We start from the raw sequence: 144179 nt of genomic DNA, 5'->3' as shown, positions 1-144179 counted from the left end.
CTTCTATCACCAGTCACATCCACAACTGGGTACTGTTTTTGCTTTGGCTCCATCCCTTCATTCTTTCTGGAGTGATTTCTCCACTGATCTCCAGTAGGGTGTTGGGCCCCTACTGACCTGGGAAGTTACTCTTTCATTAGTTCATCTGTCCTATCATTTTGCCTTTTCATACTGTTCATGGGGTTCTCAAGGCAAGAATACTGAAGTGGTTTGCCATTTCCTTCTCCAGTGGACCACACTCTGTCAGACCTCTCCACCATGACCTGCCCGTCTTGGGTTGCCCCGCAGGCATGGCTTGGTTTCATTGAGTTAGACAAGGCTGTAGTCCTAGTGTGATTAGAATGACTAGTTTTCTGTGAGTATGGTTTTGGTGTGTCTGCCCTCTGATGTCCCCTTGCAACACCTACCATCTTACTTGGGTTTCTCTTACCTTGCATGTGGGGTATCTCTTCACGGCTGCTCCAGCAAAGCGCAGCCGCTGCTCCTTACGTTGGACGAAGGGTATCTCCTCGCCGCCACCCTTCCTGACCTTCAACGTGGAATAGCTCCTCTAGGCCCTCCTGCGCCCACGCAGCCACCGCTCCTCGGACGCGGGGTAGCTCCTCTTGGCCGCCGCCCTTCAGGCATGGGGTCCTCCCGGCTTCTGCCCCTGACCTCGGACGTGGGGTAGCTCCTCTCCGCCGCACTTAATGCACCAGTTAGTACTTCTAATTTCTAAGGAGTTATGAAATGGTCAAAGAGATTGAAAAGTTTGACCGAGAAAGGAGAGTCTGGTCCACACACTTTGCCCACTGATGGTCGGTCACCGAAGGAGACATTGGGTGCCTCTTGGCATTGGCAGGTCAGTATAAACCCCAGACAGGTTTCTGCCATAAGCTGTATGAGGTCAGTGTGGAACCGCAGAGCAGGGCTCCTCGCTTGCTTCGCGCAGGGCATTTCATTCATTCATGCAAGCGCACCATAAACTTAGTAAAGTACAGCAGAAAACGTGTTCACTAGGAGAACAGAGAACTATAGCTCCAAGCATCCTTACCTTGCCCTGAAGTATCCCAGACGAGCTCCCAAGATGAAAGGTTGTTGCTGAACGACACAAAGATGCCAGGATTCTTGGCCTCCAAAGGAGAAGAACTCAATCTGGGGCCAGAGACGAGGCTTGATCACTCAGAGCTTTTGTGTAATAAAGTTTTATTAAAGTATAAAGGAGATAGAAAAAGCTTCTGACATAGGCATCAGAAGGCGGTAGAAAGAATACCCTCTTGCTAGTCTTAGCCATGGAGTTATATACTCTCTAATTAGTTATTACAGTGAATCAAAAGAATGTCTGGAGGTTGTAAAGACCTCACTAGAACTACTCCCATAATTTACACCATAAGATAACAGGATTAGCCAGAAGGTTTTTTCCAGAGACATCCTCAAGCAGGATACATGATCATTATATAATCCTAAGGAATGTAGAGAGACAAAAAAAGTTTGTCCTTCCCTCCTCCTTGAGAACTCCAGACCCCTCTCTCCTTGGGGACCCCTGGACTTCTTATCAATCTGCCTAGGAATTGACTCTCTCAGTGTTGGCAAGTTGCATTTTGAACACGCACACTGGGTAATATCATCATACCTTAGGATCCAAGGTTGAGTATGTTTTCTTTCTTCTAAAGCTTATTGATGAATTTTCTTTTTCATAAACACCAGTGACTCACAGCTTTATTGTAAGCTAGGTATGTTATTTAGTTGGTTATATGCTTACAGATACTTAGTATAAAAGATAGAACATAATTTTCTGTTCCTTATATTCCATATGTATCACCAAAACTGGTTTTTAAGTTCTTGATGACACATAGTTCATATTCTTTCAAGCTGAGAAATATTCTTTATAACTGTTTTAAAATTTTTGTTAATTGGAGGATAATTGCTTTACAATACTATTAGTTTTTGCCATACATCAACATGAATCAGCCATAGGCATACATATGTTCCCTCCCTCTTGAACACCCTCCCTCCCCTTCCTACCCCTCTAGGTTGTCACAGGGCACTGGGGTTTGAGCTCCTTGTGTGGTACAGCAAATTCCCACTGGCTATCTATTATAACCATTTTTTTAAGCTTTTTATTTGGTATTGGCTGTATAGCCAATTAACTATGTTTATTTTCTATTAGAGTATAACCATTAACAATGTTGTGAAGGTTTCAGATGGACGGCAAAGGGATTCAGCCATACATATACATGTATTCATTCTCCCCCAAGCTCCCCTCCCACCCAGGCTGCCGCATAATACTTAGCAGAGTTCCCTCTGCAATACAGTAGGTCCTTGTTGATAATCTTTTTTTCTTCCCATTTGCACAGTTAGTTCATTTATTTTAGAAGTATGAAATCAGTTCAGTTCCTAAAAGTTTCCTGAGTTTTTTCCTAAATTGATACTTTCTGCCAAACACAAGATGTTTCCTCATGAACAAACCATCCTGATAAGCTCTCTGGACAAATACAGGAAGTGTGACATTTAGTTCAGTCTCTCTATATGACGGATAATGCTCTAAGTTATGAAAAAGAAGGTGTACTCACTTAACCCAGAATAAATGTCTGCCTCACCCTTACTACCACTGTATTACTCACAATGATAAATCTCACTTTGAAACATTGTCTTCATTAAATTAATAAGTGAGAAAATGAATCACCAAAAAATTTTCATCTACTGCATAATTTACGGTATTACAAATAAATTGAATGTTCTCTGTGCCTCAGGTACATGAATCTCAAGCACAAAATAGCAAATCTTTCTTCTTTTGACTCAGGTTCATATTTGAAGTAATAACCATTGGGATTCTATGAATAACTTTTGCCCAAAAGTGTTCACCCAGAAGAATACAGAAATTACTTTTCCCATTAAAAGCTCTGTGAAGGATGATTTCATGTCCTTCCTCCAGTCATTATTAAAAATAACTAATTTAAATTTTTATAAAATGACTCCGAAATCTAATTTGCCAAAGACTCTAAAGAGAATGAAGACATATTCAACTGTGAATGAGGAAATCTAATGAGAAGTTATTCATCTGGGCAACCAACCATCAGACACAAGACCTGTCGTTGGCTTCAACTGTCAGTCCCACCCTGAGAAGAAGATGAAAGGACTTCCCTGGTGGTCCAGTGGCTAAGACTCCACACTCCCAATGCAGCAGGCCCTGGTTCGATCCCTGGTCGGGGAACTACATCCTACAAGCCACTTGGTGCAGCCAAAGAAAAGGGGTTGTGGGGGAGAAGTCTTAGAGAACTGAGAGCTTAACCTCTGGGTCCAGCTACCTAGATAGGTCTACCTCTATCCTCAGGTAGATAGCGTCAGGATTAAGCTATCAGACACCCAGTTAGTGCCACAGTCGCTTAGTGGGGAGGAATCCCCACACCTCTGTTGCTGAAACTGTCACGAGTTTGGGAGTAGTGAGGGAGTAAAAGAGACACAGGAGGAAGAACTGAGCTTCCTGACCCAATTCCTGACCAACAGAAGCTGTAAGATAATAAATTTGTGCTGTTTAAGCTGCTAAGTTTGTGATAGTTTGTTAACCATTGATGGAAAACTAATACACTCTAATCCTTACAGTAATGACCCAGATAATCATGATGATGTGATCACTAATCTAGAGCCAGACATCTTGGAATGTGAAGTCAAGTGGGCCTTAGAAAGCATCGCTACAAACAAAGCTAGTGGAGGTGATGGCATTCCAGTTGAGCTATTTCAAATCCTGAAAGATGATGCTGGGAAAGTGCTACACTCAATATGCCAGCAAATTTGGAAAGCTCAGCAGTGGCCACAGGACTGGAAAAGGTCAGTTTTCATTCCAATCCCAAAGAAAGGCAATGCCAAAGAATGCTCAAACTACCACACAATTGCACTCATCTCACACGCTAGTAAAGTAATGCTCAAAATTCTCCAAGCCAGGCTTCAATAATACGTGAACCGTGAACTCCCTGATGTTCAAGCTGGTTTTAGAAAAGGCAGAGGAACCAGAGATCAAATTGCCAACATCCACTGGATCATGGAAAAAGCAAGAGAGTTCCAGAAAAACATCTATTTCTGCTTTATTGACTATGCCAAAGCCTTTGACTGTATGGATCACAAGAAACTGTGGAAAATTCTGAAAGAGATGGGAATACCAGACCACCTGACCTGCCTCTTGAGAAACCTATATGCAGGTCAGAAAGCAACAGTTAGAACTGGACATGAAACAACAGACTGGTTCTAAATAGGAAAAGGAGTACGTTAAGGCTGTATATTGTCACCCTGCTTATTTAACTTATATGCAGAGTACATCATGAGAAACGCTGGACTGGAAGAAACACAAGCTGGAATCAAGATTGCTGGGAGAAATATCAATAATCTTAGATATGCAGATGACACCACCCTTATGGCAGAAAGTGAAGAGGAACTAAAAAGCCTCTTGATGAAAGTGAAAGAGGAGAGTGAAAAAGTTGGCTTAAAGCTCAACATTCAGAAAACGAAGATCATGACATCTAGTCCCATCACTTCATGGGAAATAGATGGGGAAACAGTGGAAACACTGTCAGACATTATTTTCTGGGGGCTCCAAAATCACTGCAGATGGTGACTGCAGCCATGAAATTAAAAGACGCTTACTCCTTGGAAGAAGAGTTATGACCAACCTAGATAGTATATTCAAAAGCAGAGACATTACTTTGCCAACAAAGGTCCACCTAGTCAAGGCTATGGTTTTTCCTGTGGTCATGTATGGATGTGAGAGTTGGACTGTGAAGAAGGCTGAGCACCGAAGAATTGATGCTTTTGAACTGTGGTGTTGGAGAAGACTCTTGAGAGTCCCTTGGACTGCAAGGAGATCCAACCAGTCCGTTCTGAAGGAGATCAGCCCTGGGATTTCTTTGGAAGGAATGATGCTAAAGCTGAAACTCCAGTACTTTGGCCACCTCATGCAAAGAGTTGACTCATTGGAAAAGACTCTGATGCTGGGAGGGATTGGGGCCAGGAGGAGAAGGGGACGACAGAGGATGAGATGGCTGGATGGCATCACTGACTCGATGGACGTGAGTCTAAGTGAACTCCGGGAGTTGGTGATGGACAGGGAGGCCTGGCTTGCTGTGATTCATGGGGCCACAAAGAATCGGACATGTTGAGTGACTGAACTGAACTGAACTGAATCTGCCTTCTGCACCTCCTCCTATCTCTATGAATGAATTAATTATTTTGACTGAGTTGCACAGCTTGTGGGATCAGCAGTGAAATTGTGGAGTCCTAACCACTGGTCTGCCAGGGAATTCCCTCTTCCATCTCTTTTAATCTAGAATTGACTCTGTCTTTCCAATATTTTCACGACATTTAGCTTTCTAAGATGCCCAATCAGTTGTATAATCTCCCTCATTCTAGATCTGTCTTTTTGTGATGCTGTTTAATTTATCCCTTCTACTTCTAGGAACTGGAAATAAGACCCAAAGACTTGATTCAAGTTCACATTATTTGGCAAGTGATAATACATACATCATATTGTATCTCATCAGGAGGCACATAATGTCTGATTGTCCTACTGTTAGTGGCTGTGAAATTGATCTTTGGGTTGGGATGGTGAAAGCCAGATCTCTCCATTTTAGGTACTTTAGTCCTTGGCAGTCAGCAAGTAATCTGTAGGATAATTCTATGCCTATTGCCAAAAAATTAAGAGGGAGAAGGTGTTTTAGAAAACTTACAAAATATTAAGACACAAGTTGACAATTAAAATTTTAAATATAATGTTTTGAAGATAATATGTATACTTATCATCTAGAATTAATTAAGCAGTACAGTCAAGTACTCATTTGGCCATGAATTTCCTGGGAACCAAAAACAATAAAGCAAAGATATTAACTAAGAACTCTCACTTCCAAATAGAATAAAGCACATATATTCCTCCATAAAGGCAAACTAGACTCCAGCAGGACCTTCTCAAAGGATGCTTATATAAATACGCTCAATAAGGTAGTGGATAATTATTCAAAGAGTGTGAAAATCTGGACGTTTGTATACCTTGACTGAAGAACCAGCCTTCTGTATTTGAAAAGAAAGTCTTCCCCCATCAGACATCCAGTTTTGTGAAACAGACCCTAAATGGTAAGATAAGAAAGAACATCCATTATTTCTGCTAGATCAATTATAGCAGCACTAGAAATTAGCCAAATGGCAGATTAGCCAAGGAGCATTGTTTGGAGCACAGCATCCTCCTATAAGGATATTTTTAAAGGAACTATGATTATACACAGCTTCCCTGGTGGTTCAGTGGGTAAAGAATCTGCCTGCAATGCAGAAGACCCAGGTTCAGTCCCTGGGTTGAGAAGATCCCCTGGAGAAGGAAATGGCAGCCCACTCCAGTATTCTTGCCTGGGAAATGCCATGGACAGAGGAGCCTGGCAGGCTACATCCATGTGGTCACAAGAGTCTGACACAGCTTAGTGACACCACCATGATTATCCACACACGCACATATGCAAACACACACCCTGAGTCAGAACATTATTCTCTAATCACTTAACACAACACAATCCAATAACTTAGAGACCCTAGAAAAAGAGATAAACATAATTATATCCACAAATCTTTTTTCCTTTCTCTTTCTCTCATCAGATGTCATGAGCAAACTTCTGGCAAGGGCTGAATTGCCATCAATTCGTAGTGACAAATGACTAAAATGCCAGTCTTCTGTGTTGTTGAATGGAGGAAAATACATATGCTTTAGATCCCAGACATCCAGATGGCACATTTGAAAGTGTTGGGAAAATTTAGGAACCTGGTTTATATCCTTGCCAGAGAATCAGAGCAGCCTACATTCCTAGGGAAGAAACAGTGTATTTTTTTTTCTCAAAATACAACTTTGGATCATAAAGAAAAAAATCTTGCCTACCATTCCAGTTCTACTAGGATGAAGCTATTAGTGACTGCACTCGCCCACTGACAGTACACCCTGAGGGGAACTAGTATGGAGGAAAATAGGAAGCATTCTGTGCTTTGAATATACTGATCTCTAGATAGTTAAAATACTTATCTAAGGAAAATTTTCAGTGACCCCAGATTCCTGATTCTTCCCATATGTAGAAAAGCACTAAAATCATTAACTTGAGTTGTTTGTTCTTTGGGATTAGCAATAATCTTTTTATGCTTAACTATATGTTTTTCCCAGAAAAAAAAAAAAAATCATCTATATCCTGACTCCCATCTCACCTCTTCAGAAAAATTTCTCAGAGCTATCTGAGAGCCTGTGTCCTGAGATACAGCCCTCAGTAAGGTGCGTGAGAGCATAAGTTGCTTCGGTTGCGTCTGGCTCTTTGCAACCCTGTGGACCACAGCCTGCCAGGCACCTCTGTGCACGAGATTCTCCAGCAGCAGAATACTGGAGTGGGTTGCCATGCCCTCCTCCAGGGGATCTTTCCAACCCAGGAATTGAACCCGCATCTCATCTGTCTCCTGCATCGGCAGGCAGTTTCTCTACCCCTGAGTAAAACTTAATTCACAACTTTTACATCATGTGTTTTTATTTCAGCCAACAGAATCTACCCATAAAGTTTTTTTTAAGTACTTTGTTGATAAATCTGTATCATAAAACATAGAAGCAGTTGCTTTGTCTTTTAAACTGTTTAATGTCTTCAGACCTTAGAAAACTACCTTAATTCCAACACTTTTTTTTTTCTTTTTGGCTGGTCTGCACAGCTTATAGGATCTTAGTTCCCAGACAAGGGATGGAACCCGTGCCCTCTGCAGTGGAAACTGCCAAGTCTTAACCACTGGACCACCGGGAAAGTCCCTTAGTTTCAATTCTTGAATCTAGCAATCAAGTAATCCTGGGCAAGTTACTCATGTATCAGAGTTTCTCCTTCCACATCAGGGACAATACCTATCAGAGTTGTTTTGAGAAAAGGAAATAATGTAAATAAAAGCGCTGAGGCACACTGTGGGTGCTTCATAGACATGGCAGCTACTCCTGCAACTGAACGGTAGTCCAAGTTCAGTGTCCCCCAGCCCCCTCCTCCAGCGCCTTTCTGCAGGCTGACTGAAGAGCAGGCGCGACGGGAAGGAACACCAAAGGAAACATAGAAGCTCTTTGTTAATAGCTAAGCAAAGCCCCTAACATAAATTCTGTTAATAGCACGTCTGGAGAAGGGCTTAGGCCTAAGGGTAGAGAGTGCACTTCCTGCTGCTTTCCCCAAAGGGTGAAGTACACACACACACACACACACACACACACACACACACACACACACACACGCTTCTGACCTTCCCTTTAGTCTGGGGCTTGGGCAGGAACTCCTACAGCTGGAAGTCATGGAGGAAGGGGAGCTCAAGCATGGAACCCCACCTGCTAGGAAAACCTGCTTCAGTGGGATGTGAGGCTCATGCTCAGATTGGTCTTCCTCTTCCCAGGGATGTCTGATGCTCCAACACCAGGCAGGGTGGGGACGGGAGGCTAGGTAAGGGGAGAAGATCTCTATCCTCGTGGTCACTGTGACCATTAGCACTTCTGATGGCTTCAAAGCCCCCAGGTTCTCAGTATAATCTGTGTCCTAGTGGGTTTATCAGAATGATTTGGCAGCAGGATGTGCTAAGTGTTTGCGAATGGAAATAATCAGTACACTTGTTTCCAAGGTTGAGCCTTGTTTTATAAACACAAAAACTGTGGCAGAGGTCTCCCTCCGTTCCTCAAGGAGTGTACCAAGAGTATTTGGGGATAGTTGAGGCTCGGTTGTGTGAGATCCCATACTCGGCAGCATTTGGCATCCCTCATCCTAAGACACTAAATGCCAGTTGCGCCTCCCATGCTCCATGACCACCATAAATGGCCCCCATGTGGCTCCAAATGTCCCTGGCAGGGAGCCCCACACCTGACTGAGCGTCTCTGGCAGGTCAGATGGCTTGCCGGTAAGAGTTAATCAATGGCTGTCATTCTTTCTTTCCACCCATAAATCTGAGATTTGCTGTTGTTGTTTAGTCCCTAAGTCCTGTCCAATTCTGGGACCCCATGGACTGTAGCCTGCTAGGCTTCTCTGTCCATGGGATTTCCCAGGCAAGAATTCTGGAATGGGTTGCCACTTCCTCCTCCAGGAGATCTTCCCAACCTAGGGATCAAACCAGTGTCTCCTGCATTGGCAGGCAGGTTCTTTACCACTGAACCACCAGGGAGGCCCCCATAAAGTTGTGATTAAACAAGCCAAATGGTTTTATGGTATTGGTCCATGTGTCAGAGAGAATAAATTCATTTACATAATAGTTTCACATATTTAGGTCAAATAAGGCACTTACTGTAGTGCTGAGCAAATTGTGAGCACTCAACAAATAGCTACAATTTTTAGCTTTTTTATTATGATATATTAGTTAAAAGGGAAATCAAAAGAAGCAATATTTTATACCATTTTGAACTTTAATTTCACCTGAGCATATTTATAGTACTTTTCCAATTCTTATATTAGCTCTCTGATCTCCTTAAGACTCAATTTCTTTGCCTATGAGTAGGAATGATGTTCTTGCCTGGAGAGTCCCAGGGACGGGGGAGCCTGGTGGGCTTCCGTCTATGGGGTCGCACAGAGTCGGACACAACTGAAGCGACTTAGCAGCAGCAGCAGCAGCAGCGGGAACAATAGTATTGATACTATGAGCTTGGTATGAGGCTTAAATGTGACAGTGTTTGTGAAGTATTGGTGAGTGATAGCAATTAAGCAGGGCACTTCCCAGCTGGCTCAGCGGTAAAGAACCTGCCTGCCTAATGCAGGAGATGTGGGTTCGATCCCCGGGTCAGGAAGATCCCCTGGAGAAGGAAATGGCAACCCACTCCAGTATTCTTGCCTATAAAATCCTATGGACAGAGGAGCCTGGCAAGCTACAGTCCATGGGGGTCGAAAAAGAGTCCAACACACCTTAGCAACTAAATAGCAGCAGCAGCAACTAAATAAAAAAAAATTTTTTTTGGTTATTTTAACAGATTGATGAAGAAAATTGGGGGTGGGGGACAGAGGAGGGAGGTCTCAGATATCTTCTCAAATTGCTGTGTAATCTAACTCCAAACATTAACGGGCATACTGGGCTTCCCTGATGCCTCAGTGGGTATAAGAATCTGCTTACAATGCAGGAGACGTGGGTTCAATCCCTGGGTGGGGAAGATCCCCTGGAGGAGGAAATGGCAACCCACTCTAGTATTCTTGCCGGAAGAATCCTTTAGATAGAGAAGCCTGGCAGGCTACAGTCCATACGGTCGCAAAGAGTCAGACACGACTGTAGAAACTAACACACACACACACAGCGTACACACTATTCACCTGGGAGTCTTATTAAAATGCAACAGGTGGGGGCTTGGAGGGGCCCTGAGATTCTGCATCTAAGACGCTCCCAGGAAGAGACTTTAGAATCTGGACCGATCTGGGTTTTCACCCATCATGCAGGAAGCAAAGAACTCTGCACCTTCAAACTTTAGTGTCTTTACCTGTAAGATAAAACTGCTAACTACTCTGTATTTACTGAAAGTGAAGTGAAGTCGCTCAGTCATGTCTGACTCTTTGTGACCCCATGGACTGTAGCCTACCAGGCTCCTCCCTCCATGGGATTCTCCAAGCAAGAGTACTAGAGTGGGTTGCCATTTCCTTCTCCAGGGGATCTTCCCGACCCAGGGATCGAACCCTGGTCTCCTTCATTCCAGGCAGACACTTTAACCTCTGAGCCACCAGTGAAGTCTGTGTACGGATTAAATGAGCTATAGCTCAGGTAAAACACTCAGCACATATATGTAGCAGAGCCTGTGTTCTGTGCTTAGTGTGCTTAGTGTGTGTGTGTGTGTGTGTGTGTGTGTGCTCCTTCCGTCGTGTCTGACTCTTTACGTCCCCATGACTGTATTCCACCAGGCTCCTCTGTCCGTGAGATTCTCCAGGCAAGAATACTGGAGTGGGTTGCCAGGCCCTTCTCCAGGTGATCTTCCCCACCCAGGGATCAAATGCGTGACTCTTGCACCTCTTGCACTGGCAGACAGATTCTTTACCACAAGCACCACCTGGGAAGTCTCTGTAGGCTTAGTAACTGATAGCTATTATTACATCAAGCAATCTAGGCTGTTTCCAGATTGTCTAAAATCTTTTTACTATACAAAATGGAATCCTCTGCCAGAAACACTGGCTGGAAAGTTTACTCATGGGATTGAAAAGATGTCTATTCTCCTTCGCATTTTTATCATCATTATCTTACTATTTGGGTTAAGAACAGTCAGACACACTTTTGAAAAGCAACAATATTGAGGGACCGAACATACTTATAAAGGAAAATGATCACTTTTAATTTGATCTAAAATACTTACCTCAGGAATTCCCTGGCAGTCCAGTGGTCAGGACTTGGCGCTTTCACTGCCGAGGGCAAGGGTTCAATCCCTAGACGGGGAACTAAGATCCCACAGGCTGTTGGCATAGCCAAAAATATAAAATAAAATATCTGTCTCAAACTGAAATTAATTTTTTAAAAATGGCTTAAGTGGTTTAAAGTGCCAAATTTCCCCCCCAAAAAAAACCTAGCCCTTTAAATCTACATGAAAATATACAGTGTGATTAGCTCGTGACAATAAATTCACTTGGCCAGATGGTTTCCATTTGGTGCAGGCAAGCATTCTCTGAGTAATGGGCCCCAGGAAAGCAATCTCCACCCCATGCTTCCTGTGGCTGAGACTTATAGAGGCCAGTGTGCATCCCAGTGCATGAATTTCCTAACATGATTAAGCAAGCTAATGAGGGCCCGGTTGGTCATCACATTTGTTCCAGATCCGAAGTTCTAAGCGCACAGCAGTAAGAGGTGTACATATTCAAGCAGGACTAGCCAGAAACATAGATCAGGAGAACTCTCATGTTCTTGATGTTAACGGAGGCCATGCTGGTCACACCAACCAGCACCACTTACTTTTTCAGACGAGTGAACAAGAAAAGGATTGAAAACTGTGGCCCTAGGATTTTGTTTGGCTTGGTTTGGTGTTCTAAAATCGTCCCTTTGTAAACACATCTTATGAAAGCCTCTGAGGGAGTTGAGAGGTTGGGATTTTTCCTTGCTTCCCTTCCTATCCCGTCACAAAAGAGGAAGTTAATCATCAGGCGATGAATTCCCAGGTGGCTCAGTGGTAAAAAAATCCGCCTGCCAGCGGGAGACGTGGGTTCAATCCCTCAGTCAGGAGGATCTCCTGATGGAGGAAATAGCAACCCACTCCAGTATTCCTGCCTGGGAAATCCCATGGACAAAGGAGCCTGGTGGGCTACAGTTCATGGGGTTGAATAAGAATTGGACACAACTTAGCAACTAAAAAACGACAGGAAAAGTTAGATCACTCCTCTGAGACATGTAATTAGTAGAGTGAATGATCTCAGGATGTTCAGGAAAGGAAATCACAGGGGAGGATCTGGTTGTTCTGGCATCATTACAGACGAGTATGTAAGAGAGGTCAGAAAATCAGCTGCTGAATCGGCCCATGGTCTTTGTAGCAGAATAGTCTCCCTAGCATGACTGAGTGGGAAGTTTTATGACTATCATATAGGGAATTATTCTCCTATGTGGAGGTGCAGAAAGATTAACACACCTGCCCTGTTAGGAGGGTCGACTCAGACCAGGAGTGGAGAATTCCTTGCCAACAGTGACTGAAGTGGAGAATAGGATCGAGTTTCCGTCTTTCTTTGAAGATGGGAATCACTTACGCATGACTGACTATATGTTCAGGAGGAGAAGCTGGAAATACACAAGAGGATGATAGTTGATATATAGGTAGGAGGTAGGGTTTCCCCAGTGGCTCAGCAGATTAAGAATCTGCCCATAATGCACGAGACACAGGAGACGTGGGTTCGATCCCTGGGTGGAGAAGATCTCCTACAGGAGGAAATGGCAACCCACTCCACTATTTTTGCCTGGAAATTTCCATGGACAGAAGAGTCTGGTGGGCTACAGTCCATGGGGTCACAAAGAGTCAGACACAATTGAGCACAAGGCACAAAGCAAGCAAGGAAGGAGATAAGAGGTCATGGGATCCAGAACATGAGTGGAGGGTGCACACCTTCTGTTGTGAAAGGAGAAGGAAATACGAATGAGTATAAATATCCCAACCTTTACACACAAGAGTAGAGTGTTTCTATTTCTTTGGGTGTCTATATTTGGCTGGAAAGTTAGATCTGAGACTGCAGGGCAAGGAGCTGAAGGGTAGGATGACAGGATTGCCTGGGGTTTTTTTTTTTTTTTGCTTTTTTTTTTGTGCTCTGTCGTGTCCAACTCTTTGCAACCCCATGGACTGTAACCCGCCAGGCTCCTCTGTCCAGGGCAAGAATACTGGAGTGGGTTGCCATTTCCTTCTCCAGGGAGGACTGACCTATAAGATTACAAAAGTGGTTGATTGGTTTAATATCAGCCTATAACAATGTTTGGATACTGTGCGGTGGGGGTTGTTGAGGGAGTTGGGAGTTCTGGTTTGTTTTTTTGTTTTTTGTTTTTTTGGCTACACAGCATTGCTTGCAGGATCTCAGTTCTCTGACCAGGGATTGTACCCGGGCCACTGAGGTGAAAACCCAAAATCCTAACCACTAAGCCACCACGGAATTCCCAGGATGATATAGTTTGTAATCCACAGATTTCTTCATAGGAGGAATGAAATGACCTTAAATATAAAGGTACAGGAGATTTTGTGAGCAATTTTTGAAGCTAGCTCTTCGGAAGGTAAAATTTCAGTCTGATGTTTTGCTGGGAGGGAAAAAAAAAGTAGGCTTAAACCTAGGGAGAGGCTATATGCAGTCCCAAAGCAGAGGCATGGATCTTGTTCCTCCAGAGTTCAAACATTGGTGAAATGACAGAACAACTCCCTGTGACTTCTGGTCTATTATCTTTTTATTATACTTGTTTCCTGACAGCCTCTGTTGCAAACACCCTCTCTGCCCATGGAAGGAAATTCAGAAGCCAAGGTCATTCCCTGAAGCGTTTGTCCCAATAACCTTTCTGAATCATACACACGGCTCTCCAATGTTACTAATCAGACATTTAAAAATCCTTTAGAGACAGAAGAGGTTGTTGGGTCTCATGGCAGAGTGACCTTGACTTTCAGTTCAACAAATACCAGGACATAAACAGTATACAGAGCAGATTTAACAAGTATACCCAGAAACTCATGAGCTAGGCCTGACTCTGAAGATAGAGTCATTTTCAAGGTCACAGTTTCAACACAGAAAAAAACCTATTGAATTAAACAGATTCCAAGTTTTAGTTAGTGTTATTGGTCCCTACTCTCTGGAATGGGCTGAGCACGCTGTAAATTATTCAGGTGCTTTGATGAGTTATACCCGTTGCCATAATGAGATTCTGCCTACCGTGCCATGTCCAGATCATGCTCCATTTATTCTAATAAGAGGGCACTCCCACCCCGGCTAAGGCCCCCTGTCCCTGGAGAAATTTTTCTGTATGTAGATAAAAATCCATCTAGAAAACTGGGTCCCTGCGTGTTCAGTCTCGCCGAGCCTGTGGATGGCTTTATCCATTTCTACCACAGGGTGGCGCCCGCGGACCTCGAAAGGCGCTGCGCAGGGGTACTGCTGAATCCCAGCCTCCGCGAACTCGAACGTGGGGGTGTCAGAGCGCCCCCCGCCCATTTCAGCAAGGTGAAAACTGCTATCCAGAGAAGGTTAGGGACATGACGCCAACCACACTGCTACTTTGGTGAAGGCAGGATCAAAGTCCATGTTTCCACGCTGTCAATCCCAAATTCATCCCAGTGGTTTTCAAACCAAAACAACCTCTCATCTCTGGATGTTTCTTCTAATCCCTCAGAGGAGACCCAGCCACCAACCCTTGGCTACCTAGCACAAAGCACACTTGAGCCCTCCAGGTGCGGTCCTAAGAGTATTACATGTACTAACTCATCCTAACCTTCACAGCAGTCCTACAGAGCAGAAAAGAGTGTTTAGGGACTTCCCTGGTGGGCCAGTGTAAGTTTAGATGGCTTTCCAGTACAAGGGGTGAGGGTTTGTTTGAACCCTGCTCGGATGAACTGAAGTCCCACATGCCGCAGGGTGTGGCCCAAACTTTTTTAAAATAAATAAAAGACAAAAATGGTTAAAATGGTAGATTTTAATGTTATATATATTTTACAATTAAAAAAATCAAAAGAGCCATCAAGCTCAATACTTAGTAAATAACTATAAGGTTTCCTTAAATATATTTCCCTAATAATAGATAAAATTTGCAGACTTCCTCAGATAAATGCAATATATGTCTCCAAGATGGGATATCAGTAAAAAGAACAGCTTGGGTAACAGCTTTCCAAATCAAAGTTGGAAAGAAGTCATTAAAAATAAAATCACAACTTAAACATCTAAGGAAGGGAGACAGTAGGAGTAGGGTAGTTGTCACAAAGAATAGGGAAGGAAGAGACGTTTTATTTCACACAAAAGTCAACCAGAACAGAGACTGTAACTTAAAAGTCTGTCCCTTGGATTTCCCTGATAGTCCAGTGGTTAAGACATCACCTTCCAATGCAGGGGGTCTGGGTTCAATTCCTGATCAGGCAGCTAGTATTCCACATGCCTCCTAGCCAAAAAAACCAAAACATTAAAAATAAGCAAAAAACAGAAGCAATAATGTAACAAATTCAATAAAGATTTTTTAAATGGTCCACAACAAAAAAAAAATCTTAAAAAAAAGTCTATCCCTACACTTCTGCTCTTGCACAGAAGAGATATTTAATTTTGAGTGTCATATTGAAAGAGAAAGAATTATGAACATTAAAACTGCTATTGTTATTCTCTCTTTGATTGAATAATCTCCTGCTGGAAAACTTCAAAAATATTTCCCAAAATAATACAGCTGGAATTTCTCATGCGTTCATTCCCAAGCGTTCGCATAGAAGATTTAGCAGGGGCCACTGGTGCCCGCCAGGTCTCCCCTGTGTCTCTCCCCGCCCTCTAGGCTGCCTGGTTATTGGGCTGGGGACACTTTCCTGCCAGTGGGAAGTAGCAGGGTGACACGTTTTCTTTCCAAGGTAGAGCAGGTGAGGGCCAACAGGCCTTCTCCGTGTGTTTCCCTGTCCTGCCGAGTCCGCACGTGACAGAGTTCACAATAGGCGGGAAACCCGGATCCCAAGACGCTGCATGTAGGTGTGAGCAGCCTGCCTGGTACCTTCTGCTAGAAAAAAAAGAAAAAGAAAAAACTTGGTTTTTTCAGCCACTGAGATTTGTTACCATAACATAGCCACACTTCTACTGACTGATAGAGATGATAAGGTGGAAATCCTTATTATCTTTCCTACTCTTCGACATAGCCGTCATGATATACTAAGAAACGCTAGAGGGCACAATGCCGTTGCGGAAAACTTGGACCCATACTGTAAATGTAGTAAGGTGCGCGATCTTGCAAAATTTAATGCAACAGAAAAATAGGTCGTGGAAAAAATCACTAGCTTTGGAAACAACTGTTTTCTTTGCCGGTCTCTTAGCCACATGTCACGATCTGCAACTCACTTTGTTAAAAGAAAACTTGGAACACTTCAACATAAAACTAGTAAATTCCAAAACCACGGGAAGCCTATATGCTTTTCCAAATAGGAAAAACTAATGGGAATGGCCTCAGTGTAAGAGACACATTTGTCTTCCATCTGTGTTTTGTTTCTGCCTTCGGATGTGCCCGTCTGCCAGCACTGTTAGGCCATGGAATCCGGTTGTATTGTAAACCGGCAGCTTGAGAAAGCTCAGGTTTCTAAAGACTCCTTGTTATGAGAGGTGACCAGATGCTGCAAACATCAAGCTGTGACAGGAAGCTCCCCTCCCACCCCAATGTCATCCTGCGTGCTGAGCAGACTTCCTTTTCCCGTTTCCTTTTTCCCCTCTCTCTCCTTTTTTTTTTTTTTTCTTCTTCAAAGTCTGCTGCCAAAACTGTCTTCCCTTACTGTTGTTCTGATGACATCACCCCTTCCCTAACTTGCCCTTAGTCTCCGGGTCCCAGTTTGCCTTCATTTCCTTGGGCGGCCTTTGGGCCGCCTCTACATACAGTAAGCCTCCTACACACGAGCCTTCCAAGTTTCGAACCTTCAAAGATGCAAGCGAGGGTTCCATCAGCGTCAGCCGGGAGTGACATTGCAGCTCGCCCTCTGTCTCCTATCGCTGACGATCCTTCAGCTCTACCATCTCCCTCCTCCTCTCCCTCCTCCAGGCATTGTGTCTTCTTGCCTGTTCACTCGATGCCAACCTCTGTATGCCAGCTGTAGTATAGTACAACAAGGTACTGTACTGTAAAATTCCAAGTATTCTCTTTATTTTGTGTGTTTGTTTTTTTTTAATATTATTTGTGTGACAAGTATTATAAACCTATTACAGGGTAGTACTACATAGTTGGCCGTGTTGGCTGAGTACCTGGGCTCATTCTGTTAGACTGAAATGAACAGGATCTCAGAACAGAACTGGTCTGTACGTAGGGGACTTTACTGCATTTTTGCCCTGCTGTCTGCTGCTTCTCAGCACTGCCACACGGGACTGTCGTTCTTGATGTCCCAGTGCTGAGGCATCCTTTTTCACTTCTAACAAAGAAAGTATTCCTAGGTCTCTTCCAAACCAGCTTCATGTATATATTCGTTGCTCAAGCACATATTTAGCACCGTCTGCATGCATGGCATGGTTCTGGATACTTTAAGAGGACATACAAAAGTGAAAGACACGGTCCTCGCTCTGGAAATGACCAGGTAGCCATTTGTGCTGGGGCTTTGGGAAACCAACTTGAGGGATGAAGTAGCAGGAGAAAAGTACGCAGTGATACCAGATAACTACACCACCAGAGCTGCAGATGTGGCGTCATTCTAATTATTTTATCATCTTGTCAAAATTATCATTTCAACAAAAAATGACTTGAGTCTTAAGTTGGTGTTAAGGATATGATCCTTATACCAAATTACAAAAACTGTTATCTCCATTGCATACCATGCTCCTTACAAAAAAAAAAAAAAAGAATTGAAAAAAATTTTCCCACCTATCTTGTGGTTAAGACTCCCTGCTTCCAATTCAGAGGGCATGGGTTCCAACCCTGGTCAGGGAACTAAGATCCCACATGCCTCATGGCCGAAAAACCAAAACATAAAACAGAAGCAACATTGTAACAAGTAACAAATTCAATAAAGACTTTAAAAATGAGCCACATTTTTTTAAAAAATCCTAAAAGAAAAAAAATCTATTTGCTATGTCTCCATTTGCATGGAAAAATTCCATGGACAGAGGAGCCCGGCAGGCTACAGTCCTTGGGATTGCAGAGTCGGACACAACTTGGTGACTAAGCAACAGCAACAAATAGGCTCATATATTTGTTTCATTTTTTAAAGGATGCTGCTTGCCATCCACTAAACTGATTTTCCCACTTACCAAGGAATTGCAAACCACAGTATGGAAAGCTTTGCTCTAATAAACTCTCTTCAATTTACAATGGAAAAACTGAAGTGTTAAGAACTTGGGAAACTTACTTAAGTAGCTACGAAACATGATACATCTCATTAATAGAATGAAGCATACAAATTATATGATCCTCTTCATAGATGCAGAAAAAGCATTTGACAAAACTCAACACCCATTCATGATCAAAGCTCTTAAGAAACCGAATGTAGAAGAGACATAGCTCACATAACATAGACTATATCTAAAAAACTCATTGCTAACATCACACTCACTGGTGAAAGTGGGAAAGCTTTTCCTATAAAATCAGGAATGAGACAAAAGTGCCCACTCTCACAACTCCTATTCAGCATAGTACAAAAGTTCTAATCAGAACAACCAGGCAAGAAAAAGAGAGAAATGGAATCCCAGTGGAAAGTAGAGAATAATGGCGCAACTCACTATCCACTGCGGGGAAAAAAGAAAAAGAAAATTGCTACTTCCTGTCCGACAACATCAAACATATTCAAATGGTCTAAATTTTTTGGACTTTTTGTTTTGTATTGAGGTTATCCCGTTAACAATGTTCTGATAATTTCAAGTGAACAGCGAAGGGGCTCAGCCATTCTCCCCCAAACTCCCCTCCATCCAGGCTGCCACATAACACCGAGCAGAGTTCCCTGTGCTGTACAGCGGGCAAATGGACGAACTTTTTTAATGCAAAAGAAAATTACAAAAATACTAGGAAGAAAGTATGTAAATAACTTTAGGGTCGGAAAGGAGATTTTTAAGACCAGTGATTTAAAAGAAGGGATTCCCCTGGTGGTAGAGTGGATAAGAACCTGCCGGCCAATACAGGGGATATGGATTGGATCCCAGGTCCGGGAAGATTGCACGTGCCTCAGAGCAGCTGAAGCCTGTGCTCCGCAACTGCTGAGCACATGTGCTGCAACCAGTGACGCCTGCGCTCTGGAGCCCATGCCCCAGGAGCGAAGCCACCGCAGTGAGAAGCCAGAGCATCACCAGCAAGAGCGACCCCCGCTCGCCGCAGCTAGAGCAAGGAAAGACCATGCAGCCACTAGGACCCAGTGCAGCCAAAGCAAAAACATAATTTTTTAATTAAAAAAACAAAATGAAGACACCAAGAAGGAAGAGATTGATAAACTGACTAAAATAGTTCTCAGTTTCTCTGTACTAAAAGAAAACCCACAAATAAAGTTAAGCCGCATGTGAAAACTTGGGGGAAATGTTCCCATCGTTTATGAAAAGTAAAGAATTCAAAATCTCAAAATAGAACACTTAAAAATTCATAAAGACAGTCACACCTAAACGCGAAGTTGCTAAAGGACAGATCACAAAATTAGAAATATGAATGGCCAATAAATTTGCAGAAAATCTTGAAGAAAATTTTCTTTCTCCAAATGGATAGTCCGTTGTCCCCGTATCCTACTCTTTTCATTGGAAATTACATACTAGCTTTTATTCCCTTGCTGCTACTGCTTCTGCTAAGTTGCTTCAGTTGTGTCCGACTGTGCGACCCCATAGATGGCAGCCCACCAGGCTCCCCCATCCCTGGGATTCTCTAGGCAAGAACACTGGAGTGGGTTGCCATTTCCTTCTCCAATGCATGAAAGTGAAAAGTGAAAGTGAAATCCTAGCATGCATTTTATACTTATTGCTTTGATCTAGTCTATGGAGCATACATGGTGCTGGATGTGCTAACTTTATTGAGATAATGTTTTACAATGTATACAGGCATCAAAATCATCACATTGTACATCTTGAACTTACACAACTTTTACTGTTGGATATTAGCTGCTCAGTTGTGTCTGATTCTTTGCCACCCCATGGATTGTAACCCGCCAGGCTCCTCTGTCCATGGAATTCTCCAGGCAAGAATACTGGAGTGGGTAGCCATTCCCTTCTCTAGGGGATCTTTCTGACCCAGGGATCGAACCCAGGTCTCCCCTATTGCACAATGTTATGTGTTATACCTCAGTAAACCTGGGGGGAAAGGATTAGAGTTCCAAAAGGGCATAAAATTCTGGAACCAGGATTTTCTTTTAATCAAGACATAATTTACATACCATAAAATTCACCCTTTAAAGTGTACAATTCAGTGGTTTTTAGTATATTCACAAGGTTGTGCAAACATTACTACTATCACATTCCAGAATATTTTCTTCACCCTTAAAGAAATTCCATACCCACTAGCAATTTGACAAGAACTGATATTTATTCCCAGTCCAAACATCTCTCCACTGTCATAGCTTTCTATGGATTTTCAAACTGATTACCTTAAGGTAAGTAAAGCTTATTAAGTGTTTATATGTACTTCTAAATGACCAAATTTATCAAATCCTTGTTAGGACTTTACATAATTTTGTGCTGTTTATCATCCCAGAGTTTTATATAAATTTCTGTATCCTCTGACTTTTTTGTTTTGTTTTTAAGTTTCTACCAGATTCTTTTTTTTTTTTTTTTAATTTCTACCAGATTCTTGAGAGTACGTCACAAACACTCAGGAACTAACCCTATGTACATGTACACTAAACGGACTCAGGAAATGCTTTGTTCTTTGGATGTATAGCTCATCATCTCAAAGGAAATGAGACTGGTGATTTTTAAAGAGAATATGTGAGACTTGGAGACTTTTACAAAAGGAGGAATTTTTTTTTTTTTTCTGTTTCAAGGTTTTCAAATAAAATCCACAACTAGACAATAGGTCCTTAAAAGGGCGAAGGAGAATCTAAATATTTTCCTGAACAGAAGTTCAAATAAATTTTTAAAGGGCTTCACTCTAATATAAACAAAATTTCCAGTCTGGTTTTCAAAACATTCCTTGCTTAGTCTCCAACTCTGCTTCTGCTTAAACTTGTTGGAATTCATTTTATATAAAATGAGCACGAATGCCAATTTTCTATTTTATGCCAAAATTACCAGGTGTCCGAAAAAAAAAAAAAAAAGATCTCTACTTTGAAGTTAGTCACATTTGGAGTTTTTAAATAGCATCCTCTAAAGTATGAATCATTGTACACTGATTCTTCAGTCCACGGTTGTTAATTATTTAGTAAACATGGTTTCAAGTATTCAGAAGCACAGGGGCCCACAGAAATTAATGAACAGAACTCAGTGCTCAAAAATTTGAAATACCTGTAGATTAGCCCACTGTGTGTGTGTGTGTGTTCAGCTGTGTCTGACTCTTTGAAGCCCAATGGACCCATAGCCACCAGGCTCCTCTGTCCGTGGAATTTTCCAGGCAAGAATACTGGAGTGGGGTGACATTTCCTGCCCCAAGGGATCTTCCTGATCCAGGGATCGAACCCACATCTCTTGCATCTCCTGTGTTGGCAGGTAGATTCTTTACCAGTAGTGCCCCCTGAGAAGCCCTAGTCCACTATAAAGAAACAAAAGTGATGATGACAGTAAAGCTAAAAGAAAATTTTAAAAATAGTGGCTAGCTCTTTTGAACAAAACAAAATCTCTTTAAAAAATTAAATTAGCTATAAACACTAATTTTATTAGTCTCTAGTGAAAATGTCCAAAACTATGTATTTTAACATTAAATTTGGTAGTATAGTAATTCCTTTTTCTCTGAAAAAAAAATCCACATAACATCTTTGAAAATCTTAATATTTAGGTTTGTTGGATTCCAATACAAAGACAGTATCCTGCTATTGATTTTTCCAGTTCTTTAAGTTAATAAGATCATAAGATCTCTTTTAATACAGCATAAACTGAAATATACAGAATTTGTTAGGAGATATTCTATAAATGTTTTATGAATGAATGAATAAGCTGATTTTTAAAAGATTCAACAACCTTACCTAGTTTGGGTTTTTAGCCACGATTTTTTTTTTATTTATTTATTTTTAATTGGAGGATAATTGCTTTACAATATTGTGTTGGTTTCTGCCATATATCAACATGAATCAGCCACAGGTACACATATGTCCCTTCCTTCTTGAACCTGTTTTTTTGTTTTTGTTCTGTTTTGCTTGTATCTTTTTTGTGTGGGACGGGCGGGTTATGACCTATTTACTGACTGTGAGCACTGAGTTAAGTTGACTTTAAAGGTTTAACTACAGTTACTTAACCTTAGCAGATTAAAATGTAAACCTTAATGTTGATTTAACATACATCCTTTGTATTTGGCAAGGTAAATTATATATGCTGTACATACAGTCATTTTTCAGATATTTGGTTCTTCAGTTGAAGACCACGGTTTGAGGGAGATGTCATTGGAAGACTGCCTTCATAGATGCCACATACTAATCTCCAGAAAGTTATGCTTAATTCATATGTTCTTTCTGAATTGAATTCATTCTTTTAAGGCTAATCTCATACATCTTTTTAAGTTTGCCCCCAACTCTTTCTTAGGGATGTAAGATTATCCAATAAAGAATTTCCTATGAATTTGTAGAATCCCACATTTTTTTAATAAGTGGCTTTCACATGACAGCAAAGGCAGGATTAGAAATAGAATATGAAGATATAAAATGAAGTGAAAAGGTTAGTTGCTCAGTTGTGTCTAACTCTTTGAGACTCCATGGACTGTAGCCCATCAGGCTCCTCTGTCCATGGGATTCTCCAGGTAAGAATACTGGAGTGAGTTGCCATTGCCTTCTCGAGGGCATCTTCCCAACCCAGGGATTGAACCTGGGTCTCCTGCATTGCAGGCAGGTTCTTTATTGTCTGAGCCACCAGGGAAGCACAGAATCCCACATTGTTTTTAAAAAAATTTTGTTCATTTATTTTTTTGGTCATGCTGAGCAGCCTGTGGGATTGTAGTTCCCTAACTAGGTATTGAACCCAGGCCCACGTCAGTGGAAGTGCTGGGTCCTAACCACTGCACCACCAGGGAAGTCCCAGAATCCCACATTTTTTATTTGCATTTCCTAATTATAAAGGCAGTTTACCAGTTTTAATTATTTTAGAATTTGGAGAAATAAATGCAGTTTTACATAGTCATTGAAATAACAGTAAAAAGGAATCACAGTGACTTTCTGTAGAACAAGTTTTGGAGCATTTCCTCTTATTAGCTGTGTGTTGTTTAACCTCTCCAAGCTGGAGGGATCCAATCTCCAAATGGGAATAATACTGCCAACCTCCAGGGTGTTTATGAGCATTCAGTGAAAGATGCAGGTAATCCTAGTATCTGTATTGTTGGTCACAGTAATTCATTCACAGGACATTTCATCAAAACATGCTGCTACTGCTGCTAAGTCACTTCAGTCATGTCCGACTCTGCGACCCCATAGACGGCAGCCCACCAGGCTCCCCTGTCCCTGGGATTCTCCGGGCAAGAACACTGGAGTGGGTTACGTTAAGTATTTGTTGTGTACCTTATTCCCTTAACGGGCTTCCCTGGTGGTTCAGATGGCAAAGAATCTGCCTGCAATGCAGGAGACCCTGGTTCAATCTCTGGGTGGGAAGATCCCCCGGAGAAGGGAATGGAAACACACTCCAGTATTCTTGCCTGGAGAATTCCATGCGCAGAGGAGCTGGTCAGGCTACAGTCCATGGGGTCACAAGGTGTCAGACACGACTGAGCAACTAACACTTATTCCCTTACAAGGAAGAGCTATTTCAAGTACTGAAAAGCCCTTTTCATATACAAGTAAAATAAGCATAAATGCACTTTGCTAAAGGATTAAAAATGCATTATGGTTTACATCACATAATAAGATCTTGTCTGATTTTTAAGTGCTCACAGATGTAAAAAATAATGATCTATACCACTGAAAATACGAAAAGAAGGCCTAAAGAGGTTTTCAAAAACACAGATTTATTCTAAACGTATTTTTAACCAGATCGCAAAGTTAGCTTGCAAAATATTTAAAAAGTTCCCTGATTCCAGTCCTTTATGTTTTATGATCTGATGTCAGTTAATTCAAGAGATAAGAGCCTGACTGACTTGCAGTTTCTTTTCTAAATCTTTGATGTAGGTAAACATTCTAACTTCTTGCCTTCAAGCAAAGTTATGTTCTACTTTCTATAACCCATTTGTAAAAGATTTCCAGGAAGTAGCAATCTGGTAGCAATTTTAGTCAGGGGTTTAAACTCACTGTCAGAGTCACTGACTTATTCTGACCACACATCGGCTTAATGTATCAGGCCAACCACTGGGTAATGGCTACAGGAATTGCAAATATAGATCCTGGGAGGAAATTACAAGCCTATACGGCAGAGCTAGCAAATGGGCTTCAACATCTAATGTCAATTTCAGGTGTCTGCTGCCTGAATTGCTGTGTTGAGAAGTCTTTTGAGGATGGAGGTGGTGTTCTAGAATAGGGGTCACCTACTCCCAGGATCTGATGCCTGATGATCTGAGATGGAGCCAGAGTAATTATAATAGAAATAAAGTGCACAATAAATGTAACGCACTTGAATCATCCCAAGACCATCCCCTTCCACCTGGGTCCGTGGAAAAATTGTCTTCCACAAAACTGGTCTGGTGCCCAAAGGGCTGGGAACCGCTGCTCTAGAAGAAAAGGTATGTATGTGCTTCTGTGCTGCGATCTAAGAGCAGTGACTCCCCCGGGCAGCCAGAGGTGGGGCTGATTGGCCAGCTGTGTTCCCCTCTTGGGGTCTTACATGTGGCTCAAGGCAAGTAGAGTTACCACTGGGGTCCTACAAGCTCTTACCTGCACACAGGCTTCTCACTGTAAGTCTGCTTTGTTCTCTCTCTGAAAACCACTGTCTGCTGCTCCTGGCTCCCCTGCCCCCACCCCTGGAGACTCACCTACTGCCACTGGACCCTTGACTCCACCTCCCCACCAGGAATAATCTGAGTCACCTTTGTGTCACTTCCTCCAAATTCCAAATTTCAAGCTAGAGCCTGACAGTTGGGATACTCAAACCAAAGGGCTACACACCGGCTATTGGCAGAGGCGGGGTTCTCAGAGGAGAGGACCTTGGGTTCCACAGACACCTTCAAAAGGTGCCCACTGCAGTCTGTGTGTCCGCTGTACTCTGTGAGGTGGAGGGCATGTGAGAAGATGCCAAGTGCCATCCAGCTTCGAAATTGCTGTCACAGGACAGAGTAAGGAGCCAGGTTGAGGACAGGAAAGTCTGAAGGCATGGCTAAGGCTAGATTACCTAGGAACCTCAGCCATAACTTCAGACTTCCCAGCTCCCAACCTGGTTCCTTACTCTGTCCTATGATAGCAGTTTTGAAGCTGGTTGCCTTGAAACTCAAACTTAACATTAGAAAAAGTAAGATCATGGCATCTGATACCATCACTTCCTGGGAAATAGAAGCGAAGAAGTGCAAACAGTGGCAGATTTTATTTTCCCAGGCTCCAAAATCACTGCAGACAGTGACTGCAGCCCTGAAACCAAAAGATGCTTGCTTCTTGGAAGAAAAGCTATGAAAATCCTAGACAGCATATTAAAAAGCAGAGACATCACTTTGCCAACAAAGGTCTGTATAGTCAAAGCTATGGTTTTTCCAGTAGTCATGTATGGATGTGAGAGTTGGACCAGAAAAAAGGCTGAGCCCCGAAGAATTGATGCTTTCGAATTGTAGTGATGGAGAAGACTCTTGAGAGTTCCTTGGACTGCAAGGAGATCAAAAGAGGCAATCCTAAAGAAAATAAACCCTGAATATTCATTGAAAGGACTGATGCTGAAGCTGAAGCTCCAATATTTTGGCCACCTGATGCGAAGAGCTGCCTCTTCGGCTCCTTGGAAAAGACCGTGAAGCTGGGAAGGATGGAAGGCAAAAGGAGAAGAGGGTGACTGAGGATCAGATGGTTAGATAGCATCACTGACTCAATGGATGTGAATTTGAACAAACTCTGGGAGATAATGGAGGACAGAGGGGCCCAACAATCTGTAGTTCATGGGGTTGCAAAGAGCCAGACACAACTTAGTGAAAGAAAAACAACAATATCTAGGAACAGGCAGGGACTTCCCTGGTGGTCCAGTGATTATGACTCCGCACTTCCCCTGCAGGGGGCACTGGTTCAATCCCTGGTTGGGGAAGTAAAATCTCACATGCCATTTCATGCAACCAAATAAAATACTTAGGAATAGGCAAAGTGGTGCAGGGTAGGGGGTGGGGGTAAGACTGCTGACGCTGGTAGGGGCTTGTCTATATGTAACAGGCCTGGGACCAAAATGCAGGAGACCTAGGAAGAACTGAAGTCACAGAAATAAACCAGGATGACCCTAGAATAGATTCCAACAGCAAAGACTAGATTTCCAAAAAATAGTCCTTGAGCTTGGAGGAAATCTAAGATCATAGACCAGGTGGTCAAGAAATTAGACACTGGAGAGAGCAACAAAATAGGGCAAAAAGATGGGTTGGATTTGCTGAAGCTCGTGTAAGACTGCCATTTCTTATGTCTATTCATTGTCGGAGATGTCCTTACACATCCAGTGAATTGCCCAGTTGAGCACCAGTCTGTGAAACAACAAAGGTATCAGAAATGGATGGGTTATGGCACCTCTCCACGGAGCTTGGCACAATGAGCCTAATATTCAAGGATGAATAATTTCCTTTTGCCTGATTTTCCAAATCTTTGCTTAGAGGGCTCCTCATGTTTGCCCTAATTGGCCAGGTGGAGGAGGCAAGCCTGGGGTGGTGAAGATAACCTGAGGCACGGAGTGGACCCAAGGAGTGCCAAGCTTTGGGCAGGTACTTCAAGCCTGGTGGAAGGCATTTTTTGGTAGGGGGTGGTAGTGAGGATAAAGAGCAGAGACCAGTGCATGCACCCCCTGTAGGAATACAAGGCTCTCTAGTTACCAGGAAGAGAAGATTATCATCACAGCCTGAGTGATGGGGGCAGCAGCAGCAGATGACTGACGGCAGGCAGGAGAGGTTTATACCAAACACAACCATTTCCTGGCAGAATCAGATGTTCCAGGGTGAGAGGGTGTGGCCCAGCTAAACTCCAAATGTACTGTAAACTGCACATCAGTCAAGTAATTGTAAGTATTAATAAACTTAAATTTTGCGTTTCACTTTTGCAAGGACTTAGCACATTTCACTCATTTATTTCAAGCTTTCCCCTTTGTCCGACAGACTCACCCAGGGACCCCATGATTTGGGCTCCTTATGACTCCTGAACCCTTAACCCATAAGGTTAATGCATAGCACATCTCCCTGCCCTGTGGGAGGCTGTGCTTCTTCATTTGTCCTTTTCACAAATGAACAGAAATCACTTGAAAGCAACTTCTATTAAACCAAACTTAGTGAGACTTGAGGTTCTTTGTCCTGTTTGTTTGTGTGTGTATTTATTTTTAGCTGCGCTGGGTCTTCATTGCTATGTGTAGGATTTCTCTAGTTGTAGGGAGCAGAAACTAGATTTCTCTAGTTGTAGGAGCTTCCCTTGTGGCTCAGCTGTTAAAGAATCCGCCTGCAATGCGGGAGACCTAAGTTCAATCCTTAGGTCTGATCTTCCTCAGTCAAGAAGAGCCCCTGGAGAAGAGGAGTATTCTGGCCTGGAGAATCCCATGGACTGTGTAGTCCATGGGGTTGCAAAGTCCACAGGATTGAGCAGCTTTCACTTTCAGGTAGGGGGTGCTAAACAGGTGCGGTCTTCTCTCTGCAGTGGCTTCTTTTAGTGCAGCCCATGGGCCCTAGGGCTCAGTAGTTGTGGTGCTCACGCTTAGTTGCTCCACAGCATGTGGGGGTCTTCCTGGAGCAGGGACTGAACCCGGGTCCCCTGCATTGGCAGTTGGATTCTTAACCCCTGGACCACCCAAAAAGTCCTGTCCCATTTGTTTTAAATATGCCTAGAAATAAATGAGCCACTGAGTTTAACGTTGAAAAGTCTGCAAGAATATTCAGACTGAAGCTTGATGTTAAGATGAAAATTCCAAAAGAAAAAACAGGGAATGAGGTTAAAAAAAAAAAAAAATGATGGTTACGAGAAGAAAACAAGGATAAGTGAATGTAACGAAACATGGAGAGATTTTGACACCCTCGCCCACCTTTAAAACTCCATACAGAAGATTTTCAAAGCCGCCTCACCCCTTATGGAGTTGACTTTAGTATTTTAGAAGTGATTTTAGCATATTTTAACTAGCATTTTAGAGTTGATTTTATGAAGCTGAGAGGTGTTGTTTTTGTTTTGAAGATGAGTTTAGGACAAAGATATAATCTCTATTTTATATAGAAGTTTAGAAAAGTTAACAGTTCAAGGAATTTATTTTCTAGTTAGAAAAAAGTTACGTTAAGTTTCATGACATGTTTATTTATTCATTTATTTATTTTGGCCAAACCAAGAGGCAGGGAGGCTCTTAGATCCTGGATTAGGGATGAAACCTCCTGCTTTCTGCAGTGGAAATGCAGTCTTAACCAGTGGACCACCATGGTTGGTGAACCAACATGAAAATTTTAATGCCCATGACACTCAAGAGCAAATGAGGTTTTGGTAGCTACATCTAATATTAAAGCACCTTTTAGTTAATGTAAATGTCTAAGCCTATCTTTGGTTCATCTAGTGAGCTGAAAAATTTTTTTTCATACCCTTATATAGTTTCCTAAATTTCTAGAATACCAGAATACTGACACATATGATTATATCATTTTGTGTTTATCAAGGATGATTCTGAATTTCGCTAAAAACCACAAAGGAAACCAACAGTCCCAACATTAGTAGTTTTGATAACCTCACCAGAGGAAATACGAAGAGGAAGTTAATCTGAGTTTGACAGGGCAGTGATTTCAGCAGAAGAGACTCCGTATTCAGCCCTTTCTGACACTGACTGGCCCACATTTTAGAATTCCAGGTCCTTCTGGACACTCTCCCCTATCAGTCTAGCGACCGGCTGCAAAATATAGGAGTCTTATTTGGTGGGTGCTCTGCCTTCGTCGGAGTGGCAACCTCAATTTCCACAGCTGTCAAATGGGACAGTAATACCTGCCGCCCGCTCCGGCGCCCCCCGGCCCCGCAGTTCCTCCGCTGGGACATCGCGAGCATCGCCTAAGACTACGCGGTCCCAAGCTTAAGCCCAAACCACCATTACCGGGAGAATCGCCAACAGAACTCGGCTTCGGTCCCCTCTCCCGGCAAGGCTGGTTCGACCTACAGTCAACAGGAAGCTCCCGGGGCTGGACAGGATCCCCGGGTCGGAAGGCGGCCAGACGCGAGCGTTTTTGGACGGCAATCAGGCGGGTGATGAGGGTGTTAGGAACGCCCCCCTGGCTCACGCGGCGCGACTGAGATTTTACTACCCACGACAAAGGGTGCGGAAGCCTAGTACCGAGGCGCCAAGAGCCAGCCCCCCAAACTCCCCGGTCCTCCCCCACGAAAACAAAGCCCTCGGCACTACACAGAGCGGGGCGAAGGGACGCGAGAAAGCGAGGGGGCGGGCAGCCCACTCCATCTCGCGCGGCAGCCGCGGGGTCCGCGAGCGGGGAGGGGGCGCTGTGGGCCTGCTCTCCGCGTGGAGAAAAGCCGCCTCCTCACGCCCCCTCAGTCTGAGCCGCCTCGGGAAGCCGCCCCGGGCCCCGCCGCCATGTTGGGTCGGGATTAGCGACTCTGTCTCGCCGCAGACGGCGACCGCGGGAGGGGCGACCCGCCCCCCGAAGGGGCGCGCGCGACGGCGGCGGCGGCGGCGCCGGCGCCGGAAGGCGGGGTCGCTGGAGCCGGGCCGGGCGCGGCGCGAGTTCCGGTGAGCGGGTGACCGCGCGCGCAGGTAGCCCCCGCCCCCCGGGCCGGCATGGGGGGCGGGGCCGGGAGTGAGGGCCGGCCCCGCGCGGGGAGAAGGTGGAGCGTGAGGCCGCGGGGTGGGGAGCCCGGGAATTCCCTCCTCCTCAAGTGGAGAGCCGGAGGCCGGCTGTGCAGTCGTCGCTGCCGCCCGGCGCCCGGGACGAGGAGGTGGAGGACGGGAGCGGGCGCCGCGGGCCTGGTCTCTGCCCGCCGCCCCCTCCCCGCCACCCATCCCCGCTGCTGCGGCGACTCATGCGAGCGCGGCCGGAGCGCAGGTAAGGAGCCGGCGGGGACCCCGCGGGCGGAGGCGGCCGACCCTGGCCCCGCAGCGCTAGGCCCAGCGCCCGCGCGCGCCCGGAGGCGCCGCCGCTCCCGCCCCCGCCGCTCCGAGTCGGGAAGTTCGGGGGAAACTTCTCCCCTCCCCCGGCCCGGCCAGCCCGGCGGGCGTGTCTCCTTCCCGGCGCTACCTGCTCGCCCCCTGCTCGGTCTCCGCCCCGTCCAGCCCTTCCCGGTCCCGCCCAGGTCCGACCTAAGGTCCCCGGAGCGGCGGGAGTCCCGCATCCGCGTCTGTAAGGTTGGCGGGCCGCCCGGCGAGGGGGCGGCGGGGGCCCCTTCGGGCCGAAATGGGAGGCGGGGGCAGCGGCCCTTCCCGGCCCGGGGTCGCGGGTCCGCGGGTCGGCTGTGCCCACGGCATCTGTGCCGGGAGTCCGGGCGGGGGTGGGGCGGGGGAGCGGGGGAGCCTCCGGCTGCACTTGGCTTGATTGAAAACCGCAACATGTTAAAGTTTTCCTTTGTTTTGGGTTGGGGGTTGGGAAATATGCCGTTTTCAACGTGCACTTTTACAGCCGTTCTGCCGCTCTGCCTCCCCCCTTGGTTCGGTTCTCTGTCCGCATGTGTTATAGAAAATCTTGTTTTAATGTGTGTTTTTCTTCTTGGTAATTGCTTCCAGCTTTCGCTCTATTGGGCATGGGGCAGCGTTGTTTTAAGAAGCTCTTCGAAAATCAAGTCCGACGTAGGGACTGATTTTGTTTTGTGGTGGGTGGGACCCGAGGCTTTTCGGATTGGGTAGAATTACTTTCTGCTTAATTAATTAAAACAGGCACAGCCTGACACATGGTCTAACGATTTGTAAGTTGTTAGAGAAATGAAAAGTTCAGTCTCCACTGGGATCACACTTTATGTATATGCCATTTATTATGTGTGTGTGTTCCCACAGGTACGTGCGTGCACATAGGTGATCTCACGTACACACATGTGATTGTGGTATGTTCGTACATTGCAGCTGCAGGAATGCAGTGACAAAGTTTTCTTGACAGTTCTAAGTGTGTTTAAGCCATCCTGTTAAATTATTTGTTGTTAAAACTACACGCTAAGGAAAATATTACTAATACATACATGTGACTATAGGCATTTAAGGCAAAGTGGTAAATTTAATTCTTAACTAGCACAATGGTTAGCACACAATGGACAGGAAACACTTTGAATGGACAGGTAATGAAGTGTCCTGTATTACAAGCCGAGGATCTTGTATGCATTAAGTATGGGTTTTCATCTATTCTGTGAGAAAGTTGTATTTCAATATTTATATTTTATTCTGTTTTACTAATATATTAGACCCCTGCCATAGTTGACCCTTTAAGAAAAAGACATTTAATTGTATTTTAATTTTTGGATATTAACTAAACTTCAGTGGAGATTTTGAATGTTAGATGACAATTCATTGGGTCCTAAATTTGAAAAAAAAAAAAAATGACTGCTCTGAATCTAAATACAAGACAGTTCATATCCACGTTTCCAGGATAAAATATAAAAGGGCTCTTAAAATACATACTCTGCTGCAACCACCATAATGTTATAATAGCTTTAATTTTGCAGTATGTTTTTGCTGACTTCATAAACCACAAAGTTGACTCCTTTCTGTTTAACCGAAAGTGAAATTACAGCTTTGACCTATCTTATGGGATAGGTGGAATTTGTCTTATGGCTGAAGTGTAATATTAATACATGGCTCAAGTTGTTGTTTTTATAAATCAGTAGGTTCTCAAGCTGAAAAATCAATGTGCAAATAAAACTTCATATGTTGTGTTAAAATAATAAATATTTTAAAAGAATAGCAGTGAACCGGTGTAAATGAAACATTACTGACACATACTCTAAGTCTTGTTTATATAATAGAGGTCAGTTTTGCATCTCTTTAGGCAGTAAATAATTAATGTCATTTTCTCTATATATGCATTTAGCTCTTCTAATTAATCTCTTTAACATAGACAGGGCTTATTAGTTCCTATTAGCATTATAGCTAAAAAAAAAAAAAAGCAGCCTAATATCAAAAATGTTTAAAGAGCAGTACAAGGTCTGGTTGACTTGGAATGCAAACTTAGGTGATAAAACGATGTATTTTTTAAAAAACCTGCAAGGAAGTGATTTCTAGAGAAGTACCAAGATTAGAGAGGGAGGGAACTGTGATTGGGACCTGGCTCCTGGAGTGATGTTCTTTCACCTGGTGGTGGCTACAAGGGCGACGCAAGTGTGTAGTTCATTAAGCCATGATTGCTTTTCTGAATCTGTGTTTTAGTCCATGTGAAACTTTTTTTTTTTTTCCTTTTTAAAGAAGCCTATGTGTAATGTGCTTTATAAAGGACTTCATGGAAGAACTTAATATTTGATGACTTTAGAACACTGCTTGGGTTGACCATTTGCAAACAGGTTAGACCTATTAAATGGTAACTGGCAGATAACCAGCAGGTGTATGTAACTACTTCTGCATGTAAATAACATATTAATTACATTAATATTTTGAGACAAGACACCAGATTTAGCTTTAAATCCTCTTCACTTTTGCATGTTGTACATGGCAAATAGTAGGTAATCAGAGTATGTTTTTAAACTAGTGGACACTGTTCTGTCATCGGATATAAAATTACCCTATTTTTCAGCAAGTTGTAATTAAGACTCAAAATTTTAACTGTGGCATAAAAGTAGTAGGTCTTTTCATCCATTTTCAGTTTTCTGTAACAGTAATCCTTTAGATCAGTCATTTCAGCCTGCGTTCTGATATTCTTAAGGATATCTTAAAATTATCAGCTTAAAATAAGTTTTAGTTTACTCAGACTTCATGAAGATGTGCCGAACAGCACCTGAAGAGATAGTGTTTTGTTTCAGGTGACACCATGATACTGGAGTTTCTGAAATGCTGTGAATTGTTGCCTTGTGCTTTACTTGCTGTATGGAATGGGTTGCTATAGTTGCCGTGATCTTTCTTTGCCTTGCAGTAAAAAGCAGAGTTGAAGAGATCATGTCTGTGCCACGTTCTTACATCACAGGAACTTTCAGTTATGTTATCATGGTGATGTTTGTGTCGCTGGCTTTGTTGTGTGAAATATTTACAGGAAGTTTTAGTTAAGATCTTCCATTGTTCAGAATGCTGCATGGCTTAGGTCACCTTGAGTTCACGTTTAAACAGGTCTATAACACAAATACAAGTTCCTCTAGCGAGGTACAGCTGCTTTTCTTTAAAGGAAGTCATCTGTTCCTCTTAAAGTATCTTGGTATCTGGTTGGTGGTGTGTGCGGCAGTCTTGTGTGTGGCTGCGGTGGGGTATGTCGTCTCTCTTTTCTTCCTCTCAGCTGCTCCAGCGCCACAATTAGGCTGCCTATTGCTCAGCTGCAGCTGCTGGGTGATTATGAACCATCCAGCTCCTGTCTAAACTCAGAGGCAGATTTACCAAAAGGAGCTATAGTAACAGCAGAGGGTGAAAGAGAAGAGCCAGTGCCGCTGCCAGTATCATTTTAACACGTCTGTGTGCCAAGGAATCGTTGGCTGCAGCAGCACCACTGTTGTCTTGGAACTAGCAGACTTGATAGCAACACCTCCTGCTCTGGCTTGGGTTTACCTGGTGTTATTCTTTAAGATCTTGAACTTCCCTCCAGGGCAGAGAGGGAATGCTATAAGTTGAGAGTACAGGGTAACGTACAATGAGGTTACTGATGGACTGAGCCGTGCTTCCCCCCACCCCCCCTCCCACCATATCAGTGCCCTGCAGTGCCCCTTATTTGAGTATAGATGGGATTTCAGATTCTCTGAAGCTTATATGAACCACATACTCTGCTGCTTTAAGCTGTAAGTCTCTTGGAAGTGCTGCTGCTGTTTCTGTTGTTTGGTGGGTGGCAGAGCTGATACACAGGTTCTTTGGACTCTCAGCTTTTCTTCCAGGAAGTGGAAGACCTTCAAGAGGGATTCTTTCTAGAGCTAGCTGTACAGGGCATCTCCCCTGTGACTGCTTGAGTTTTCAAGTGGGAACCCCAGATTATTTTTTCTGTTCTTCCTTTGTTCCTCGGGTATGAGAACATGGACATCAGCAAACACATACACAGCATCAGCTGTATATGACAAGCCCCAGCCTGGAAGATGCTGCGGGCAAATTGTTGCAGGTTCTGAAATATTTCTCAGCTTATGATTACGCCAAGCAGAGAGCAGCGACATCTTGTCCTCTCTTTTACCGTTGTTGTTGTTCAGTCATGTCCGACTCTTTGCGACCTCATGGACTGTAGCCCGCCAGGCTCTTCTGTCCATGGGATTTCCAAGGCAGAAATACTGGAGTGGGTTGCCATTTCCTTTTCCAGAGGATCTGCTCCACCCAAGGATCAAACCCTTGTCTCCGGCCACCAAGGAAGCCCCTCTTTTTACTATACCATTGGAAGATCTAGGTAGTTCCCCTTGCTAGTTCAGGTTTTCGAATTTTAGTGGTTCAAGATTTGGTCAGTTTGGGGTAGGGGATAGAGAGTGTTGGGAGAAGTAGCTCTCAAACTTACATAGCCAAAAGGAGGAAAGACATGCCGATGACATTGTTATTGTGGCACATACTCTACCAGACACTGGTGTGTTGACCCCCACTCTCTGTGCTCCCATAGAACCCTGGTATCAAAGCATAGGTCTTCCTTTCTGATTATTTCTTCTCATGACCGTGATATACTTGACCTGTGGTAAGCAGTTGTTTGACATGAATCTTTGAGATCAGTCCCTAGGAGAATAAATCCTTAATAAATCTTGAATTGTATACAGGGATGTGGTTCAGTGTATATTTATATGAGTTTATATACACAGACTGTCCACACATGTTTTTAAGGTATGCTGCTGCTAAGGCGCTTCAGTCGTGTCCGACTCTGTGCGATCCCATAGACGGCAGCCCACCATGCTCCCCCGTCCCTGGGATTCTCCAGGCAAGAACATACCGGTACTAAAATTTTGCAAAAGTAGCTTAATGCTTTTTCAGAAGCTAATGTTAAAACAATTTGGCCTAGAAAATCACTTTTATAAAACTGTTTAAAAAGTTTCAACTTTAAATGTGAACTTAAAGATCATTTTTATATTTCTGACATAAACTGGAAACTTTGTTGTTGAAGTTATACTAGTTTCTAGTAAAGTTTATGTTAATTTTTTTTTTTTTACTATTTTAATGAATGTTGAAAACCCAAGATCTTAGATTCTAAGAAAATACATTTGGTATCAGTGACAGTATTATAATTATGACTTAATAATATTCATATATTCAAGGACAAAACGATGAAGAAATCTTCATCTTCTTGATATAACATATGAAAGAATGCATAGGTCATAGCGTATGTCTGCTGAATTATTGGTGGGGTGGACACAGGAAGTACTTCGAGGAAAAGACTGACCACTGAAATTTAAAGATTGTCTGGTTTCAGCCTCTGTTCCTAACAATGCGTTGATCTAAATTGATTACAGGAGATAGTCACTTCTTGAATTTTTTTAATGTATCTTTCAGTTTCTTAGCATTAAGTAGAAATTTGGATGAAGTGGAGAAAATCAGTGGCTTTTGCTGCATGAGTCAATACTTAAAACTGTTCCATGGCAAGTTTATTGATTTCTTGTGTGTGTTAGTCGCTCAGTCGTGTCCTTCTCTTTGGGACCCCGCAGACTGTAGTCTGCCAGGTTTCTCTGTCCATGGAATTCTCCAGGCAAGAATACTGGAGTGGGTTGCCATTCCCTTCTCCAATGGATTTCTTAACATTTACTCTAATGCAATTAGTATTGATATTTTCCACCTTACGGATACTTTTAAAATAACAGCAGTCAAGCATTTGGAAAAAAGCAGAGAAGGTAACATAATGTGACAAGGACAGGACTAAAAGGTGGAAGGCCACCTGGATTTTAACTCCACTTGTGACAGGAAAGAGCTGTGTTGGTGTTTAGTCACTTGGTCATGTCTGACTCTCTTGCAACCCCATGGGCTGCAGCCTGCCAGGCTCCTCTGTTCATGGGATTCTCCAGGCAAGAACACTGGAGTGCGTTGTTATTTTCTGGTCCAGGGGATCTTTCCAACCTAGGGATCAAACCCGCGTCTCCTGCTTTGGCAAGTGGATTCTTAGCCGCTAAGCTATGTAGTCTTGGTCAATTCAGTGGACTCCATAGGCCTCAGTCTCACCATTTGAAATGGGGGTATAGTTTGGCCACATGTTTTCTAATGCCTTATGTGACTCTACTACAGTTGAAGGGTTTTATGTTGATAAAAATGTTAAGGAAATGCTTTGGAGTCTAAAATTTGAGATCCAATTAGATATCATATAAGTAAAAGTTAGGGTTAAAAATTGACCCATGGACTTAACACTGGACTTCCTCAAGCAAATGCAGTGTATTCCATTCAATAAGTGGGCCCTTATGAAACCTATGATGCAGCAAATCCAGTGCCAGTTTTGAAGTTATGAAGATGGTGGCAGCATGACTACTGCCTTCTAGGAATTCACAGCTGGGTGGAGCTGGCTATAATTAGGAGGCTGTTATGAATTTTTTAGATTGATCTTAGTGTGATAATCCGTTAGAGTACTTCTCTGATTTTTGATGGTATTAGGGTGTGATACATCTGAAACTTTTCTTTGCACTGCATAGATTTAGATTCTAGTAAACTGAATTCTCTAGGCAGGAAGGCTTGAGTTGATGTTTTTCTAGATGTTAGTTCTTTACAGGTATTAGTGACTCACATACACAGGCTCCCCAACACCTGTCTAGAAGTTTTACTAGTAAAAACCACATTTGAAAACAAGGCTTTTAAATTTTTTTTCAGATTTATTTTGCGGTAAAATTAGGAAAGTGAGGACTTACTGATTCATTGAAGCTCATAGTTGTGATGTCAGTTAACAGTCATGACTTGATGACAGCTTTGTCCCATTGTGTCAGGAAAAGAGCCATTAGTGTTAAAACAAATTTACCTTTTTAATTGACAAAAGGGCAGACTAATTGTTCTGAATATTTTTCTTTAATATGTGTAATTAATATTTAGAACAAGCCATGGGCATTTGAAAATGGTTAGCTTTTTAAGGTTTGCAGAGTATTGAATAGAAAGAGAAGGAAGGGAAAGAAAGAGAAGGAGGAAAAGAAAGGAAGCTACAGTTGTAAGGTTGAAAGTAAAAATACTTTTTCTGAAAAAAGTTCTTTTCTGTAGGGTTTGTCTTTTTGGTTAGATTTTTGGAAGCCCGTTAGAGTTTACCTGTAAAAGCCTAATATACAGATACAACAGTGTTTCAGTGGTAAATATGTTCTGATTGATTTCAGGTTTGGTTTGGTTTTTTTAATTCACCAGGCTCCGTGAACACAGGAAATACCTGGCCTACCAAATGCTCTGATTATACAGTAGGTGAACCTGTATTTCTGCCAGCCACCCTCTCTCCCCACCTTCCTTGCTTTTCACTATTTAAAAATCACTGCTATGAGCTCCATATTAGGATGTGAGGACTCTAAGCTTGATCTAAGGACAGGAGCTTCCCTAGTTCCTCCCGCCTGCTTGTACTGAAGCTTGCCTCCTGCTCTGATCCTGTAGGACAGTGTGAAAAATGGAAGCAGGTCAAAAGATTGGGAATGAGAAACGAAAATGAGGAAGGCAGAAGGGAAAACTGGGCAGTGGACGTAATGGCAGAGTCTGTGATTTTCTTTTTCACATCCTTTTATCTGTCTCATACCCATTCACTCCTCCTCTTAGGCATTGGGTAAGGAAGGAATAAAACCTGTTTTATGACATATGCTTTGCTATACATTATCATGTTTAACTTAAAATCTTTGAAATGCTTTTTCAAAAACACAGAAGAATCATGTGTAAGATAGGTTTTCATTACACACAAAGGAAAATTGAGTATCAACAAGGATATGAAATTTGCTGAGGTCACTTGACTAGTTGATGTGCCTGAATGACTGACAGCGAGCGTGTTTCTTATGAGACGCCTTCCTTAGGGTTAAGGAGCAGTGATGGAAAGGCAGATTTCTTATCTTTCTCCTTCTTTAAAGTGTGCGTTTGTATTGGGGCTGAGAATTTTCAACACCTAGACTTTTCTTTTTAATGGAAGTAGCTTTGTGGTGCATATTTCATAATAGGTGTCAAGGTCAGATATTATATGTGTTGAAAAAGATGGCTTATTACAGTAGACTGTAGCAAATGCTTTCCTTTTACAAGTTTGGGTTTGTAATGGAAAATTAATATACTAATTCCAAAGCATTCTTTATCTTTTTTATGAAACAAGATGTACAGCCCAATTGCAGAGACAGTGTTCACATGTTTTTCCAATCAAGTTTTTCTTCCCTATCTAAATTTAATTCATCAAGGATTCCCTGGCGGTCCAGTGGTTAGAACCGAGGGCCCGGAATCAATTCCTGGTTAGGGAACTAAGATCTCATAAGCTTCTCACAAGCCATACAGTGTGGCTAAAGAAAATAATTACATTAAAATTTTTTTCAATTAAATATTTTTTTTCAAAGTTATTAATCAAAAGAACAAAAAAGCATGCAGAAATGGGTTACTACTCTAACTCAACTGTAGGAAATGCTGTTCTTTTGTAAGTTTGGGTTTGTAAAGTGTATATATAGTCTGTATCTATAAAGTCAGCACCCCTCCCCCATATATATATCTGTAGTTTATGCTTGTATAGGTTTTCCAACTGCAAAGCTGGACCAAGCTGTACAGTAGTGCCTTCTTTTCTGCTGAGAACATGATTTATTCCTAGATGAGTTGGGAGAAATGGCTGAAAGCTCTGTCTTATCTACATTGTCCTCATCACGTTTCGGACTCATGCTGCAGAAGGAGATAAACTTTCTGGTTTGCTCCATGGGGAGGACAGTGATTTCCTGAACCTTGGTGCAGACCCACCAGCCTTCAAAGCTGTACTTCCTTCTAGAGGAAATCCAGTAGGATTCTTCCATACTGGCTTGTTCCTTTAAATCTTATTGTTTGTTCCATGAATTCCTTGCTCTCTGGATGAAGAATCTGATCTCAAGCTCTGAATGGAAATTTTGTTTGCTACTCTTTGGCCACTGTGTCCAGTTACACTGGCAGTGATTTCCTTCACCACCTTGGCTTCCTTTTATTTCTTTTATTTTCTCATCTAAGAATGTACCCTTTATCTTCATTAATAAGCTGGAGCACTGTTTTCTTTGGGAATACGGGTTGATGTTGTAGCATTATTATCCCACATAGAATACCTACAGTATATCACCACCAGCAGTTTTCCATTACTGCCTCTGCGTATTGAGTCTCCATGAGGGTTGGCAGATAGGTTTTACCATGTTGTGCCAGGGACATTCCTGATGATGCAGTGGTTACAGTCTGTGCTCCCACTGCAGGGGGCACAGGTTCTGTCCCTGGTTGGGAGCTGGCCTCCCTGCATGCCAGGCAGCGCAGCCAAACAGCAAAAAACTGTGCCAACTCTAAATGCTTGGAATGGCTGCCACTAGAATGTAAGCTCCACGAGGGCAGGGATCTTGCTTTTGTTTACTAAAGTTATCCCATGTATCTAGATCAATAACACATAGTAGACACATGTTTAAAATATATATATATATTTTAACGTGGGAGAGTGTAGCAGGTTGCTGACAGTGTTTGTCTAGCGTGAGCATGGGAGAAAGAAATGTTAGCAGCCAGCTCCTCGCTGAAAACTCATGTGGTAACCTCAGGACTCCTTACAGTGGCAGGCCCAGTGCTAAACAACGGCGTTGATGCTCAGGATGAATTCAAATAAACATTCTACTCGAGTCTGATGGAGAAACTGAGATTTGATTTAGCAGTGACGTGTAATTGTAAGCACAGGTGAGACATGTAAGGAGAGGTGAGAAAAGTACTTTCAGTAAGTGGGTTTTTCTTTATATCGTAGTCCCTAGCTTTTCTTTCTCTTTTTTTTTTTATTTTTCAGTTGTGTCTGACTCTTTGGGAGTCCATGGTCTGTAGCCCGCCAGGCTCCTCTGTCCGTGGGATTCTCCAGCCAAGAATACTGGAGTGGGTAGCCATTCCCTTCTCCCGGGGATCTTCCCAACCCAGGGATTGAACCTGGGTCTCCTGCATTGCAGGCAGATGCTTTACTGTCTGAGCCCCCAGGGAAGTCCCTAGCTGTGTCTCTGGCAGCCATGCTCTTAAGAAGTCTGGCACTTGTCAGTTTCCCTTACATTGATGGTATCATATGCGGGTGTTTGGTTGAAAGTAGAACTGAGACAAATAGTCCTTGGCAGGGCAGTTACCTTCCAGTGACAGTGTCGCACCATAGAAGGGGAGATGGGCTTTTTAGTGGAAAAGTTGCAGGCCCTGCCTTGGTAGGGGACAGGAAGTAACCTAGTAGTTGTCTGAAACTGTACAATTTAGTTGTGTAAACATGGTTAGAATATTTATTTGAAAGATATGGACATAGATGGTATCTTCTTAATTCAGGCAACAATATTTGAGTTCAGTTCAGTTGCTCAGTCGTGTCCGACTCTTTGCGACCCCATGAACCGCAGCACACCAGGCCTGCCTGTCCATCACCAACTCCCAGAGTCCACCCAAACTCATATCCATCAAGTCAATGATGCCATTCAACCATCTCATCCTCTGTTGTCCCCTTCTCCTCCCACCTTCAATCTTTTCCAGCATCAAGGTCTTTTCCAGTGAGTCAGCTCTTCGCATCAGGTGGCCAGAGTATTGGAGTTTGAGCTTCAGCATCAGTCCTTCCAGTGAACACCCAGGACTGATCTCCTTTAGGATGGACTGGTTGGATCTCCTTCCAGTCCAAGGGACTCTCAAGAGTCTTCTCCAACACCACAGTTCAAAAGCATCAATTCTTCAGCGCTCAGCTTTCTTCACAGTCCAACTCTCACATCCATAGATGACCACTGGAAAAACCATAGCCTTCACTAGACAGACCTTTGTTGGCAAACTGATGTCTCTGGTTTTCAATATGCTATCTAGGTTGGTCATAACTTTCCTTCCAAGGAGTAAACGTCTTTTAGTTTCATGGCTGCAATCACCATCTGCAGTGATTTTGGAGCCCAGAAAAATAAAGTCAGCCACTGTATCCACTGTTTCCCCATCTATTTCCCATGAAGTGATGGGACTGGACACCATGATCTTCGTTTTCTGAATGTTGAGCTTTAAGCCAACTTTTTCATTCTCCTCTTTCACTTTTGTCAATAGTTCCTCTTCACTTTCTGCCATAAGGGTGGTGTCATCTGCATATCTGAGGTTATTGAGATTTCTCCCAGCAATCTTGATTCCAGCTTGTGCTTCATCCAGCCCAGCGTTTCTCATGATGTACTCTGCATAGAAGTTAAATAAGCAGGGTGACAATATACAGCCTTGACGTACTCCTTTTGCTATTTGAAACCAGTCTGTTGTTCCATGTCCACTTCTAACTGTTGCTTCCTGACCTGCATACAGGTTTCTCAAGAGGCAGGTCAGGTGGTCTGGTATTCCCATCTCTTTCAGAATTTTCCACAGTGTATTGTGATCCACACAGTCAAAGGCTTTAGCATAGTCAATGAAGCAGAAATAGATATTTTTCTGGAACTCTCTTGCTTTTTCCATGATCCAGCGGATGTTGGCAATTTGATCTCTGGTTCCTCTGCCTTTTCTAAAACCAGCTTGAACATCTGGAAGTTCACGGTTCACGTATTGCTGAAGCCTGGCTTGGAGAATTTTGAGCACTGCTTTACTAGCGTGTGAGATGAGTACAATTGTGCAGTAGCTTGAGTATTCTTTGACATTGCTTTTCTTTGGGAATGAAATGAAAACTGACCTTTTCCAGTTCTGTGGCCACTGCTGAGTTTTCCATATTTGCTGGCATATTTAGTGCAGCACTTTATTTGAGTCCAGAAGCAAACTAATAATGATGGTTTAAGACTCTAATGGGCAATTTACCACCTAAAGTAATGAAAACTCTAAAAATGCCCTAGACTTTTTTATATGAAAAGTTTAGGAAACACTCTGGGAGGGGAGGGAGTCAGAATAGAATGGGACTTCTGTTTACATTTCTATAGCATTTTTAGTAATTGAGAAAAGTAATTAGCTGTATCAAAGAATTTGATTGGGGTAGTGGTAGGTGGAAATTACATTGGAGCTAAAACCTCCCTTTTCCCCAATCTCAAGGTGCACTTTCCCTCCCACCCCCCACCCCCACCCTCACCCTGCTCCCTTAAGCCACTTCTCCTGGGGCTTAATTTTTGATTTTGAATTTTTTTTTTTTTTAATGAATAGAACTTAAGTCAGAAGGAGGAGCTTGTAATAAAGGTCAAGTGGAAGAGAGGGTCAAGAACCTCTTAGGATATTATCAGAGGATGAGTAGGACTTTTAGGATGATTGATGCTTACAAGATGGAAAATCTGACAGCATAGACAAGTCTTAGAGATAAATCCACAGCCAGAAGAAAGAAACCACAGATCTACAGTTCAGAAAGTTGAAATAATAGGTAGTAAAAAAGAGCTGACATGTCTTGGTTTTAATCTCGTAAGTTCTGTAACAAGAGGATATTCTTTCGTGGAAAAGCTAGTAAAAAAAGTGTAAGAAACTAGTTAGGAAATAGTAAGAGGGCATCTAGCTTTAACTGATGTCAGGCTTTTAGGTCTCAAAGAATCCATTGGAAGGTTCTGAAAGACATTTCTGATACTCCCAGGACCCCACCAGTAATAGAAATCATGGAGACAGACATCTCAGAAAAAGAACGAATTAAATGACGTCTTAAAAGGTGAATTTTAATAAATGCAGACACTGAAAGTTGCCTTTGAATCTGGACAGAATTCTGTCAGTTTATTAAACAGTTTCCATCTATAAACAATTGGAATGTTATTAATACAAAGAAGTAACTTTTAACAGTTAGTTGTCCAGCAGCGCTTTATGGAATCCTTCACCCACCTTTTGGAGTTTGCAGGAATACTCACTCTGGGTCATCTGTCAATGGTACTTTTCCTGTGTTGGTGAGTGGTCCGGCCTGATAAAGCTTCATTTCCTTCTAAAGGCAAGGGCCAGTGATTCCTTTTCCACGTTTTTTTTCTTTCTCTGTCTGTTTTATTTTCCCCTTTCTGCAATTAAATCTTCTAATGTCCCTATAAACTTTGCTTTATCTTTTTGATGATATTCAGAGTCAGGGATATTAATACGCTTAGAGCTCTTTTTATGTATTTCTGGGTTTTGTTTTTTAAAGAAAAAATAAATTGGAGTATATGAGCATGGGTGTTTGTCCCATAATGTCTGTGAACATTGTTTTGTTTTTGTTAGTCATATTTGTGAACAATTTTTATTTGCTTTTTCAGTTGAAGGCTACTGTGCATTTTTCCAGGTGGTAAACTGCTTGCTCGTAACCTTTGCCAATTTTATTCTTGGGATGTCTTTTTCTGATAGAGTTTTACAGACTGTTCATATACAATGGATACTAATCTTTCATGTGGCAAGCATTTCCCTCATATCTCTGCTTGTCTTTATTTTGTCTAATATTTTTCTTTAATCTTAAAAAGTTATTGCAAATAATTTTCCTTTTGTAACTTCTGGATTTTGTATTCTAAGAATACTTGCCACAACTGACAGTCTTTTTAAAAATTCTATTTATGGGTTTTTGTTTTGGTTTATATTGCAAATAGTCTAGCTTTTTACTGTGAAATTTATCAAATTGTGATGGAGCACACCAGGTGTTTATTAAATCTCTTCCTTTTTCGCACTGATGTAGAATGCCACCTCTAGCATTTACAGATTCTTACTCTCAGGCTTGTTTGAGGGCACTCTTTATTTTCTGATATTTAGTGTTTAGTCCGTGGCCAGTACCACATAGCTAGATGAGGGTAATTGTGACCTTGATAACAGCAGCAGGAGCAGCAGCTAATTATTATTTACATGTGTGTCCATCACAACAGCAAATACTTTTAACTTATTTTACCTGATTGTTTCTTACAACACCCTGAGTTAGGCATTCTTTTTTCCTTTTGAAAATCTGGCTTAAATGTTCTGACATGTAGCCGTTTTGTTTAATGAAAGGATTTTCTTTATTTTTTCTTCCCTTTAAATCTCTGAAGGCCTAAGCCCCTCACAAACATGCTTGTCCTTGCATGGGGGCTACGTCTGTCTTCTCTGTCTGGTTCACATCTTAGCAGATGTGCTGCCAGAGCAAGCAACTGAGTTAAGTATTCTGAATGTCTTTATTTTTGCAGGTGAAGAAATAGGCTTTGAGAAGTTACGTTTATTCAAGTTACAATATAGGACTGCCACCAGCTTTCCAACTGCAGAGTTTATTCTCTGAACCACGAGGTTGTGGTTACTAGTGGGACACATTTCCTCATTTTTTTCTCTTTTCAGAAATTTCTCAGCTGTTCTGTGCATCTCCTTCTTCATGTGAACATCGTGATTTTGATGTAGATACTGTTAATTATTTAGATTTATTTAGGGAAGAATGGACATCATAATAATGGATCTTACTACCTAAAAATAAGTGGCATGGTTCCATTTATTAAGGTTCTTTATATCCCACAGAGTTTTATTTTTTTAATATAGACTCTGAACATTTTTTTGTTAAGCTTATTCATAGGTATTATTTCTTGTGTGGTTTTAGAAAAACTTGTTATTTGGAAATAATTTCAAAGTTACGGAAGAGTTGCAAAAATAGTGCAAAGAATTCCTCGAGCTCCCTCACCCAGATATGTTGCTAACATTTTGCCTCAGTCAGTAAAGAATCTGCCTGCAATGCAGGAGACTGGGGTTCAATCCCTGGGTCAGGAATATTCCCCTGGAGGTGGGTATCCTCCCCAGTTACTTGCAAATGTCATTCTCGTTACCCTTAAGTACTATAGTGTGTATTCCTTAAAGCAGAGACATTTTCTTATACACCCACAGTACCGTCAAATCGAATTCGGGGCTTTTAACATCCCCATAATGCAGTCATCTAATAGACCATTATCATAGGTTGCATTGCGTTCTGCTGGAAGTTCTAGGCCCCAGCACCTGTGAATGCAGCCTGATTGGGAAGCAGGGTGTCTGCAGATGTGATCTAGTTGAGATGTAGTCATACTGAATTAGAGTGGCCCCAGTGCATTATGACTGGTGTCCTGTTAAGAGGAAAGTGTCATGTGACCAGAGGGACAGAGGTGGAGTGATGTGGCTGCAAACCAAGGAGCCTCACGGGCTACCCCCCACAACCAGAAGTTAGGAGAGGCAGGAGAGGTTCTCTTCAGAGTTTTGGAGGGAGCATGGTCCTGCCAACACCTTGATTTTGAACTGCTAGTCTCCCTTTCTGTGAGAGAATACTTTCTGTTGTTTTAAGCCTTTTTCTTTTCTTTTCTTCCTTCCTTCCTTTTCTAGCAGCCCTAAAACGCTAATGCAGCAGTCCATAATCCACATTTTTCTTATTATCCCAATAATGTCCTTTATAGCAAAAATCCAGAATCCAGCGCATTGCATTTAGGTATGTCTCTTTATAGTCTCCTTCAATCTGGATAGCTCTCCAGCCTTTATCTTTCGTGATGTTGATATTTTTGAAAAGTCAGAATGCTTGCTTTGCACAGTGTACCTCATTGAGATTTCTCTGTGCTTCCTCGTGATCAGATGCAGATTACGGGCAGGAATGCTGCATCGGGGTGCTGTGCCCTGCCGTGTAGAGCCCATCAGGAACAAGGCACCCCTTGTTAGTCTGTCCTGTTATTGGCAGTATTAAGTCTGCTTTGGTAATGTGATATCTGTCGGGCTTCTCCACTGTAAAGTTAGCATTTTTTTCTTCTCCGTCAATAGTTGATACATGGAATAATAGTTTTAGTTTCCATGAATGTGAGTCTTTCCTGAATTGGTTATTGAAATGATGACTGCAGAATAATGCTTTTCTTAACCCTGTAATTCCTTCTACATTTATTAGTTGGGGTTCTCTAAGAAAATCTTCCCTTCACTCTCCTGTGTTATCGGAGTGATTTTTGGATTTTCTTTTTAGCCATCAGGTTATAATCCATTAGTGTCGCTATTCCTTTTGTAGCTCAATTTCATCCTACATTTGGCAAGCAAGAGCCTCTTCAGGATGCTTCCTGTATACTACGATATATCCACATCTTGTTTTGATTACTACTTATTTTTTCGTATAAGATGTCCCAGGCTCTGAAACCAAGCAGAGAGCTGGTGTGTCTGCAGTGCAGAAAGGCAAACTCTGACAGCGGGAGTTGTTAGCAAAAACAGGATTTGATGAGGGGCACTGCGCAAGGCAGTGGGAGACAGGCCTCAGGGCCACTGCAACTTGGTCTTGAGTTTGCTGTTCAGTTGCTGGGTCGTGTCCCACTCTTTGTGACACCAGTGGTCTGTAGCCCGCCAGGCTTCTCTGTCCATGGGATTCCCAGGCAAGAACACCGGAGTGGGTCTCGGAGTTGGGGATATTCTTGAAGGGGAAGAACAGAGAGGCTGGGATTAACCATGGTCTTGTGACATTTCTGGATCATAGTTTTGGGAGTCAGGATGTTTCTGGTTTATGATTCTCTGCCCAGGTGGTCCATGGCTCAGGAGTCAGTTAGCTGTCTTGCCCTAAAGAAATGACCCAATCTTGTATTGTACTGATAATATCTACAATAGCAATTGTAGGTATCTGATTCCAGTTGATTAGTGTTCAGTTAGCACAGGATTGCGGTCAGAGGGGACAAAAAAAGGATAAAGTTTTGGATAAAGAGATTAATCCTAAACGTGGTAATGGAACTTGGTTTTGGGAGGACTTAGTTTCAATCCCCACTACTGTTTTAACTTTCCCCAAATCTTTGAGGGGTTGGAGTGACAGCTGCTCTGGCTACTTCTTGCTGAAACAGGGTGTAGTTCTACCCCAGTTTGGGGGATGGAAATGTTGCATGCCAAGCTTCAAATAGGATCACAGGTCGCTGAGAAATAATACTTGCACTTTTCATTTAATAAAATGACAATAAAAGATTTCAACAGGAAATAAAGAAGATTCTAACAAATTACTTAAAAGGTAAGGAAACTTAGCAGCTCAGTATTTCCTCCCCAAAAAATGTTGTTCTCTTAACAAAGAAAACATTCAAGTTTTGTACCATATTGCCTTTAATATTAAAATTCATTAACTGAGTGACATTCATTCTAGTCTTAGTCCTGACCACACATAGAATTCCTTTCTAAAGATTCTTTAGTTTTCTCTTGCAAATCTCCTACAACTTTCTGTATCCATATTAATTTGTCCCCTACTTTCTTTCCCTTAACAAAATGCATTTCCATTCCTTATACTTTTTTACTTGCATACAAAGATGTTTTCCTTATTAATTTTTTGTTTTAATTTCATATATTAATTAAAATTCTCAACTCTTAAAAACCTGAATTTCTGATGAAAACTAAGAAGTAATCAATTATGGACTCTATGGTACCACCATTTTCTCATTGGCAAACTGACGAATGTATTCTATAACCTCCAGAAACATTCATTTCCTTATAACATAATTTGCTTTTCTTTTTGGCCACGTGATGCACTGCCTGGCATGCGGAATCTTAGTTCCCTAGACAGGGATTGAACCTGGCCCTGCTGCATTGAGAGCACACTCTTAACTACTGGACCATTAGGGAAGTCCTTTTTTTTTTAATTGAAGTGTTGATTTACAATATGTTAGTTGGATATTTCTAATGAACTTGAGTATCTGTAGTTTTTCTCTCATAAGAAGGCAGAAGTAGGGAAACTTACACTAATTTTGCAGGTAATGTTTCAATATTTTATCTTATTTGAAAGGATCTGGGTATTCAGTGAATTCCTATCATTTAACCTAATTTGTGTGTGTGTGCACATGCATGTGCGTGCGCTCACTCAGTGGTATCCAACCCTTTGCGACCCCATGGACTGTAGCCTGCCAGGTTCCTCCGTCCATAGGTTTCTCCAGGCAAGAATACTGGAGTGGGTTGCCATTTCCTTCTTCAGTGGATCTTCCGGACCCAGGGATCAAACCCACATCTCCTGCATTGGCAGGTGGATTCTTTACCACTGAGCTTCTTGGGAAGCCCCTAACCTAATTTAGCGGAACTCTATAAACTTTCAAGTACCAAAAATCTGGAGAAACTGTTTTTAAATAGACATGCACTGTGCTTAGTCAGTCAGTCGTGTCCGACTCTGAGACCCCCCCGGGCTCTCTGTTCATGGGGATTCTCCAGGCAAGAATACTGGAGTGGGCTGCCAAGCCCTTCTCCAGGGGAACTTCCTGACCCAGGGATTGAACCGGGGTCTCCTGCATTGCAGGCAGATTCTTTCCTATCTACCTGGGAACTACATGGTAGCAAAGCATAATTATACCTGAAGAGTTCACCTGAAAATTCTCACCTCATTTATCTCTATTTCATTACCTTCCATTCATATTATCAAGTCCACCTCTTTGGGTTTGGTTATTTGCTGGGATGGCTAATAACCCAGGAAAAGTTCATTTACTTGGCTCCTGGTTTATTATAAAAGGATATAGCTTGGAAACGGGTGATGGAAGAGGGGCAAGGGGCGTGGGGAAGGGTTTGGGGCTTCCAGGTGAGCCACCTTCCCAGAACCCCCAGGTCGCTTCAGTGCCTGGAAGATCTCTGAACCCCTTCAGTTAGGATTTTTCTGGAGGCTTCTTTACAGAGCCTCACTTCTTGCAATGCAGGAGCCCCATGTTCGATCCCTGAATTGAGAAGATCCCCTGGAGAAGGGAATGGCAACCCACTCCTGTATTCTTGCCTGGAGAATCCCATGGACAGAGGAGCCTGGCCGACTACAGTCCATGGGGTTGCAAAGAGTTGGACATGACTGAAGGACTCACTCACTGATGAAATCATTGACCTTTGGTGGCTAGTTCAACCTCCAGCTTCTGTTCCCTCCCGCAAGGTGGGAGTGTTTGGTGGGTCTGAGAGTTCCACCACTTCACTGACCTGGTTGATTCCTCTGGCATCCAGCCTCCCCCCACCATTAAGGGCTTTCTAGGGGTTACCGTCTAGTTAAGGCTATGGTTTTTCTGGTGGTCTTGTATGGATGTGAGAGTTGGACTGTGAAGAAAGCTGAGTGCCGAAGAATTGATGCTTTTGAACTGTGGTGTTGGAGAAGACTCTTGAGGAGTCCCTTGGACTGCGAGGAGATCCAACCAGTCCATTCTGAAGGATATCAGCCCTGGGATTTCTTTGGAGGGAATGATGCTGAAGCTGAAACTCCAGTACTTTGGCCACCTCATGAGAAGAGTTGACTAATTGGAAAAGACTCTGCTGCTGGGAGGGATTGGGGGCAGGAGAAGAAGGGGATGACAGAGGATGAGATGGCTGGATGGCATCACCGACTAGATGGACGTGAGTCTGAGTGAACTCCGGGAGTTGGTGATGGACAGGGAGGCCTGGCGTGCTGCAATTCATGGGGTCGCAAAGAGCCGGACATGACTGAGCGACTGAACTGAACTGAACTGAGGGGTTACCACTGAGAGAAACTCAGGGAATTGTTGTAAGTAACAGAAGGTGTTCCTTCACTTTTTATTGCTCTTATCAGGAGATTCCTCGGGTTTTAGGAGCTCTGGGCTAGGAATAGGGAAGTGAAGTGAAAGTCGCTCTGTTTTGTCCGACTCTTTGTGACCCCATGGGCTATATTACTATCCATGGAATTCTCCAGGCCAGAATACTGGAGTGGGTAGCCTTTCCCTTTTCCAGGGAATCTTCCCAACCCAGGAATCGAACCCAGGTCTCCTGCATTGCAGGCAGATTCTTTACCAGCTGAGCTACAAGGGAAGCGCCCAGGAATAGGGAGGAAAAGCAAATACATGTTCCTTAGTGTTAATTACCATGTGTCAGGTAGCTCCTGGCCACATGGGAAGTTGAACGGCTGAAATGTGGCTGGTCCACATTGAGATGTGAAATACACCCAGATTGTAAAGACTTGATATGATAGAAAGAATGTAAATAATTTAGCTGTTTTTGTTGATACATGTTGAAATGGTAATATTTTGGGTATGTTAAGCAACATCCACTGGATCATCGAAAAAGCAAAAAAGAGTTCCAGAAAAACATCTATTTCTGCTTTATTGACTATGCCAAAGCCTTTGACTGTGTGGATCACAATAAACTGTAGAAAATTCTGAAAGAGATGGGAATATCAGACCACCTGACCTGCCTCTTGAGAAACCTATATGCAGGTCAGGAAGCAACAGTTAGACCTGGACATGAAACAACAGACTGGTTCCCAATAGGGAAAGGAGTACGTCAAGGCTGTATATTGTCACCCTGCTTATTTAACTTCTGTGCATAGTACATCATGAGAAACACTGGGCTGGAAGAAGCACAAGCTGTAATCAAGATTGCCCGGAGAAATCTCAATAACCTCAGATATGCAGATGACACCACCCTTATGGCAGAAAGTGAAGAGGAACTAAAAAGCCTCTTGATGAAAGTGAAAGAGGAGAGTGAAAAAGTTGGCTTAAAGCTCAACATTCCAAAAACTAAGGTTGTGGACGTGAGTTTGAGTAAACTCCGGGAGTTGGTGATAGACAGGGAGGCCTGGCGTGCTGCAATTCATGGGGTCGCAGAGTGGGGCAAGACTGAGCGACTGAACTGAAAGTAAAGTCGCTCAGTTGTGTCCGACTCTGCGATCCCACGGACTGTAGTCTACCAGGCTTCTCTGTCCGTGGGATTTTCCAGGCAAGAGTACTGAAGTGGGTTGCCATTTCCTTCTCCAGGGGATCTTCCTGACCCAGAGATCGAACCCAGGTTTCCTGCATTGCAGGCAGACGCTTTACCCTCTGAGTCACCAGCGAACTGAACGGAAGTTATTACAGTTAATCTCATCTGCTTGTTTTTCGCTGCCCTTTCCCTAATCAGGGATAGAACCCCAGGCCTTCAGCCATGAAAGCTCAGAGTCCTGACCACTAGACCACCAGGGAATTCCCCTATTTTTTAGCCTTTTTAAATGTGGCTGCTAGAAGATTTAAAGTTACGTATGTGACTCACATCATTGCTCTGGAGCCAGGCTGCCTGGGGCTATCTTTGATTTGGGGCAAGTTACATAATCTCTATGCCTCAGTTTTCTCATCCTTAAAGGAAAAGAAAAAGTAGGGTTTACCTCACGGGGTTGTTTTAAAGATGAAGTGGGTTATCGTGTGCCAGAGTACTTAGTGCTGCAGTTAGTGCCCAGCGCTGTCTGCCACTGTTCCCAGTAAGAGTGCAAGCTGCCTGAGCACTGGGGCTTGGTTTTGTTCACTGCTGTGACTCCACTTTTAGGCTCTCAGTAGTGTTTTTTGAATTCAAGAATGAATATGGAGAATTTCTGAGTAACCTAGGTGATGATCTGGAAGGAGGTCTCTTTTGATTACCCAGTGTTTGTTGAAAAGACATTTAGAACTAAGAAAATTGCATCCCTAAAAAGACAAATGGCCTCACTCTCTTAGAAAATCTCTATACCAGAAATATCAGAAAAATCAAAAGATAAATTAGATATATTTTGAGATTAAAAAGTAGAAAATATACGTTTTTATTATTTGCACTGCATTTGCTGGGCTGGTCTAGACTCTCAATAAAAATTCTAAGTCTAAAAAAACCAAACTGCACTCAGTGGTCACATCTGGTGATGGGCAAGGAGACAGTGCTGCTACTGGTTGTTGATGGCTGTTATTTTAAGGGCTTTTCAGTGCAGGTGTCCTGAGAAAAACCCTTAATTTGCTAGCGACTGATATTTGTTCCCTGGTGGCTCAGACGGTAAAGCATCTGTCTACAACGCGGGACACCTGGGTTCAATCCCTGGGTTGGGAAGATCCCCTGGAGAAGGAAATGGCAATCCACTCCAGTACTATTGCCTGGAAAATCCCATGGACAGAGGAACCTGGTAGGCTACAGTCCAGGGGGTCGCAAAGAGTTGGACACGACTGAGCGACTTCACTCACTTCACTCCCAAGAGAAGATTCTTGAGAGTGGGAAGATTGGCCTAAGTCAGAAACTCTTCACTAGATATTTCCCTGTTTCCCCAGCTTGTTCCATAGCAATCCCAAACCAGTGTCAGGTACTGAATGTCAGTAAAAAGTAAGAAGGGAATTTCTCAAAGCATCCAGAGATTAAAGAGCATAGTCAGTCGTGTCTGACTCTTTGTGACCCCATGGACTGTAGCCTGCCAGGCTCCTCTGTCCATGGGATTCTCCAGGCAAGAATACTGGAGTGGGTTGCCACTTCTTCCTGCAGGGGATCTTCCCAAACCCAGGGGTTGAAGCCAGGTCTCCCGCATTGCAGGTGGATTCTTTACCATCTAAGCCACCAGGGAAGCCCAAAAGAGCATAGAACTAATTTCTTCTTGACAAGTGTCAAGTGATTTGCCCATGACATATTTAACAATTTTTTTCATAGAGTTTTTGAGAGAGTTTTCATGTTTATTGATTTATTTAGGTCTCCTGTCTTTTAACCGAGTTACTTTTTTTTTTTGTCTTTTTAGCTGAATTAATTTTATTGATTTCCATTTGGCTAGTCACCTCTTTCATCTAGTTGTTCAAGCTTTATTAGAAGAGAGTTGTACAAAGTTCCTGCTTATAGTTTTTCAGATCCTCTCTTGCTCTAGTATTCTCACACCTAAACGTGTACTCTCCCTTTTCATGTCTGGATTAAGATGAAATTTAGTGGTTTATCTATTTCATTGATTTTTATTTGTAACTCGCATTGTAAGTTTTTCCATTATAATAATGAAGTAAAGTTGAAAGAAAAACTAATTAGAAATATCAGGAAAAGAAATCTCAGTATAATTTATAAATAAAAATCCTCTTTGGGGGTTTCTAGTGGCTACTTGGGCTTCCCTGGTGGTTCAAATGGTAAAGAATCTACCTGCAATGTGGGAGACCTGGCTTTGATCCCTAGGTCAGAAAGTTCCCCTGGAGAAGGGAATGGCAACCCACTCCAGTATTCTTGCCTGGAGAATTCCATGTACAGAGGAGCCTGGAAGGCTAGAGTCCATGGGGTCACAGAGAATCGGACAGGACTAAGTGGCCTTCACTTTCACTTGGTTTTGTTTTTCCCTAAGTTTTAAGTAGTTTATTTGTAGTAATTCCTTTTTAGTAATAGGTGTGTAAGGCTGTGAATTTTGCTCTGAATACAGCCTTGGCTGTAGCTCACTAATTTGGTAGGAAATTGTTATTCTTTTTATTTTATAATTTCAGTTTTTGTTTCTACCTTGAAGCAATATTGGATCATGAAAACCTTTATGTATTCATCTTATTTAGGAAAAGTTGAAAAAATACTTTCGTGTACCCATTTCTTTATGTTTTATAGCATATAGTATTCTGTTGTCAATGCTTGAAAATGACAACAGGAGAAAATTGTGTCCAGTCAGAAATTCATTAATGCAATGTGTAGTTAACTTGTTTCATGGAATGTTAAATATCCATGCATAGGAATAAGGGGTTAGTCATATACTTAACAATGGTGGCTTTCATCATTACTTAAAAATAAGTGCCTGCTCATCACCTGGGGCTGTCTGATAAAATGTAGGCTCCTAAGTTCTGTTTCCAGAAATTCTAATTCAGTAAACCTGGATTCAGAGCAAGGAATTTCATTTGTCATAAATACCTCAGACCATATCTTGCAGGTAGTATGGAAAAATAGAAAATAGAGACACATTTATACAACTTGAAACTTTAAAGATGTTCGTGGTAAACCATGGAGCTCTAGAGTCTTACTGCCTTACTTTCTGTGTGATCTTGGACAAGTCACTTAACCCTCTGTGTATCAGGTTTTGCATCTGTAAAGGAAAGTAACAGTAATTGTTTTTTTAAGAGTGTTTTGAAAATTAGATGAGATAATCCATTTTAAGTATAAGCACAGTAGCTATAACATACTGTTCAGTGAATGTTAGCTCTTTTTGAAATTATCATTGTCATCTAATCAGGAGAAACATATTTTTACTTGATTATGATTAAATTCATTATTTTACCTATATGCTTAATCAGGCAGCTGTTTCAGTGTATTACCTTATGTATATTACTTATTTTACTCATTTATTAAAAAATATGAAATGTAGTAAATGTGTGTAGTATTAGATACGCAAAAGATTTGAATGTCTCAACTACCTATTCTTGATTTGCTACGTTACTGATTTTTGTTTTAGTAATTGATAATTAAACACATAGCTAGCAAATTCAGTACTTTTCTATTTGGGGCAAAACAATACAATGTAACATCTCAAATGAGTTTTAGTTCACTCAAAAATGCAAAAGTGGTATAGAAATTATTGGAGGGTTTTAATACATTTAAAGATATAATTTTAAAATAGAAAAATAAGCTATACATTTTTAATGTATTTAATACAATCTAAAATGCTTTAATACTTTAAAACATTTTAGATTACATTATTTAAAAGTATATTCTTAGAGGGAAATTTAGCAGTATGTAATCAGTTTTCAAAAAGTTTAACTTTTGACTCACTTATGAAAATCTTTTCTATCAAAATAATTATGTACAGTCATTTCTCATTATTTGCAGTAGTTATATTCTAGAAAGTCACCTTGAACACTTGTTTAGTGAATACTGAGCCATTGCTCCTAGAGGAAATAAATAGAAGGTTAGGTTCCTGTAAGCCCCTGGTTATGACGATTTGTCAGCTGCTCGACGTATAATCTGTTTTATGTGTGCTTCTGTTTAAAGACACACCTTATTTAATGTATATTATTGATTCAGTAACCTTGAACTTACAAATAGCACTATAACTTGGTTCTAAATGAAGCTTATCCAGCACATTTTCTCCAAAGGCACACCCTGCTTGTGCTTAGAAACAGTAGACAGCACTCCAGCAGTAGCACCTGGGATCCTGTTCTAAACAGTGATGGGACTTGCCCGGTGGTCCAGTGGTTGAGACTCCAGGCTCCCAGTGCAGGGGGGCAGGTTCAGTCCCTGGCTAGGGAACTACGATACCCCATGCTGGACAGGATGGCCTCAGAAATAGAGAGTGACATCACCAACAAAAAACACAAAAATGCAAAGAAAAGAAAAGTGGCACTAGATAAGCTGTGGAAAGCATACTTGTTTACAGTATGAGAGCCTTGTTTGCCCTGAGTTGGGGAGGTATGGATCTGGCAACTCATTTTTCACAGCTCTGCTCATATCTGCAAAAATCTACCAAAGCACCATAAGTTATCCTTGGTTTGGGAGTTGGCAATAAATCTTAACAGGCAGGTTATTTTGCACATGTGGAATCCATGATAATGAGGATTTATTAATGATGACATTTTTATAGTAAATGTTTTATTGCCAGTGTGGCAATAAGAAATAAAAAATAAACCTTTGTAGTCTGTTTTGCATCATTAGTTATTGAGATCAGAAGTTCAGGAAGTTAGAAATAAAGAGTTAATTCTTTTTATATATGTTGATATCACAATTTTTATTCATATAAAATTTAAAATCAAGTGTAACTTAAAATTTGACTAATTACTAATATACTCTTATTGGAGATAATTCATTTGAGTAAAATAATGCTCTCTAAATGTTAATAGCTTTCACATGATGGAATAAGCCCCAAGCATTTTGATTGCCAAGACTCTCATTTTCTAGGACCTTCTGCACCATTTCATGGTTAAGAGGGAACTGCTAGTTCAGGTGGTGATCCCACCTCTTGGCTATAGAGACCAACCTAGAGGCAGGTAGCTGACCCAGTAGGGGCCGGAGCCCTTTAAAAATTTGAAATTGATACTGAGAACCCTCTGGCTCTAAAATGAAGAATGTAACAGTGGAACTGTTGACATCCATGTTCCAGCATGTGAAGAGCCCAAAAGCCATTGTGCCACAGGAGAAAAGGATGAGACAGATAGGTGAAAGAGAGAAATTAGGACAAATACAGGAAGGGGATGGAACAGAGAGGGAATAAATAGGCAGGGAGGAGAGGAGGAGGTGAGGAAAGAAGAGGGATATTGGGAGGAAGTGAGCGGAGAGAGGAGGACCCAAGAGGAAGAGAGAAAAGGAACAAAGTAATTGTTTATGACTTGGGCTCCTGATTCTAGCTTTTTTTCTTATGACCTTGGGTTGGATTTCATGAGACACTGCTGTAACCTTTATTTAAAACCCCCAATTGCTTAATCTCTAGTTAGTTCTGTCCTTGTAGCCAGAATTTCTGTCCTCGTAGCCAGAATAGTCTTAACTAAAGTGAATGTTTGCTTTTGTTAGGGTACTGGTAGCTGCTCTACATATAGTATCAGCTAATTCTTACAGCCTTGCAAGATCGGTATCATTCCTCTAGAAAAATGAGCAAACTGGGCTTTAGGAGAGATGAAATAATTTGGTCAAGGATCCCAGTAGCTACAAAGAAATAGAACCAGATTTGAAATGTATGTCTAATCCCAAAGTCAATTCTTACTCACTCACTGAAGATATTTATTGGCCATCATTTGCGGGCTAGACACTAGGCCAAGCTACAGCAGAGACCTGCAGGCAGTGGCAATTTAGTACATGCTTTGGGGAAGGAATGAAATGTATTATAAGGGCACATGAGAGGTCAGGGAAGATGCCTTAAACCTTTAAGAGCCAAAGGCTGAGTAGTCACTGAGCTGACCATAAGGAGAGAGGTAGGTTGTAGCAAGCATTTATGAAAAGAAAATGGTACATTTCAAGATCTTAAGAAAAAATTCATATGCGGAGAGCAAGGACATGGTTGGAAAGAGGTGAGCCAGGAGAGGTGAATAAAGCAAATCCTGCAAGGGCTTCTCTTTCACATTAAGGAATTTAGACTTTATATTGGAAAGAATATTGGAGAGGGACATTGAAGGCTCCTAATAGATTTTCTCTTCAGAAAACACAAACATCCTTCACATTACACCCAGAAAAGACTGGAGAAACTCTTTACACTGGAGGCAGTGAAGGTCAGCGAAGGAAGCTTTTGCAATAATCCAGACAGTAAATGATTAATAGCCAAGGGAAGTAGTAATTAGTTGAGGGGAAGGTGGAAGAATGTTGGCGATTACAGGGTATATGGTCAGTTAGTAGTGACTGAATGGATATGTGGGGCCTGGGAGGGGTGTGAGTTAAGAATGACTCTCCGATGTCTGACTGAGGCAGCGGGGTACTAGAACAGCGTACTCACCATTCACTGACCTGGTGACAGAAGGGAAGATTTTGGTGGGAAAGATGGCAAGTTCCATTTTGAACGTGATGAATTTGAGATCCCTGGAAGACAGCTGTCCCAGTTAACAAAGCCTCCCGCAGACAGTGGATATTTTGACTAGTGGATATAAAGACTATAAAACTAGTCTTTCATCTTCACCCTTCATGTTTCTGGAGGGGAATGCCTGTAGGAATCTAGTGAACTTTGATACTTTAGAAAATCTGAAAGACTTTTCCATTAATATTAAAAAATAATAATAATGTCATGTTCACTTTCAGCAAATCACTAGAAAGTCATTGCTTGTCTTTGCCATTCTACTGTGTAATTACCACTATTCTGTAGACTTCTATTTTTAGAAGAAAAAACAGACCTATTTAAAGGCACAATTGGTACGTAACATATCCTTTTACCTAGTAGATATCTAGAGATTTGTATTAGCTTTTGTTTGCTTCAAAATCAATGCCAAGAAAGAGAAAAATAAACATTTGTTAAGTACATATTATACGACAAAACCGTAGTTAAAAAAATTATTGCTGACAAGACAGAATTTTCTTCGTGGAAGTTAAAAATTTTTTTAATATCTTTTTAACATATTTGGCAATTCAAAATTTGAAACGAGCATTTTAAAGCAAAGTAAACTGTTTGCTTCATGGAGTAATATAACATCTTGTTTGAGAAGGGATGTTAGGTAGCAAAATAAGCTAAAAAGGACAGGGTTTTAAAAGAAGGTTATAATTATTCCATACCTCTAATATTGTTTCAGAATAAGCAGTTGTTTTAAATAAACAGTGGTTTTAAACCTGCGTAATATGCACAGTTCAGTTCAGTTGCTCAGTCATGTCCGACTCTTTGCGACTCCATGAATTGCAGCACACCAGGCCTCTCTGTTCATCACCATCTCCCAGAGTTCACTCAGACTCACGTCATCGAGTTCATGATGCCCTCCAGCCATCTCATCTTCGGTCGTCCCCTTCTCCTCCTGCCCCCAATCCCTCCCATGCTACAGTTAAATTCTTGGATACCAATAGAATGTATTTTTTAAAACTTCTCTCTTTCTACTAGAAATGCTAGCCTGAGTTTGAGAGGCAAGGACACAGCTTCTGCTTATTGCTGATAAAAGACTATGATTTTATAGGGCACAAGACGTGCACCAAAGGGTGTCAAAGATCAGAAAGGTTCCAGGTCTCTTGAGGGTGGAAACAGGTTAAACTGACTCACTTCTCGCCTTGCTTCCTTGAACTCTTCCCACGTTTCTCCCCTTGTGACTTATATTAATTTTTGAAAACACACCTGACTATTCCTTGCTGTTACTTCTGTTGCTAAAAGCTCCCTCTCTTCAGATCTGTGTTCATTTCATCTTTACAGTTGTGTATTTTATTTACCAATTAAACTTTGCAGTTTTAAATCTATTGACTAAAACAGGCATTGAAATTCAAAATATTGTCACAGCAGAAGCATAGTGGAAAAAAATGATTACAGGAATTTGGAGAAAGCAGAGTTCTAGGTCCATTTTATAAGATGATGTTTCTAAAAATGTGAGTGTATATAATTTCTTTTCTTGAGTCTTAAAAAGATAAACAGAAGGGGTATATACATTATTGTAGAAACAGTCGCAAGATATATTTTTAAGGTTTAAAACTACAATGCAAAGAGAATTTATACAATGTCTGAGGAGTATTTAAATTCCATAAGGACTTGAAAGTGGTATTTTATTGTTTGCTGTAGTTTCTAGGTCAAAAATCTTGACAAAGAACAGTAGGTAAAGCATGAAAACCTGAGAAGATTAAAAAAAAATTTTTTTTTTTAGTTGACTGAATTTGTTTAGAGAAGGATGCTTCTAAATACAAGTAATAAATTAATTTGTAATTTGTTACTATATTTCCTAACACAATACATTTTAAGTGTTCTTCACATCAGGTCCTTATGGTTGATCCTATGCCAGACTTCATTAAAGAAACCATGGGGAGTAACCCAGAATTTAGAATGAGTTGGCTTTTTCTTTAAGGTCACTTGTTTGGGTATCTAAAGTACAAAAAAAGGGAAAAAAAAAAGATGGTAGAAGATTGCTGTCAGTGTGACTGCAAGCTCGGTTTTCCATTGCTCACACTTTCTATTCTTTGACTCTTGGAAAATTAAGTTCTTTGTTTGCTTTACTAGACAGAGTACACGCCCTTCAGCGGGGTGATGTTTCCTCTTCTCCGTCTGTTTTCTATTCTTTTGTGTCCTGCTTATCTTCTGTACTTCTGCTAAAGGGAGGGGATTTAAAAATGAAACTTAGAGAAAAGATCACTGAATGTGTTTTTAATCTGTAGAGCACAGGGACAAATGAGACCTTTTTACCCCCTTGCTAAATATAGCATATAATATCACAGTTGGTTAACTTGCTAGAGTTAGTTTATGGGAATAATATACATTAAAAAATTTTTTTTAGTTCAAAAATAGAAGTCATTGAGAATGTTGAGTCACTATCACTAGTAATAAAACAACATTGTTACGGTGGAGGGGGTGGGTTGCAGTTTTCAGAGTTAGTAGATTTGTGTTGTGGGTGGAGCAGTGAAGCTGACTGCCAATAATGTTATCATGTTTGTAGCATTTTCTGACAGCTAGATATTTAATAACTTGTCAAAGAAGAGAAAATGTTATGCTCAAGCACCCCTAGAGGCTGTATGAGTGGGGGAAAGAGGACAGCCTAACATTTAGACCCAGTTCCCTAGCTGTGCTCACTTCTAGCTTCATCTCCTTGGGCAGGTGACTTCACTCACCCAGACTTAAGGTTCTTCAAATAAAAGATGTGGAGATTATACCTACTTTTCCCCCTCGTAACATTAGGATTATTATGGGATCAAATTGAATAATAAAAAATATTCTTGAAACACGAAACACTGTCAAAGTGTAAAATATCATCTAAACAAAATACCCTAGCATAGAGTACAAAGTGAAGCACTGCTTGCTAATGACTGAGCTGGATGTGTTTCACAGACCGTCTCAAATTTGCTCCAGCTTTACGAAACATGCTGTTACAAAGCATGTTCTGATACCCTGTAGGTAACTCTGATATATAAGTGCCTGATACAAATTTGAAAAACTTGTGACTTAATGGAATTGATAAGGAAATGGAAAAACCTACAAGTATTTCTAGAATGCTTGCTATGCTTGGCCCTTTGGAGAGAAACAAATGTTAGGCAAGTTGTTGAAAAGAGTATGTCAGAATCAAGTTACGATTCAGTGATTTATTCTTCAAACAAAAGTTAAATGAATACTCATGCGTCTAAAGCAGCTTGTGTTAAGTAGAAGGAAGAAGAAGATCCTTGTAGTATAGCCTCTCCTCCCTGTTGCTGACTCTTCTGGCCTGTCTTTCCCTTCGTACTTTTCCAGGTTGTTCTTCAGCACCAAACTAGGATTTCAAAAGCCCACTTTGTTCTCCCTGATCTGTGAGCTTTTGCATATCCTGTTACTCTGCCTAAAGGACAGTCTCTGCTCTCTGATTTGAATAGTAAAGTCTGATTGGCTTTTTTGTGTCCCCCAACCCCAGATCTATATTTTGGAGGATTAGCAGGTGGTTGGGAAAGTAAATTGGGGAAGTTAAGGAGTTGGTTCTTATTCTCTAGGTAGTAGGAGGCCATTGAAAGACTTGTCCTCGACAAGGTTCTAGACAGAAGTTTCCTTTATAAAAATTATTCACGTTAGAACCTCCTTGGGTTGGATATTGGACCCTTTGTGGCCCCATGGGCTGTAGTATGCCAGGCTCCTCTGTCCATGGGGTTTGCCAGGCAAGAATACTGCAGTAGGTAGCCATTCACTTCTCCAGGGGATCTTCCCGACCCAGGGGTTGAACCCCAGTCTCTTGCATTGCAGCTATTAATGGGCTTCCTTGATGGCTCAGACGGTAGTCTGCCTGCAATGCAGGAGACTCGGGTTCAATCCCTGGGTGAAGAAGATCCCTGGAGAAGAGAATGGCAACATATTCCAGTATTCTTGCCTTTGAAATTCCATGGACAGAAGAGCTTGGTGGGCTACAGCCCATGGGGTCACAAAGAATCCGACAGCACTGAGTGACTAACACTTTCACTATTTTCTAGGTTTTGGGAATACTACAGAAAATGCCTTATAGATCAATAAGAAAAAGAGACACTCCTGTACAGAAGTGAATAAGTGTTTTGAATAGACATTTCACAAAAGAGAAGTAGCCAATAAATATACGAAAAGGTGCTCACTTCATTAATAATTATGAACATGAAATTTTAAAACACAGTGAGAGACCACTTGTTACACACTCACCAGAACAGATACATCTTAAAAGATTGAAAATACCCAAGTTTTGGTGAAAACAGGAAGCGCTGACAACTCTGCCAATCTGCTGATGGGATTATAAATTGCTACAGCACTCTGGGAACACTGTGACCCAGCAGTCTTCTCTCAGGTATATTTCCAGTAGGATGGTTGGTGGTCTGGGTGATAAGTATATTGGTATTTGGTTTGTGCTCATTCATTGAGCTGTACGTTGGTTATATTTACTTTTCTGCATATGTGTTATACCTCAGTTAAAAAAAAAAAAAAAAGCCCAATCTTATATACTGGAGGGGAAAGCCAGCGTTATCCTTAGTCATTACCATCATAGCAAACATTAGTGGTTATTATATGCCAGCACTGTTGTAGGCACATTACATATATTAACTCATTTAATCCTCACAGTAACCCTTGAGCCTTGCCTTTATTATTCACATTTTACAGATGAGGAAACTGAGGCATAGAAATGTTGAGTATCTTGCCAAAACTCCCACAACTGCTGAGCAGTGTACTCAGACTTTGAACTCAAACATTCTGTTTCTAAAGTCTGTTCCTAAGCACTGTGTGCTGTACATCCAGTAAACAAATAATGGAACAGTCTGTGCTCTCAGCCCTTATGTTTTGTATAGTGTCAGTGCTATCAAAAAATAAAGCAGGTTAAAAGGGGCGTAGGCAGTGCTCTGGGGAGTGTTGCATTGCTGCTTTATGTAGGGTGGTCAGAGACGTTCTTGAGAAAGGTGATCGCAGTGCAGAGACCTGATGAGGCTGAGGGGCAAGCCAGGCAGTTGTGCAGCTGAAGAGCTTTCCAGGCAGAGAGAAGGTGCAGTGGCTCAAGGTGGTGGTTGCTTGGCCCATCTGAAGACAGCAAGGCCGTGGGGCAAGTAAGGGCAGAGTTGTGGGAGATGAGGTAGAAGTGTTGGGAGCTCCACAGTGGGAGCTTGAAAGCCATCGTGAGAACTTTGGCTTTTATTCTGAGTGCAATGCAAGGTCTTGGACGGATTGTGGTATAGAGTGATGTGAAATGACTTATAATCGAAAAGGCTAGCTTGGGCTTCCTTGGTAGTCCAGTGAGTGAGAGTCTGCCTGCCAATTCAGGGGACCCAGGTTTGATCGGTGGTCCAGGAAGATTCCACATGCCTCAGGGCAACTAAGCCTGCGTACCACAACTACTGAGCCCATTAGTCGCAACTCGAGAAAACCCATGCGCAGCAACAAAGACCCAGTGCAGCCAAAAATAGGTTAATAAAATACTTAGAAAGAAAAGGCTAGGTCTGATAATTTGAGAAGAGCCTGTGAGGGGATGCGACGGCAGGAACAGGGCAACCATCTCGGCAGTTGCAGGAATTCCATGTTGTAGATAATTCACCTTCATTGCTGATGGGGATGCAAAATGGTACAGTCACCATGGAAACCGGTTTAGTAGCTTCTTATCGTCATACTTAACTTCATATGATCAGACAATTCCATTCCTAGGAATTGATGGAGACGAGGAGGGAGGAGATGGGGGAGAGGACACATATCCACCCTCCCAAAGACTTGTGCGGGACTGTTTACAGCCACTTCATTTATAACAGCCCCAAACTGGAACAACCCAAATAGCCATCAGCAAGTGAGTGGATAAATAGTTACGGTATATGGTGGGATTCTAGTTAGCAGTAAAAATTAATGAACTACCTATATAGGCAACAATATGGAAGTATCTCAGCTACACAGTGCCTAGTAAAGCATTGGTGATACAGTGGTGAGCATAGCTGCCTCCACAATGGCTAGTTAACATGCCAGACACAAAGACGACTATATATAGAATTATTCTATTTATATGGAACTCTAGAGAAGATAATCTATAGTTAGAGAAAACAAATCAGTGGTTGCTTAGGGCTGGGGTTCCCAATTAGGTTAATTGGGAAAAGGGTACAACAGAATCTTTTGGGGGTGATTGGAATATTCTATATTGTAATTATAGTATTGACCACATAGTTATAATAGACATTTGCCAAAACTCAACTAAACTATACACTTTCAATGGGTACATTTTATTGTATGTAAATTATACCTCAAAGTTGATTTTAAAAAAATTTTTTTAAGAAAGACTATCTGATAGGATCTAAGGGAAGAAATTTCCATAATCTAAATTTTAAATTCATATTTATCAGAAAATCTTAAAGTAACATTCAAATTGAGGTAAAGCCGCCTTTTTCAGCAAATATTTGTGCACCTTATGCTCAAGCAAATATCTGTATGAAATTGTTTGCTTAAAAGAGTTTTTTTAATTGTATTTAATTTATTTGGCTGCTGCACCAGGTCTTAGTTGCACTTGCTGGATTTTTAGTTGTAGCATTCCAACTCTTAGTTGCAACATGTGGGATCCAGTTCTCTGACCAGGGATCAAACCCGAGCCCCTTGCATTGGGAACATGAGATCTTAGCTACTGGCCACCAGAGAAGTCCCCCCAAAATATAAGTTTACCTTTATAGACTATAAATTTTACAGATTTATGTAAATACTTTGAGGATAGCTCAGACTTTATGCAAATACTTTGAGAGGAGATCAGTTTTTTCGAAGCTGTTGTACCTGGATATGTTGAAAAGGGATTTAATGCGTTAACCATTGTCATGTGATTTGAGTAGTTTATTATTTAAGATCCTTTCCACTGCAACTGAAAACCAAACAAGAAAACTGACTTTTACAATAGATGCTTTATCTCACATAAAAAGATTTTTGGAGCATTTCTTTGGGTTATTTCATTGAATTATAGGGTTACACAGTTCAATACCTGAGCAGCAGCGTCAAGGACCCACGTTCCTTTTCTCATCCTGACCTCCCTTTCTCAGTATGTTTATGTCCTCCTCTCACACGGGTGTGTTGTAGTCTCAGATTTAGGCAAGAACAGTAAAAACATCTAGGGAATGGAAATGGAATATTTCTGTCTTGTATTCCTTTTTACAGGTGAGAAAAACTTCCTGGAAGCCCATGTTCGTGGCTTACACGGTTAATTGGCAAAGGGATACGACTATATGAGTGGCTTAAATCGGTCATTATTTACTTCCTGAGGCTGGACAAATGAAGGACTTGTCTAGTGGGAGGAAAGTGAACAAAATCAGGGTTCTTTCATCAAAGCAGGAGGAGAATGGCTGTTGGGTAACTCAGTGTCTGTTGAAGTAGATTACACTGAGACTGTGAAGGAAAGGATCTGTGAACTAGACAAAGGAATCATAGGAAACATTTTGATAAAAAGTGTATGTTCTCTCATTTGAGTCAGTTCTAATGAAGTGGATGAACCTAGAGCCTCTTACACAGAGTGAAGTCAGAAAGAAAAATATCAGATATTAACGCACATCTATGGAATCTAGAAAGATGGTACTGATGAAGCTATTCACAGAGCAGCAGTCGAGATGCAGACAGAACAGACTGGACACGGGTGGGGAGAGGCAGGAGAGGGTGAGATGGATGGAGAGAGCAGCATGGAAGCATATACATAACATATGTAAATAGACAGCCAGTGGAAATTTGCTGTATGACTCAAGGAACTCAGACTGGGGCTCTGTAGTAATCTGGAGCGGGGTGGGAGTTAGGAGAGAAATTCAAGAGGGAGGAGACATATGCATACCTTTAGTTAATTTATGTTGATGTATGACATAAATAAATATTGTAAAGCAATCATCAGTCAATTAAAATTTTTAAAAAGTGTACATTCTCAACTTACTAAGATGTTGCATTCCAGAATTTACCATATTTCCATGGGCTAGTTATTATTCACTTTACTGCAGTCTGTTCTCTTCATGATGCTAAGAAATGCTCTTGTGAAAGTCATCAGTAAGCGCCTGATTATTAATCAGCTGGCCTTTTAAAATCAGTTTAAATGCCACTTGATTTCATGTTGGTCTTTACCTTTATTAGCCATTTTCTTCTTGAAAGTCTTATCTTGCTGTTCTCACTTTACTATTCTACTTGTTAAAAATGTATTAAATACTTCAAACTAATAAAAAGAATTACATGTTACCCACACTTAGCTCATTACCATATTTCTTTTAAGGAAAAAAGAAAAGTGCTACAGAGACAGTTGAAACTGCTGCTGCTGCTAAGTTGCTTCAGTCGTGTCTGACTCTGTGCGACCCCAGAGATGGCAGCCCACCAGGCTCCCCTGGTGATTCACCAGAATCCCTGGGATTCTTTAGGCAAGAACACTGGAGTAGGTTGCCATTTCCCTCTGCCCCATCTTGAAATCAATGATAATCCTTTCCGGTTGTGTTTTGATACATATGAAAGCACTCCTGACTCTTAATTGCTGCTTCCTAATTTCCTTGCCTGCCTATCCCTTATCTGTAGGTGTCCTGGAGCACTGTATTAATTTTTCACACCCCTCCAAATCTGTACCTTGGGTGAGTTTTATTATCTCCAAAAGGTATAATAACACTGTGAAAATATTTTCATTTACTTTTTCTCTGGTTTCTGCCTCATTGTGAGTTTTAGATTTTATTATCAGTTCCCCACTCGATTTTGCAACATCATTCCGGCAGGCCCCTAAAACTAACTTCTGAAACTGAACATGTTGGTCCAGAAAAACCTGTTTCTCTTTTCTCAACCTCCGTTATGGTGTTGCTTTCCGTTCAGTTCAAACTAGAAACTTTGGAGTCATCCAGCCCTTTAGCACACAATTAGTCAATACTTTTAAAGTGTCCAATAAATTGTAGGGAGTGCATGCTGCTGCTGCTGCTAAGTCGCTTCAGTCGTGTCTGACTCTGTGCGACCCCATAGATGGCAGCCCACTAGGCTCCCCTGTCCCTGGGATTCTCCAGGCAAGAACACTGGAGTGGGTTGCCATGGCCTTCTCCAATGCATGAAAGTGAAAAGTGAAAGTGAAGTCGCTCAGTCGTGTCCGACTCTTCACGACCCCATGGACTGCAGCCCACCAGGCTCCTCCACCCATGGGATTTTTCCAGGCAAGAGTACTGGAGTGGGTTGCCATTAAATGACTCCTTTTTCTTCACATCCACCCATAACGAGCCACTCATCTAAACTTGATTATTGTGTTTAGTGTTTACCTCTCATCTCCCCCTCACCTTTGGCCCCACAGTATTCCTGCTTTTGTACTTCCTCACATGGATCTTTGCAATAGTTTTATGACTTGACTAACTGCCATCATTATTTCTTTCCAGTCTATAACTCGTGCTTCCACCATAGTTATTCTCAAACACATATTTTCTGCTCTTCAGCTTTTTAAGGATCTCAACTTTCCAGTGCTCCGTGGATAAATCTAAAAGTTACTTCTTAGCAAATAACCCTCTGTGTGTGTAAATTCTCCTCTAACTAGCTGCCTGTCCCACCATTCTCAAAAACACGCCCTTATATTTCTGCCACAGAGTTTTCTGTTCCCTGATACACCTTGCTTTTCCAAACGTTGGAGCCATTCTTCACACTTCTTTCCTTCTAGAATATTATTTCCTAAATCTCCAGCCCTTCAAAACCCAGCTCAGTGCCACTGTCTGCAGAATTTTCTTTCCCAAGCTCCCAGCAGAGCTGATAACTTCGGTGGTATTCCCAGCATGTTCGTATATACCTCTGCTCTGGCATTTTCTGTTTTCACTCTGGCAGTTTTCCCATTGTGCGTGCATACATGCATGCTAATTCACTTCAGGCGTGTCCAGCTCTTTGGAACCCTGTGGACTAGAGCCTGCCAGGCTCCTCTGTCCATGGGCTTCTCCAGGCAAGAATCCTGGAATGGATTACCATGCCCTCCTCCAGGGTTTTCACATTGTACAATACTGTGATTTTTCTTATACTTACTTGTGACCTTTTTAAAGAAAAAGAATCATTTCTTGGCATCTTTGGCTCCCTTTAGAGTGTCTAATAAATATATGTTATTAATAAATAATATGTCTGTAAGCTAGTAGCTTGGAAACCTGAAAGAGACTTTCACTTATAAGTATTTTAAATCATGTTATGTTTCTAAGAGAATCCATTAAAATCTTTTAAATACATTTTACACCTGAAGATTACTTAAAAATAGAAGTCACATTCCACATTTATAATTATTTTTCTACAGGAGCCAGCAGTGATGGCTCCTGTATATTTGTGACTAGTTGGACCAAAGATTCTGGATTAAGAAAAAGAAACTGGAGGACAGGTTAAGCGAAGTAATGGAAAACTGGAAGGGTGGGGGCGGAGGGGGAGATAGAATTTACAGAGGAAGAGTTAAGTTAGGAGTGATGTCTTACGGGGAGAAAAGGCCGTAACAGGAATCCTGAGTGAAGAAGGTGAAAATGAGAAACTAAGAAAGCTGGAAATGGAAATGAGGGTGGGTCAGGGGTACAGTACCTTTGGTTATGAAGTGATATATTTCAATTGGTTTGTTATCCAATTTAAAGTAAGTTAGCACCCATTGTGGCTTTCATAATTTTTTCTCCATCATACAACTGCTGTTTTTTCAAAGTCTATGTCATTGTTAAAATATTTTCTTACTATTTAGACTTCAGATATTGGTAATAGTGAAAATCCTCTGTACAGATGTTAAAATATTTTTTGTAACTTAATGTATTTTGTGGGTATATATTGATGATTAAAATTCATGCCTCAGCCTTGAGTATTGAGTCAAAATTTGCCAGTCTGATAAGCAAAAAGGATACCTTTAGAGATTTGCATTTATTTGAAGATTGGGGTGATTGGACATGTCTTCATATGCTAATTGGCCTTTCATGTTTCATTTGTGAATTGCCTCTTGATAGGCATTCAGATTTTTCTAAGGGGCTATGTGTATTTTCTCATGTGTAAGAGTTGTCTGTATTGTGTGAATGTGTGAAAGTTGCTCAGTCATGTCCGATTCTTTGCAACCCCTGGACTGACTATATATATAGTCCATGGAATTCTCCAGGCCAGAATATTGGAGTGGGTAGCCGTTCCCTTCTCCAGGAGATTTTCCCAACCCAGGGATCAAACCCAGGTCTCCCGCATTGCAGGCGGATTCTTTTCCAGTTGAGCCACAAGGGAAGCCCTTGTCTATATTAAGAACCTCAACTAATTCTTATATGGTACATTCATGTGTTGAGAGAGCAAGTAAGAGCATGAGCAAGTACAGAGACATTTTCCCTACTTCTCATGTCTTTAGTTTCGCTTAAAAGTTTCTATGCCCATACCTGCCCCTCACCCCCAAGTTAATCATATATCTCTTTGTCTTTTCCTTCAGGGTTTCTAGAAACTTTCACATTATGCTTTAAAGGCTTTTCTTTTCCAACTACCGCATTATGAACCAACCTACCTTACATCCCTTCTGACGCTTTCAGACGCAACTGCCTTTCATATATTTAGCTTGTCATTGTCTCATAGTGTTTTCAGTAGATACTTAAGCTTCCAGTCCCAGTCATGTTCCTATAGTGCGCTTTATTGTCACGTCTTCTGAATATACCGGTTTTAAGATAGTGATCTAAAGACATTCCAGCTCTGAGATCTGAGACTGTTTCTGTTTTATGCATAAGATAAGTGAGGAAATGATAGGAGGTAAAGTGGGAAAGATAGACTGGAATCAGATTTGGCAAGCATTGAGGGCGTGTCCATCACTAGGGAAAAGATACAGCACTGCATTGTCCAGTGGAGTAGCCACTAGCCACATAGAGCTGTTGAACACTTGAGATGTGCTTGGTCCAAATTGAGGTGTACTGTGAGTTTAAAATACGCATCAGATTTCTACAATTTAGTACAAAAGAAGAGTATAAAAATCTCATTAACATTGTTCATACTGATGACATGTTGAAATATATATTACTAGAATTAATTTGACCTGTTTTTATTTTTTAAATGTGTTTACTGGAAAATCTAAAATTATAGATATGAAAAAATAAATAAAATTATAGATACGGCTCAGATTCTGTTTCTGTTACACAGAGCTGGTATAGATAGAAGGAAAAATGCCAGAATTTGCTAGTGCCTGCTGTGTACCAGAGATAGTCTAGAAGTTGTGATAAATAAACTTACTTCTCATGGAAAACCTTATGAAGTAGGTGATATTGTTTTCTTTTTTCAAGGAACTGAGGTTGCAGCGAAATTAAACAACATACCTAAAATCACTCCACTAGAAAGTAGGAAGCCAGGATTCAGACTTTGGCTTCTGACTTCAGAGCCCACGGTTTTCCCAGTACCCTGTGGCATGTTGTCATTGAGCCATTAAAGGTGATTGAGCTGGAGAATGACATGATTAGAATGATACGTTAGCAGAACTGTAATAAAAATAAATGAGGAGAGACTTTATTTTTAGCTGCCTAGGGTTTTTTGGTTTATTTGTTGTTGTTTCTTTTTTGCAGGAGAGAAATGCCTGGTTTAAAGGCAGCTGCTAAAGTGTACCTCTTCTGAAGCATCCTTTATGATACCTGCTTCTCACACTTTGCCTTATCACCTTGGTAGGCTTGATAATGGGCTGCATTAAAAGTAAAGAGAACAAAAGTCCATCCATTAAATATAGACCAGAAAGCACACCAGAGCCCGTCGGTACAGGAGTCGGCCACCACGGAGCAGAGCACGCTGTGGTGGCACCAACATCCTCCGCAAAGAGCACATCTGCCAGCTTCAGCAGCCTCTCCTTGACACCATTCGGAGGGCCCTCGGCAGTGACACCATTTGGGGGAGCATCTTCCTCATTTTCAGTGGCACCAGGTTCATATCCTGCTGGTTTAACAGGTGAGCTTTAGATGGACAGTCTATTTGTTTGAGAATGTGGCCTTGGGCAATAGAAACATCAAGTTGGTGTTCTATAAGAGAAGTAAGTTACGAGGGGGTGGTGGGGTAGGGGTGGGGTGTTTAAAATAAGTTCATGTGAAAATTAAAAATCTCCAACATACAAAGTAAACTCTACATGGATATTATTCTCAGAAATTTGGCAGTAATCTGATGGTGATTATGTACTGGTTTATACCATTAATTGGGCTTCCCTGGTGGCTCAGATGGTAATGAATCTACCTGCAATGTGGGAGACCCAGGTTCGATCCCTTGGTTAGGAAGATCCCTTGGAGAAGGTCATGGCAACCCACTCCAGTATTCTTGCCTGGAGAATTCCATGGACAGAGGAGCCTGGCAGGCTACAGTCCATGAGATCGCAGATTCGGATATGACTGAGTGACTGGCACACACACTGTTACCATTAATCACTTCACTAATTCATTTTTCAAATAATTACTGGGTGCTGACTGTGTGGCAGGCATTGGGAATATAAAGATTAAAAATGTATCCCCCTCCCTCTAGAATGCTACCAACTTCTGAGGATTATAAAGTGCTGGCCATTATTAAAGTATTATAGTAGTTATTTAACGTGTTAGGTGAAGGCAGTTTTGTGATCATAGTACAGTTCTGTTAGGTACTGCTGATTGAAAAAAGAAAAATCCTGAGGCTCACAGCTTAAGTGATTTTTTTTTTCCAGTCACAGATGATAAGCAGGAGGACACATATTTAATGCCCTATTCTAAAACTTTGTTTATTACACTGCAATGTCTTCAGAGAACAGTCAGAAGTGATGGCTGATAGCCTTTCATGGAGCCAGAAATGCTGTAAAAAAAGGTAGTCAGAAACTTTAAAAAGAGAAGTAGTCCTTCTGTGAAGGGTCCCCTATCAGGTTGCTTTTCCCTTGAGTAACAAATAAAAGTGCAACTGACTTGTAAAGGTAGGCGAGGTTCTAGGATTCCTTGAACCCCGTAGTTTTTTCATGTCATCAAGGACTCAAGTTTCTTTGGTCTCTCCCTCTGTGGCCCTTGGAGTATGCTCTTTATCCTTAGACTTGGGGAAACAGCTGCCAGCATCAAACTGAGCAACTTTTGGGGAGAAAAGAAGAATCTCTTCTACAAGCTTGGTCTATAAATGTGTCCCTTACCTCTGCTCACCTCCAAGACAAAAATAGTGACCAGAGAATATCAGACACTCATCTACAGACTGTTCACTTGAGGAGTTGTGGACATCAGAGAGCCAGTTAGAGTCCCAACTTCGGCCCCTTGACTCTAAATACTTAACAGTATAATAACATAGTAATAGATGGTCATGGTGGTTATTTCTCCATAACCAGAATAAGTTTATTTTCAGTATTACATGTTCTGGAGCGATAGTAATCCAAAATGATTAAATGTTACCTAAAGCAGTGTGTTTATGTGAAATAGTCCATTCATGGATATTCATTTACTAATGAGTATCTGTGTGTTGAGTCCAGTATAGAGAGTTGTAAGCAAGAGAAGCAAGGTTTCTGCTCTGATGGAGTTTACATTATAAGGAGGGTTGGATAATAATTATAAATACAACTAAACAGGATGATGTAACAGTTCATAAATACTATGAAGGAGCTAACCAGAAAGATTGGTGAAGGCTCTTCAAATGATCAAGGAAAAACCATCTTGAGATGAAATTGTTTGAGATGAGGTCTGGCTGATGAAAATGACCTAAATGTGTGCAGAACTAGGAAACAAGCTTTCTGGGGAGAGAGAGCAGCAAATGCAGTTCAGGAGGTGGCCTTGGCAGTCATGAGGACTAGTACAGGCAGAGGGTGGAATGACGTGATGAGGGATTGGAGAGTCAGGATTTCTCAGGACCTCATAGATCTGCCTGCAAGGCAGGAAACTCGGGTTCGATCCCTGGGTCAGGAAGATCCCCTGGAGAAGAGAATGGCTCCCCACTCCAGTATTCTTGCCTGGAGATTCCATGGACAGAGAAGCTAGATGGCCTACAGTCCATGGGAGCCCAAGGAGTTGGACAAGACTGAGTGACACACACACACACACAGAGACCATAGTATGAAGTTTGGGTTCTATTCAAAGTCAGAAGGAAGCTATTGAAGAGATCAGTACAGGATTTGCACAATTGAATTCCCCGTAACTCTGAATTCCCCACACTCCCTCTGGCTAGCTGTGTGGAGAAAGGATATAGGGAAGCAGAGAGTGAGTTGGGCTACTACCCTCCCAGTGAGAAATAACAGAAATAACATCCTTGGATTAGGATGGAAGCACTGAAATGGACAAGGAAGTGGATGAGGTACTTAAGGGGTAGAACTGGCAATACTGTTAATGGGATTGGCTTTGAGTACCTGATTGGCTGGTAGTCTTTGCTGAAATAGTGAAGACTTCAGCAATACAGGTTAGAGGAGAAAAATCAGCACCTTTATTTTGTACCTCTTAAGTTGTAAATTCCTGATAGACATTGAGATGTCAGATAGGTAGTTAATACATGGCTGGGCCTCAGGAGCAAAGCCAGATAAATGAGATTCTGTTCTTCCCCTTGCAGATAATAATTTTATTATTTAAATTGCTAATCTCTTAAGCATCCACATATAGTGATTTATATGACATGATTATTTTTTGAATTTATAATCCTTACCAGGCATACCATTTACTTTCTAAGAAAAACATACTGTTTCTTATCTCTGCATTAAATATAATAAATAATATTAATTAAAAACCTAGTTATTACTGTTAATAGTCTTTTTAAATTAATTTTTATTGGAGTATAGTTGATTTACAAGGTTGTGTTAGTTTCTGCTGTACAGAAAAGTGACTCAGTTATATATGCTCTTTTTACTTTCTATTCCCACATAGTTAGTAGAGTTCCTTGTGCTATACAGTAAATTATGTGCTACACAGTAAGTATTAAGGATGGAAATGTTCACCTGTTGTTTTTAAGAATTTGAGATGATCCATGCCAGTAGTTTATAATACTTGTTAATGCTTTTTCTGCCCCCCAAAATTGATTAGAATTTGGGCTTCCCTGGTGGCTCAGCAGTAAATTTCTGCCTGCAATGCAGGAACCTCGAGTTCAGTCCCTGGGTAGGGAAGATCCCCTTGAGAAGGAAATGGCAACCCACTCCAGTATTCTTCCCTGGGAAACCCCTGGACAGAGGAGCCTGGTGGGCAGCTACAGTCTATGGGGTTGCAAGAGTCGACTTAGTGACTAAATCATCGATCACCACATCACTTCTCAAGCAAGAGATGTTGCAAGTATGAATCAAGATTGAAAAGGTTTCTCTGGCTCTATAGAATTTTAGAATTTGTACAGTATAGTAGTCTCATGGAAGGCCTTAAGACATCATCTTATTAACTTGAAAACTTCAGTGGCCCAAATCTCCCAACTTTTAAAAATTGATTCTGGAGACTAGGCAGAGAACTATGCTTAAGCTTTCTTTATCGTCATTGGCAGTGTTTTTACTAACAAATTTCTGTGTTGTTAATTTGTCTGTATAATTTACCTTGGTCTTTCTTTCCCCCAATAGGTGGTGTCACTATATTTGTGGCCTTATATGATTATGAAGCTAGAACTACAGAAGACCTTTCATTTAAGAAAGGTGAACGATTTCAAATAATTAACAACACGTAAGTGTTACAAGTTTTTTTTACAAGGGAGAAATACCAGTGGCAGCCTACTTTACACTGAAACCACTGACTTAGTTGATGATTCAGAGACAAGAGTGGTGGGGCGTGGGTCTCTGCCCACTGGGTTGGATGATACGTTGGTTCTTTTAGACACATGGCAGAAGACTACTGTTCAAGCCAAAAGTTACAACTTCTACAAACTGTGTTGCTGTGGTTCTGCAATAAACAGTTTTAAGAATGAGGATTGAGGGAATATATGAAAGTAGGTACATTACTTGAAAAAAAAAAAAAGAAAACCTTTATAAAGAGATTTCTATGATCCCTTTTCTCTAAGTACCAAGTGGTTTAAAGATGTTATCTCTTTCTCAAAAAACAAGAAAAAGGCTGAGGAGCCCCTGCAGTCCCAAACTGTCTCTTGCCTATGTGACTCTCAGACTTTCTGTCATTTAGTGATCCACCTTAGAAAGTTCAATGCTTGTTATGAAAAACAGATCCCATAATTTCATTAGCAGGCACAGCAGCCACTTTGTAACTTCTCAAAATAGATATTTATGGTCTCTTTGCATCCAGGCATGTTTCCTTCCATCCTTATTCCCACTTGCTACCAGTTATTGTTCAAGAACATGAAATACAATCCTGTCTTTCTTCTTTAAAGTCCTTCAGTAACTGCTCACTGCTGTGAAGATGAAACAGCAATAAGAGCAGGCATTGTTCATCAAGCTTCTTCCCCTTCCCCACTCCACTGCCCTCCCAGACTCAGTTACTCGTGGCTCTGGATATACCAGGGTTCTCCCCTTCTCTGTGCCTTTACACATGTGATTTCTTCTTTCTGAAATGTGACTTCTTGTCTCTCCATTTTTCTTCCTTTATCTAGCCAACCCTATCTATAGTTCAAAGTGTATTTTCCTGTGTCCTTTCTCAAGGAAACCTTCCTTGATTTTCTTTCTACCTTCCCTGCTTGGCCCAGTCCCCACCTCCTGCTGGATTGGGTGTCTCTCTTAAATGTTCACATAGTAGCCTGTGCTAAGCTCAGTTACAGCTGCCACCACAGTTTGAATTGTAGTTTATCACTTGCCTATCATTCTTTTGGCTCTTCCCTGGTGGCTCAGACAGTAAAAGCTTCTGCCTACAATGCGGGAGACCTGGGTTTAATCCCTGGGTCAGGAAGATCCCCTGGAGAAGGAAATGGCAACCCACTCCAGCACTCTTGCCTGGCAAATCCCATGGACAGAGGAGCCTGATGGGCTACAGTCCATGGAGCTGCAAAGAGTCGGACACAACTGAGTGACTTCACTTCACTGTCATTCTTTTACACCAGTGGTTCTCAGCCAGAGGCTGAATCACCCAGGGGCCAATTGGTAATGTCTGGAGGCATTTTTGGTTGTTACAGCCAGGGTGCTGCAACTGTCGTCTGGTAGATAGAGGCTGGGGCTGTTACTCAACATCTGACAGTGCACAGGACAGTCCCACACAACAAAGAGTTAGCCAGCCAAAGCATCAGTAATGCTGAGGTTGACAGATGGCTGCCCTCCACAGAGTTACCTGAAGTTAAGGACTTTTCCCCGGTTCCTGGTACACCCTATTGTAAGGTCTGTCACTTAAAAAGATAGTCAGTGAAAGTCTGAATGAATCATTGAACGGTTATCAGGGTCAAAGTTTTCAGTTTGTGTGTCTGAATGTACTTAATATATACCAGGAAGCTACAAGGCAAGTGCTTGAGTTTGTAAACATTTGAAAATCCAAAGGATTTTCCATTTCATTTTTTGGAGAGCAAATTCACCTCAGGCATTTATAAAATTTCAGTGTAGACAGTGTTTTCAGTACTTTTCCTCTGGTGAAGCCAAACATGCATTTAATCTTTAGCAGCAGAATCCATGTATCTTCCTCATTGATAATATTGATAATATATACTCCTTTTCATTAATTCAGGGAAAGTTCAAGGCTTACATGTTAAAAATTACATGTACATCTCATGTTCTGAATTAATTTTAGTCTTATTTGGATATTCATGGATAACATTCTTATAAATGTGTACTGTTCCAGGAATTAAATTTTTTATTATCGCTCATTGCTAAATATTTTGGCTACAAGAGTTCTAGGGCATCTGAACTTCCCCCCCCCCAATATGACTAAAAAGGAACACTACTGTTTTGCACTGTTAAAAAGAAGATCATTCAGCAATTTAAAAAAAACCCTCATAAATGCTGAAAAAATTATGCTTAGTAAACGAAGCCAGTCAAAAAGACCACATATTGTATGGTCCCATTTACATGAAATGCCCCCACAATGGGCATGTCCATAGAAACAGAAAGCTCATTAGTGGTTAGAAATGATGGGAAAGGGTCCGGATGGGGTGTTTCTCTTAATGCGTACACAGTTTCTTTTGGTGGGCAATGAAAATGGTCTGAAATTGATACTGGTGATGGTTGCAAAACTCAAAAAATCTTAGGGGAATCTTATGATATACAAATTGTATCTCAGTAAAGCTTTTAAAGGAGAAAACATTTACTCAAAACTGAGTAATCTGAAAGATATACTTCCCAAATTGTTTTATTCAGAATAGTTTATTGTCTTAGGTTGAAAGAGTTATGTAAAAAAGAGATCTTGTAAGTAAAATTAAAGTGGGTTTTGGTTTTTTAGGGCAAGGGGTTTTGTTTTTCAGGGTTTTTGTTTTGTTTTTTGATTCAGAGCAGAAATACGCATTTGTGATTTTGCTAGCCTTATTTCCTTAATTCATGTAACCTATTTTTTAAATACTATTTTCTTTGAGTTTAATTCTTGATCAAACGAATGCATAAATTAAAACTGGAAGTAACCTCTCTTGTCCATTTCAGATACAAGATGGCACTGCGGCAGACTGTGTCCTGGGCTGCGGTCTGCCTTGTGGTGACTGTTGTTCTGTGTGTTGCAGGGAAGGAGACTGGTGGGAGGCGAGATCAATCGCTACAGGAAAGAATGGCTACATCCCAAGCAATTACGTAGCCCCGGCGGATTCCATTCAGGCTGAAGAGTACGGCTCCACTTCATATTTTATTAATTATGTTGATTTTTAAAATGTCTTAATGCACATTTTGCTTAGCCACAATTTTACACACACACAATTACATGCCAGTCTTAATACAGCTAATGTATCGTATTAATAGGAGATGATGCTTGAGAATTAATAATTAATGTCATAGTGTTTGCTTACAGCAGGAACATAAGTTGCATTTATAATACTGCATTATGCCTAGTCCCTATTCTTTTTTTTTTTCCACTTTAAAAACATCGCGTTAGCCCCTTTTAATATTCCACAGACTCTTTCACTTCAGAAACTTACCCTCAGCTGGTGTTACTGTGTTCACTCCTGGACTTAGGTGCTACCTCCACGGCGGTGTGGGAGAGTCTTTGTCTCTTAGGAGGTGCACGCTGGGGTGTTCAGGGGCAGTGGTTCAGCATGTTTGCGACTGTCATTCAGTTCAGAAGAAAACACACGCAGCCACACACACACACGTACACAGGGAAAGAGAGAATATGACAAAGCAGTGTTAACAGGAAACCTGGGTGGAGGGTAAATGGGAGTTCTACGTACCATTCTTACAACTTTTAAAACGTTGAAGTTCACCTTCAGTGACATTACAAGCATATTTGGAAATATTGTGGATTTGGTTCTAGACAACCACAATAAAGTAAATATTACAGTAAAGTGAGTTGGTTTCCCACTGCATATAAAAGTTATAGTTACACTGTACTGTGGTCTATTAAGTGTGCAATAGCTTGTGTCTAAAGAAAACAGTACATACCTTCTTTAAAAATACTTTATTGCTGAAATACGCTCACCATCATCTAAGCTTTCAGCAAACCATAGTAGCTTTGCTTATGGAGGGTCCTGCCTCCATGTTGATGGCTGCTGACGGGTCTGGGTGATAGTTGCTGAAGGTTGGGGTGGCTGTGGCAGTTTCTTAAAAGAACAATGAAATTTGCTGCATTGATCAACTGTTCTTTCACTCAGAGAAAGGAACACTTCGAGACCGTTGTAAGCCTGATTTCAGTATTGTGTGTCTCAGAGAGTCGGGGGCATGCAGAGAGGAGATAGAGAGTTAATAGAGCAGTCAGATCACCCACAACATTTGTCAATTAAATTCACTGTCTTAAGTGGAAAAAAATGTTTGGAATATTGCAAGTCAGCAAAATGTGTGACACAGTGACACAAAGTTAGCAGATGCTTTTGGAAAAATGACTTTGATAGAGTTGCTCAAAGCAGGGTTGCTACAGACTTTCAGTTTTTAAAAAGACAGCGTCTGCAAAACGCAGTTAAGATGAGACATGCTTGTACCTTTATGTCAAAGCAGGTTTGTCTGGGATCCATAAGTAATACTTGGTATCACAGTAGTTAACACAGCCCCCTGCACATAGTAGGTGCTCAGTCAGTGTCTGCTTATATTTGTGATGTGTAGTGTGTCCATAACTCTCTGTTATGCTTTGGCACTTGTTACTTTCGATTTTTTCCTTTTGTCTTCTCCACTATTCTATGGCTCCTCCACAGCAAAAATTGCATTTTTATTCACAAAATCAAACCCACACTAGGATCTCTAATAATTTGGGTATGATTCACTTGCATCTTACTGAGTACAAGCTGGAATCAAGATTACCAGGAGAAATATCAATAACCTCAGATATGCAGATGACACCACCCTTATGGCAGAAAGTGAAGAAGAACTAAAGAGCCTCTTGATGAAAGTGAAAGAAGAGAGTGAAAAGGTTGGCTTAAAACTGAACATTCAAAAAACTAAGATCATGGCGTCCGCTCCCATCACTTCATGGCAAATAGATGGGGAAACAGTGGAAACCTTGACAGACTTTATTTTCTTGGGAGCGAAATCACTGCAGATGGTGACTACAGCCATGAAATTAAAAGACACTTTCTCCTTTTAAGAAAAGCTATGACCAACCTAGACAGAATATTAAAAAGCAGAGACATTACTTTGCCAACAAAGGTTCATTTAGTCAAAGCTACAGTTTTTTCAGTGGTCGTGTACGGATGTGAGAGTAGGAGCATAAAGAAGGCTGAGTGCCGAAGGATTGATGCTTTTGAACTGTGGTGTTGGAAAAGACTCTTGAGAGTCCCTTGGACAGCAAGATCAAACCAGTCAATCCTAGAGTATATCAATCCTGGATATTCATTGGAAGGACTGATGCTGAAGCTCCAATACTTTGGCCACCTGATGTGACGAGCCGACTCATTAGAAAATGCCCTGATACTGGGAAGGATTGAATTCAGGAGGAGAAGGAGACGACAGAGGATGAGGTGGCTGGATGGCATCACAGACTGAATGGACATGAATTTGAGCAAGCTCTGGGAGGTAGTGAAGGACAGGGAAGCCTGGTGTGCTGCAGTCCATGGGGTTGCAAAGAGTTGGACACGACTGAGCGATTGAACAACAAAACTGAATACAAATGATCGCTGCTGCCAGAGAACCACTTTTACTCTTTCTATATGTGTGTTAATTGCTCAATCGTGTCTGACTTTTTGCTACACCTAGCCCGCCAGTCTTTTCTGTTCATGGGATTCTGTAGGAAAGAATACTGGAGTGGGTTGCCATTCCCTTTACGGGGTTTTCCCAACCCAGGAATCGAATCTGGGGGATCGTATCAAATCTCCAGGGATCATATCTGGGTCTCCTGCATTGGCAGTCAGAGTCTCTACCATCTGAGACACCAGGGAAGCCCTTTCCCTCCCTATTGTAGTGTTAATATTTCCATCTGTCATTGTCTGAAAGGCAGCCTGTCACTCTTGCCTTTCCTTCTGTATTTACTGTTCTTCTGACTACCACATGGAGTTCAAGAAACCTGTTGAGTAGTTAGTACATGGAAAAGCTATGACAGTATATTCTGACAGTAATACTTGTAATATTCTTATTAAAGAAAGGTGTTCCATTTTGTTCTGCTATATTTTAAAGCTGGGTTTTATTCTTTGTCGCCCTCCCTACCCCATTCCATTCTTACTAATATCTGTTTCATTTTTCTGATGCTTACACTCTTCTAGCTCAGAACATTACTCTTTCTTTCCCCCAGATGGTATTTTGGCAAAATGGGGAGAAAAGATGCTGAAAGATTACTTCTGAATCCTGGGAATCAGCGAGGTATTTTCTTAGTAAGAGAGAGTGAAACTACTAAAGGTACGAATATTGTTAATACAAGTATCAAATTTTCCTCAGGCAGTATTTTAAGGAAGATACAGTAACTGTCCATTTCCCCTCTAGGTGCTTATTCCCTCTCTATTCGGGACTGGGATGAGGTGAGGGGTGACAATGTGAAGCACTACAAAATTAGGAAACTTGACAACGGTGGATACTACATCACAACCAGAGCACAGTTTGATACTCTGCAGAAACTGGTAAAACACTACACAGGTACGTGCATCCTTCACAGGTGAAAGTTGCTTCCTTGTGTTTAACTTTATGAGGTCAGATCCATGTCTTCATGCCTCTTACGGTTTAGTATGCTACTTCTCACGCAGAATGTGCCCAGTGTATTTTAGTTTTAAAATGAAGAGCAGAAATACTTACCACCTGAGTTGGGCTCCTGTATAACGTGCCAAATAGATGTGACAATAAACGAAAAAGCAGAATTTTATTTTGGGATGTTTACTAAGTAGGCAAAACTAAACACGTTAGTAAAAAGCTGTTATCATGTGTCCTGTTGGGTTGCCTTCCTCAGCATAGGCGGGACCACATAAGACTTGGTGAAGTGTGATTCTAATGAAATGTGATCTGAAGGTGCATTTTGTTTTCATAGAAAATTAAGCTGTAGCAAATATAGATATTTATCATTCCTTCACCGATCTTTGAATAGTAGTCAGTATTAGAGTCTTCTGTCTCAAAATGTTTAATCTCCAAATTGATACATAAATGCATTACAAGTCTTTAAATGATTAATACTAGGGGAGGGGAAGTTTCCATGACAGTTTCTTCTTCAGTGACAGCTAGCTGCAGATTGAGTCTATCAAGTCAATCATCGGTCTTGACATTGACTCAGCACATTACCAGCAGTAGCATCAGTTGTAATTGCACTTGTTAGAATGTGGATGTGTGCGGTTACTTGTTGAGAGTGGAACGGAATGTGTGTAAACAGGATTCACAAGTCAAACCATTGTCAATTTGGAGTTTCCTGTTTTTATGTCTCCCTTTATTTGAAAATCAGTCCTTTAAAGAAGTTTTTCCTTGATTTTATTGTGCTTCTTAACACTTGTGGATTCTAGAAATAGCTGTTAATGGTAGCATTCTCTTTGGGGAAGAAATTAAGTACAGTAATCAAAAACAGAACTTTGGAGGCAGTCTGGTCTAGGGTTTAAAACCCATCTCCATCACATGTTTACTGGGTGGCCTTGAGAAAGTTCCTTAAGTTTTCTAAGATTCCTTTATTTATATGAATTTGTGAAGTGCTGAATTGGCACGATAGCTGGGACATAAGTATTCAATAATGATAACTTTAAAATGTATTTAATAAAATGTTTCCCTTCTTGTATGTTTTCTTTTATGCAGTTTCATTTTTGTGTTTGTGCTTTTGTAATAAAACTGATAGAACATCATGTTTTTATTTCCTATGATATAAATTTTTAAAACACTGGTACAAGTATATATACACCTCAGTTTTTGTAAATGATTCATTTACAGTATAGTTTATTCATTTATCTAGAACATGCCGATGGTTTATGCCATAAGTTAACAACTGTGTGTCCAACTGTGAAACCCCAGACTCAAGGTCTAGCAAAAGATGCTTGGGAAATCCCACGAGAATCTTTGCGACTAGAGGTTAAACTGGGACAAGGATGTTTTGGTGAAGTATGGATGGGTAAGGAGCCTGAACTTTTGTTTTCTTTCATTGTCTGGCCATAGATTAAAAGGCCATCATTTATGATATGTTGAAATATGTAAGCTTACTGCTGCTCATTGAAGTTTGTTGTAAATCTCTTAAAATATATATAGGTTAAAATAGTGAAATGTGGGTTGTTTCTGTAGGAACGTGGAATGGAACCACAAAAGTAGCAATCAAAACACTGAAGCCAGGTACAATGATGCCAGAAGCTTTTCTTCAAGAGGCTCAAATAATGAAAAAACTAAGACATGATAAACTTGTTCCACTATATGCTGTTGTTTCTGAAGAGCCGATTTACATTGTTACTGAATTTATGTCAAAAGGTATGTGTACATCAGTATCTCTGGGATATTCGTGTTAATAAATTTTGTCATTTCTCTCTTTATGCATACAGATTTTTATTGTGTTTTCTAATTGGAGATTTTTATGTAGACATATGAAAAGAGAAAATCTGATATGTTAACAGAATACTTAGTAATTAGTCCCAGTTATTCTGAAGGATAGTACAGAGTTGAAAAGGAAAATAAGGCACTGAATTTATTTTGAAAGTAAAGTCCTTGATTCCATTTGACCAGAGGCAGTAGAATAGGAAAAAAAGTATTTGCACTAGTTGATTTAAAACAATGCAATCAGAACAATATTTGTGTCTTCAGTGCTAAATGAAAAAATCAGGTAAAGTTAAGGAAATTAGTTTTTTCGAGTTTTAGTATGCTCTGAGGACTCCTAGAAACTTCTTTTTTACACTACTGCCAACTGAAGGGTGTCTTTCTCCAAACTCCAGACCCCATGGTGTGGGATCTTCGGTAACAGGATTAGGGCAGGGAGAGGAGAAAGAAAGGTTGTCACTCTTCCCTCTTTCTCCTTTGCTGATGATGCATTGGAAGAGGGACCAGTAAGTCACCAAGTATGCTTGCTGACAGGCGTGCTTTTTACCCTCTTGAATTTTATCTCCTCTTTTCAGTATTAATGACTCACTAATCCAGTGAAAGCCTCTGATGGCGTCATTGCGCTCCAGATGTCCATCTTGGTCAGTGAGGCACCTCCACCTAGTGGTGACAGCACCAACTACAAGCGGCACATTGACGGGGAAATATTTCCCACAAAAGAAACAGACGCTAGAGGTTAAGAACTGACATTCTTAGGAGAGTTCCAAAGAACAGCAGGAGAGAGAAGAAAGCCTTCCTCAGTGATCACTGCAGAGAAATAGAGGAAAACAATAGAATGGGAAAGACTATAGAGATCTCTTCGAGAAAATTAGAGATACCAAGGGAATATTTCATGCAAAGATGGGCACAATAAAGGACAGAAATGGTACGGACGTAACAGAAGCAGAAGATATTAAGAAGAGGTGGCAAGAATACACAGAACAACTATACAAAAAAGATCTTCATGACCCAGATAACCACAGTGGTGTAATCACTCACCTAGAGCCAGACATCCTGGAATGCAAAGTCAAGTGGACTTTAGGAAGCATCACTACGAACAAAGCTAGTGGAGGTGATGGAATTCCAGTTGAGCTATTTCAAATCCTAAAAGATGATGCTATAAAAGTGCTGCACTCAATATGCCAGCAAATTTGGAAAATTCAACAATGGCCTCAGGACTGGAAAAGGTCAGTTTTCATTCCAGTCCCAAAGAAAGGCAATGCCAAAGAATGTTCAGACTGCCATACAATTGTACTCATCTCACATGCTAGCAAAGTAATACTCAAAATTCTCCAAGCGAGGCTTCAGCAGTATGTGAACTGTGAACTTCCAGATGTTCAAGCTAGTTTTAGAAAAGGCACAGGAACCAGAGATCAAATTGCTAACATCTGTTGGATCATCAAAAAAAATGAGAGTTCCAGAAAAACATCTACGTCTGCTTTATTGACTATGCCAAAGCCTTTGACCATGTGGATAGTAACAAACTGGGAAATTCTTCAAGAAATGGGGATACCAGACCATCTGACCTGCCTTCTGAGAAATCTGTATGCAGGTCAAGAAGCAGCAGTTAGAACTGGACATGGAACAACAGACTGGTTCCAAATAGGGAAAGGAGTACGTCAAGGTTGTATATTGTCACCCTGCTTATTTAACTTATATGCAGAGTACATCATGTGAAATGCCAGGTTGGATGAAGTACAAGCTGGAATCAAGATTGCTGGAAGAAATATCAATAACCTCAGATATGCAGATGAAATCACCCTATGGCAGAAAGTGAAGAACTAAAGAGCCTCTTGATGAAAGTGAAAGAGGAGAATGAAAAAGTTGGCTTAAAGCTCAGCATTCAGAAAACTAAGATCATGGCATCCAGTCCCATCACTTCATGGCAAATAGATGGGGAAACAATGGAAACAGTGAGAAGACTTTATTTTCTTGGGCTCCAAAATCACTGCAGATGGTGACTGAAGCCATGAAATTAAAAGATGCTTGCTCCTTGGAAAAAAAATTATGACCAACCTAGATAGCATATTAAAAAGCAGAGACATTACTTTGCCAACAAAGGTCCATCTAGTCAAAGCTTTGGTTTTTCCAGTAGTCATGTACAGATGTGAGAGTTGGACTATAAAGAAAGCTGAACGCTGAAGAACTGATGCTTTTGAACTGTGGTATTGGAGAAGACTATTGAGAGTCCCTTGGACAGCAAGGAGATCCAATCAGTCCATCCTAAAGGAAATCAGTCCTGAATATTCATTGGAATGACTGATGCTGAAGCTGAAACTCCAATACTTTGGCCCCCTGATGTGAAGAACTGGCTCATTTCAAAAGACCCTGATGCTGGGAAAGATTGAAAAGGCAAAAGGAGAAGGGGGCGACAGAGAATGAGATGGTTGGAAGGCATCACCGACTCGATGGACATAAGTTTGAATAAACGCTGGGGGTTGGTGATGGACAGGGAAGCCTGGCATGCTGCAGTCCATGGGGTTGCAAAGAGTCAGACATGACTGAGCAACAGAACTAATTGGTGGCCAAAACATTACCTAAAGCTCCCAAAGCACATGACTTTTTTTTTTTTTTTTTTTGCATTTTTAAGTGTTTTGTTTATTTTTTAATTGAAGGATAATTGCTTTACAGAATTTTGTTTTTTCTGTTAAACCTCAACATGAATCAGAGCACATGGCATTTTTAACAAGGAATCTCTGCCCAGAAAAACTGCCAGGTATCCTACATCAGAGTATATTAGGGTGAACTAAAAGTGAGGAAAGGGACCAGGAGGAAGTTTAAATCAGGATATCGAGAGTATGAGAGTGTTGTGGAGATAAAGCTTGTGTATTGATTTCAAGAAGTATTCAGTTGGGGAATGTGGTAGAGGTCTGTGTTGTCAGATTGCCAGATTAGGATTATGTCTAGATAGGATATTTAGAATGCAGGATCACAAATGCCCCCTCCATTTTTAAACTTGGTGGTTCCCCATTTTGTCCTTCACGCACTTAGAATTGGGCCCTCTGTAACCCAACTGAACTCATTACTTCTTGTGTTCTCTTGATCATCAGGATACTCGGAAACTGGAACTGAAGTCGCTCAGTCGTATCTGACTCTTTGCGACCCCATGGACTGTAGCCTACCAGGCTCCTCCAACCATGGGATTTCCCAGACAAGAGTACTGGAGTGGGTTGCCATTTCCTTCCCCAGGGGATCTTCCGAATCCAGGGATTGAACCCGGGTCTCCTGCATTGCAGGCAGATGCTTTACCATCTGAGCCACCAGGGAAGCAGGATACTCTAGAAATTATTAATAACTGAAATGTATTGAATGCTTCTAGTATGTAGACAGCCTGCTGGTATTATAAGGCATCAAAGAAATAAAGCCATCTGATTAACTTACATTGAATTTGGAAAGAAGACCTAACCTAATGAGTTAATTTTCATTATAAAACTAAATAACAGCTTGCTATGAACAAATAAGTTCAAGTGAAAGCATAATGAATTTCTAGGTGTTTGACACATTCATAGAAATTAAGGAAGAGATTACCTAGGTTGGAATAAAAATGAGAAAAATCAGTAGAAAAGACAAGTCTTGTACCATCCTTTAAGATGATGAGGGATGTGGATGGGTAACAGAAGGGTTACTTGTATTTCTGCAGAGCTATAAAGAAATGGGGAGTGAAATCATGGTTAGTGGAAAGTGCAGAAGGTAGCTGGTTGGAAATAAGGCTAGAGACGTGTATGGGGCAGACTGAAGGACTGCTCTGAATTGGTCTTACAGTTAACTTATCAAGTACCTGCTCTCTGCCATGAATGAGCTTCAGAGGGTCCAGAAAACTTCTCTGAAATTTTCCATCAGTTTTTTCATACTCAAGTGTATTTTTCTAGACAAAGAGTCAGTAGTTTTCATCAGATTCTCAAAATAACACATGACCAAAAAAAAGTTAAAGGCCCACTGGTACATCTAGAATGCTCCAATGAATGGATATAAGGAACACTTAAGGGAGGGAGGATTTGTTGTAATTGGTTAAAGAGCAAAGAAAAACAGTTGTCTAAATGACACATCCCAATCCCCGATTCTTGCTGTTTCTGGGCTCTGCTTTCTGGGCAGCTTTTGTACTGTTTTAGCAATTATCATTACACCGAATGATGTTCTGCTTAGTGGATTGATTGTGGCACTTTATCTAGATTCTGAGCCCAGAAACAAAGAACTGTAGCTTTTGCTTCTTTCTGTATTTCCACATTGTCGTGCAGAGTATTTATGTAACATCAGTCTGTCCTGCAGGCTAAAAAAAAGTGTCACTTCCTCTATTTAAGGACAGTTCTTAAACTATGTTCTTCATCCTTTCATTTAAACAGAAAACCCTCCTGTGGTCCCAGCATCCACTTTTCGCCAACTTCTTTCTGGCTCTTGCTTTCCTTCACAGTCAAGATTTTTTTTTTTTAAGAACAGACAGTATTACATCTTTAAATCCTAATTAGTTCATTTTACTCTTGTTAAATGTGTTTATTGTTCATGAATGTCCTGCTGTCTGTTACAGGGAGCTTATTAGATTTCCTGAAGGAGGGAGATGGAAAATATCTGAAGCTCCCACAGCTGGTTGACATGGCTGCTCAGGTACTTGTGTGTTCATCTGTGTGTCCATTTGAACTGCGAGTGCACATTAAAAATGTAAACTAATCTTTGTGTGTGTGTGTGCGCGCATGTGCTAAGTCTCTTCAGTCTTATCCAACTCTTTGTGACCCTATGGACCACAGCCCATCAGGCTCCTCAGAATACTATTGTTTATATGGTGAAATCATGGAGTTTTAGAGCTGGGAGGAACATTACGGATAATCCAGTCTAATCTCTGTATATTACAGATAATATAGTATCTGAGGAGCCAGGTGTCTTAAGATTTGTACAACTTATAAGTATTAGAGTCAGTGATCCCAGTACTATGCTGCCCTGTATCATGTGGCCTTTCAGAAACATATGCATCCACAAATACAAAATCTGTATGTATTTATACTTCAGCAGATACATGTTAAGACAGTGAATGATTGCTGTTCCAAAGAAAATATTAGAAATCTGAAGTATATGCTGCAGAAGACCTGAACAAAGCTGGGAGTGGGGTGTGGTAGATCAGCAGATACTAAGCAACACAGAGTCACACTGATCCTACCAGGATAGAAGGTGGAAAGGTAATATACCTGAGTGAAAGGGTTAGTCTCTCAGTCATGTCCAGCTCTTTGGGACCCCATGGAATGTAGCCCTCCAGGCTCCTCTGTCTGTGGAATTTTCCAGGCAAGACACTAGAGTGGGTAGCCATTCCCTTCTCCAAGGGATCTTTCCAACCCAGGGATCAAACTCAGGTCTTCTACATTGCAGGCAGATTCATTACCTTCTGAGCCACCAGGGAAGGCCCAGTATACCTTAAGTAATTAATCATATTGGTCTTTAAATAAAGAAAAATAAAGTATATGCTGAATTTCTTTTTTAATATAGCCCCAAACAAGAATTTAGATGGCGGGTGTACAGTTTAAGATGCGGTAGTTTTACTCTTCTGAGTTTTTGTTTTTAAATATAATTGAGAACTATTAAGAGTATTATTCAGGTGTGTGGTAGGTATTCAAGGGGCCTATTATTGCTTTGGTTGACACACTGAATCTAAGGCTCCTCTCACAATGAGTGTCCAGATGTCCACAGCATCTGGCAATTCAGAGAAACTTTACACCAAGAAAACCGTGCCTGTGCGACCTTAGCATATGTCAAGCCTCGTCCATACGCCTGAGCTCCAGGCTCTGAGCCCCTTTATGGGCAGACTGTTCATCTGTGAAGGGCCAGCTGAATGCTTCAGGCTTTGTGGGCCACATGCCATCTCTTTTCTCCCCTTCCCCCACTTCTCCCCTCTCCTTCTCTCAACCCCTCACTTCCTCCTTATCCTTCTCTCCCTGCTCTGTTAAAAGGTTTTCTGTTTTTCCTATCATCTACTAGACTGCCGCATTACCATCATCTCTTTTCCAGAGGCGTGTCTTCAGTGATCTGGTTTAACATTAACCAGAATTGCCCTCTCCATCCTTTCCTTCATACCATATATGTTTGTTTTTCTTCCCAAGATTGCTGATGGTATGGCCTATATTGAAAGAATGAACTATATTCATCGAGATCTTCGGGCTGCTAATATTCTTGTAGGAGAAAACCTTGTGTGCAAAATAGCAGATTTTGGCTTAGCAAGGTTAATTGAAGACAATGAATATACGGCAAGACAAGGTAAAATGACTGTTTAATAAATGCTGGTAACCTCATTTTCAATGAATGGGTTTTCTTACCGTTCTTTTGAACACACAGGGTTGTATAGAATTAAGCAAACAGCTCTAGGCCTGCTCAAAAGAGTCATAGAAACATTGATTTTTGATCATAAAATTATACATAGTGCATAATACTATGGCTTTCTGATGGCTCTTTCCCCCCGAGAAGAACCTGACTGTGGGTGGTGTTTGCATTATGAATATTCTCCTCTTCACACTTCCCTTGCCATGCCAACAAATAAGAAACATTTTAAAATAACGTTTCTAACAAACCTCAGAACCATCCAGGTTTTACTACATTAAGCACTAGCAGCTCAGTGCTTTCTTTTCCATCTCCATACCTGTGTGCTGTCCCCTCCAGCTAGAATATCTTCCTGTTCTTCAGTCTTCACTTATGAAAATCCTAACCACTCTTTAAGGCTAAACTTCGCTACCACTGTTTAAATGAAACCTTTTATGATTATGCTAATGAAAATTGATCTTCTGTTTGTCAGAACATCTAAAGAACTATATTTTACAACATTATATATCTACATAAGTAACTTTAAGTATTTAAGACACCTATAATCTTGTTTTCACTATAAGTATATAAACATCACAAAGGCTGTGTTTTTGTGTCTCTGCTAACAATTAGCATAATATGCATAAAAAGTGCTAAGACAGGCTTTTCAAAATGATAGTATAGTAAAATTTTCTAGAGAGAGATCATAATATAGAAAGGAGATTATGGTCGAAAACCAGTAGACATTAGAACCAACAGAATATGCTCTTGGCAGCCAGCAGTTGTAACTACTAGGAGCTCAGTTCAGTTCAGTTGCTCAGTCGTGTCTGACTCTTTGCGACCCCATGGACTGCAGCACGCAGGCAGCTGGACTGACTTAAAAAGTTATAGATCCTGTAATCCATGTTTTTGGTTGCTTCTTACTAGCGTTTTTACCTCTGTTCCTTCTTGAATGGTTGGTTGTCTGTCCCCACCAGCCATGCTCTTTCTTATGTCATTGAATATCTTATCGGGAAGAAATGTGTTTTCTACTAATGGGAATTTTAAATAGTATTAAAGAAGATCTTGTACTTTTGAAGAATTTGACACTGATGACAGGTGCAGTAGGGATACTGACAAAAAAAGAGCCCTGCTTTTGCCATATGTGCACAGAAAGAAACCAGTTACTGAAGCAAGCTTGTCAATACTGTTTTAGGTGCAAAATTTCCAATCAAGTGGACAGCTCCTGAGGCTGCATTGTATGGTCGATTTACAATCAAGTCTGATGTGTGGTCATTTGGAATTCTACAGACAGAATTGGTAACAAAGGGCAGAGTGCCATATCCAGGTGAGCTTGCATTTCATGTAACTGGAGTTTATGGGGGAGAGGCCTTTTTTTCCTCTTTGTTTATCTGTCTGTCTTGTTTCTTCCCTCCCTCCCTCCCTCTCTCTTTTTGGCATTTGGTGAGTAGTCTGTGAGAGCCGCAGTCCTTGAGATGGGGCTCTGTGTGCATAGCTTTCTCCCTTTTCTAAAAGGGTCTTTTTGCTCTACTGTTTTCTCAGATGATGAGCATAAATATATCTCAGTCATCTTCTTCCCTTCCTTCCACAAGTAACTGAGGGTATGCTTAGCCTGTGATAACACAGGGTGAGCTGCTGATGAAATAGTTGGGGATTACGTAGGAATACAAGAAAGGACCTGTGTAATAAATTTGAGCAAAGTCAAACAGGTGACATTAGATAAGGAAATTGTTTCAAGGAAGTGACTTGATATAAAGTAACATAATCCGTATATTTGGCAAAACCAGAACTAGAACTCATTCTTCTGAACTCCTTTCAGACACTGTCTTGCCTCTGTTCCTCATTAGCCCAAGTTTGGGGTTGGCTTTGAAAAGCATGAGTACTAAAAACCAGATTTTTGGTGGAATGAAGAAAGTTAGATATGTTGAAACAGATTAGCATTTTTCTAAGCTTTTGTTGATGTCCTTTGACATTTAACATTTATTTTTCTGTCAGAAAGGATCGTTTCAGTAATGAAACTCACTTGAATATATCTCGAATTAGTGGTTGGGGGGTTGGTTCTGTTTGGCTCGTCGTGTGTAGGGGCACCATTTCTCACTGTTTCTCGCTGTTTGACGCTCATGTGTCAGGTATGGTGAACCGAGAGGTGCTGGAGCAGGTGGAGCGAGGGTACAGGATGCCATGCCCGCAGGGCTGTCCAGAGTCCCTCCATGAATTGATGAATCTGTGTTGGAAGAAGGACCCTGATGAGAGACCAACATTTGAGTATATCCAGTCCTTCCTGGAAGACTATTTCACTGCTACAGAGCCACAGTACCAGCCAGGAGAAAATTTATAATCCAAGAAGCCTATTTTATACGCACCGATCTGCCAAAATTGTAAAGAACTTGTGTAGACTTCCTCACTTACGTACAGGAATCAAAAGAAGAAAATCTTCTTCACCCTGCATGTTTTTGATGGTAAACTGGAATTCCAGACATGGTTGCACAAAACCACTTTTTTTTTTTTGCAAGTGTTAAACTCTAAAGTACCAATGATGAATTTTTCCAGCTGATTTCAGGGTCCAAAGAAAGTATAGTTAAGATTTGGATGACCATGTGAATGATGGCATGACAATGAAGAGCAGCAAGGCTACTGCTTATGAATCACTCCATTTTATTCCCCAAACTCACAATTAAGAGAAATTTATCAATCAGTATAGGCAAAACTTGGGAGATTAAAATCAGTTATACCATAATAAAATCTAGAATTATGGAATTTTCACGGGACCAAACAATTCCATTCCAGTTTTTAAAAATATCTTGCATTTATTCTTAGAAGTTTTTTCTAAGTTGAACAGTTAATATGCAACCTTTATATATGCCTCTGTTTGTATGGAAGTGGGCCAGGTTTTTAGAAGCAGAAAGGAAATGGCATCTAAAACTTGATTAACTGTTAGATGACAGCAGTGGAATTTGAAAGTATAATGCACTGTGTTAATTCTCAATATACTCATGAAACTGGAAAGTAGAAGACATTTTTCATTTTAATCATTTCTTAATAGCTCAGTTTAAAATAATGAAGGTAATTAGAAAGTGAGCTAATCTTTTGTAAAGTTGCATTGATTTTTTTTTAAAGGCAATATATAATTGAAATCGTACAATCCAAGGGGAAATCTTTTAATCTTTAGATAGCATGAAAAAAATAAACTCAGCGTTTTTTAACAGTCATTTTTGAAAAGTAGACTGGTACTGTGAGATTGCTAATATGTACTTAACGGTGGGTGCCACAAATGGAAAATATCACTAGATCAGGGACTTGAATGCACTTTTGCTCATACTGACTATAGACTAACAGAGAGGAAAATGTATTTAAAAGAAATATGAGAAAAGAAAATGTGAAAGTTTTACAGATAGAGAGATGGGATGTTGTGTTTAACGTTGATGTTATGGAGTGACAAAATGGCTTTGCTGGCACTCAAAGCTCCTCACTTAATCTATTTTCTGAGATTTTAAGAGTTATAGGTAGGACTATAAAACTAATCTTTCTTAACACAAACACTAAATGAGTGCTGTAGCCTCAAATAGCTAAGTTAAGGCTTCCCACTAATTCCAGTGATACAGCGTCTATGCAGAATGTTTTTAGAACTCCAGTTTTCAAGTCCGTGTTGAAATCTGCATTCCCTTTTTAAGTATACTTAATGATGATCATTTTTCCCCTTTTAGAATTTAGTTGATTTGAGGAGAACGTACTCAGTATAATTGGTGAAAAGAGGGGGACAGTTGTTGCATATTTAAAGTACGCCAGTGAAACATACAGAATAATACTGATTTTGATGACTAACTCAAAAAGAAAATTTAAATCCCAAAATATGAATTTGAATGGCAGCGTCACGGGTGTAAGTGTCTAGCAAAGGAACTGAGTCTGACAAAAGTCTGGTAGTTAGGTTTTAAAACACTCTCTTTTGTAGTTATATTTTAAATATAGCAACACATCCGGTCCCAGCATTTTAGGAATAGCATTACTGACTATCATCACTTACCTGATTTGGTCATTAAATAAACAGTTCTGTGCTGTGGTTTCTTGTGTTGAGATTCAAATCATTTTAAAATGTGACAGATGAACTTCATGCAGGTTGGCAGTAGTTCTGGTACTAAAACTTGCAGTGGTTTCTTATGTTTACGTAACTTGCATAGTATTGAATCCTTCCATGAGTATTTTCCCAAGAAGACTGCTGTCATCATTTACCTTTTACATCTTCAACCTGTGACTTCAGATTTTTAAAGGGCTTTGTGTGAACTATGATATTTCAATTTTTCTAAGCATTTTAAAAAGGATAAAATTATGTTTATGTACTAATAATTCCCTTCTGAAAAATAAGCCAGAAAAAGTTGATGGCATTCATTAGGTTTTAATTGAATGGAGCAGTTCCTTATAATATCAATTGTATAGTTAGGAAATAAAACACTAACTTAACGTGTATTCAGTTTAAATGGTTTATGTATTTTTAAATTGCTGAGAAAAATAAATAAGTTTGTACATTTGAAGATTTTTTCCAACAGCTTTTCTTCAGCCTCTTAATTTGTTTTCCTTACCAAAAAAGGAAGTTGGTAAAAACAGCCTTCTAGCACAAACACTTTTTTTAATGAATAATGGTGGCCTAAAACTTAATATTTTTATAAAGTATTATTATATTGTTTTGTGGATAATTGAAATAAAAATTCTCATTGAATGTACCCATCTATCTTTTTAGCCACTATTCATATGTTTTATCAGTTTTTTAAGAAATGGCATTTAAAGCAAAGTATATTCTGAGTTTCTTCTTCCATTGGAGCGGGGGGAAAGGTATTGAGTTATGACTCTTGAGCAGAGTTAAATCAATTCTTTTTAAATTCAGAACATTATTAAACTTATTCTGTGATTAATTTTCCATGTCAGGTGAGTGACATTGTTTCTACAAGGTTTTTGGTTGTATTTTTTTTTTTTTTAGTATCAGCAAGTACAGTTTTAATGTACTGACAAACCTAAGAGATTTAAGTGAAGTTATTCATAGAAGAAGATTCTATGTGAAGGATATAAAATAGAATAACCACTTTTGATCATAAGAGATTTAATTTCCTAAAAATGAGAAATATGCAAGCCTTATTTCTATGTGTGTTTTACACTTCTATTATAGGTATAATGAAAATAAGATGCTAAATTATGAATGGGCAATCAAAATCATTTATTTCCAATAAGGTAATAGTATGAATTGCTTTCTACTGTTATTTTATCTAAAATTACTAGCTTTGTTTTTCCCTAATGACTCCAGAAAAGTAACATTTAATGAACAAACACATCATTTAATAAACATTTATTAAATATTTTTATACAATAGAGAAATAAGTTCTCAACTTAAGAATGTTTTCCTAGTTTGCTGTTTGCCTTTTAATTTTACATGTATTTTTTTTGACATTTAAGTTGTACATTTGTATGTTGTCAAATCTTTTTTATTCCTAAAACGTCTTTTGCATCCCAAGATTAAATATTCATCTCATCTGTTCTATTTGATGCTTTTTGTGTTTTACATCACTCTTTAATTCACCTGGAAGTTTTGAGGGTGTAAAATGTGACTTAAGAGTCTAGCTTGATTTTTTTTTCCCCCCATATCATTAATTTTCCCAGCAGCAATTACTGGTTAATGCATCTCCCACCCCATTGGTTTTGTCCAATCCACTTGACATTCTGACATGAGTATAATACTTTCAATGACTAATCACTTGATAATACAGTTTAATAATTAAGCAAGTAGCCTTTTTTTTTCCCCAATGTTGATGTTCTGGCAAATTCTTGATAAACTTTTTAGACTTTATTTTTTATACTCCAGAAAAATTCAGGGGAGATTTTGGTTAGGATTATATTATGTTTATATAAATTAGTTTGGTAAGAAATCATATCTTACCATCTTTTCTAGTCAGTCTTCTGATCCCATTTATGCAAAATCTTGATTTACATCTTTTAGTAAAGTCTCTAAGACTTTTCTCCATGGAACTGGAAGATGAGTCTCATCTCTGGTCTGATTATACTGTTCTAAAGATGCTACCCGGATGCTGCTGGAGTCCAGGTCCCCACTTAGATCCCAAACAAACCGCCATGCAGAGGGGAGGGAGAGAGCATGGGCCCCAGCAGCATTTATTTCTGTAAAATCAGATCCTCCTCTGCCTTCCATTTCCTTCCTTCCTTCCTTTTCATTTTTTGACATCAAGTTGAGTTTCCTTCACACCAATCAGAGTCCTGATTAATTCACATACAAGCTGTTGAGACACAGAAAGGAATAGTTCTGAGTAAAACAAGCCGTGTGTGCCCGGTATCATCCATTTGTCCTTTCACAGCCACACTCCGCCGGAAGGCTCGCCTGTCCTCATCAGTGGGTTCCCTCTCTCTGGATTCCTCTTGAGCTAAGCCAGCGAGGAGCTCAGGCAGAAGACCGGAGGAAACCTGAGAGGTCAAGGTATTTATTCCCCTGCTTCCCTCCTTGGGAGTTGGGCTGGCTGTGTCCTCTGCACTTGCAGGTTCCTTTCAGTGTGACCTCTCTCTTTTGGGGGACTGTTAGCACCTGCTGTCCCCTGTCTTTTCTGCCTTAGGGCTGCTTCTACTGACTGGTTGCTGTGTTGATTCTTGTGGTCCCCTTTTCCTGCCCCCCCTCTTTGTAAATATCCTAGAATTATCTGGAGTATGACATCTATTCCCATTTGGGACCCTGACTGATACTCAGCATTCTACCACTAGCTGTATCTTACTTTATTACATCAAAGTGAGAGTTCATACAAAAGTAACATTTTTGGTACAGTAGCAATATATGTCATTCTGTTAAATGTAACCGTGAAAGTGAAAAAGTATAAAAGTGAAAGTGCTAGTTGCTTAGTTGTGTCTGACTCTGTGACCCCATGGACTGTAGACTGCCAGGCTCCTCTGTCCGTGGAATTCTTCAGGCAGGAATACTGGAGTGGGTTGCCTTTCCCTTCTCCAGGAGATCTTCTGACCCAGGGGTCAAACCCAGATCTCCTGCATTGCAGGCAGATTCTTTACCATCTGAGCCACTAGGGAAGCCCTAGTTACCATAAATGGAGAGAACATACGAAATGTTGAGCATATTCAGAACTCTGATTTCTAAACTGAACCTTAAGGACTTTTCAATTAACTATTTTTCAAAAAATTGGCAAACTAAACATGGTAAAACGCCACTGAACCAACCAGTTAGGTATAACACTCCAAGGAGTGTTTGTCATTTATTCATGAGTAGAATGAATGATGAATAGGAATGAGGGAGTAGGAGGGCTGAACTAAGAAAAAGAGGAAATGGAAGAAAGAGGAAGCACCCAGAAAATTAGTGAAACAATGAAACCCAAGTTAAATAGTGTGAGAACCCCAGGAAAGGCCCGCAGACCTTAAAGAAACAAGATGTCTAAGATGCTTGATAAGTTCTCCTGTTACCAGACTCCAACTCTGCTTTACGACCTGGGTGGGTGGCATTGAGAGTAGTAAAGGGATTAGGAGAATGTCCAAAAAGGTTGACAACAGAGGGGAGGGGTGGGTTTCACACAAAGGAGTTTAGATGTAGTGAGGAAAAAGTCCCCGAAGTGCTTCAGAGACTGGGAGGCACAGACACTAGGTTTCCCACATACACAGGGAAGCAGTTCAGTCCAGCTGCACTCACATCTTAAGGTCAAATTAGCATGAGTAAGCTGGAAGACTCAGAGTCTGAAGTAAAAAACTGCCTGCAGTCTAAGTGGTAATAGAGATGAGAGAAATAAAAACTTTTAACAATTGGCCGAAAGGAGTGACAGTGATCCTAACAGAAAAACTGAATTATGTAAAGTGGTGTGTTCCTTAAAGGCTGTATCAGAGTCCTTTTACTCACTTACATAATTGCTATTTTCTGGGAATGCCTTGGTCTCCTAAAACACAGAGAATATACCATGGAATTAGCAAACTCTGCCTGGTTTACATCTCCTGATCCCAAACCCTCCGAAAGGATCAGAGATCTGGCTTTCTAGCTTGTGTTTCTGTAATCCATATCACTCCTAGAAAATTAGAAAGATGATATTAATACAGAAAAGTGTTCATTTATGGATGTGCTGGGTCTTCACTGCTGCCTGAGGGCTCTCTCTAGTACAGGTGAGGGGCTTCCTCTTCGCTGCAGCCCTTGGGCTTCTCCTTGTGGTGGCTGCTCTTGTTGCAGAGCTCAGGCTCCAGAGCTCAGGTGTGGTAGTTGTGGTGCCAGGTTTAGTTGCTCCTCGATCTGTGGGGTCTTCCTGGACCGGGCATCGAGCCCATGTCCCCTGCATTGACAGACAGACTCTCAACTACTTGGCCACCAGGGAAGTCCATAAAAGTATTTTTAAACATTCTGAAAAGAAGTCTTTTATACCTGGTTTTCAGCAATTTATTTATGATGTGCCTTCTTCACATGACTTTCTTAAAGATTATTCTGTTGAGAGTTTGAGAGGCTTGATTCAGTGGAGTATGTGAAGTGAAGTCGCTCAGTCGTGTCCGACTCTTTGCGACCCTATAGACTGGGGCCTACCAGGCTCCTCTATCCATGGGATTTTCTAGGCAATAGTACTGGAGTGGATTGCCATTTCCTTCTCCAAGGGATCTTCCCAACCCAGGGCTCGAACCCAGGTCTCCCGCATTGTAGACAGACGCTTTACTGTCTGAGCCACCTAGTTCTCATCAAAGTTGGAAAATCTGGGAGATTATTTTTCAGTTTTTCCCTGTTCACTCTGGGACTCTTAACTATATATATATTTTGGGGCATTTAATATTGCCTCACAGGTCAGTAATGTTCTGTTCTTTTTTCTGTTTAATCCTTTTTGCTTCATTTTGGATACTTTTACTCTGTCTTCATATTCACTAATTTCTTACTTTGCAGTGTGTTTTCTGCTTTTCATCCCACACAGTATGTATATAATTTTATTTCTTTATGGCTGTGCTGGGTCTTCATTGCTGCGATAAGAATATAAATCCTGTCCATTTTACTTTATTTTTCCTAAAATATAATGGGACTGTTAGTTACAGGGGTGTGGGGAGGGGGGTGTCAGCATTTGCAATAGCTGTCTAGGCAGAACTGAACCTGTATAATAATCTGACCCAGTCAGTGAGCTGGAATAGTTAATCAAAGGATATGCCCAGAACTCAATCAAAAAGGAATTTTTTTTTTAATTAAAGCATGGGTGATAGATTCAGAGTAAGTTTAATATCAAACCAACATAAATTCCAGATGAAAAAATAATGATTAAGAGGAAGAACCAAGTAGAGAAAATTTCCAGAGCAGTATGCTGCTTCTGGTTTGAAAGAGTCCATGAACTATGGAGTAAAATTAGTATCTAATTGAATCTTAAATATATGTTAGTAATTATTTTAAAACCATAAAGAGAAAATCCAAACATTTTCCAGAGGATGGGGAAGAAAAAATTCTTAAAGAATGAGATTTAACATTACTTTAAAAAGTGTTAATTTGAACTAATAATTCTATACAGTAAAATCCTTCAAATCTTGAAAGAAAAAGACATGTTCAGAACACAAAGTACTCAGATTATATCACTCAGCCCAAAGAACCATTCTGAAGGAAAACGAGCATATATTCCAGCCAGACAACCCCACCCTAAAAATCAAGACAGCAAAAAATAGGGATGAACAAATAGTACAATTAAATGTTGATAAACATTGATCCATATGTAAAGTTAACTGTCTAAACTGCAGAGTGGGTAGGACAGGCCAGGGGGAAAGAAGGGCTATTTCCTATTAACATTCAAATTTCAGACTTCTCTTGGAAACCAGGAAGATGCGGCAGTCTGTGCTCTTAATTCCTACAGGGCCGCAATCGACTGGTGCTGCCTGGCTGTCCCTTTAGCTGCAGTCACTGCTGCTCACCTCACCCCTCTGCTTCCTGGTGCCCACCCAGCCTCTGTAGCATTTGAGTTAACCATCTTAGTCTTTAGCCAGAGGAATTCATCCGACAGGGTTCTATGTGTATGCATCCTTGAGCAGCAGAGGTGACCTGGAGGTCCCTGAAAACATCCCTGCCATACCCACAGGAACATTTATTAATGGAAATATATATCTGTATAGCACTGCTTCCCAAACAGTCATCAAAACAGTCCCTAGAAGTAGGAACTGAAAGGTGGCGTGCTGTAGGCAAAACAAGGGGTTAAGTGGACCATCCCTAAAATGGTATAAAAACGTGTGCGTGCACTGCGGTGTGTATGTTGGGGCGGGGGGGGGGGGGGCTGCCCATAGCCCTCACCATGTTGTCAGAGGGATCCCTATAGCTCTGAACCCCACAATTCGTGCCACCCAGAGGACAGCCTGGGGTTTGCAGCTAGTTGCTATGGCTAAGTTGCTTCAGTCGTGTCCGACTCTGTGCGACCCCACAGACAGCCCGCCAGGCTCCTCCGTCCCTGGGATTCTCCAGGCAAGAACACGAGTGGGTTGCCATTTCCTTGCAGCTAGTACTCAGCCATTTATCTAGCTGTGTGGCCTCGGGCAAGTCTCTTAAATTACTTAGTCTCTCTGAATCCCATTTCTTCAGTAAAATGGACAATACCTGCCTACCTTGCAGGGCTGGGTAGATAAGCGGTCCTCTATTTAAAGTTTTCTGCATCAGCAAGGATGTAATAAATGGTGACCCGCCTCTTAGTTTATCAGATGGCAAACAGACTGAGGTCATTTCAAGATTTTCTGGCCCAAGGCTATCCTTGCTGCGCCAGCCTTGACTGACTTCAGATTTGGAGCTGGTCCAAATCTACTGCGAGGCGATCGCACTCTGAACCTACCGGGTTTCTTCGTCTCGGGGCGCCGCTCCGGGTAAGGTCACATGACAGTTTCTAGTCTGGGCGGAGCAGGGTCCTGAGGGGAGGAGGGACGGGAGAGGGGAGGGGGCGGGGGTGGGTGGAGACCCCGAGAGAGTCCGCCTTGTGGAACAGTGCCCCCGTTGCGGGGCGGAAACTTGGAGCGGAAAACGTGAGTCAGGGGACCCTTAGCCGGGCCGGCCCCTCCAGTCCCAGCAAGTTTGACAATTTCCCCGAGTTCTCGAGCGCGGCCACGCCCCCTGGCTGCGCGGCCAATCCGCGCCGGCTCCGCGCCCCTCCCTCTCCGTGTGCCCCGCGTCCGGTCCAGCAAACTTGGTGGCACCCCAGCGCGTGGGCATGGTGCACGGCAGGGTCTCCCGGCTCTCGGTCCACGACGTGCGCTTCCCCACGTCACTCGGGGGCCACGGCTCAGACGCCATGGTAAGCACTGTCCTTCCCGGTGCCCTCCTGCCCCGCCGACGCTAGGGCCCCTTAGGCGCGGGGCACCCAGAGGGGGCCCTTTGGAAGGTTTCCCACCTTTGGAACCGTTGCTTTTGTAAGTGGAGTGAAGGTATCTAGAGACTCCCCATCCTCCTAGGTTTTTTTCTTTTTCTTATTGTTCCTTTGCTGGCATTTAGTATTTCCTGTTTTTAAGTTTATGATTCACATTCTGTTGGAAATGCGAATCGTATTTGCAAAACGATGTTGTTGGGGCGCCCCCAGAGAAGCACTAAAACACAGCAGGAGTTCCTCCACCGTGATGGAGCCCAGGAAACCCCCACACAGGGTGTTTCAGGTGGTGATCCCTGCCTCCCCCTACAACTTGCTGTGTGGCCAGGAGAAAGCCCTGACTCTCTGGACCTCTTGGGCCCATCTGTGAAAGGAAGGAGTCAGTCTGGCTGGAAAACCAGATGAACAAACTCACAGCAGCTGGGTCATGTGAAAGGGGCTCTCATGTTGTTGTTCATTGTTCAGTCGTGTCCAACTCTTTGCGACTCTATGGACTGCAGCATTCCAGACATCCCTCTCCTTCAAGATCTCCTGAAGTTTGCTCAAAGTCATGTCCATTGAGTCCATGATGCCATGAAGTTCCCGGAAAACATGAGTACAGAGGCTGTGTCACCGTGAAGAGTTAGGTAGATGTCAGCCTTTGGAGATGCAGTCAAGTGAGCCCTGAAAGGTGTTTTGTTCCCTGAGAGTGTTGGCAGGGCGCTGCACACCCACATCTGCGGTGGCTCCCAAACGTGAGTCCTGCCGCCTTGGATCCTCATTGCTCCTCCCCCCAACCCCACGCCCACTCACCACTGGCCACACTGGAAAAACAGAGTTGCCCCGTATGTAATGAATGTGGGAAGCCTCCCTGTTAGGGTAGTGGTTACCTGTTACTGGTGGGGAGTTGAGGCGGATTGGTACCCGAGGACTTCGATTCACACTGTAACGTTTGCCTCTTGAACGTGGAGGGCGCATTCCACGTCCTCTTTGTGCACCTGAAATGGCCTCTTGTTTAAAAGTGCTCAAGTGATTTAAAAGAATGTCCTTTGTTCTGAGATTAGGTTATTCCTGATTTTCAAAACCCTTGTGTCCTTTCTCATAAAATGTTATGAAGTGAAAGTCGCTCAGTCGTGTCTGACTCTGCAACCCCATGGGCTGTACTACTATCCATGAAATTCTCCAGGCCAGAATACTGGAGTGGGTAGCCTATCCCTTTCCCTCCTCCAGGGCATCTTCCCAACCCAGGGACTGAACCTAGGTCTCCTGCATTGCAGGCAGATTCTTTACCAGCCAAGCCACCAGGGAAGGCCAAGAATGCTGGAGTGGGTAGCCTATCACTTCTCCAGCAGATCTTTGAACCCAGAAATTGAACCAGGGTCTCCTGCATTGCAGGCGGATTCTCTACCAGTTGAGCTACCAGGGAAGCCCATATGATGTTATGGTAAATGACCAAAACCACCCATTGGGCTGTCCTTTGTGAATCTCCAAACATTCATTTGAAGTTATGCTGACATGTAAAATTTAAATACCTGATTTAGGGCAACTGCCTCTGCCCCTCTGTGGGATAACGGCTGTGGGGAAACCACACAATCTCTCCAGGCCTAGTTTTTCTAATCTGTAAAATGAGTATAGCAGGATCTGCTTTATCCATGTAAATGAGATGTGTGTAGACAGTCTGACACAGAGAAGGCTGTCAGTAGGTGTGGCTGTAATTACTGCTTTCCAATGAACTGAAACCTTGACTTTCCTCTTTGACTTTGTAAAGTGTTAAGGTTGCTGGCTTACTGTAGAATAAGAAATGGAATTTGTCTCTGGCCTGAATGGTTTAGGACATCTGGGTCAGGAGAGATTATATCTGACACCTGCATTGCAAGCTCATAAATACTTATGTATATTAGCTCCTAGAGATGCGGTGTGTCTTGTGTGCTCATTCCCAAGTGCCTCCATTTTCATTTTATTTATTTTGGGGGCCGCCCCATGGCATAGGGATCTTAGTTCCCTAACCAGGGTTCAAACTCATGCCCCCTGCAGTGGAAGTGCAGAGTCTTAACCACTGGACCACCAGGGAAGTCCCCCCAAGTGCCTTACTAGGAAGTCTGCATGGCAGTTCTCAGCAGTACGGCCATGACTTTCAGGATTGCCCCCATCCCACCCAGCCCCGCCACCCAGCCCTCATCACATGCTGGATTCAGCAATTCAGCTCCCTCAGCACTTGCCAGCACAGCAAGCCTTCCTGGTCACAAGTAGGATATTTTCACGAAGGAGCCCTGAAACTGTTCCCCATACTTGTTCTAGCAAAGGGTTCCAATGATTTCATGTGTGTGTTTGTGTGTGTTTGTGTGTATTAGGCACTCACTTGTGTCCAACTCTTTGCGACCCCATGGACTTAGCCCACCAGGCTCCTCTGTCCTTGGAATTGTTTCTTACCAGCCTTTTAAGAAATGTGGACCACTCAGGCCTTCGATGTTCCAGGCGCTCACCAAGGTTTCAGAGAGCCCAGATCCAGCCGAGCCTACCACCTCCCAGTGATAACTTTTTTCTTTTCCATTGTAGTTTATTACATAATACTAAACATAATTCCCTCTGCTATACAGAGATCATTATATAAGAGATATAAGACATTCCTGAGTCTTCCCTCTCACCCCAGGTCCCTCTGCCATCCTCCAGGAAGACATTCCTTCTGTCCATTCAGAGCTCCTGTGTTTGCTTTGGGGAGCTCTTACTGCATCTGCTCTTATGTGACATCATTACTGGGTTTATTTGGGGATTTCTCACGTTTGCGGGTTTGGGGGGTCATTTCCTCTGCAGCACACAGACCCTGACTACTCAGCAGCCTATGTTGTCTTGGAGACAGATGCGAAAGACGGACTCAAGGGCTATGGAATTACCTTCACTCTGGGAAGAGGCACTGAAGTTGGTGAGTTGGGCCTCTCTTGAGGCCCTAGGATGCCTTCATTTCACTAACATTCCAGTTCTGACCTCATTTGCCTCCATATGTTTGCCGTGAGTAAAAACAATGTTTGATGGTTTGCTTATTTCATTAGGATAAATTTTTTAAATAGCAGAATTTGGCTTCTCTCCTTGCGGTTATCCATAGAACTGCAGGCACATCTTTGAAGCTCAGCCCATCTCTCTGCCGAGCTAGGAGAACCTGAACTGGGTGAGCAGCTAAGGGGCTTGAGAGGGGAGACATGTGTTCATGGAACAAGGCTTATTGTTGTGCACACAGAGAGTCTACTTGCTTTTGTGAATCTTCCACACGGAGTTGGTTTCAAGTTTACTGCCCTTCTTTGCAGCAAAGGCCGTAGCTCCTGCCCGGTTTCAGAGCTCTCATTCGGGAAAAGCAGACAATGAAGGCTGCTTGTTGAGCCACAAGTCGGTCTGTCTTTTCTCAGAGCTGGATGAGGGCTCAGCCATTGTCTTGAGCCTCCACATTTTTGGAGACAAGGAAACAGACCCAGACAGCTGTTCAGCTAGTCCTGCAGAACATTTAAGTACAAATTATTTGCTTTTTTTTTTTAAAAGCATAATTTGGTTTATGCACGCACAAAGAACAAAATTCAATACGTACCAAAAGAAGACCTCTCTGCCAGATCAATTTCACTGAGTCCTTAGGGGCTGAAACAAGGAAATAGATTCTCTGACTTTGGTGACTTGACCCTCTCTCATGGATATTTGCACTGTCAGCACTCTCCTAGTTGTAGAACAGTCTTGACCCATTAATTGATTTTAATATCATCAAGCAGATAAAAGAGGTGTGTGTGTGTGGGACAAGGGAACCTTTCTTGAACGTTCTGTGGATGTCATTAGGCTGTCCCCACCCCTCCCAGGGTTGCTGTCCAGTCATCCATCAACCAGGCCTTGCATGGATTCCTCCTGTGTGCCCCCGTGTGTTACATGTTCTGCCAGGCACCGCAGGAATGACTTTACAAGGAGAGAGAGAAAGGGGACAGAGTCCCATGTACAAGGAACAGGAATGCATGAACTTGTCAGGGAGACAGGCGTACAAGAAACGATAGTGCAGTATGAGAAGGACCATTTGTTTTAAAGTGAGTATGAACTACACGGAAACTGTCCAGGAGGGTCAGGACAGCTTCAGAGCAACGGTGAGGTGTTGTGATGAGCCTTGCAGGGTAACCAGGAATTGGCCGGGCAGATGGAGGCACCTGGGCACTGATTCCCAGACTCCCACCCTCTAAGTCAGCCATTTACTGTCGATGTTTCTCCGGGCAGTGACCACTGACCCCCGCAGGCTGGAGAGCTACGTTTCAGCTTCTCCTGCAATTTGAATTCTCTGGTATAGGTTGAGACCTTTATGAAGCTCTAACCATGCAGGGCGGCCCCCAAAGTTTGTGCCAAACAGCAAGCTTACGAGACGCGTTCTGGAACAAGCCTTCGGAACCACTGTTAACAGCCAGGACTTGGAACTGTGCTCACTCGGGCCCGCCGTGAAGGGCCTGTGTTTGCTGGTACAGGTGTGCTGCTGAGTTCATGGGGTGGGGGCCTCCTGTACTCCTCCCCACCCCCACTGTCCCTATGGACACCTCCGGCAGGAGAAATCAATTCCCATCTCTCTGCCTGGAACAAATGGCTCTTTTGTGGTGACAGAGTTGGCTTCTGCCTGTTTCAGTCCACAGCATGACAGAACCATTTTAACTGTGACCTTGCTGCCTTTTTCAGGTGATTCACTGCCATCTCACTGAGCCATTACATGGTGTTTGAATTAAAGTTGAAAAAAATTCCATTAGCTCATCATGGTTCTTCTGCAGCCTTTATCAGCTTACTTAACTAATCATTCTTTTATAATCTAAGAAAACAGTGCTTGCATTACCATGAGGAGAGGGCCTTAATGTGTGAGGGGGGGAGAGGTTATGCTTGATTTTTTTTTTTTAAGTATAGATGAGACCAATATAGTTTTTGTATAGGAAAAGAAAAAGAGATGAAAAAAGCGGAATTTTTAAAGAGACTAAATAGCCATAAGGGTTCCTGGCAGCATGAGAGCTCAGACCCACGTTCTCTGTAGCCTTTCTGACTTGTCCCTCCTGGGCAGGAGGATCCCAGAGAGTTTTAGGCAGATGTAGTCACAGGAGAGAGCCCTGCCTTCAAGGCCCAAGTTTCTCCAGGCGGATTTCCCACTCATCTTTTCAGACTCCGGAATCAGGCTGACTCTGCGACCCCATGGACTGTAGCCCGCCAGGCTCCTCTGTCTGTGGGGTTTTCCAAGCAAGAATACTGGATTGGGTTGCCATTTCCTCCTCCAGGGGATCTTCTGGACCCAGCGATTGAACCTGTGTGTTCTGCATTGCAGGTGGTTTCTTTACCATCTGAGCCACCAGGGAAGCCTGGAGTTAGATCACCACAACCCAGTTTCTATGGAAGCCACCAAATTTTAGTAAACTTCTTTCAGTGGACTCAGTCTGAGGGAGGAGAATCCACATCCTCTCGATGAATGTATTAGTGTTGTTTGTGCTTCTGTTGGAGCCAAAAAAGATGGGCTCATCCTCAAGGTTCATTAAATGCATTTGCTCTGTGACACAAACCAGTCTGTTGTGTAACCCTCTCCTTAGTGAGACGGAGGTTTGATGTAGGTATTGATACAGGTCTCTCTGAGCCGCCAGCTTACTCTTCACATCTCTAATCCAAGAGCACCAATCACCAAGGGGTGAGGGGCGCTCTGTCTTCCCAGAGCTCCAGGGGGTAAATGTCTGAACTGGAATCATTCCGCATCCTAGTAACAAGAGGCCTAGAGAACACGGAAGGTGTGGGGATCAGCCCTAAATACTCAGTATGAGCACCACCTGAGGGCTGTGTCACGCAGGAGCCAAACGTATCCCGTGAACATGTTTAGATACTTTCAAAATTGCTGGGGTCCAGCACCGGTGGATCCAGGGTGATTCGAAGGTGGGGACAGAGTCGGCGTCTTTGGAAAAATACATATTTAATCACAGATATAGAGAGATTAGAAATGGATAGTGTAGTAGGAAGATTAGTGGAGAAAAAGAGGCTGAATAACTTGGATTACGTGGAATAGCATCCATGCTCCAGATGGGAATTCAGCCAGAAAAACGGGAGCAAGAAAGAAGCGACATGGGGGAATCAGTCTTTCCAGAAACTGATCCGATTTCTTTATTTTTGGGTTTGCTTATATACCTTTAGTTACACATAGGGATGAATATAGAGTCACGCGGGAGTCAGCAGTCCTGACCTTTATCAACATCAGGTGCTTCACATAAATGTATAAAAAAGGTACATCATCTTCTGGCCATGAGTGAGACCTGCTGACATTTTATGATCCTTTCTTTCTGATAACCAAAAAACTTATTTCTTCCAAGGGTGTTTTTTCTTAAACCAGGCACCACCCTCCAAATAAAGTTACATTCCTATAGGGTGAGGGTGTAGTGAGTTACAATCAAGAAAGGAATTTATTTAACCCAAGGTTAACATGATTAGTCTTAAAGGTTAATACTTATCTCTCCTATATGTTAGTTATATTCATTATAAGGGTAGGGAACATGGAGATTTAGCAGCAAACATCAGCCCAACAAATGAAAATCCTTTCATCATTGCTCCCCTTAAGATCTATTTAGTCTTAAGATATGATAAAGTTACATTTTTACATAGCAAGGACACAGTGATTTATAACAAAGTACAGTGATCTATTACAAAAGAGAAAATCCATTAACTCAAAAAGTCTAGTATTGCTAACATCAAAAACTACTATATTTCCTTTGCTATATTCCAAATACATTGATTAATACATTCCCAGGTGCCTAAGGATATGGAGGCCTGACGGCAATCATTGACTCAACAAGAAGAAAAAGCCCTATGCTAATTAAGACTCCCAAAATACTCCAAAACTCTCTGTGCTGTTTATGGTTAAGAGGTAGTAAACAATCATGTGCATAGTGGCAGGAGTATGGATAATCCTGTCACACAAGCTAGTCTGTCAGCAGAGAGGTTTGACCTGAGACATCCTTGTCCCACCCAGAGCAGGGAATTAGTAGCAATTATTGACACAACAAATGAAAAACCCTTCACCAATATAATTCCTAACCAACACACTATACTAATAATTTCTAACGCCCCAAAGGAATTTGCCTTTAGTAAGTCTAAAACATCTCGTGCCTCTCAGATTGGGAGGCTGTAAACAATCACATGTGGCCAGACGAACCTATACAGGCAGGCTAGATAACCTTCAGAGGAGTCCGTAAGCTGTCACGCCCAAGAATTTTTATTGCCTTGGAGCTGCACGTTTACTCCTCCTCCGAGAGAAATGGTTATGGGGGAGAGCCCCCCGTAAAGTCAGAGGTGTAGGTGAGAGCATAAAACAGACTCTGGTTTGGGGGTTAGATGCTCGGGAACGGGGGGTTTCCTGAGGCTTGATCATGCCTTTGCGTATGCCAAGCCTCCTTCCTCATGACCTTTGCCATGGGCGGAGTTCCTCATGCTGGCTCCTGGCACAAAATGTCTTTCTCCTAAGGTCTGTCTAAAGTAAAACTGTGTCTCTGAGACTACCCTGTGAAGTGATGTGAGAATTTTAATATTGAAGCAACGGCTATGCTAAACAACAAGTCAGTCAACATTTTTTATAATAAATTCATTGCTTTGAGGCTAAGTTGGCCATTTAAACATAGACTGAGAGTGTTTTATAGATTGAGCAAATGATAGAAGGGTCTTTGCAGAGGTTTTGTTTTGTTTTTTTTTTCTTACTGATTCTTCATCTGAAATAACACTACAAATTCTTATTTAAGTAGAATACCAAAAATAAGTAATTGATGGTAATGCTGACCCAAATGAAGGTTAACCTTCAAATTAGTTTAATGTTCATGAAGTTTTTTCATGTACTTTAACATTTTACATGTAAACATTAAACTAATTGCAAATTCACTTCATCTTTAATATAGTTATATTGTGAATTCAAGATATCTTCCATACTTTACAATGATGAAAAGACATTTCTAAAAATTCTATAAGTCAGTCTTCTTATTCCTTGGGAACAATTTAATAGCAAGATTTTGTTTTGCTGCTAACATATAGACAAAGTGAACAGGAAAATGATTTGGGAACATGCTTTAAACTTCCAGGTCTATGGTTCTTTTCATGTGGCAACCAATCAAAATGGATTTGCTCTATTCAGAAATTAAGCTCTGAATATAGGTGAACAACTATTCTGTTTATTAGTTATAACAACCACAGATGACATATTTGAGGCAATTTTTAAAGGCATGTACCTTTTATATTTAAAATTATCTTCATAAAATGCCCACTTTAGTTTGCAGTACTTGCGTGTCTTAATTTATTCACACCAACACTAAAGAAGAATTGTATCCTCTTTCACAGTTGTCTGTGCTGTGAATGCTCTGGCCCCCCACGTGCTGAACAAGGACCTTGGCGACATTGTTGGGGATTTCAGAGGTTTCTACAGGCAGCTCACGAGTGATGGGCAGCTCAGATGGGTAAGGTGTCTTGCTTTGCGAAACTATTCTGTAAATAACATTCCTGAAGTCTCAAGTCCTTGGATTGTAACAACTGTGAAAATAGAGACAGGTTTAAGATATTAAGGTAAACATCTTAGTCAGACGAATTAGGGCTTGAACCAGGTGGACGGTCAGTATTTTAAGGTAATCTAGTCCTTTCTGTGAGACTTGACTCTGGATATACTTGGATCCCAAGAGCTATCACTGCCCTTCCAGACCTCATCTCTGCTCTCTGAATGGAAAGAAATGGTCTAGACTCCCTAGAAGAGAAAGTGCCAAATGGGAACCTTTTAGAGAGAAATAATAGGAGAAGTGAAGTTGTGGGAGGCAGTTATTAAGGACAGAAATGTTAAGAGAAGAGCAAAAGTTAAGGAGAGAGACACCAGAGCGCCTTTATGTGTGTAGGACTGTATTTGAACCTTAAGTTCAAAGCATGAAAAAAGTGAGATTCTAGAGATAGAATTTTATCACAGTTAGATCAGGGCTTTCCTGCTGGCTCAGTAGTAAAGAATCTGCCTGCAATGCAAGAGACGTGGGTTCAATCCCAGCTCAGGAATATCCCTTGGAGAAAGGAATGACAACCCACTCCTATATTCTTGCCTGGAGAATCCCATGGACAGAGGAGTCTGGCAGGCTACAGTCCATGGGGTCACTAAGAATCAGATATGACTGAGCGACTAACACTTTCACTTTTTCAAGGTCAGTCCAGTAGCTGACACCTTGCCTGTGTCTCCTGACATCAGCTCTGTCTTCTTCTAACTGTTCAGTCTCCTGAGCACAGAGAAAGGCACCTTGTCCACATTGCCTCAGATTTCATTCTTAACTTCTGCAAACTGAGTGAAACTTGCTTTGAAAGCATCCCCTGGAAGGAGTTCCCATTGGTTGAATCTGAAGCGATTCAATAAAGGTGGTATTTAACTGTGTCATAAATATTTAACTGTTGGCATTTTACTTGTTTTCCATATTTCTGAATTTTGGTGCTTGGAATAGAGACTCTTACTATATCCTTTGCTTTAAGAAAAAAACAATGCGGTAGTCATGGCTGATAAGTCACTGAATAACCTAAGAGTCCCTGAGTCCATTCAGATAGCAAACACAACAAAGGAAAGCTTGTCATTACCACACAATACAAACTAATATAACGGGAATGGCAACGTTAGAAAACCACCATGTTGCAAGCACCATGGCGGTAACTGCTTGAGGCAGGAACAACCAGTGGATGCTAAAACTTAGGGGCAGTGTTAATCTCCTTACTTCGAAAGGGAAATGGTGACCACACAGTGGAGAAGCCTAAAGGATACTAAGTTGCCCTAGCACTAAAAGATAATATGTGCGTGCTCAGTCCTAGCCGACTGAGTCCCCGTGGACTGTAGCCCGCCAGGCTCCCCTGTCCACGGGATTTCCCAGTCAAGGATACTGGAGTGGGTTGCCATTTCCTTCTCCAGGGGATCTTCCTGACCCAGGGGTGAAACCTGCATCTCCTGCATTGACGGGTGGTTTCTGTATCATCTGGGCCACTAGTGAAGCCCTAAACAATAACAGCCCTGATAACAGCAACCAGAATGCAGTGGCAGCACCGCAGTCCAATCACAATGGGGCTGCAGACAGCCCAGCTGGAGGAACACTGTCCTTGAAAATCCTGATAATTATTTTTTTAGAAAAGAAAATTTGCTCCAGATAAAAAGAGACTAAAGTGACATGTCAGCTAAATGCCATTTGTGAATAACAGAAAGCACACTATTGAGACCGTTGGTGCAATTTGATTATGGACTGTCTTCATAGATGATAGTGTTCTATCAATATTATATTCCCTGAATTTGATCATTGCACTGTGGCTGTGTGAGAGAATGTCCTTGCTTTTAGGAACTATACTCTGAAGTATTTAGGATTAAGGGGGCATGGGATCTACAACTTACTCTCAAGTGACTCAGTAAAATAAATTTTCCTTATGTATTATATTTTATTTACCTGTGTATATATATGTGTGTTTGTGCATGTATATATATGTAAATACAAAGAGAGAGGAAATATACAGGAGTTTTTTGTACTATTCTTGCAGATCTTCTATAGGTAAGAAACTACTGGAGAAGAACTTAACCTCCAAGTGAGTTTCCATTCAGTTCAGTCGCTCAGTCGTGTCCAACTCTTTGCGACCCCATGAGCGCAGCACGCCAGGCCTCCCTGTCCGTCACCAACTCCCAGAGTTCACTCAAACTCATGTCCATTGAGTTGGTGATGCCATCCAGCCATCTCATCCTCTGTCGTCCCCTTCTTCTCCCTCCTTCAATCTTTCCCAGCATTAGGGCAGAGCTTCCATTGCTGCCTTTTAATTCATGAAGTGTGTCCCTGGCTAGGAGACCTAAAGATCCTTTTCTTTCCTCAGAAGTGCTGGTGTGTTTTGTTTCCTAACCAGATCGGTCCTGAGAAGGGTGTGGTGCATCTGGCCACGGCGGCCGTGCTCAACGCTGTGTGGGACCTGTGGGCCAAGCAGGAGGGGAAGGTAATCCTCCAGCAGCATCTCTGACCCCATGGAACATAGAGCACACAACAGAGGAACACAACTCCCTCTGCGAGCAAAGGCATGTACAGCAGGCTCCCAGGGGATGTAAGGAGAGCTGTTCAATTGTTTGTCTGCCCAGAGGGATACTGGCAGCAGTTGCGACATCATCGGAGTAGGTTAGAAAGGGCTGAGAAAAGCAGGCCGCAGAGGTGAGGGCCAGCTGGAGCCAGCGGGTTGGGGCGCCGGCAGGCATTGGTCTGATGGGGGAATTTGCCTCTAGCGCGTTTATTGTCAGAAAGCACATGCGTGCCTCACACGTTTTACAAATCTTTTCTTTTCTTCAAGCCTCTGTGGAAGTTACTTGTTGACATGGTAAGTAAATTCTTTAATACTCTGTTTTCCGTAAATGAAATGGATCTCATGGATTCCACGCCTTTCGATTATCAATGGATACATTCAGCATTGTCTCTGGATTAGTCACTGTGCTGCTGATCAGGCAGTACGCAGTCGGGTCCAGTATTGCTTCTCTGGTGTTTGAGGTGGCAGAGAGCTGTGCTCACATGGGCAGGGGTGTCTGCTGGGTCCCACCTCCCCCACTCTGGTGCTTCCTTCCACATGTGATACAAATTCTCAGGCTTGTTTCATGACTATGCAAAGGGGATAATCCTAACTTCTCTAGAAACTCCACAGAATTGGTTCAAAGACTAGTTGAGAAAAGTGCTTCAAACTCTGAAGACCAAAGTGTTACTACTAAGATATTACCTAGTCGCTTTGACATCAAAAGCAAATGGCAGATCAGACCCTTGAGGAAGGAGCCCAGGGTGAATTCTAAGGATAGGCCTCTGCCCTTTCCTTTCTCCCTGACATGTTGATACCAGGGACAAGCATCTCACTGCCCAGGAGGAGGAAACTGGGCAGGTTAAAGGGAGTGAACATCAGACCCAGGCAGACCTGGCTTTCAATCCAGGCTCCACCACTTGCTGGCTGTGTGACCTTCAGCATGCCACTTAACCTCTCTGAGCTTCAGCCACCTGGGGGCAATGTCTTGGATGGTCACTGAAAATCTGGTGGTTAACAAAGGCCCTGGTTATTATTTGGCCTGATAATTAAGGAGAGGCAAAGAACCGTGGCCTTGAAGATTGTTGAGGAAAGTGGAAACGAAAGGCTGTCACATCATTTCTGACATGGTTGCAGGTGGCATGGGGGCATCACCGGAAGGAAAGGGCATGGACCTCGTGGGCCACCTGCAGGCTCTAGGCTGGCCTCTCCAGGGAGGTGCCAGAGGTGGCCCCCAGAATTGAATGATCTGACGACCCCTAGGAGGTAACTGAGATTGCCCTGCTGTGGAGTTTTCATTCTTTTGGATCCTGTTCCCTATTTCAAAGCCAGTGGTCTTAAAAGAAGCAGAATCTCCACGTTCAAAGGGCTTTGATGACACTGAAGGGTCACAGTGGCATAGGTACTGTTGGTCATGGTACAAGCTGCTTCCCAACAGACTGACTTAGATTGGTCGGGGGAGGTCTCAGCCAGAGGCCCAGCTGAGAGTGTGGACCTCTCCAGAGAGGGCAGAGCCCCGAGGGCAGGGTAGGAGGAGGGGGCCCAAAGGTCCTTTCCTGGACAGAATGAGCCCAGGCCCAGGGTAAGCAGATTCTTAGAACCGAGATCCACTTGTGGACTGACGTGGGCCTTTCCATCCTGCCATCTCGCCGCCAGGACCCCCAGACGCTGGTGTCCTGCATCGATTTCAGGTACATCACTGACGTCCTGACAGAGGAGGAGGCCTGCGGTGAGTCGTCCCCACACACCGGGAGCTTCCTGGTCCATTCTGACCTGGCAGCCGCCAGGCCCAGAGCCTTGTTGTCTAAAAGAGAATGACACTTTTTATTTTTTCCAGAAATTCTGCGGCAAAGTCAGGTCGGGAAAAAAGAGCGAGGTGGGTTGTGAGGAAATTCCCTTGTTATGTTTCTCTGGTTGTGCGCCTCTGCAGGTCCCTGTCCTTGGGGGCTCACATCACGTGCCCCCCTCCATCCCCCACACACAGGTGGTTGGGTACGGATGCAGCAGCCTCCAGGGGTGACCTCTTAGGCCAGGGTTCACCTCGGCCACTGCCAGGAGCAGGGCTGGCTTTAGAGTCACATTGCACGGCAGGGGAAGGCTTGGCCAGCGGGGCCTCCCAGAGGGTAACCGGGCCCCAATGTGTCATCCTCGGGGCTGGGGGATGAGGATGAGCAGGGCAGGCAGAATAGCTGGATTCTCCACAGGAGCACTTCAGCCACAGATGATTCTAAAGCTGGAGGTCCCACGGGTGCAAACTGTTGAAGATGGTTTTGTTTCTGCAGAGGAGCAAATGCTGGCACACGGCTACCCCGCCTACACCACGTCGTGCGCCTGGCTGGGCTACCCTGATGCCACGCTGAAGCAGGTGGGCTGCGGAACCAGCTTCTGTAGACAGCAGATGTGACATTTTCCTCTTGGCCTTCCTGAAGCATTGTGGGTTCCAGGCTTCATCCTGGATACGTGGACACATTCCACATAAAAGGGGAGCTGTTTCCCTTGTGGACGCAGGGCTCTGTAGCCCGGCGAGCCCGCCTCGGCTCTGGAGGCAGCGGTGTGACCTTGTATAACATGACCCCTGACCATGCTCTGCCTTGGTTTCCTCACTACAAGGTGGGAAATGATAGCTGTCCCAGGGGTAGTTTTGAGGATTCTGATGAACGCTGCCCTGTGTGATGCTCACAGACCAGAGGTGGCCCGTGGCTGCATCACTCCCCTTTCTCATCGCCCTGTGCTCACCGGCAGCTGACAGAGAAGGGGGACTAGCTTCTGGCTGTTACTCTTTCACCAGCTCGGGCTGTGGATGCTGCTGCAGACTATCGCAGCTTTAAAAAGAGGGACAGAGATGCTCCACTCCCCCCACCAGGGATGTTGTGACAATGAGTGAAGTGGTTCCCATAGAGATGAAGCAGGAAAGTCACCAAACAGCCTTGCTCTGTTGGCTAAGCTGTTTGTGCTCTGAATTTCAACAACACATGGTTGTTCTTCTGGTTCACGGTGCGGCCGTAGCGTTTGTGAAGCCGAGTCAGAGATGACTGAGGTGCTGCTGAGACCAGGGAGGGTGTGTGGTGATGGCTCTGCTCCTTTTCCCACAGCTCTGCAGCGAGGCACTCAAGGACGGCTGGACCAGGTAACTCATTTGAGTGATTGTGAACTTGACTCTGCAGTTGGCAAGTGAGGCCAGGAGAGGAGCCAGGAGCCAAGGGAACCAGGGAGGTCAGGATTCGCCAGGAGCAGCCTGGCATGTTGGGACCCAGAAGTTTCATCTGAGGCCCTGTGTCCAAAGATATGAGCCTAGTTAGAATCCTGGAACATCAGTCAAAAAAGATCATTGATTTCCAGCTTTATCCAGACAAGTCTAGTTAGAATCCTGGCATATCAGAGTGAAATGAGATCATTGATTTCAAGCATCCATCCAGAATAGAAAGCCACTCTTTACTGCAGTACCAAGCGTTGATTCAGCTTCTATGTGAAAACATCCAGACGCATGGAGCTTGGTAGGGAGTCTGTGTGTAATTTAAGGGCTCTGAGTGTTAGAAGAGCTTTGATGTAATGAACCCTGGACTCCCCTATACCTTCCAACCACTCGTCCCAATGATTCTCCTGGGAATTCTCCCAAGAGCCAAGCTCCTCCTCTTCCCCAGGCCACCTCCTCTCCAGCCTACCCCTCTGCACTTCTCGTCTGTCCTGCTGTGTGGTTACGGACCCCTGGGCATCCTGGGGTTTCCTCTGGGTTAGCTGTGGCTGTCCATGGCTACTGCGAGTCCATACATCCGGCTCATGGTGGACGGTGTGCCTGTCACTTGGATTTCTGCATGAGCCTGGCCACCTGCCTCCTGCTGCTCCGAGAGTGGTCTGTGGAGCAGGAGTGCCAGCCAGCCCTGCTGCAGCTGTGGTAGATTAAGAGAATTATTTGTGTAGGTTGCTTGATGAATGATAAGGACTAAAAAGTCTCCAATTAACTTAAAATGCAGAATCTTGAGCCTTACCCAGACCTGCTACATCAAAATCTGTATTTTTTGTGACTTTAAAAAAAAAAGTTTTCATTGGAGTATAGCTGGTTTACAAAATTGTTAGTTTCAGGTGTACAGCAAAATGAATCAGTTACACATGCATCCACTTTTGGGGGGGTTCTTTTCCTATATAGACCATTACAGAATATTGAGTAGAGTTCCCTGTGCTATACAGGAGGCCCTTATTAGTTATCTGTTTTATAAATAGTAGTGTGTATCTGTCAGTCCCTATCTCCCAGTTTATCCCTCCCCCACCCCCTGGTAACCGTGTTTTTCCTACATCCATGACTCGACTTCTGTTGTATAAATAAGTTCATTTGTAACTCTTTTAGATTCCACTTAGCACTCTTGCCTGGAAAATCCCATGGACAGAGGAGCCTGATAGGTGACAGTCCATGGGGTCGCAAAGAGTCGGACACGACTGAGCGACTTCACTTTCACTTTATAAGTGATATATTTTTTGTCTGACTTCACTCAGTGTAACAATCTCTAGGTGCATCCCTGAGGCTTCAAATGGTAATTTTTCATTCTTTTTAGTGGCTGGGTAATACTCCATTGTATGCATGTACCAAAAATCTGCATTTTGACAAGATCACTGGGTGATTTGCATGCTCAGGAAACATTGAGAGGCACTGAATTCCTGTTGGCTCCTCAGCTAAGTAAAGGGCTAGGGAAGTGAAAACTTGATGGAGGCAACATGGAGCACTGGAAAGACACTTGGGATGTGGTGGATTTGGAATCAACATTGTGCTTTTTCCCCATTCCTTGTGAGTACCTGCTGTGTGATCATGGGGAAATTGCTCATCCTCTCTGAACCTTGTTTTCGCTCTAAACCAGGATAGTAGATGTCATGGTTCTCCTCAAAGTTGCTGTTTCTGAAAAGGACCAGCACGGCTGGGGTTGGCAGCAGGTGCTCGTAAGTGCTGGCACCTTTCCTCCCTCTGAGTAGCTGGGAGAGGCTGGAGAGGGGTCAGAGAAGGCCCAGGAGAGATCTCCTAGGCCTCTGAGCTCAGAGTCCTCCTGAGGCTTCCACCCAGGATGGAAACGTCGTCTTCAGTGGTGCTGAGCGCAGAGGATGTAAGGGGCTTTTTGTCAGCACACAGGGTGGGTGTAATGGAATGTAGGGAACCTCAGGCCATCCAGGCTCCAGAGCAGCAGGCTAATGCCTGCCTGCAGGACAGAAACTAGTGAGCGGGGGGCGAGGAATATGGCTCACCTGCCAGGTCTGACCACACCTCTTTTGTTCTTAATTCCCTTCTGTGGCACAGCAAAACCCAGCATGTTATTCAAGTTCTAGGGCCTCTGTCCACTCCTGGACTTGAGGTCAGCAGGTCATTTAGAGTTACTGTCCTGATACTGAGTAAAGAGAGATGCTTACAGGGTTATTTTTGAGTGGCTTGTCTGAACACTGACTGGGAAAGGGCAAGAGTTTACTGGAAGACAGGACCTGTAAATTACTGAAACAGTCACTTCTGCAGAAAATCCAAATGTCTTCACTGAGTCAGTGAACAGATCTAAATTATGAGATGAAATTTATGTTACAGGTTTAAGGTAAAAGTTGGTGCCGATCTCCAGGATGACATCCGTAGATGCCGACTCATCAGGAACATGATTGGGCCTGAGAAGACACTGGTAAGTACCCTCCCCGGCCGCTGAGAAGCAAGCAGCCTCTTACGAGGCCTCTGCTGTGTCGCTGCTGTCATGTCCAGCTCTTTGCAACCCCATGGATTGTAGCCCACCAGGCTCCTCCGTCCATGGGATTCTCTAGGCAAGATTACTGGAGTGGGTTGCCATTTCCTTCTCCAGGGGATCTTCCCAACCCAGGGGTCTAACCCATCTCTCTTACGTTTCCTGCATTGGCAGGCGGTTTCTTTACCACTAGCGCCACCTGGGAAGCCTCTGGCTAGGGCCAAAACACAAGCTGCTTCAAGCAAGGATTAAAGAACATTGGGAATTTTTAACACTGTATGTCAGAGGTACAGCTTTGCGGTCTCAGAGTAGGCAAATCTTAAAAAAAGCTGAAAACGAACAAACACAAGTGAGAGGGTGGATAGTTTTTAACTGTTTTATTCTGCAGAACCATTCAATAAGATAAATTTAGAGATTGTTCCTTTGTGCTAGTGTGGCTGTGCCTGAACAAACAGCTCTCCCATTGGTGCCCCAGTGTGTCAATCATTTAATCCCCCTTCTTAACAAATCCGCCCAGCTGCCTTTGGGTAGGTGGGTTTCTAGGAGCCACTGCTCAAGAATCTGGAACTTTGGGTGTGATAAATGTAAGGATCAGCCACTCCTGTGTATTTTTATGTTTCTTATTACATCTAAAATATTTTCCTAAAAGAATGTCACAATACAATAGTTTTAAATTGTTTTGGAAGCATGTTTCATATATTGAAATAAAAGTTTGAGTCCTTGACCTAGGATCAAAAGCCCCATTATTTGTATATGAATTAACACCACTTTTGTCTTCTGAGGTCATCCTCATCTAAATAATTTATGACACAGATCGATTCTGGGTGTACCACTCAGCATGTTCTACCAGAGAAATCCGTCTCTGGGTCTGACTTGGCCAAGCGTGATGATGTCGGGGACGGAGAGGCCCTTTCTTACCTCTGCACACTCAGCACCTGCCTTCCAGAGGCCCAGACTTGAAATCATCATTTACTTGACTTATTGCAAGTTACTCCTTTGCATGTCAGCTTTCCTGTCTGTAGGATGGGTTAATATGAACTGCCCCGTAAGAGTTATTATGACATTAAATGGGACAGGATCCGTAAAATGCCTGGTACAGTAGGTGCTTAATTAATGATACAGTTGGGGTTATTTATTATCGTGCCAACCAGAGTAGACAATAGCCAATAAGAGACCATTGAGAACAAACAGCATTAACTGTGAGTGATTCAGAATGTGATGAAACAGTTCCTACAAACTATGGACCTTGCAAGACAAATGTATTTTGGTGGTTTCTAAATGCAGGCTGGGCTTCCCAGGTGGCAAAGTGGTAAAGAAAATGCTTGCCAATGCAGGAGACACGGGTTCAGTCCTTGGCTCAGGAAGATCCCCTGGAGGAAATGGCAACGCACTCCTGTATTCTTGCCCAGGAAATCCCATGGACAGAGGAGCCTGGTCGGCTACATGGGGTCACAGAGTCAGACACGACTGAGCATACAGGCACAAATACAGATCAGGCTGGAGCTTCAGAGCCAGCCAGCACTTCTGGGCCCAGCCCAGGGCACTTCTGGATCCCACAGCAGCTCCCTGTCAGGCTCATCTCAGCTGCCCCCTTTGATCAGTTACATGCTGAGCCCCACAGTCGTGGCGCTGAGTGACCGTGAGCAACAGACAGCACTTCCTCACTGGAGGCACAGCCCTGCAGCAGGGTCAGCAGTGGGCAGGCCTCCCCTCGAAGGGTCTCTCTCCCCTTTCAGATGATGGACGCCAACCAGCGCTGGGACGTGCCTGAGGCCGTGGAGTGGATGACAAAGCTGGCCGAGTTCAAGCCACTGTGGATCGAGGAGCCCACCTCCCCTGACGACATTCTGGGACACGCTGCCATTTCCAAGGTAGAGAAACTGCTGCTGCCAGAGCGGTGGTCTCAGACCCTAGGATTCCTGGGCTTGTTCCCTCTCGCACTGCTCTTTATCCTAGAGAGAGCAATCACTAAAAGCTGAAAGGCTACCAGCAACCCAGAGGTCACCAGACCTGATTCCTGTACTTTGTAAACACAGAAATGACTGATGTTCAGATCTTTGACTCACCCAGACTGAAACAAAGTGGAGGTTTGCTAAGGTCAAGGTCAGGTGGACCCATAGAAGGCTGCCTCTCAGTTTCCCCTAGAGTCCTTGAACCAGGGCAGATCCACCCAAACTGGGGGCCCTCTTGGCTTCTCTCCCCTTCAGGTGTCAGAACTCAGTACATGAGAATGTGAGAAACATCCTGTGTCTCAGAGAGTCTCCCATTAGCTAGGTTCACAGCACTGACTATGAAGCCAGAGGGGGTCACTTATAAAGGAGTCGGGGGGAGGAACAAGCTGTGGGATGTGAACCTGTGATGCCATCAGACCCAGGAGGTCCAGTGCCCCCCTTTTGCGGCACCTGAAACTTCACATAGCTCCAAAGCAGGGCTCTTTCCTTTTTACAGCTCTAAATAGCTGAACTGCCAAAAAATATTTTCAAACATTAGGAGTCAGTTCAAAAGCAGTAAAGTGACATCAGATTGCCTTGTATTCACAGGCACTGGCCCCCTTGGGCATCGGTGTGGCCACAGGAGAACAGGTAGGAGACATCTCCTTGGGGTGGCACACACTGGCACTGCTTGTGGACACTGCCCACGAGGCTACACCACCTGTGTTCTGTGATGGGAGGTTTTTTTCATCTAAGAAATGGGGTTACTTTACAGCAAGACATGGTCAAGAGTTTGTAGATTCTTCTACAGTTCCTGTGACTCAAGTCACTGATCTTTTTCAAAGCATCTCATTGGAATTTACAAGGCAGCAATTTAAAGCTGCAAGGGGTATAATAGGCACCGTCTAAGAAAATCAGCCTCGAAACTACTTAAACACACCGCGTTACCTCTGTGCTAGTCAACAAACACAAGCGCCTGCCAAAACCCGCGGCAGACTGCCCACGAGCAGCGCTGTGTGAGGAGCGGGTTCTCGGCGCTCCTCGCCAAGGGAGCAGCGCCCTTCCGCCCTGTGTCTGTTCGTCGCCCGGGTAACCTGCTCACCGCGGTCCCCGTATCTCATCCCGATGCTGCTTCTCCCACTCACCACTGCCTGCGGTGGTCACGCCCTGATAGATGGTCTTTTATGCAACACACAAGAGACAGACACACACACATACTTACTTCTGCCAGCAGACTTGTAATGAAGTGAGCAGGAGGTCCCCTCCTGCCTGTCAGGGCTCGCCTCACACCCACTGAGGATGAAGAATGCATACAGTCCAGGCTCCCAGGAGGCCACTGTTGAGTGACTTGGAGTGTGTGTGGTGCCAGGATCATAGACCCTGAAGGCGAGGGCTGACTCTCCTGTTGGTGTGTTTTAATTCTCTTTCCAGTGCCACAATAGAGTGATATTTAAGCAACTCCTACAGGCGAAAGCCCTGAAGTTTCTGCAGATCGACAGCTGCAGGCTGGGAAGTGTCAACGAGAACCTCTCGGTGTTGCTGATGGCCAAGAAGTTTGAAAGTAAGGGTGCCATGGGGCTGCGGACCAGGCATCATCTCCCCACACATCACATACCCTGCTTCCCTCTGGAGTTGCCATGCTGACTTTTTTCTAACTCAAGCTTAATCAGAGAATCTTTGATGATTTTCGGTCCTAAATATTAATGATATAATCACCTGCAGACACTAAGAAAAGCCACAGATCCCCCCTTCACACCTCCCCCTCTACCCTCCTTGGCACTCAGCGGCAACCTGTCTACACTTCTAGTTCCTGTGTGCCCGCATGCCGGGGGAGTTGGCCTCTGTGAACTGGTGCAGCATCTGATCATATTTGACTTCATATCTGTCTCTGCAAGCCTCCAAGACAGGTCAGTGATGTGGCGTTACCATCAGTATTGCCTCTTAGTCCAGAGAGAACCCTGGCCACTTGGCACATCCTAGAACTCAGTTTAGAGACCCACCACTAAATAGTCTTGTTTCTTTTAGAGGGTGGTTTCCTGGTAGCTGTTTTCTAGGTATATAAGTTGGGGGGAGAGGAGGGGAGTTGCAACCAAATGCAAACCCGAAACCCAGCTCCTGTTTCTGACTTTCTAAAGCCTCGCTTTGTCTAGTCTCATCATCATCTGGCTGCATCTTTTAGTTCCATCTCATTTCTCAACATGTTCCAGATGAGCTTTAAATTAGGACAGTCTCCTTCCAGTCACCTGCACACATACGGTTTTACTATGCTTTTGTTTCTTCCTGGAATTAAATATCGTACTTCAGACAGATCACTAGGAGTATGTAGTGAGAGCATGAAGACATGCCTGGGAAAGGTGAACATCAAGTTCAAGACTGAGAAATGGGACCTGGGAGGGTCTACAGGAACTTCTTCTATAAAGCAATGTTTGGTTCTTCAGCTGAATTCTAATACACGTGAGAGATTTTAAACTCTTAAAAACCACCACTCCTAGGGTTTTCTGCCTCCCCCATTTCAGTTCCGCAAACCAGGAACAAGGAGAGGGGTGGGTTTCTACCAACCTTGAAAGGTCCTGCAGGCTTTGAGGGATGAGAAAATGGGCGAAGGATTTGCCTAGAACCATGGGGTATCAGCCACCCCTCGACTGAGTCCATCTCAGCGGTGTTCAGCCCTCTGCCCAGCAGCCCATCTAACTGAAGGCATTGTTACTCCAACCTGATTCCTTCCTCCCAGGATGTGTGAATACGTCGACCACCTGCATGAGCATTTCAAGTATCCTGTGCTGATCAGGGAGGCTTCCTACATGCCTCCAAAGGTGAGCCTGATGTGCCCCCCCACCCCCAGGCACAAAGCTTGGTCTCCTCGAATCTGTTTTCATTATCTAGAAACAAATGGTTCTTTAGTCTTAAGTCCCCAGGCGCAAAGGTCAGGGTTTGGGGTGAAATGGCCCCTGACAAGGCTTCTCTCCTGGCAGCCTTTCCCCTCTAGCTGGACCTGAAAACATGCACTCCTTGCCCCCCACCCCGTGCAACAGAACTAAAAACCAGGAACCATCTAGCAAGTTAGCAAAAGGTTTTGACTGTACCTTTAAAAAAAAAAATCTGCTTCATTGACCCTCCTGTTTAAAAGATCGGGGCTAATTTTCACCAGCAGAGGTGGAACTAACAAAGAAGTATGATTAGTTAACTAACCCTGAGAAGTAGCAGGGTACCTCTCCCCCATTTCAAACAACCTGCAAACTTAACTTTTAAAAATGTTAATTCAGTTGCCTCTGGCTGAGACTTAAAAGCATTTCTTGGAGCAGCATAAATAAGTAAAATAAATGACTTTTGTTCTGGGAGGTTATTAACAACTCCATTTTTTGTCTTTGATAGGATGCTGGTTATTCAACAGAAATGAAGGAGGACTCGGTAAAGAGACACCGCTATCCAGATGGTGAAGTCTGGAAGAAGCTCCTAACTGCTCAAGGGAATTAAGTGCTCAGCTCTGACACCTTTTGCTTTAAGTGAAAAGGTTTAAGATTTCTTGGGTCTGGTTTTACAAAAATAGAAGGAAAAAAAAAATCATCCTACCAATCAAGACAAGTTCAGCTAAAAGTCATACTAACCTCAGGGATCAGCTTAGTCATCATTATTACTTGATTCTTTTAGCAGAAAAAATTCTCCTGTGTAGTATTTAAACAAAAATAGTTCCAATTAATTCAAAGTACAGGAAGATGTTCTTAAATTTTCCATCACACACTGATACCTAGACATTGAACTGTACTTTGAAAACAAGCAGCATGCTGAAATACTTCCTTAATCTTCTTAAAAACACACTTGTCATAAATTAGTGTAATACAAACAGTGCTGCAGCACTGTGCAGTATCTGCTCTGCAACAAAAGTTAAAAAAAATCAGATAGCCCTGAGGTGGTTTAGCATCTTTCTCTTGCTCAGTGTGAGCCTATTAGAGAATTCACACTGTGCTGAAGCTAATGACGGTAAAATGGTATCAGACTATTTTTATAACCCTGAAAGCCTTTATTCTAGATAATCATTGTTTTTAATGATAAAGCCAGAATTAAATGAAACACAGAAAAAATAGGGCAAACTAGCTTACTCAGCATTTCTAAAATATACCCTGTCTAAGCCACATCCAAACCAGAACACAGCACATGTGTGTTTATTTAGGAGGGTTCAGTTAATCTACTTTAGGCAGGAACTACACAGTTTTAAAAAACATGAATGCAGAACATTTATTGTGGCAAGATATAAAACTTTAAACATTCATAACCACACTAGGCATTAACATGACTGATGGGTGTTACCCAGCTTGCTCAGATATGGGGAAATAGTTCTATATAATTCTTGAAATGCACTGACCATTTTCCTAAAAACACTACGAAATTTGAATTAATATAAATTCTCTTTCCTGTCTTTATTCAAAATCACTACATGTACAGACACCCTCAGTGAGTCACCCAAACCCAAGGCCTTTTACTACTAAGAGAACAACACAGCTCTTATTTGCCAGTGGCAACATTCTTAAAAGTTAATGGATAATAACCAACAGATCACTAACAGGTTTTGACCTAGATCCTTCGCCTTTACAGCCAAGTGAACTTTTACCTGGGTGTAAATATCCTTCAAACAACGCCTTTAAAAGCACTCTAGACAGCCATTTCCATTTTAATAGTAGGGTGAGGATTGTAGCCTTCAATCTGAAAGTCTTCAGCCTTGAAGTCATCGATTGTCTCAACTTTTCGAAGGATTTTGAGCTTGGGGAAAGGCCTTGGTTCTCGCTGAAGCTAAAAACAACATAAGACCATTATTTTCCCAGATCCGTACGCCCTGCTTTAATTTTTGCTCCCCATGTCCCTCATGAAACAAATCACAGTATTTTACCAGGAAAGTATTATTTTGCAGGGGTGGAATACCGAAAATACCTCGTCCCTCGTTACTCAATGCTGCTGACCCATTCTCTCACCCCGTGGAGAGTGAAGGGTGATCAGTGGATCACATGGTGTCAGTAGCCTTGGTGGTTCGCTGGCTTTAAGTTCTTAAATTTGTTAAAAACAGGGCACGGTTTTTTACTTAAAGAAGTAGTTACAGGATGTCTACTTGAGTCCCATGATGCCTAGCCCAACTGTCCCTGGCAGAAAGGACAGGGAAAGAGGACACATGTTGACAACTAACAGGGATAAAGCCAGGACTCCTGGGCTGGACAGACAGCAGCAAGGAGGACGAGGACACAGGGCATGCCCTCCTCCTCTGTCAGCACGACTGGAGTATCTGGATGAACCCTGGGGTCACCCTCTCCCAGATCTAACCAGAAGGGGCTAAACGTTTCTGGTTCAAGCTTTTTTCCTTCGGAGTTCATTAAGCACAAACACTCCTTTTTTAAAATTGCCGCTTCAATCATCCTTTGTTGAAAATAAACTGGCTTAAAGGCTTAATAAGACAACACTATAAAACTCCTAGAAGAGAACACAGGTAAAATATTTTGATATAAATCATACCAACGTTTTCTTAGGTCAGTCTCCCAAAGCAATAGAAATAAAATCTAACTTACAAGCTTTTGCACAGCTTGTAAGATGTGCAAAAGGAAACCATAGAACTAAAAGAATCTACAGAAAATATTTGTAAACAATGGAACTGACAACAGCTTAATTTCCAAAATATACAAACAGCTCTGTAATACACTCAACAACAAGAAAAACCCAGTTTCAAAATGGGCAGGTGACCTAAAGAGACAGTTCTCCAAAGAAGATACACAAATGGCCCAAAGGCACATGAAACAATATTCAACATCACTAATTAGAGAAATGCAAATCAAAGCCACAATTAGGTACCACCTCACACCAGTCAAAATGGCCATCATTGAAAAGTATAACAAATGCTGGAGAGGGTGTGGAGAAAAGGGAATCTTTCTATACTAGCGGTGGGAATGTAAACAGATGCAGCCATTGGTGAAAAGAGTATGAAAAGTTCCTCAGGAAACCAAAAACAGAATTACCATATGACCCAGCAATTCCACTCCTGGGCATGTATCTAGACAAAACTATAATTCAAGGATACATGCACCCCTGTGTTCACAGCAGCATTATTCACAACAGCCAAGACAAGAACACAACCTAAATATCCATCGACAAGTGGATAAAGATTAGGTGTGTGTATGTGTATATATCTGCACACACACATATACACACACACACACACACACACACACGTACACACGGAATACTACTCAGCCATAAAAAAGAGTGAAATGCCATTAGCATCTACATGGATGGACCCAGAAATCATACTAAGCAAAGTCAGAAGGACAAATACCACGTGACGTCACTTCAGTGTGGGATCTAACACGATACAAATGAACCTATCCCTGAAACAGAAACAGTATCATGGACAGAGAAGAGGCTGGTGGTTTCCAAGGGGGAAGGGAGTGGAGGGCTGGGACTGGCAGGTACAAACTGGTACACACAAAATGGGTAAACAAGAACCTACTGTACAACACAGGAGCTACATTCAATATCCTAGGGCAAACCATAATGGGAAAGAATACATACACGTGCAGCACCTCACAGCACCCGTCACGTTCGGTGTCTGTGGCCACTGAGGCCCATCTGCCTGGTCCCTGCCTGTCCACCACCATCCACAAACCTGGAAGCCTGTCCTCTTAGCTCCATCAGAGCCTGGAGGAGAACATCTATTACAGGAGGGACCCCGCCCATGTGGACAAGGTCTCAAGAGAAGGTACCAGACCCCAAAGAGTGACGGGTACATTTCTTACCTGAGTCTTCAGCGGCTCAATGTGATTCAGGTAAACGTGTGCATCTCCCAGAGTGTGTACGAAGTCACCTGGCTAAACCCCACAGAAGAAAGCGAAACTGTCAAGGCGTTAGTTCGAGTTCCTTTATAACACCTCATGTAAAAAAACGTGAGCATGCAGACGTCCCAAAGCTCTTCACAAAGAAATTTAACCAGTATCGCTTTTGAGAAAAGTTGATCCAAAGTCCTATTAAATGCTCCAGGCAAGTCAGTGAGCAGTTCCTTCATTTACACAGATTGCATCTAAAGACTACTAAGAGCTGGAATTCTCGGCCATCAGTTCTCCCACGTGACAGGACCTCACAGCCCAGTGTTCTAGGCTGGTCCCCACCTCCACCCCACCCAGAGCAGCCCACCTTCAGGTCCGTGATGTGTGCGATCATGTAGGTGAGCAGGGCGTAGCTGGCAATATTGAAGGGCACACCCAGGCCCATGTCTCCCGACCGTTGGTACAACTGGCAGGACAGCTCCCCATTCACCACGTAGAACTGGCAGAGGGCGTGGCATGGGGGGAGGGCCATGAGAGGGAGATCTGAGGGGCCAACAAGGAGAGTCAGGAGAGGAGGTGGTTTTTAAGGAACACAACTGTAAGCAAAGCAAAAAGCAGCAGAAGCCAGCTCTTACAGCAGAGATGGTGGGAAGAGCCACTAGGCCAGTGACCCCCACGAACCATTCCCACCCCAGGGATGGCATAAGGCCGACGGAGACCTGCCCATCACCATGAGACCTCTGTGGGAGTACAAGGACTGCTGAGGCCACCCGCTCTCATCCGAGCTGAAATGAATCACCTGGGCCACCTCCGTGGCACCAAGCCACAAGTACAGGGGGAATGAATTCATTTGCAGGGACCGTGAGACTGGTGACTCAGGCACACCCTCCTGTACTCAAATTGCTATCATTAATGCAAAAATTCCACTCAGGCTATTTACTACACCTCGGGAGAGCTTAACTTTACAATTGTTTAAAAGGTTCATAATAGTGAGGTGGAGGCAATCTGAAATTCCAACTGTCCCAATTTAAAATGTTAAGTTTTCATGGGTCTTTTTATAATTAAAGCCCATAAACACAAATTAATTTCATCTGGGCCCAAGCTCGCTCTCTGAAGGTAAAAACACGGCCACTTGGGACATGGCCAGGGTCACACGAGCAGCTGGGCAGCCAGGGACAGTTCCCAGGACCACTTCCGACCCGGTGCCTCTGCTCAAGGCTCAGTTAGGACATGGGAGGATGACTGGGGCGCCATCAACCTTTTGGATTCCAAGCACACAGGATGATTCTTCTGTCGTTAGGGTTGGTTTTGATTGTGTCGATCACTTTTTGCAGTTGATCTACTCCTTGACCTGAATAATCTGCAGAATTGGCAAAAACAAGAGACCACCACACATGTGAACCTTGGTACCCCGGGAGAGGGCCCCAGGTCACTGAGCACACGGTCCTCCCTGCAAGGCCCCGCCGGCCCAGTCACACAATATCCAGTGAACAGTACTGATGTCTCCTTTGCTGGGTTGAGTCTGGGCTCCTAGGTCTGTCCTCTGGAGCCATAAGTCTATTTTCCCACTACTTAGGAGACTTTTAAAATACTTGGCCAGGGTGTCCCTCCTCCCCCTTCTCCTATCGCTAAACCTCCTTCATCCTCAACAATCAATTTCTTCCAGCGGTCCCCATGGGACACTGTGTCTGTACCATCAACGATTCTTGTCCCACTTCACTGCCAGGCAGGGCTGGATCTGCAGTAGATAGGATGTTTCCTACCCTACATGGTTCAACAACCGGTGATGAGGATTTTTTTTTGTCATCTAGATACTAGCCTTCCAACACTCCCACCAAAAATTAAACAGCTAAACAGCTGCTGATCTGTAAACATCAGGAAACCTCTCTATTATATACCACCCTGTACTTTTCTCCCATGTCTGGTCTCTGAACTTGCCGCCTCCTGGAGTGAACTGGAAGCTGAGATATGCGAAGCCTCCCATCTCTATGGGTAAATGTCTGTTTGCTGGAGGCCGACTATGCTCGAGTCCAGGAGTTCTTAATTTGGGGAAAGAAAGCCCTGTCACTATCACAGTTCCAGAGAAGATTTTAAAAAGATGACCTGTAATGGAACAGTTTTGTATCTTGATTGTGCTGATGGCTACATAAATCTCCATGGGCTGAAACTGCACACAAATTTGCAAAGCTGAAGAAATCTGTTAAGTGCTGTGGGTTTTACCAACGCTAATTTGTGTGAGAGGTGGTGCCAAGTGACAGGGGGGTAGGCGTCCAGCAGGGAGATGTTTCATCTCCACCCCAGCAGGGTGGGGAGGAGAGAGCAATCAAGACGGGTGCTGTCACATCCGCGCCACCGGCAGCGTGCTGGGTGGTTCAGTCTTGAAAAGGAAGATCAAGGTGACCACAGGACAGTCAGTCCCTGGGACTCATCCCCAGATTAAAACTTCCAACCTGCCTCCAACACAGCAACCGACCACCCACCAGGTCACTGTCTGCTGATGAACAAGGTACAGAAGATGCCCAGACACACAGGTGCTGACCACCTGGTGTGTGACCCGACCCGACCCTCCCCCTGGATCCGAAGCAGCCCCTCACAAGGTCCAAGTTATATATCCATTTCCCCATCATCAGCTTCCTATCCCCCAGGCTTCACTTGCAGCCACAGAACAAACCCAGGCTGTGACAGACACTCAGGAAATCCAAGGGCCCCCTCCAGCTCCTCACCTGAATCCATATCTTTGTATTCAGCCCCAAAATGCCTCCACTGGAAGCCATAAACCGGGCCCAAATCCCCTTCAGCTCTGTTGGAGAAGCCCAAGCCATCCAAGAAGTCTCGGGACCCGTTGGCATCCCAAATTTTCACTCCCTTGGAAGACAGTTCCTTAGCGTTGGTGGATCCCTGTAAGAGACACGGCATCCCGTGAATTCCAAGCCACAAGTGGGCCTGTGCTGACAGATGGGGGCAACACCTGACACGCTCCATCACTAGGCAGGCTGGTCCCAGCCCAGACTTCCCAAAGACCCCCGGGACAGTCTGATCCTTCTTTGCAATTACTCCCTCAAATCTTTTTTCCTATTCTACTCAACCAAGACTTCTAAACATCTCCAAGTCCTTTCATTGCTCCCATCTAACAGTTCTGTTTCTTAACTAAATGTGTCTTGTGACTAAGTGTAACTCCCCAGAATGAATTTACTCCACACTCGCAACGTGTCTGGTGTATCTTAGACCTGTTATATAGGATGTTTCCACTGAGAGGCCTGATCAGTATTAGCTTTTCTGTCAAGTATGTCAGTCACGTATCTTTAAAAGTACCACTGTCAAGTTATGTTTATCAACAACATGTACTTGCAAAGTTAAGGTGTGGGTTCTTGGTGGGTTTTGGGGTTTTTTTTTTGGTGGCAAGTATAAGCTTTATGTTCCTCTTATGTATTTCATCTCATTAGCGTTGGCCCATGTATCCTGATGGTGCATCCAGGTCAAGACCCCACTTGGCCTCTGGGTAGGATGTGCTGTAATGGTTACAAGCAGGCAGTGAGGCCACACACACGCGCGCTAGGCCTGCCGTCTCCTCACTTCTCCTCTGACCAGCTCCCTGATCCCTCCAGCCTCAGTATCTGCACCCAAGAAAGAGCACAGCAGTAGCAATCACCACCCACATTACTGGGAGGAGCAGATAATACAAGCAAAGGTTTGGCACTCAACAGATATGAACCAAGGCACAGACTGCATCTCCCCATCTCGCCCAAAGACCCCAGCTGAAGTGTAGGTACGCCAACTCCTCTATCTTGAGTCACCCATGGAGTGACTATGAGGCGGGTCTGCTGTCTTCCTGGTGAGGACTCACTAGAATCCTGCACTCCAGCTTTATGATCAAACAAGCGCATGACCTCTATTCCTGAGCATCTCAGTTCCTCCCTTTCTGTCGTTGAGTTTGTACTAATTATTTTCACTTCCAGTGACTCATTCCTTGTTCACTCATGTTGCTTCAAGTCTCCCTCCCCATCCATTCAGCCTAGGCTCTAGCTTGTCTGCAAACATCCTCTTCTGAGATCTGTATCCAAACCTAAACCTTTTCTAAAATGCGTTGCGGTCTCAGGCCTGCTTTGGCCCAAGACAATACAAGCCACAGAAGGAAGCCCAACCTCACCCTGTGAGCAGTTTTGGCCAGAGTCTCAGAACAGTGAGATGAAGAGGAGATGAAGATGAGATGAAAGGGAGACACAGGTGTGGCACCATCACCATGCTCAGCTTATTACTCAAGAGCCTTCTAACTTACCCCCCAGGAGAGCACAGCTGGGATCTATATTCAGTCAGCAATCCCTGTGAGTGCCTACTGTGTGGCAGGCCATGTTCCAGGGGACACAACAGCAGACAAGAGAAATTCTCTGCCCTCATGGAGCTTACAGTGCTTTTCTAAATGTCAAAAAATTTTATTTTAAATAAAAATCTTTTAAATGATAGTATTTTATTCATTTGTCTGCCTTCTCCCTTGAAGGGGGTAAATGGGGAAGATCTTATATATAAGATGGGGCTTCTCTAGAGAAAAACAAAGGAGGGGTGGGGGTAATCACGGTTTTAGATCGGAGGCAGGGAAAACTCACTGAGTAGAGAGTTGAAGGTGAGGGTGCTACATGGGGGTGGGGATTCCACGGAGCAGGAGTGGCGAGTACCAGCCCCAAATGGGGACGTCCTGGTGTCCTCAAAGATCAGCAAGGAGGCCAGGGTGAGAGGAGCAGAGCGAGCGTGACTCTGGCTAAGGCCAGAGCAGACAGGACTGTAAGGACCTTGAATAAAACAGGAGCCACTAAGGACTTTAGGCCAAGGAGTGACATGATGCACGCTTAAAAGGATTTCGCTGGTGCCGTGCTGACAACAGATTATTGACTTCCAGTAGCAGCAACTTCTTTACCTTGATAAACCACAGCAACTCCTCCAAAACACCTTTCCAGAAAACACGTTTGGTTGTCAGCAGAGGAAATTCATCTGGAAAACAGTTTGCCATGTAATTTCAAGATGAGAAGACAAAACATGCCATCCAACTTTTTCTGTAAAAAGAGAGGACATGCCCCAGGACAGAAGGCCTGGGAACTGACTGCAGAGGAGTTGGAAACCTGTGACTTCTGCCACGCAGGCACCCCTGGATCAGAGTGGGGTTCCCAAGGCTGCAGCCCCAAGTCAGTGACACACTTCAGGTGAGATCACCCACCTGCACCCCTTGACCGCCAGACACAGGAATTTCACACAGAGAGATGGGGTGGGGAGGCCCATGTGGACAGGGAAGGAGCCAGCAGCCACTACCCAGTCAGTGCGAACCCTTCCCAGAGGTTTGAAGACAACACACAGAATGTGCCCTAGGACACAGCCTGAAGGCCCCTACTGCATGATTATCCTGCCAGGGAGAACGGGCTCACAACCAGGAACAGCAGATACCGCCCTGGCTAAAAGTGAATCCGTTCAGTCGCTCAGTTGTGACCGACTCTTTGCAACCCCACGAACCGCAGCATGCCAAGCCTCCTGGTCCATTACCAACTCCCGGAGTCCACCCAAACCCATGTCCATCGAGTCAGTGATGCCATCCAACCATCTCATCCTGTCATCCCCTTCTCCTGCCCTCAATCTTTCCCAGCATCTGGGTCTTTTCCAATGAGTCAGCTCTTCACATGAGGTGGCCAAAGTATTGGGAGTTTCAGCTTCAACATCAGTCCTTCCAATAAACACCCAGGACTGATCTCCTTGCAGTCCAAGGGACTCTTAGTTCTTAAATATTTGCAAAGAAACTTCACCTTTATTTGTATATTTTTAAAACTTTTGTTTCCTTTTTTCTTTTTGAACTTATTTTGTATTGGGGTATAGCTGATGAACAATGTTATGATAGTTTCAGATGAACAGCAAAGAGATTCAGGCATAAATGTATCCATTCTCTTCAACCTCCGCTCCCATCCAGGCTGCTCCCTAACACTGAGCATAGTTCCATGTGTTACTTAACAGATCCTTGTTGGTTATCCATTTTGTATGTGGGAATCCTAGTTCCCCCTATAACAGCATGAACACCATGCCCCCTGTAGTGTATGGTGTCTTAAACAGGGAGGCCCAGGGAAGCCCCCAACCTTTATCTTTTAACTGAACTAAAAATAGTTATCTGTTTAAATACCTGATATGCACAATCCTATCTGATCCTCAATACAATCCTGCTTGAGGCTCCATTAGTCAGTCAGTCAGTCCAGTCACTCAGACATGTCCGAGTCTTAGCGACCAAATGAATCGCAGCACGCCAGGCCTCCCTGTCCATCACCAACTCTTGGAGTTCACTCAGACTCACATCCATTGAGTCAGTGATGCCATCCAGCCATCTTATCCTCTGTCATCCCCTTCTCCTCCTGCCCCTAATCCCTCCCAGCGTCAGAGTCTTTTCTAATAAGTTAACTCTTCGCATGAGGTGGCCAAAGTACTGGAGTTTCAGCTTTAGCATCATTCCTTCCAAAGAAATCCCAGGGCTGATCTCCTTCAGAATGGACTGGTTGGATCTCCCTGGAGTCCAAGGGACTCTCAAGAGTCTTTTCCAACACCACCGTTCAAAAGCATCAATTCTTCAGCGCTCAGCTGTTTTCACAGTTCAACTCTCACATCCATACATGACCACTGGAAAAACCATAGCCTTGCCTAGACGGACCTTTGTTGGCAAAGTAATGTCTCTGCTTTTCAATATGCTATCTAGGTTGGTCATAACTTCTCTTCCAAGGAGTAAGCATCTTTTAATTTCATGGCTGCAGTCACCACCTGCAGTGATTTTGGAGCCCCAAAAAATAAAGTCTGACAGTGTTTCCACTGTTTCCCCACCTATTTCCCATGAAGTGATGGGAACAGATGCCATGGTCTTCGTTTTCTGAATGTTGAGCTTTAAGCCAACTTTTTCACTCTCCACTTTTACTTTCATCAAGAGGCTTTTTAGTTCCTCTTCACTTTCTGCCACAAGGGTGGTGTCATCTGCATATCTGAGGTTATTGCTATTTCTCCCGGCAATCTTGATTCCAGCTTGTGCTTCTTCCAGCCCAGCGTTTCTCATGATGTACTATGCATAGAAGTTAAATAAGCAGGGTGACAATATACAGCCTTGATGTACTCCTTTTCCTATTTGGAACCAGTGTGTTGTTCCATGTCCAGTTCTAACTGTTGCTTCCTGACCTGCACAGGTTTCTCAAGAGGCAGGTGAGGTGGTCTGGTATTCCCATCTCTTTAAGAATTTTCCACAGTGTATTGTGATCCACACAGTCAAAGGCTTTGGCATAGTCAATAAAGCAGAAACAGATGTTTTTCTGGAACTCTCTTGCTTTTTCAATGATCCAGCAGATGTTGGCAATTTGATCTCTGGTTCCTCTGCCTTTTCTAAAACCAGCTTGAACATCTGGAAGTTCACGGTTCATGTATTACTGAAGCCTGGCTTGCAGAATTTTGAGCATTACTTTACTAGCATGTGAGATGAGTGCAATTGTGTGGTAGTTTGAGCATTCTTTGGCATTGCCTTTCTTTGGGATTGGAATGAAAACTGACCTTTTCCAGTCCTGTGGCCACTGCTGAGTTTTCCAAATTTGCTGGCATATTGAGTGCAGCACTTTCACAGCATCATCTTTCAGGATTTGAAACAGCTCAACTGGGATTCCATCACCTCCACTAGCTTTGTTCATAGTGATGCTTTCTAAGGCCCACTTGACTTCACATTCCAGGATGTCTGGCTCTAGGTGAGTGATCACACCATCGTGATTATCTGGGTCATGAAGATCTGTTTTGTACAGCTCTTCCGTGTATTCTTGCCACCTCTTCTTAATATCTTCTGCTTCTGTTAGGTCCATACCATTTCTGTCCTTTATCGAGCCCATCTTTGCATGAAATGTTCCCTTGGTATCTCTAATTTTCTTGAAGAGATCTCTAGTCTTTCCCATTCTGTTGTTTTCCTCTGTTTCTCTGCACTGATCACTGAAGAAGGCTTTCTTATCTCTTCTTGCTATTCTTTGGAACTCTGCATTCAGATGCTTATAGCTTTCCTTTTCTCCTTTGCTTTTCACTTCTCTTCTTTTCACAGCTATTTGTAAGACCTCCCCAGACAGCCATTTTGCTTGTTTGCATTTCTTTTCCATGGGGATGGTCTTGATCCCTGTCTCCTGTACAATGTCACAAACCTCATTCCATAGTTCCTCAGGCACTCTATCAGATCTAGTCCCTTAAATCTATTTCTCACTTCCACTGTATAATCATAAGGGATTTGATTTAGGTCATACCTGAATGGTCTAGTGGTTTTCCTTACTTTCTTCAATTTATGTCTGAATTTGGCAATAAGGAGGTCATGATCTGAGCCACAGTCAGCTCCTGGTCTTGTTTTTGTTGACTGTGTAGAGCTTCTCCATCTTTGACTGCAAAGAATATAATCAATCTGATTTCGGTGTTGACCATCTGGTGATGTCCATGTGTAGAGTCTTCTCTTGTGTTGTTGGAAGAGGGTGTTTGCTATGACCGGTGCATTTTCTTCACAAAACTGTATTAGTCTTTGCCCTGCTTCATTCCGTATTCCAAGGCCAAATTTGCCTGTTACTCCAGGTGTTTCTTGACGTCCTACTTTTGCATTCCAGTCCCCTAGAATGAAAAGGACATCTTTTTTGGGTGTTAGTTCTCAAAGGTCTTGTAGGTCTTCATAGAACCATTCAACTTCAGCTTCTTCAGTGTTACTGGTTGGGGCATAGACTTGGATAACTGTCATATTGAATGGTTTGCCTTGGAAATGAACAGAGATCATTCTGTCGTTTTTGAGACTGCATCTAAGTACTGCATTTTGGACTCTTTTGTTGACCATGATGGCTACTTCATTTCTTCTGAGGGATTCCTGCCTGCAGTAGTAGATATAATTTAATGGTCATCTGAGTTAAATTCACCCATTCCAGTCCATTTTAGTTCACTGATTCCTAGAATGTCAACGTTCACCCTTGCCATCTCCTGTTTGACCACTTCCAATTTGCCTTGATTCACGGACCTGACATTCCAGGTTCCTATGTAATATTGCTCTTTACAGCACCACACCTTGCTTCTATCACCAGTCACATCCACAACTGGGTATTGTTTTTGCTTTGGCTCCATCCCTTCATTCTTTCTGGAGTTATTTCTCCATTATGATCTCCATTTTACAGGCACCAGGAGGTGGTAAGTCTGCATCAAACAGCTGAGAAAAAGTAAAAGCTTATCTCTAAATTCAGTAACTATTCAGCCAACTGTACAGGTGATACTCATGTAACAAGGGCAGTCTTCAAGCACCTACATTCCCTCCATTTGGGGGATCATTTCCTCCATTTTGAGCACATGAGGAAGCTGAAGATAGGTGAAGATAAACAATAGCACCCAAGTCTAGGCATAATCGCTGGAGTGAAAATGACATCTGCGGCTCATGGGAGGCTACCATGCAGGAGCTACAGGAAGGCGAATCCCTCGACTCGAGACAAAACTCCCCAAGCTGTCCAAGCCAATCTGGTCACAGCAGCTCTGGATTTTCCAGTCTCTGCAATGGGTGTGTGGCAGAGGGTTTCTGCCCTGACCTGGGTGCACCTCCTTTAACAGCTGGTCTCCCCACTCACAACCACCCTCCACACCTATTTCACGGACGTTTGTCTGAGGCCGACCCCCATCCCACCTCTTTGTCCCCTGAGAGTCTGGCACTAACAACTTCCAAGACACATTTCTCCCCAGGAAAGTGAAAGTCGTTCAGTCGTGTCCGACTCTTTGCGACCCCATGGACTAATATATATGGTCCATGGAATTCTGCAGGTCAGAATACCGGACTGGGTAACCGTTCCTTTCTCCAGGGGATCTTTCCAACCCAGGGCTCCCGCATTGCAGGCGGATTCTTCACCGGCTGAGCCACCAGCGAAGCAAATAAGGGAATTCCCTGGAGATCCAGTGGTTAGGACTCCCCACTTTGGCTGCTGTGGCCCAGGTTCTAAGAACTCGCAAGCCTTGTGGCACGGTCGCCCCAACCCAAAAAAAAAAAAAAAATTAATAAGAACTTCTCGGATTCTCACGTTTCTGTTCCAAGATTAGGGAGGAAAGCTGGCTCGCTGGACCAGATGGGAGAACTGTCAGGAGCCCCAAGTTTCCGCCCCTGCTTCCCAGCGGTCTCCTCCCACCGAGGCCCCGCCCACGTCATCTGGGCTCCAATTTTTAAAAACAAAGCGGGAACAGTCAACGCGGAGGGAAGAGGAGTGGCAAAAAGGGGGCCCTGCAGTCAAGGCCTCGGTCAAGCCCGGGCAGATCCTCTCGCGCACTCTAGTCTGGGGATAGCGCTGCAGAGCCAAGCCCGCTTAGGGGAGACAGCATACCGGGTGGACCGGGGTGATTAAGAGCCAGAGGGCCTGCTTTTACCTCCCAGCTCTGTCCGTCCAGTCCGTGTGACCTTATCCAAGTTCACGTCTAGAGTCCGAGCCAGTTTCGGCGTCTGTAAAGTGGGGCCAAAGCCATTCCCCTTACTCACGCTGCAGAGGTTAGGGCTAAACGCCCGTCGCTGGGCCCGGCCTGTCCGCAGCGCTCTCCCCACCGCAGCCCCGCGCGCACCGGGCCCGCCCGCCCCCGTGACGCGGCTGCCTCACCTCTCAGGTTGTACCGCGCCTGCATCCCGAACACCGACAGGGTGCCAGTGCCGGTGCGGTCATCCTTCCGGAAGCCGCAGCGGAGGATGTGTTCTATCTGCCCCAGGTACTGCAGCTCCCCGTGCGGCGGCGGCGGCCGCGGCTCGGCGCTCTGCTCCTGCACGGCAGGCGGCGACAGTGGGCGTGACGGCTCGGAGCCGGCGGCTGGCATAGTGCTGGTTGCGGGAGCGGCGGCGAGGGCCGGACGGCGGCAGGAACGGCCTCCCAGCGCTTCCCAGAAGTCACTTTTCCCGCCACAGCGCGAGACTCCGCCCCTTCCGGTGACGCTTCAGTGACGCAGGCCCCAACCGATCCCGCGAGAAACAGCCCGTTGCGTCCGGAGAGCTCGCGGGGCCTTGGGCTAAGAACGCTCTCGCCTTCCCCAATGGCTTATATTCCATTTTAAAACTGAAGAACCCTTGGCCTAGAGAGAAATTCTAAAGCTGTATCTTGGTGTGTTGCCTGAGAAAAGCCACTCTCGTTGGAAAGACTCGGGGTCGACCGCGCCTTTCCGTGATCAAAGGAAGCCTGAAACAATTTCCACGTGTTCATGAAATCAAAAAACAAAACCCTTTCTTTGAGATGTTTCCTGCAACTGAGGGGGACTCCTGCAAGTGATTTGCATTTCTATTTTCCCGCATCCTCACTCAAGGCTAGCAGCTGGAGCAAATGGATTAAGGCAGCTTTTTAAGTTAATGACAGCCAGCCGTTTTCAGTTTTGCATACCAAATTTTTCAATATTAGTGAAATGTTTATGATATAAACACTGATGGGTGTAAAATATTTGATAATGCGTTTAAAAGGTACTAATACATGTACATGCAACAGCAGTCTTGAGTCAACTATGTCTTGAGGGTATAGTAAATGCTCAATAAATTTCTCGTTGCTGCATCTGGGGTTAGGAAGCATGAGATGTGGGCTCTGTATGAAACATACGATTTATTTCCGTTCAGTAAAGTCGATGGTTTTTCTTTCTTCTTCCTCCTCTCATCTCAATTTTATTGATAGACATTAAAGATAGACAAGCAAGATTCTTGAATCTTTCTGCTATAGGGCACTTCTCAAACTCAAGGTTAAATTTTTTTAACAGGAAAACATTCTGGGAAGACTAATACCCTCAGGTCTGCTTAATCTGCTCAGCGAAAACAATGTTGCACTTTTTTTTTCCTTTGATCTGTGCCTCTGGCTTGAGATCTCAGTTCCTCAACCAGGGTAGGAAGCTGCCACAGCAATAAAAGCCTGGAATCCTAACCCACTAAGCCCCTAGGGGACTCCCAGCATTTGTGTCTTTACAGGGCACAAAACCTATATAAAATAAATCCAATCCTGAAGACAGTTTACAAAACAGCTGGCCATTTGGGTTAATCAGAAGGAAAAACAAGCACTTAGACTAGACTAAGGGAGTGTTTCAGGGAGCATTTTGGGAGCCTCAGAGTTGGAATGTTCTTGCTTGTTTGGTTGTATGTTTGCTCACAAATGGAGAGGGAAATGGCAACCCACTCCAGTGCTCTTGCCTGGAAAAACCCATGGACGGAGAAGCCTGGTATGCTACAGTCCATGGGGTCGCAAAGAGTCGGACACGACTAAGAGACTGCACTTTCACTTTGCTCACAAAGGGTAAACTGTAATGCACAGGGAGCAGCTGTTTTAAATAATTTAATCTATTAAATCTATTTAATCCATCACCTGCTAGGTTGACTTTCCCTCCATCAACCAGATTCATTCTTCCCCTCTCCCCAGCACCTTCCCCATCCCACCCTGCCATGCCCATACCAGTGTAACCATAGTGTTAAAGTCACCTGTAAGTGCTTTGGGGCTGATGGTCTGGGTTGTGCTGTTTGGATGGGGTGGATGTGATTGTGCTGTCTCCAGATGCAGTGGGCCTTCTTTCTGATGGTCATTTGGGAAGATAAGGCTCTGTTGAAAACTTGATCTCAGAAAACAGGCTTCAGACAGGGATGGGGACTCATGTTGTCTGCCTTAGCTTGAAAGCGCCCCTGGGTGTTAGAAGCTAAGATGAGGTGCAAAGGCATAGTTTTCCAGCAAGGGATGGTGCTTCATGTCAATTACTGCAGGACTGTTGATACCGGCGGGGGGCCAACTAAATGTAGGCATTCTTTCCACCCCATACTGACCCAAAATGTCTCCACACATTTCCAACCATGTGTAGGATCCCAGACAGGAAATCTCCCAGATTGTCTGGTCGCAGTTACTCTTATGTGTTTACTTCCCTTTTGTTATTTTGAGCTATTTAGTTGCTCCCTGGAGAAGGGAATGACAACCCACTCCAGTATTCTTGCCTGAAGAATCCCATGGACAGAGGAGCCTGGTATGGGGTCGCAAAGAGTTAGACACGACTGAGGAACTAACACTTAGGTTGCTAGACTAGAATATCACTTATACCGCAGGGTGAATTTCAGGATACAAGCTTAGACTCCCCGGCCCGCAAGGAGGTTCCTCTTCCATTGTGTTTGCTTGGAGGATCTTGGTTTGATGATAACTGAGAGAGCCTGGTTTCTTTACTGGTGACTGCTCTGTAAATGAGTGATCCTTTCATATAAGCACATCATTCATTCATCCAACAGCACACAGTGCCTCCCAGGCATCACCAAGACAGACAAGGTTCCTGGCACAAGAACTGACACTCTAGCCCAGAGGAGCAATGGGAAATCCCTGAACAAGACACCTGCAGAGAATGACGGGTGCAATGATGATTGTATAACCAGGTTCAGAAGGACTACTTTTGATCCCACCATTAGGAGAAGTCTCCTTGAGGAGGGTCACATTTGAGCTGAGACCTGAAAAGTGAAACAAAACCAGCAAGGGAAGATCTGGGGAGAGAACCGTCCAACTTTGAATGCATTATACCCTCAGCTTTACTCAGCACTTGCATCTATAAAAGCACAAAACAAGGATGATAGGGATGCTGAATCCTCTCTCATTCTTGGAAGAATCAGTATCGGTTCAGTCGCTTAGTCGTGTCCGACTCTTTGCAACCCCATGAATTGGAAGAAATAATCATTGTTAATAGATCCATTAACTTACTGGGAGAAAAAAGCTCTTTCTTCTCATTAAGAGATCTATTTCTGTTAAAAATTTCACTGTGTTTAATAGTCATAGAAATATGTAATGTTTATTTTGATCAATTATGTACATTATAAATTATATGTACAATAACTCAATCCAGAATGAATATTTGATACCTAGATTTTTGTGTCTCAGGAAATTTTTAAATATTTTCAAATTTTAAAAATATTTATATTGATCAATAAAGTTGTTTAAGCATAAACATATTACTTTAGAATAATATTCTCTGAAGAAAACAGAGTGAAAATGAGAGTTTAAGGAGAAAATGGAATGAGATAAAATGTACTGTTAAAGAAAAATGTGTATATTTGTTTAAATGGATGATTCTGAGTATTAAATTGTCATGATTCATAGATTCCATTGGGCATATTTAAAAGAAGGATGAGTTTTATTTTTAAGATGCTACTATTTATAATACATGGGAAAAATAAAATTTCCTATTCTTTCAACTTTTACTGAAAAATTATGTGACACACCATATATATATTTTTCAGGTTCCTTTTAGGGTATATGAGAGCAAGAACATTTGAATATTATTGACCTGGATACTGGTTCTTCTTTGTAGCGTAAACTCTTAAAAATGTTGGCACAACTAGACAAAGGAAAGTATGAAACTAAAATTTTTAAGAGCCAAGTATGAGTCAAGTATTAAGTAATAATAGTATTACTGGTGGCTCAGATGGTAAAGAATCTGCCTGCAATGCGGGAGACCCAGGTTTGATCCCTAGGTCGGGAAGGCCTCCTGAAGAAGGGCACAGCAACTCACTCCAGTATTCTTCCCTGGAGAATTCCATGGAGAGAGGAGCCTGACAGTCCACAGTCTATGGGGTTGCAAAGAGTCAAATAAAGTTTAGTGACTTACCACCGCTGCCACCGATTGATGCTTATCATCATGACTCACTATAGTTCTCCGGACTACCCAATAAAGCAAAAGCTTTACGGTTATTTTATTTTATTTTATAGACAAAACCACTGAGGTTTAGAGAGATTAAGGGTCTTGCCTAGTCAAACCCCTAGAAAATCTGGCAGTCAGGATTAAAATCCAGGTCAGCCTGCATGCAAAGGCTTTCTCTGACTACTGCAGTGAATCAGTATTTCCCTTTCCTTTATTCACTCTACAAATTGTTGATAAACATTGGCTATCAAATAGATTCCTTTTGTAACTTGCTTTTTTGGCACCTTTTTTGACAAATATGTCAAATATATGGCAGAATAGACTATTTAATTGAGATTTACTATAAAGTCAGTTATCCAGAATTCTATCAATAGTATACTTTTTTCTATAGCCTTCAGATATAAGAGCTTTACCTTCATTTGAAATTGACTACGTTCAATGGGCTGCCTTTGAACTTTAAGTCTACCTGACTAGCCTTCCTACCAAATAGCTCAAGACTGGGTGGAAAAAAAAATGTTTTAAAGGTTCTGAGTCCTCTCTTTACACTGCTCTCTACAATTTGAAAGACTGGCTATACATAGTCTATGTATAGAGTGACTGACTTTATATATCCCCAGTGTAATCCTTGGTGACACGTACTGACAAATGAATCTCTTCTCATATTGCACCAAGGTCCAGATTCTGAGGTTAGGTAAGTGTCAGCCAAAAACATCTTGTGTTTTACATACAGTATGTATGGCCTTGTTAAAAGTCAGCACTGTTCTGTTAATTTTTAAAAGAATCTAAACAGTACACCCATATGCATGGCAGCACTCTTCACAATGGCTAAGAGATGGAAGCCACCCAAGAGTCCATCTCCGGATAAATGGATAAACAAAATGTGATACACATGTACAACAGAGTAGTATTCAGCCTTAAAGAGGAAAGAAATTCCAGCACATGCTACCACATAGGTTGAACCTTGGAGACATTAACGCTAAGTGAAATCAGCTAGTTGCAAAGGGACAAATATTCTACTTCATGGAATCATACTTAAAGTAGTCAGATTCATAGAGACAGAATGGTGGTTGTTAGGGTCTGGGGAATGGGAGTTAGTGTTTAATGGGGACAGAGTTTCAGTTTGAGAAGATGAAAAAAGTCCAGGAAATGGATGATGATGATGGCTGTACAACAATATGAATTTCCTTAATGCCACTGAACTGTGCACTTAAAAATTATTCAAATAGTAAATTTTGTTATGCATATTTTACCATAAAAAACTATAGAGAAGCTATAGATCTTTACTAAACAAAGGAATAAATTACAGATTTTTTTTCAATAAGTCAAATATTATATAGTATAAACCCAAAAGCAAATTGAAAGGAAAATTCTCTGTTAATTAGAAAGTGACACATTTGTAGTAGAAGTGATAGAACACAGACACCCTGGTGATTTAATATTTAATATACAAACTGTGAATATATCATAAAATACAGTGATATTTACATTTGATTTTCTAAAAAAGGAATGTTCACTTTTAATTCAGTTTGAATAGCTGTTAAGCTGCCATTCAACATAAGAAAATTAACAGTACTGTACAATATGTACGGGTTTTCCTGGTGGCTCAGATGGTAAAGAATCTGCATAAGTGACATATTTTCCTGCAACTACATTTACTTCATTATCTTACGTATTTTGAGATTTTCAGGTCTCAGCTGAAGAGGTAATTCTGTTTGCTGTGTATAAGAGGTATCAGTTTTTACCTTTACAAAAAGCATCAGTGATCAAAATATTAATAAATTACTTACAGACAGAGGGCATTTTTTCCTTTGAAATAAAGTCTAGGATGAGTAACAGAATAAATACTCTTGGCTTTTGAAAAAAATAACACATAGCAGAATAACAGAAAACTCATCTGTATGGATGTTTTTAATAATATACTCAAAGGGATCTTCTCAGTTGCCCGGACTCATGAAACCTCTACAAAGGCCCTTGTCTCTGATGTGAAGATAAAGCACTCCTTCTGGAGTGCATTCTGCATGCACACAGTATTTGTTCAGTAAACTTCTACTGCTTATGGCACACTACTTTATTCAATGCGTTTCCTATGAGTGCCTTTCATTCTGATAATTACGGTAAGAACCAAGTCCCAACCGCTTATTAGGTTTTTGGGGCACGCAAGACATTGTGTTACAGCCTGTAACTATGGATCCTGGCCACAGCAGCCGGGAAAGTTTGGAATAGGGAGATAAACACATCGCAGACCAATCAATAAACTTAGGCACTAAGGATACTAGATAAGTAGATGAGAATTCCAGTAGAGGGTTCTTAATATATGTTCTAACCTATAGAATTGGTATTCATGTTTTAATGAGCTACATTCTTAGACTAAGGACCTCACAAGTATTCATAGATTTGAAAGGAAATGACAAGGGTGTTTCTTTTCCTCCATCTTTACTGTTACTTTCCTTAGTATGTTGCTCTTTCAACTGATGGCAGGTTTGAGACCTTGATGTGTTGATTTAATCAGAACACTGACAAAAACCTACCCACTGCCCTGACTAGGATGCACAAAAGAAATTCAACTAGTAAGCAAATTTTAAGATGTCTGTTCTCACAAATAATCAAAAATATAAATTTGTAATAGTAAAAAATTTCATTTATTAGTAAAGTTTTTAAATCAAAACACTAGTTAAGATATGAGAAAGTATTAATAGGACTTTAGACATTGCTGCTATCAAATTTGGCAATATGTCTCAATCAAATGTGAACCTTTAAGCAAATAATTCTGTTTCCTAGAATCTATCTAAGATAAGTAGAAAATGAGAATAAAAAATAGGCAAGGAGTTTTGTGAAGACTGGGGATTGTGGATATATTTTGTCTTCTAAATGTTTGGAATTTGTAATTGTTACTTTTAGAATGAAAAAACTATTTAAAAAATAATACTGCCTTTGCAAAAGATCACTCTGTGAGCCTTATTAATAAATAATTTGTCCACTATCTTGATTTTTCAACATATTTCCAATTATGATTGTAGCCTCTTCATTCCAAAATCAGGGAAAGAATTTTATTGGAAATATTTTTATTATTCAGTCAGAAATAAGTTGTCAGTCCCATTTGAGCACAAACACATTGTTTCATTCCTCAAAATCTTGCAGAGTCTCACTGTGGCCTACAGAGTTGAAGCCCCAGGCACGGCTGCCCAGCTTCTCCACTCATTTCATGAGACACACGGTATCCTTGCTGTCTTGTAACTGAGCTGGTCTTGGTTGCTTACAACTGAAAAAAGAACTCAAACTCATAAGGGGGAGGTTTCTGGACAGAGGGAGGTGGCAAAGAGCCCTCGTGGGAGGAGACCAGTTTAATAGGACTTCTCAGGGTCCCCGTCCCCAGTATCTAGGCACTCTAGTCTTTCTGGCTCCATTTGCTCACATTTCCCCCTAGTTGAGGAATCTTTAGGGGAATATTTTCACCTTTGTGTATATTTTTTATTTATTTCATTTTTTGGCTGCACCACACCACAGCCAACCAGGGATCAAACTTGCACCTCTTGCATTGGGAGAGTGGTGTCTCAACCATTGGACCACCAGAATATCTTTCATCTTTATATTCTGATCACATGATCATATATATATGATCAAACATATATATGATATATATCATATATTTGGGGGAGGGGAGGGAGAGAGAGAAAGAGGAAAGAAGAAAAAAGGATGAGGGAGATAGAAGACAGACAGGAAAAGAAGAGAAAACAAGGAAATACGTCAGCTGAGACGTTTCTCCCCCATGGAAAGTAAAGACACTTTCCACTCCCAGAGGGCCCCTTTGGGCACTCACTAAATGCCACCTCGAATTACTGTTCTGTGCATCTTTTCTCTCCCAAACTCATTGTTTTCTTCTCCATAGTACCTGGGTCTTGTGCCTTCACTTAAAGTGAAAGTGAAAGTGTTAGTTGCTCAGTTGTGTCCAATTCTTTGTGACCCTACGGACCCACTAGGCTCCTCTGTCCATGGAAATCTCCAGGCAAGAATACTGGAGTGGGTAGCCATTCCCTTCTCCAGGGGATCTTCCCGACCCAGGGATCGAAACCGGGTCTCTTGCATTGATGGCAGATTCTTTACTGTCAGAGCCACTAGGGAAGTCCTGTGCCTTCGCTTAGTAGATGCTAAAAAGATATTGGTTGATTGATGTAACAACAACTTCTCCAAAATTCAGAAATAAAGGAAGAGGCAGCGAATCTAGTAATACCCAGCTTAATTATACATTGATAGGGACCTACTAACAAGATCCCTTA

General features: G+C 42.5%; 3 protein-coding genes across 9 annotated transcripts; 2 read left to right on the top strand and 1 right to left on the bottom strand.

Annotated features, from left to right (window-relative positions):
* Positions 1-30194: 30194 nt before the first annotated feature.
* On the top strand, positions 30195-93768 carry YES1 (YES proto-oncogene 1, Src family tyrosine kinase). 2 transcript variants are annotated; one of them, XM_068993847.1, is made up of 12 exons: positions 30195-30306; positions 69912-70284; positions 73844-73943; positions 76855-76953; positions 79998-80101; positions 80186-80335; positions 81621-81776; positions 81944-82123; positions 86748-86824; positions 88306-88459; positions 89694-89825; positions 90628-93768. In XM_068993847.1, exons 2-12 carry the CDS (start codon positions 70020-70022, stop codon positions 90834-90836), a joined length of 1626 nt encoding a protein of 541 aa, XP_068849948.1. In that variant the 5' UTR covers positions 30195-30306; positions 69912-70019; the 3' UTR covers positions 90837-93768. The 2 variants fall into 2 exon arrangements, with proteins under 2 accessions (XP_068849948.1, XP_068849949.1); XM_068993848.1 differs by having other exon boundaries at positions 93654-93708.
* A 5839-nt stretch (positions 93769-99607) lies between these two features.
* Positions 99608-123375, top strand: ENOSF1 (enolase superfamily member 1). 4 transcript variants are annotated; one of them, XM_068993935.1, is made up of 16 exons: positions 99608-99750; positions 102610-102718; positions 108142-108257; positions 110692-110778; positions 111124-111150; positions 112492-112564; positions 112673-112711; positions 113118-113200; positions 113928-113962; positions 116390-116477; positions 118271-118405; positions 119075-119116; positions 119897-120026; positions 120273-120372; positions 121197-121278; positions 121838-123375. In XM_068993935.1, exons 1-16 carry the CDS (start codon positions 99667-99669, stop codon positions 121937-121939), a joined length of 1332 nt encoding a protein of 443 aa, XP_068850036.1. In that variant the 5' UTR covers positions 99608-99666; the 3' UTR covers positions 121940-123375. The 4 variants fall into 4 exon arrangements, with proteins under 4 accessions (XP_068850036.1, XP_068850034.1, XP_068850037.1 ...); XM_068993933.1 differs by having other exon boundaries at positions 113040-113200; XM_068993936.1 differs by lacking the exon at positions 119075-119116.
* TYMS (thymidylate synthetase) lies at positions 122444-136095 on the bottom strand. 3 transcript variants are annotated; one of them, XM_068993937.1, is made up of 7 exons: positions 135885-136095; positions 130172-130245; positions 127986-128160; positions 126521-126622; positions 125630-125805; positions 125236-125307; positions 122444-123250 (listed from the first exon to the last, which is right to left on the bottom strand). In XM_068993937.1, exons 1-7 carry the CDS (start codon positions 136093-136095, stop codon positions 123113-123115), a joined length of 948 nt encoding a protein of 315 aa, XP_068850038.1. In that variant the 3' UTR covers positions 122444-123112. The 3 variants fall into 3 exon arrangements, with proteins under 3 accessions (XP_068850038.1, XP_068850039.1, XP_068850040.1); XM_068993938.1 differs by lacking the exon at positions 126521-126622; XM_068993939.1 differs by lacking the exons at positions 127986-128160; positions 130172-130245.
* Positions 136096-144179: the final 8084 nt, after the last annotated feature.

The sequence above is a fragment of the Capricornis sumatraensis genome, chromosome 21 (assembly GCF_032405125.1).
Source record: "Capricornis sumatraensis isolate serow.1 chromosome 21, serow.2, whole genome shotgun sequence".
Taxonomy (NCBI): Eukaryota; Metazoa; Chordata; class Mammalia; order Artiodactyla; family Bovidae; genus Capricornis; species Capricornis sumatraensis.
The sequence above is the reverse complement of the archived record's forward strand: the minus strand, read 5'-3'. Positions and strand labels throughout refer to the sequence as shown.

Coding starts and splice junctions, on each gene's coding strand:
- YES1 (XM_068993847.1), top strand. CDS start 70,020: ATGGGCTGCATTAAAAGTAAAGAGAACAAAAGTCCATCCATTAAATAT. Junction 80,336..81,620: donor ACTGGTAAAACACTACACAG/GTACGTGCATCC, acceptor TCATTTATCTAG/AACATGCCGATGGTTTATGC. Junction 81,777..81,943: donor TTTTGGTGAAGTATGGATGG/GTAAGGAGCCTG, acceptor TTGTTTCTGTAG/GAACGTGGAATGGAACCACA.
- ENOSF1 (XM_068993933.1), top strand. CDS start 99,667: ATGGTGCACGGCAGGGTCTCCCGGCTCTCGGTCCACGACGTGCGCTTC. Junction 112,712..113,039: donor GGTCGGGAAAAAAGAGCGAG/GTGGGTTGTGAG, acceptor GATTCTCCACAG/GAGCACTTCAGCCACAGATG. Junction 120,373..121,196: donor TCTGCAAGCCTCCAAGACAG/GTCAGTGATGTG, acceptor CCTTCCTCCCAG/GATGTGTGAATACGTCGACC.
- TYMS (XM_068993937.1), bottom strand. CDS start 136,095: ATGCCAGCCGCCGGCTCCGAGCCGTCACGCCCACTGTCGCCGCCTGCC. Junction 130,246..135,884: donor GGCGCGGTACAACCTGAGAG/GTGAGGCAGCCG, acceptor ACTGTTTTCCAG/ATGAATTTCCTCTGCTGACA. Junction 125,308..125,629: donor CACACATCACGGACCTGAAG/GTGGGCTGCTCT, acceptor TGTGGGGTTTAG/CCAGGTGACTTCGTACACAC.